This window comes from Panicum hallii, chromosome 8 (assembly GCF_002211085.1).
Source record: "Panicum hallii strain FIL2 chromosome 8, PHallii_v3.1, whole genome shotgun sequence".
Classification (NCBI taxonomy): Eukaryota; Viridiplantae; Streptophyta; class Magnoliopsida; order Poales; family Poaceae; genus Panicum; species Panicum hallii.
This window is the reverse complement of record NC_038049.1, coordinates 42,002,786-42,139,921: the sequence shown is the minus strand read 5'-3', so window position 1 is coordinate 42,139,921 and position 137,136 is coordinate 42,002,786. Positions and strand designations below refer to the sequence as shown.

The window sequence follows — 137,136 nt, the reverse complement described above, 5'->3', positions numbered from 1 at the left end:
TATGTGATATTACTTGTGTGATGACGAGACTTTGTTAAATTTGGTTGTGACGATAAGACTTGCGTGAATTTGGTTGTGTCTGTGAAATTTCAAATAATATGCCTGTGTGAATATATAATATGCCTGTGTGAATATGTGCCTGTGAAAAATGGTGGGGAAAAACAAATTAAAATCTTAAAAAAAAAACTCTTTGCCGAGTGTATAAACGAAGCACTCGGCAAAGTGACCTGAACTTTGCCGAGTGCCACGTGGCAGGCACTCGGCAAAGTGACCTAAACTTTGCCGAGCGCCCTCCATTTGGCGCTCGGCAAAGACTGGGCCTTTGCCGAGTGCCACGTCATAGGCACTCGGCAAAGACTGGGCCTTTGCCGAGCGCCAAACTGAGGGCGCTCGGCAAAGGCTAGGCCCTTTGCCGAGTGCCTGCCACGTGGCACTCGGCAAAGGCCCAGTCTTTGCCGAGCGCCAAGTGGAGGGCGCTCGGCAAAGAGCCGTCATGGCCCCAAACGCCGTCACGGCTACTTTTCTTTGCCGAGTGCCTTCCGTGACACTCGGCAAAGCCTTTGCCGAGTGCCCGACAAAAGGCACTCGGCAAAGACATCTTTGCCGGAATATTCGCTGCCGAGTGCGCTTTGCCGAGTGTTACGCTCGGCAAAGCCTTTGCCGAGTGTTTTCTTGGCTTTGCCGAGTGTCCAGACACTCGGCAAAGGTCCTGAATCCGGTAGTGAGAACAACAATGTAGTCATGGCATCTTGACGATGTAATCTAAATGGTCAATTCAAAATCAATGTTTGGCATTCATGTCCATCCATAGCAAGATGCATGTCGTGTTCGACAAGAGGGATGCAAATTCTTAATGATAGTCCAGCCACCGCCAGCACCCAATTATGTCCAGCCACCGACACCACGAAGAGGTTTGTGGAGCATAATTACAGGTAGCGCCATCGCTGCATTTGTCAGCGAGATCGTAAAGGATTTCATGCATGGTGACGACCACTAGTCCTGGGGATCATTTTGTTGCATGTCTTCTTCTCGATCGATTGCATGTCTCTTGGACGGCCTGCTAGTAGTAGGGATGGCAACGGGTACGAAATATCCACGTACCCGCGCATACCAAATCCGATGGGCGCGGATACGGGTCTGAGTCTGTGCCCGTGGGTACGGGCGCGGGTACAACTCTAAACCCAACGGATATTTTCTAACGGGTTTGAAAAATTGATACCCGAATCCGTGAACCCGCCAGACCTGCTGAAATTTGGGCCCGAATAACCCCTGTATATACGATTTTTAGGATTTTCTGGTTCCCCGTTGCTCCTACTCCCAGACCCAGCCCCTGCCGCCGCACCCTCCCGCTCCGCGCCCCCCCCCCACCCCCACGGGATCCGGCCAGAGCCGTCCCCGTCCCCTCCGCCCCCCGCTCCGTCCGTCCCCCGCCGGCCACCGGAGGCCCCCGCTCCGTCCCCCGCTCCGTCACCACGAACAGGTTTGTGGAGCATAATTGCAGGTAGCGCCATCGCTGCATTTGTCAGCGAGATCGTAAAGGATTTCATGCATGGCGACGACCACTAGTCCTGGGGATCATTTTGTTGCATGTCTTCTTCTCGATCGATTGCATGTGTGTCTATTGTCGTTTTGTTTTGTGAGCGATCGAGAAGGCTAGCTAGCTTGTCGTTCTCTCGGACGGCCTGCTAGTAGTAGTAGCTAGGCTGTAGCTTCAGCGGGGTGACACAGATGGCTGCTTCATCTATCATATACACCATCTGTATGCTTCGATCTTTCAATTATTATTTGTAACTTGCTGCTTCGCCCTGTTCGTGACAATATTGTAATAAGAAAAAAACATGTTTATGTTGTAGCATGATGTATTTCCTCCATCTGTCAAAGCAACCACATTAGCATAAAACTCCATTTAGAGGCCGATCGACCAGCTCGTTTGCATTTCTTGAGTGAGTTTCAGTTGTTTTATGCAATAACTCTCTTGTAAGACTTTTCTTGCTTCCTTGCAGCGCTCCTGCCTACTTTTCAAAAATGAAAAAAAAGGCCGACTAAGGCCAGTTTCGGTTTCGCCACATCAAGTCAACTTGCTCATGGAAATTAACTAACAACTGAACTGATCATTCCATCATCTGCATATATTGGTCTCTGAAAGATGTTGGTTTGAATTTGCAGCGAAAAATGCCAGCGTCGTCCTCACTAGTGGAGTAATTTGCTGCAAAGGTGAAGTAATTTTTTTCGAAACACAGTACAAACAAACGCAGACGCTTACAGATACGCACGTATGCTCATTCCTATGAATACAAGCATGCAATCCTATCCTTATAAGCACATCCGAGAAGCTCAGTCATCTGATTCTCGAAATTGATGAAGTACCTTGCTTCTTCCAAGAAGCTATGGAAACGTATAAACCATTGGCTTGATGATGGAGGATAGATTGTTTCTCCTGAAAGCCATACATGAATAACCCATACTTGGGTTGTGCAGAAACCACTCATATGAAATTCTTTTTAAAATTTGAATCAAAAGTGGTTGAGGGCTTTTCCTTATAGCAACGCTAGCCAATGGCCCCCCCTGCAAATTTAGGAATTAGGAAAGAAAATGCTCCATCCCCGATATTGGTGGCGCTCCCTCGCCCCTGCCCTTGCCCCTGCCCCACTCCTCTCCGTTGCAAGCAAGGATGCGATATCTCTACGGATGAATATTTGAAAATTAAAAAAGAATATTACTGTTGCCACCAAAATTTGATAATTTTATGGCCAATGGAGTATAGGGAAAGAAGCAAATAAGAAAGCTTTATAAGCAAGCACTAAAAAAAGAAATTGGAGTCCGTGTACTTTAATATTTTCTTTTACTTTAGATTTTAGATTTTCTTTTATTTTAGATTTCTTGTTAGGTAAATTTAGTCCAGGTTATAAATATGTACCCCGGCCATTGCAAAAGATATCTCTCGATCAATACAATTTTCAGCGCATCGCCACCCTCTTTTCTACGATTTCATCACCGGTAGAATTTGGCACCTGACGCGGAGCTGCATTGTTTTCGATCTCTGATGAAGGGGTAAGCCCTAATTTCTGCCGGCCCTGACAATTATATCGTTCGATCTCTTGCTGGATCTGATAGAATTACACTTATCTTAGTCTTGCTTAGATCTATTAGCTTATATCTATTGAATCTGTTGCTTAGCTGCTCGCAAAAGATTTATTTTATTAACAAAGCATCAGATTAGTTTTCATTAGCCGATAGTTTTTTATTCTTGGCCTTTGATGAGCTTCTACCGAACTTTTGTCCCATCACATTTAGATTCATCGGCCAGTGACTTTTAAGTCTACCGTCCGGCTGCCAGCACTGTCTCGGTTAGGTCCGATCCTATTTGTGGTGACGCTAGATTAATTGTCATCAGCTTGCTAGTTTTGGCAATAGTTCAGTTTGTTAATTCTATTTGCCGGCCGATGGTCGCTAAATATTTAATTATTGCATCAGCCATTGATCATCAGCTCTGTGTACTTTAATTCTATCATATAGTCGATAGATCTTCATATATTTTATTTATCCAAGTGTTGTATCGGCTCGGGATTGTGATTCTATTAAATGGCCGATACGATGTCTTGGCAGTTGAATGGTCAAACTGACTGGCACGCCTCGAACCTCAAGAAGCTATGGACCTACACTCGAGTTAAGCATATCTCTCGGGCTGGTGTGTTGCATGCGGGGGTCATCTTCCGGTCGATTTTTTTGCCGCAACAGTAGCCACTGCCAAAAGCTCCTAAACAAGGTGGTGTTTAGGGAAGGGAATTCATATACAGTCTTATCCTTGCAAAAAAAATTCCTTTAAAACTATACAAAGAGGCTGGTTCAAAGTTTCAAACCCAGAACCTACAGGCCACAAGTAGAATATCTGAACATAACATCAATTTTTTTTAAAAAAAGATAGAAATGTGCTCCCCGTAAAAGCCTTCATGTCTCTCGTTACCAAATTTTTTTCTACCCAGATTCACGAAAGGTTTCATTGAGTTGCTTAACATGTGCTGTAACAGTCACTGACTTTTTGTATGCTTATTTCATGAGGGATAGAATAAGAGAGGGATAGTTCTTGTTCAGTGCGACGGAGTTCTTGCAAATTGGGTTGTGCAGGATAAAATGCTTCATTTGATCTATGGAGCAGGGGTAACATGCATGGCGCAGGCCCACCGCCCACATTCTTCTTCGCTTCATAAACTGCAGGCCCACATTTCGCTGGGATACGAATTTGCTGAAAGGGCTACTCTTACAGGCCCATGAGTAAAGGAAACAAAATAAGAAGAACAGAAAACCAAACAACCGAACCCATGTATGTGGTGTGATGTAGGAGAGGACATTGCAGGATGGATGGATTTGCTCCAAGGGGTTGAAAGAGACCGCTTTTATGATTTTGTAGGTCTTTAAGACTTCAGCCATTTTTAATGGTTGTAGTTTGACCTAATATTTTAATTTGTTTTTTGAATTAAACGAATGTATTAACTTGTAGCATAAGGATGCATGAGCACAAGACGTTTTTTTCTTCAGTACTGAAGGTTTGATTTGTTGACTAACTTTTGCTAAAATGAATACTGATATCTTTATGCTTATTACACGAGTGGAAAAGGATCAGTCGAGTCTCTCTCTGTATTCTACTATGAATAAAAAGGAAAACATTGCGACGCCTGAGAGATTCGAACTCTCGCGGGGAAACCCCATGTACTTAGCAGGCACATGTTTGAGCGCGCGCACTCCACTCTTCGCTGCCGACCCCTGCTCGTCGCACTGTAGCAGGACCTCTGCTTCTGCAAGACCATGTCCCAGCTGCAGGAGGCCATTCTCCCCGCCGGCTGCCGGAGCCGCACGACGGCGAGGTTCATCTGTGTTCATTGATTCCACACGTCGAGGTACGGGTACCCAAACCTGACGACGACGCCATGGAGACCCAGGTCAGCGGCTCGCTGAGGACGCCATCAAGTGGTTCTGTCTTCTGTTCCTTGTCTGCCTTTTGAATGTGGTAATGTTGTACATGGTAAGAAACGGCCGGCCTTCAGGCCTTCAGGCAGTGCCAGCAGGAAACGCACTGAAGTGCTTGACTTTGCAAGCAAAATGTTCATTCCATCTCTCTTCTATTATTGCCGTTCATTCCACTGGCATAGCGTTGTATTATATGGCAGCTGCGAGCACCTGAGTTGGTTGGTGGCAGCAAGTTCGAGTCAAGGCGGCCGTGGAAGTTGTCCTATATCTTGTACCCTCTCATCCTTTATTATTCAGACGCGCCTTGTGTGTGTGTGTCTGTCTCTGTCTCTGTCTCTGTCTCTCTCTGGGGACAAGCAGATGAGGCAGAATTCAATGCCCACGTTAGGTTATGTGTAACGTGCCATCGCGTTACAGTCGCCGTGGACCACGAACACGACGGGGTTCTAGTGTTCCACAGTCCACTGCTGCAGTGCCAGCGAGCAGTGATAAGAGCAAGCAATCCAAAGAATAATTAGACGGGAAAGGTTTGAAGCAAGCCGTATCCCACACACCTTGATCCTGACCTCCTAGTCCTGGACAAGCAGCGGGGCTCTTCCTCCTCTTCCAAGTGAGTCGCCGATCTGCAGGCAGCCTGATCCGGCGAGGAGGCTCCATTGCCGACCAGCATCGACCGGTGAGTCAATTTCAGCTCGCTAGCTCTTGCTCTTTACAGCTCTGCATGGCACTGCTTATTGCTACCGGCGAGGCTGTGGGCACATGAACACCCAAAAATCTCAATCCTTGCACTCGCTTATTTAGGGACAAAAAAACCCATGGAAGTCGTGACGGGGGCACTGCCAAGCGTCATCGAGAAGCTCGCTGGTCTGGCCGCCGGCGAGTACAATCTGCAGAAGGGGCTGAAGGGGGAGATCAGGTTTCTCCAATCGGAGCTCGAGAGTATGAAGGGTGCCCTTGAGAAGGTCTCTAGCACACCGGGCGACCGGCTTGACATTCAAGACAAGATCTGGACTAGGGATTTGAGGGAGCTGTCCTACGATATAGAGGACAGTATTGACACATTCATGGTCCGTGGGCAGGGTAAAGAGCAGGGCAATCTGCATGGCATCAAGAAGTTCATTGATAGAAGTGTTGGTTTGTTTAGAAAGGCCAAGATTCGCCATGGGATGGCCACTGAGATCCGAGACATCAAGACCCGTGTTGAAGAGATAGCCAAGCGGCACGGACGGTACAAGATCAATAGTGATGTTGCTATGCCTGTCATGATCGACCCTCGTTTGTTCACTCAGTACACGGAGGCGAAAGAGCTTGTTGGAGTTGATGAGGCAAGAGATGAGCTAATCAAGGCTCTAGAAGAAGAGAATGAAGTGTCCATGCAGCAGCATGGAAAGATAGTTTCCATTGTTGGATTTGGAGGACTGGGAAAGACAACTCTTGCAAATGCAGTTTATGAAAAGATTAGAGCACAATTCGACTGTTGTGCTTTTGTTTCAGTGTCTCAAACTCCTAACTTGAACAAATTATTCAAGGGCTTGCTCTATGATTTTGGCAAGAACATCAATGAAGAAACATTAGAGGAGAGTCGGCTCATCAAAGTACTCAGAGAATTCCTTCAAGAGAAAAGGTATGAGATCATTATTCTTTCTGTCAATTTGAACATATGAGATTTTTTGGCCAATGATTATTTATGTTGTTCATAATACTATGGCCATGTCTGGATATCCTACAAATTATAAGAATTTGGATAGTGCCCATATATAGATTAAAAGAATCTGGATTATACATTATAATAGCAGGGCTGTTTGGATCTCTAGATTATAAAATGCATGGTTGGAGGGTTAGTTGTGTTTATATCCTCAAAACCTAGGATGGAGGGAGATAGTGGGATTACAGTAATCTGGGTGCTAATGTTTTTATAATCTATCTAATTACCTGGGGTATTTAGCTCTCATAAAGACTTGTTAGCTGATTTGTATAATCACAACTAGATCTAGACATGAGATAAGTGTACATATGATCAACTAAATGTTCATGCATGTGGCCTTTATTAAATAATAAAATACAATCACTTTGTGTCTTTTTCACATAATTATGGAGTGCACTAAATAATGTAGCAAAATCTATGATCTTTGTTTCCGATTGGACTCCTTTTATGTCTTGGCAAAGATTCTGACCGGACTTATTTTGTCTACGTACATGACTACATGCTAATTCTAGCTGCTCCCTAGCTATTTTAGCTTAATCACTAAAACATTAGCAGTGGTCAAGTGAGCTTAATTTTCATATCGTGGTATATGGACATTATTAGAACATTCTATCAATTTGCACATATATGTGATGTTTTTGCCACCGATAATTTACGCCTTCCATTCATGATACTAAGGTCATGGTTCGATCTCGTACAAATTAGTAGTTGGGCTGTTTGGATCTATAGATCATAAGATAGTTGGAGAGTTAGCTGTGTCTATAACCTCAAAAGTAGGATGGAGAGATATAGTGTGATTACGATACTAAGGGTGTTTGGAATTTCTTATCTGTCCAATTACCTAGGTGTTTAGATTATACAGTATGAATAGTAGTTTTTGGATCTATAACCTCAACAGTAGGATGGAGAGATATAGTGTGATTACGATACGAAGGGTGTTTGGAATTTCTTATCTGTCCAATTACCTAGGTGTTTAGATCTCATTGTGATTTTTGTCTGATTTCTAAATTCACAATTAGATCTATACATGGCCTAAATCGACATACTGTCAGCTAAATATGTACATGCCCGGCCCTTGTTAAATGACAAAATACAATGACTTTGTCTTTTTCACATCATTGTTAAGTGAAAATGATATGGCAAATATCTACAATCTTTGTTTTTGACTGGACTTATTTTGTCTATATACATGCTAATCTCGCTGCTCCCTAGCTATTTTAGTTTAATCACAAAAATATTTAATGGCCCAGTTAGCTTAATTTGCATATTGTGGTATATGAATATTATTAAAAGTTCTTCCAACCTAAAACCATTGCTAATAACTTGCCATATGTATAGGTATTTTGTTGTTATCGATGACATTTGGGATATCTCAGTATGGAAAATGATCAGATGTGCTTTGCCTGATAATGATGTTGGATACACTATTATTACAACTACCCGTAATTATGATGTTGCTGAACAAGCTGGTGGTGCTTACAAGCTGAAACCCCTTTCTTTGAATAACTCCCGAAAGTTACTGTATAGAAGAATATTTGGTACTGAAAACAAATACGATAATGAAGGCAGAGAAAAATATCCTGATGAGGAGCTGGCCGAAGTATCTGACAAAATACTAAAAAAATGTGCTGGTGTACCCTTAGCGGTTATTACGATGGCAAGTCTGCTAGCTTGTAAAGCAAGAAATAAAATGGATTGGTACGAGGTATACAATTCCATTGGTACTGGTCTAGAAAACAATCTAAATGTGAAGAATATGAGAAAGATTTTGTCACTTAGCTATTATGAGCTGCCATGCCATCTAAGGACTTGCTTATTATATTTAAGCATATTTCCAGAAGATTTTGGAATTGACAAGGATCGTTTGATAAGAATGTGGATCGCTGAAGGTTTTATCCAAAGTGAAAAACAGGGGAAGAGTGTATTTGAACTCGGAGAGAGTTATTTCAACGTGCTCATAAATAGAAGTATGATCCAACCGATACATAACTCATCAACTGGCATGCCACATAGTTGTCGCGTACATGATATGGTGCTGGATCTTATCCGTTCCTTGTCAAGTGAAGAAAACTTTGTTGCTGTACTAAGTGATATGGATAGCACATCTCCAACAAGTACGATTCGGAGGTTGTCCCTTCAAAATGGCAAGAACAGTCATGTAGTGGCTCATGCTACTACTAGGAGCTTGTTGCAACATGCAAGGTCAGTTGTTATCTTCCCATCTGCTGCTGCTCAAGCGCCGGCTCTTGGGAGCTGCCGAGTTCTACGTGTACTGGATTTATGTGAATGTGATCTTTCACAAGCTAATAGCCTCAAGTACCTTGGGAATTTATATCAGTTGAGGTACTTGGGACTATATTGTACGCGTATTTCTCAGCTCCCGGAAGAAATAGGAAACCTGCAATTTCTACAAACGTTGGATGTTAGGTTCAATACTATTTCATGGTTGCCTTCAGGTGTTGTTCAGCTAACTAATTTGATGTTCCTATACATCGACCGGTGGACAAGAGTGCCGAATGGAATTGGAAACCTAACATGCCTTGAAAAGCTGTCGGTGTTACGCATTGATGGCTCCACCATAAATATTGTACAAGAGTTGGGCCAGCTAGCTGCACTAAGGCGGCTGCAGATTGAATTGGAGGAGTGGAATGACAAGCTGTTGGAGGGCCTACGCATGCTACAAAAGATCCAGGAACTATATATCTCAGTCCGCCTTGAACGTAGCATCGGTGTATTGGACACTTGGATCGCCCCTCGACATATTCGTGATTTGGATACAGCAAGCAGCTGTTGGTTTTCTACACTGCCGGCTTGGGTGAATCCATCACTTGTTCGGGATCTCACCTGCCTAGGTATCGCTGTGAGGGAGCTGCATCAAGTCGATCTCGAAATCCTCGGGAGGTTGCCAGCTCTCCGCGCTCTGTGGCTGGAGGTGGACAACAAGAACCTGGGAATCGTTCAAGGATTCGTTGTTGGTGCTGGTTCGTTCCCGTGCCTTGTATTCTGTTCCTTCTTGCAATTTGTATGGCCAGTGGTGTTTCAACAAGGAGCTATGCCAAGGCTCAGAGCGCTTCACCTCTGGTCGTTGTTTTACGTGCGGGAGGGAGGAGGAATTGCCAGCGAGTTGGCCCTGGGGAACCTGCCATCACTGCAGGAGTTCTTTGCTTCCGTCGAATGTGAAGGCGCTAGCAAGGAGGAGGCGGAGCAAGCCAAGGCTGCACTGACGCATGCAGCTGAAATGCATCCCAATCATCCCAGGCATGAGATAGTATTTGAGTTGAGTGCAAATTAAAAGCACGATCATTTGCATAGGTTTTACGTTGTGGGTAGCCTGCTGTTTGTTAGTCTAGCAAGGAACAAGAAGTATTTTGTGTAATTTGCAGCTTGTGACCTTGATCGTCATGTGCTGGTGAGACGTCAGAGCAAAGATGCCAGTGTGCATGGTCGCCGTTCTCTTTCCTTGTAATAAATATAGGCCAACTGATGTAGCATTTCATGGCAACTCCGATGCATGCTCTGTTTCGGTGTGCAACGAGAGTATGAGACCACTAGATAGTACTGATCCCCCATCCTCTGTTTCAGCGTGCTCTGTTCTGTGCGTAACTCTGCTCCGCGAACATGAGTAGCTTCATCAGACCATCGCGTTACAGTCGCCGTGGACCACGAACACGATGGGGACAAGCAGAAGAAGGATTGATACGTAATCTATCGGTTTACTTTTCAACAGTTTGGCACTTAGCTATGTTTTGACTGCCTGCGTGCTGTGCTCTTGCTTGTGAGATTCGCCCGCGAATGGTCAAGGCCGGAACTTTTCACTATTCTTAAATAAATCTGAATGTGCCTGCAATTTTCCGGGCACACACTCCGGCGTGAGTATGCAGCTCCCAGCCTTCATGCACCCCGCGTACAGAGTACCTTCCGGATGCTGCTCGACGGCGGCGCGGCTATAGGCTGCCGATACGACAACGAGGCATCAGCAGTGGCGCAGCGACGGCGAGGACGACAACGATGGCTGGAGCCTTGTTCGAGCGCTCTGAAACATGCAGCGCCATCATCGTCCAGACTCCAGAGTCAAATGAATCAATGGATTTATTTTTATAGATAAACTGATATAGATATAGATATGATAATAAGATATTAATAGACATAAAAATATATAAAAACCCTGAAAAATCAGTATAATTAACCTCCACCACAATCCACATTCACCTCGTTCCTAGCCTATGCTGGAAAGAACAAAACCAGATAACTTGACCTCTTTAAAAAAAATCTATAGTATAATTATCATTTTTTAAAATGTTTTTACGAGACAAATTAGTATATCAGAATCCAGGTTTATCGAATCCATTGGTGTTCCCACATGTTGAGACGTCCGCTCAGATAGGTAATAAATTAATAATAGTCTCGGCGAAAATTCAGATGTGGGGAAGAGAATTTTCGTCCAAGTGCCGTGTAGCAAAAGGCATCCTCCTACACTATTTATTATGTAAAAAGGCACTCTTACTCCCGTTCCAAGTGTTATAACTTTTTATGAAGAACTTTTATCTATCTATTATTTTAATACAATAGTGTTAAAATAAGCCACCACGTTTGCCAAGAGAATCTAAAAATTACCACATTTATTGGAAAAAAGAGAAGAATATATACTGTCCAATTTTGTAAAGATCTAACGGTCTAAACTACCACAAAGAGTCCATATCAAATACAACAGTAAATATATAAATTTGATTTGGTGAATGGAAGATATGAGTCCGTGTCACATACAAATTCATGCTTTTACACGTATCTAACACACGTTGTAATTCCATATTCATTCACATATGTTTGGCAAGTTAACAAAGGCATCACTAAGGTTGAAAATATACCATCCCGCCGGCGCTAGAGCATCACCGTAACATAAAAAGTTCAGGCAAAATATGATTAATAAATATACTTCAATATAAAAATTCAAAATTCAAAAAGAATCAGTCCATATCCAATACAACAACCGGCAAGAGACTAGCAATTATAAAAATATTATTTCCTAATCTTATTGTTTTATGCATTGATGAGGAGATAAGAGGCCTGCAATTATGTAAATATTATTTTCTAATTAGATAACTTTGGATGTTGAGGAGAGATAGGCCTAGATATGACTGGCTCTTAAATCTTTTATCCTTCTCACCCGCTATTACCTTAGTAGGCTTCAATAATACCACCCGAATTGCAAGCAAAGATACAGAAAACAATTAAAAATGGAGGATCGAAGCAACTAGCAAACCCCAAAGCAATGGTGTATCAGTACAAAGCCAAGATCAATAGTTGTGGACAAGGTAGTGGCAGGCTCCTCCGTAGCATCGAAATCTAGCCATGGCTGATGTGATTCATATACAGCATGAATTGTTTGCGCAATAGAGCAAGTCAATGATCTACCAAGCGAGCTTGCCACGTACATAATTAGGGTAGAAACAATTGATTGATGATTGGTATAAGAGAGCAAGCTTCAAGTTAAGGTGGAGCACAAATTTGAGAGTGACCAAGAAAAAGAATATTACAACTACCATGTAGACAACTTAGCAACAACGTATGGGCTGAACAACAACTACGATGAAAAGAAAAGAGAGAAAACCGACAGCAATAGTGTTGGCTATGGTAGAGTCATTTTGAAGCCAAGACGTGATCCTAACGGTATCAGGTGGCCAAGTATCATCCTGACACATTCTAGCACCATTATTGTAGCCGAGGCATGGCAATCACCACTAACGATGACAAGAAGCAGCAAGATGGTGATGTCTTGCTGTTAATAAGCATTGTAATCAGTGGACGCCTGACAGGCCGAGGGTTGAAAAAAATTAAGGAGAGAAGAACAACAATGTAGTCATGGCATCTTGACGATGTAATCTAAATGGTCAATTCAAAATCAATGTTTGGCATTCATGTCCATCCATAGCAAGATGCATGTCGTGTTCGACAAGAGGGGAGGACGACAAGAGGGGAGGACGCAAATTCTTAATGATAGTCCAGCCACCGCCAGCACCCAATTATGTCCAGCCACCGACACCACGAAGAGGTTTGTGGAGCATAATTACAGGTAGCGCCATCGCTGCATTTGTCAGCGAGATCCTAAAGGATTTCATGCATGGTGACGACCACTAGTCCTGGGGATCATTTTGTTGCATGTCTTCTTCTCGATCGATTGCATGTCTCTTGGACGGTCTGCTAGTAGTAGGGATGGCAACGGGTACGAAATATCCGTGTACCCGCGCATACCAAACCCGATGGGCACAGATACGGGTCTGAGTCTGTGCCCGTGGGTACGGGCGCGGGTACAACTCTAAATCCAACGGATATTTTCTAACGGGTTTGAAAAATTGATACCCGAATCCGCGAACCCGCCAGACCTGCTGACATGTGGGCCCGAATAACCCCTGTATATACGATTTTTAGAGTTTTCTGGTTCCCCGTTGCTCCCACTCCCAGACCCAGCCCCAGCCGCCGCCCCCTCCCGCTCCGCGCCCCGCCACCCCCACGGGATCCGCCCCGAGCCGTCCCCGTCCCCTCCCCCCCCCCCCCCGCTCCGTCCGTCCCCCGCCGCCCACCAGAGGCCCCCGCTCCGTCCCCCGCCGCCGGAGCCCCCTTCCCCTCCGCCCCGCGGGATCCGGCCCCGCGCTCCCTCCCCCCCCCCCCGCCCCACCCCGGCCCCCGGCTCCGTCCCCCGCCGCCGGAGCCCCCCTCCCCCCCCCACGCCGCGCCGGCCCCCAGCGGAGGCCCCCGCCGCCGCCGCCCGCGCAAGCTCCGCCCCTCCGGCGGCGGATCCGGCCCCACCCCAGCTCCGCCCCCCGCGCGGGAACCCCCGCTGCCCCCCCCCCCCCCCCCGCCGCCGTGCCAGCCCCCAGTGGAGCCCCCCCCCCCCTTGCCAGCGTCTTCCTCACTAGTGGAGTAATTTGCTGCAAAGGTGAAGTAATTTTTTTCAAAACACAGTACAAACAAACGCAGACGCTTACAGATACGCACGTATGCTCATTCCTATGAATACAAGCATACAATCCTATCCTTATAAGCACATCCAAGAAGCTTAGTCGTCTGATTTTCGAAATTGACGAAGTACCTTGCTTCTTCCAAGAAGCTATGGAAACGTATAAACCATTGGCTTGATGATGGAGGATAGATTGTTTCTCCTGAAAGCCATACATGAATAACCCATGCTTGGGCTGTGCAGAAACCACTCATATGAAATTCTTTTTAAAATTTGAATCAAAAGTGGTTGAGGGCTTTTCCTTATAGCAACGCTAGCCAATGGGCCCCCTGCAAATTTAGGAATCAGGAAAGAAAATGCTCCATCCCCGATATTGCAAGCAAGGATGCGATATCTCTATGGATGAATATTTGAACATTAAAAAAGAATATTGCTGTTGCCACCAAAATTTGATAATTTTATTGCCAACGGAGTATATGGAAAGAAGCCAATAAGAACACTTTATAAGCAAGGACTAAAAAAAGAAATTGGAGTCCGTGTATCTTAACATTTTCTTTTAGTTTAGATTTTCTTTTAGTTTAGATTTTCTTGTTAGGTAAGTTTAGTTCAGTTTATAAATATGTACCCCGGCCATTGCAAAAGATATCTCTCGATCAATACAACTTTCGGCGTATCGCCACCCTCTTTTTTGAGATCTCATCACCGGTGGAACTTGGCACCTGACGCGGGGCTGCATTGTTTTCGATCTCCGGTGAAGGGGTAAGCCCTAATTTCTGCCGCCCTGGCAATTATATCATTCGATCTCTTTCTGGATCTGATAGAATCACAGTTATCTTAATCTTGCTTAGATCTATCAGCTTATATCTATTGAATTTGTTGCTTAGATGCTAGCAAAAGATTTATTTTATTAACAAAAGCATCAGATTAGTTTTAATTAGCCGATAGTTTTTTATTCTTAGCCTTTGATGAGTTTCTATCGAACTTTTATCTCGTCACATTTAGATTCATCGGCTAGTAACTTTTAAGTCTACCATCCGGCTGCCAGCGTTGTCTCAGTTAAGTCCGATCCTATTGGTGGTGACGCTAGATTAATTGTCATCAGCTTGCTAGTTTCGGCGATAGTTCAATTTGTTAATTCTATTTGCCGGCTGATGGTCGCTAAATGTTTAATTATTGCATCAGCCATTGATCATCGGCTCTGTGTACTTTAATTCTATCATATAGTCCATAGATCTTCGTATATTTTATTCGTCCAAGTGTTGTATCGGCTCCGGATTGTGATTATATTAAATGGCCGATACGATGTGTTGAATGGTCAAACTGACCGACACGCCTCGAACCTCAAGAAGCTATGGACATGCACTGGAGTTAAGCAGATCTCTCAGTCTGGTGTGTTGCATGCGGGGGGTCATCTTCCGGTCGATTTTTTTCCGGCAACAGTGGCCATTGCCTAAAGCTCCTAAACAAGGTGGTGTTTAGGGAAGGGGATTCATATACAGTCTTACCCTTGCAAAAAAAAATTCCTTTAAAACTATACAAAGAGGCTGGTTCAAAGTTTCAAACCCAGAACCTACAGGCCACAAGTAGAATATCTGAACATAACATCGAAAAAGGGATGCCGATTTGGAAATTTTTTCAAAAATGGGTACCTCCCGCCCGATCAATGGATGGATTTGCTCCAAGGGGTTAAAAGAGACCGCCTTTATGATTTTGTAGGTCTTTAAGACTTCAGCCATTTTTAATGGTTGTAGTTTGACCTAATATTTTAATTTGTTTTTTGAATTAAACGAATATATTAATTTGTAGCATAAGGATGCATGAGCACAAGACGTTTTTTTCCAGTACTGAAGGTTTGATTTGTTGACTAACTTTTGCTAAAATGAATACTGATATCTTTATGCTTATTACACGAGTGGAAAAGGATCAGTCGAGTCTCTCTCTGTATTCTACTATGAATAAAAAGGAAAACATTGCGACGCCTGAGAGACTCGAACTCTCGCGGGGAAACCCCATGTACTTTAGCAGGCACATGTTTGAGCGCGCGCACTCCACTCTTCGCTGCCGACCCCTGCTCGTCGCACTGTAGCAGGACCTCTGCTTCTGCAAGACCATGTCCGAGCTGCAGGAGGCCACTCTCCCCGCCGGCTGCCGGAGCCGCACGACGGCGAGGTTCATCTGTGTTCATTGATTCCACACGTCGAGGTACGGGCACCCAAACGTGACGACGACGCCATGGAGACCCAGGTCAGCGGCTCGCTGAGGACGCCATCAAGTGGTTCTGTCTTCTGTTCCTTGTGTGCCTTTTGAATGTGGTAATGTTGTACATGGTAAGAAACGGCCGGCCTTCAGGTTTCAGAACAGAGCTCGGCACAATACTAAGGGGTGTACATTGGAAGGCAGAGACAGATTGGTGCAGTACAATCGCTGATTCCGTTGCATATGGAAGAACTAGTGAGGTTTTTCCTGCCATTGCCACCCGGCCGGATTCAGACTTCAGACTTCAGTGCATGCATACCACTACCTCCTAGAATGCCCACACTTGCATGCTCCGCTGGTCTATGTCCTATAGTGTACTGCACCCCACTAAAATGATAAGTGAGGATATTTGTAAAGGGAAAGGTTGATCATAAGGGCAAGAAGATGCCATCTTCCACCATGGCCTGTCTACTTCACTTTGGTCTAAGGAAAAGGAAGAAGATTCGTCTTGTTAATTTCTTTTATCCCTGCAGCGACGTCATGTTTTGCTACAGTGGCAAGACGGAAAGCACAGATGACCCATGCGTTGCGTGCTTGATCAAATTCTTCTTAGCAGGTCCCACTCTTGTAGTTAAACAAGCAGCCACCTGTATTGCTTTGAGAACTAGTGAGGTTTTTCCTTTAGTTGGTGCAAGGACGAAAGCAAAAGGCATTATGCGTAATTAAAACAACAAAGGAAAAGGCAGTGCCAACAAAGGAAAAGGCAGCGCCAGCAGAAAACGCACAAGGTTTATTTTATCCTTTTATATCCCTGAAGTGCTTGACTTTGCAAGCAAAATTCCAACCCACCGGGCTAAAGTTAATTTTGATTTGAGCCCCAATATTTATTGGTTCTTTTACACACTTCCCTCCTATCCAGTTTCCCTTTATTTGATCCGATCTCATTCCATCTCTCATCTGTTATTGCCGTTCATTCCACTGGCATAGCGTTGTATTATATGGCAGCTGCGAGCACCTGAGTTGGTTGGCGGCAGCAAGTTCGAGTCAAGGCGGCCGTGGAAGTTGCATAGCGTCGCACAAGCACGATCTGGGGACGACCAGCAGCGACTCCATCCAAGTTCCTGCCTAGCTGTGGCAGCTCTTGATTCCCATCAAGAAGAACCTAGTGAGTCCTATATCTTGTACCCTCTCATCCTTTATTATTCAGACGCGCCTTGTGCAAGTGCAACACCAGGGAAAACAGAAACAATAACCTACTAGCTCCTTGTATTCGCCCAGGGACAAATCCTTGCATGGAGGTGGTGACAGGTGCACTGCCAAGCGTTATCACCAAGCTGGGTGAACTTCTCATTGGCGAGTACAATCTGCAGAAGGGGCTGAAGGGGGAGATCAGGTTTCTCCAATCGGAGCTCGAGAGTATGAAGGGTGCCCTTGAGAAGGTCTCTAGCACACCGGCCGACCGGCTTGACATTCAAGACAAGATCTGGGCTAGGGATTTGAGGGAGCTGTCCTATGATATAGAGGACGGTATTGACACATTCATGGTCCGTGGGCAGGGTAAAGAGCAGGGCAATCTGCATGGCATCAAGAAGTTCATTGATAGAAGTGTTGGTTTGTTTAGAAAGGCCAAGATTCGCCATGGGATGGCCACTGAGATCAGAGACATCAAGACCCGTGTCGAAGAGGTAGCCAAGCGGCATGGAAGGTACAAGATCAACATTGATGTTGCTATGCCTGTCATGATCGATCCACGTTTATTCAGTCAGTACACGGAGGCGAAAGAGCTTGTTGGAATTGATGAGGCAAGAGATGAGCTAATTAAGACTCTAGAAGAAGAGAATGAAGTGTCCATGCAGCAGCATGGAAAGATAGTTTCCATTGTTGGATTTGGGGGACTGGGAAAGACAACTCTTGCAAAAGCAGTTTATGAAAAGATTAGAGCACGATTCGATTGTTGTGCTTTTGTTTCAGTGTCTCAAACTCCTAACTTGAAGAAATTATTCAAGGGCTTGCTTTGTGATCTTGGCAAAACAAATAATGAAGAAACATTGGATGAGAGTCGGCTTATAAAAGTACTCAGAGAATTCCTTCAAGAGAAAAGGTATGAGATCATTCCTCATGTAAACTTGTACATTTGGGATTTTTTTTTTGCCAATGATAATTTATGCCTTGCATTCATAATACTAAAGGCCATGTTTGGATCTTGTCAGATTGTAAGAAAGAATCTAGATTATACATTATAACTGGGTTGTCTGGGTTCCTAGATTTTAAGATGGTTGGAGGGTTGGTTGTGTCTATTACCTCAAAATTAGGGTGAAGGTAGATGTGGGATTACAATAATCTGGGTGTTTATTTCTCATAATGATTTTTATCTGATTTCTTTTATCAAAATTAGATCCAGACATGGCCTAAGTCTACATAAGGTTAACTAGATGCTCATGCATGGCCCTAGTTAAATAGCAAAATAGAAACCACTTAATATTTTTCGCATATTTTCAAGTGTAAATAAGCAAAATCTACAATCATTGTTTCTGATTCGAGTTCCTTTTTGTTTTGTCAATGATCCTGGGTGGACTTATTTTGTCTACATACATGCTAATCTAGCTGCTCCCTAGCTATTTTACTCTAGTCACTAAAACTTTAGTTGTTGTCCAGTTAGCTCAATTTGCATACCGCCGTGGTATATGTACATTATGATAACCTTTTCCATCTTAAAACCATTTGTTCTTGCTACTAACCTGTCATATGTATAGGTATTTCATTGTTATTGACGACATATGGGATATCTCAGTCTGGAAAATGATCAAATGTGCTTTGCCTGATAATGATGTTGGATACGCTATCATCACAACTACCCGTATTTTTGATGTTGCTGAACAAGCCGGTGGTGCTTACAAGCTGAAACCCCTTTCATTAAATAACTCTCGCAAGTTGCTGTATAGAAGAATATTTGGTACTGAAAACAAATACGATAATAAAGGCATAGAAAAATGTCCAAATGAGGAGCTGGCCGAAGTATCTGACAGAATACTAAAGAAATGTTCTGGAGTACCCTTAGCAATCACTACGATGGCAAGTCTGCTAGCTTGTAAAGCAAGAAATAAAATAGATTGGTATGAGGTGTACAATTCCATTGGTACTGGTCTGGAAAACAATCTAGATGTGAAGAATATGAGAAAGATTTTATCATTTAGCTATTATGAGCTGCCATGCCATCTAAGGACTTGCTTATTATATTTAAGCATGTTTCCAGAAGATTTTGAAATTGACAAGGGTCGTTTGATAAGGATGTGGATAGCTGAAGGTTTTATCCAATGTGAAAAACATGGGAAGAGTTTATTTGAACTCGGAGAGAGTTACCTCAATGAGCTCATAAATAGAAGTATGGTCCAAGCAATATATGACAGACACACTGGCATGCCACCTAGTTGTCGCGTACATGATATGGTGCTCGATCTTATCCGTTCCTTGTCAACTGAAGAAAACTTTATTGCTGTACTAAGTGATATGGATAGCACATCTCCATCAGATACGATTCGGAGGTTGTCCCTTCAAAATGTCAAGAACAGTCACATAATGGCTCATGCTACTAGGAGCTCGCTGCAACATGCAAGGTCAGTTGTTATCTTCCCATCTGAATTTGCTCAAGCGCCGGCTCTTGGGAGTTTTCAGGTTTTACGTGTACTGGATTTATGTGAATGTGATCTTTCACAAGCTAATAGTCTTAAGTACCTTGAAAATTTATATCAGTTGAGGTACTTGGGACTATGTGAGACAAGTATTTCTCAGCTCCCGGGAGAAATAGGGAACCTGCAGTTTCTGCAAACATTGGACGTAAGGGGCAATACTATTTCATGGTTGCCTTCGGGTGTTGTTCAGCTAACTAATTTGATGTTCCTATACATCGACGGGTCTACAAAAGTGCCGAATGGAATTGGAAACCTAACATGCCTTGAACAGCTGTCGTCGTTATACATTGATGGCTCCACCATAAATATTGTAGAAGAGTTGGGCCAGCTAGCTGCACTAAGGCGGCTGGAGATTGAATTGGACGAGTGGAACAACAAGGTGTTGGAGTGCCTACGCATGCTACAAAAGATCCAGGAACTAGATATCTCAGTCTGTTCTGGTGAACGTAGCATCAGTGGATTGGATGCCTGGACCGCCCCTCGACATATTCGTGATTTGCGTATAGTACACAGCTGTTGGTTTTCTACACTGCCGGCTTGGGTGAATCCATCACTTGTTCCGGATCTCACCCGCCTATATATCGATGTGAGGGAGCTGCATCAAGTCGATCTTGAAATCCTCGGGAGGTTGCCAGCTCTCCGCTCTCTGTGGCTGGAGGTGGACAACAAGAACCTCGGAATCCTTCAGGGATTCGTTGTTGGTGCTGGTTCCTTCCCGTGCCTTGTAAGTTGTTGCTTCTCGCAATTTGTATGGCCAGTGGTATTTCAACAAGGAGCTATGCCAAGGCTTAGAGAGCTTTACCTCTTGGCATTGTTTTATGTGCGGGAGGCAAGAGGAATTGCCTGCAGCGATGGTGGCCTCGACTTGGGCCTGGGGAACCTGCCATCGCTGCAATGGGTCGCAGCTGACCTCCAGTGTGCGGGCGCTAACAAGGAGAAGGCGGAGCAAGCCAAGGCTGCACTGACGCTGGCAGCTAGAATGCATCCCAATCATCCCAACCATGATATACATATTCAAATATGAAGGTGCGTAGATCCTCTAGGTGGTGCTGCTCCATGATGGAGACAGTAGAGCGGAGTTGAATTTCGTGGAGTGGAGCACTCCTAAATGGACCCTTATTCCTTCTAAATAGGCCCTTGCTTCTGTCCTTTCCCATTTCTTCTAAACTTAATTGCGTTGGTTTTTTCCCACCCTATGCCACCTTAGCTCCAGATGTTCTTTCTCCGTTATTCTAACACATCCTCCCCACTTTATTTCCTTCTAATCATCTTTTTTTTAGTTGTGTTTATATCCTCAAAAGTAGGATGGAGAGAGAAAGTGGGATTACAATAATCTGGGTGCTAAGGTTTTTATAATCTATCCAATTACCTGGTGTGTTTAGCTCTCATAAAGACTTTTTAGCCAATAATAAAATACAATAGCTTTGTTTTCTTTTACATCATTATGGAGTGCAAAAATAATATAGCAAAATATATGGTCTTTGTTTCTGATTGGACTTCTATTATGTTTTGGCAAAGATTCTGATTGGACTTCTATTATATTTTGCCTATTTGAACTCGGAGAGTTTTACTTCAACGAGCTCATAATCAAAAGTATGATCCAACCGATACATAGCTCATGAACTGGCATGGTAAATGGTTGTCGCATACATGATATGGTGCTGGATCTTATCCGTTCCTTGTCAAGTGAAGAAAACTTAACATGCCTTGAGCTGCTGTCACAGTTATACATTGATGACTCTGCCATAAACATTATAGAAGAGTTGGGCGAGCTAACTGAACTGAGGCGGCTGTGGATTAAATTGGAGGAGTGGAATGACAAGCTGTTAGAGTGCCTGCACAAGCTACAAAAGATTCAGGAACTGTGTATCGATCATGCTCCATCATCCTCACCGCAGCATAGGTGGATTGGATACCTGGGTTGCCCCTCGACGTCTCCGTGACTTGGTTACACAATACAGTTGTTGGTTTTCAACACTGCCAGCTTGGGTGAATCCATCGCTTGTTCCGGATCTCACCTGTCTAACCATCGCCGTGAGGGAGCTGCATCAGGGCGACCTCAAAATCCTCGGGAGGTTGCCAGCTCTCCGCTATGTCTAACCTGGGAATCCTTCAGGGATTCGTTGTTGGTGCTGGTTCCTTCCCGTGCCTCGTAAGCTGTTGGTTCTCGCGATCTGTATGGCCAGTGGTGTTTCAACAAGAAGCTATGCCGAGGCTCAGAGAGCTTCGGATCTGGCCGTTGTTTTATGTGCGGGAGGCAAGAGGAATGGCCAGCAGCGATGGTGGTCTCGATTTTGGCCTAGGGAACCTGCTATCACTGCAGGAAGTCAAGATTGAAATCCTAGGTGCAGGCGCTACCAAGGAGGCGGCGGAGCAAGCCATGGTCCCGCTGACGCATGTAGCTTCTGTAGTTGATCCTTGCTTCTCTCCTTTCCCATTTCTTCTAAACTTCATTGGCGTTGTTTTTTCCGGCCCAGTATTTTCTTCTAATCTTAATTTTGTTTCGATTTCTGTCTCAGATTCAGATGAAGAATAGCAAACCGGAGAAAAGATCTGCTTCGCCACATCTGCAGAGATTAAATTGGTCAACCATGGACGGTACCAAACAACTCGAACCTGTAAGCAGTGATGTTAGCTACTCGGTTTCCCATGGAAATGTCGCATGTTTGGGGTTAGCTTTGGTTGGTTAAAGCACTACATATTACGATGTGTGCCTTGTGCACGCTTGGAACCTAGAGGTCTTCCTGGCTGGCTAAATTTTACTCCATTTTCTGCAGTACCGTAATGCCGCTCCCTGTCGCTGACATCAATAATGCCGCACGTCCTCAGGAGCCTGCAATGCCACGGGAGGCCTTGGACAGAACAAAACGCAAGGGCATTGCGGCGACAGAGTCGGGCCTAGATGTCACGCATGGGTATCCATCCTATTGTAGGGTGTGTTGCTGTTGAGTGCAGTGGTCTGCTTTCATGAGGCTCTCAAAAGCGCAATCATTTGCATAGCTTTTATGTTGTGTTTAGCCTGCCATTTGTTCGTACGAATCTTCAGGAGTCTAGCTATGTTTGACAAAGAGGGGCAAGAAGTATTTTGGGTTATTTGCAGCTTGTGGCCTTGATCGTCATGCGTGCCGGTGAGAAGTCAGAGTATAGATGCCAGTGTGCATGCTCTGTTTTTCCGTGTGCTCTGTTCTGCGCATAACTCTGTTCTGCAGAGCATGGTGCCCACGAGTAGCTTCACCAACCGAACTTGCATTAAAAAAGCTTTGGTCTGTTGCTTAACACACATGGAAAGCTTTGGTCTAGACATGAGATAAGTGTACATATGATCAACTAAATGTTCATGCATGTGGCCTTTATTAAATAATAAAATACAATCACTTTGTGTCTTTTTCACATAATTATGGAGTGCACTAAATAATGTAGCAAAATCTATGATCTTTGTTTCCGATTGGACTCCTTTTATGTCTTGGCAAAGATTCTGACCGGACTTATTTTGTCTACGTACATGACTACATGCTAATTCTAGCTGCTCCCTAGCTATTTTAGCTTAATCACTAAAACATTAGCAGTGGTCAAGTGAGCTTAATTTTCATATCGTGGTATATGGACATTATTAGAACATTCTATCAATTTGCACATATATGTGATATTTTTGCCACCGATAATTTACGCCTTCCATTCATGATACTAAGGTCATGGTTCGATCTCGTACAAATTAGTAGTTGGGCTGTTTGGATCTATAGATCATAAGATAGTTGGAGAGTTAGCTGTGTCTATAACCTCAAAAGTAGGATGGAGAGATATAGTGTGATTACGATACTAAGGGTGTTTGGAATTTCTTATCTGTCCAATTACCTAGGTGTTTAGATTATACAGTATGAATAGTAGTTTTTGGATCTATAACCTCAACAGTAGGATGGAGAGATATAGTGTGATTACGATACGAAGGGTGTTTGGAATTTCTTATCTGTCCAATTACCTAGGTGTTTAGATCTCATTGTGATTTTTGTCTGATTTCTAAATTCACAATTAGATCTATACATGGCCTAAATCGACATACTGTCAGCTAAATATGTACATGCCCGGCCCTTGTTAAATGACAAAATACAATGACTTTGTCTTTTTCACATCATTGTTAAGTGAAAATGATATGGCAAATATCTACAATCTTTGTTTTTGACTGGACTTATTTTGTCTATATACATGCTAATCTCGCTGCTCCCTAGCTATTTTAGTTTAATCACAAAAATATTTAATGGCCCAGTTAGCTTAATTTGCATATTGTGGTATATGAATATTATTAAAAGTTCTTCCAACCTAAAACCATTGCTAATAACTTGCCATATGTATAGGTATTTTGTTGTTATCGATGACATTTGGGATATCTCAGTATGGAAAATGATCAGATGTGCTTTGCCTGATAATGATGTTGGATACACTATTATTACAACTACCCGTAATTATGATGTTGCTGAACAAGCTGGTGGTGCTTACAAGCTGAAACCCCTTTCTTTGAATAACTCCCGAAAGTTACTGTATAGAAGAATATTTGGTACTGAAAACAAATACGATAATGAAGGCAGAGAAAAATATCCTGATGAGGAGCTGGCCGAAGTATCTGACAAAATACTAAAAAAATGTGCTGGTGTACCCTTAGCGGTTATTACGATGGCAAGTCTGCTAGCTTGTAAAGCAAGAAATAAAATGGATTGGTACGAGGTATACAATTCCATTGGTACTGGTCTAGAAAACAATCTAAATGTGAAGAATATGAGAAAGATTTTGTCACTTAGCTATTATGAGCTGCCATGCCATCTAAGGACTTGCTTATTATATTTAAGCATATTTCCAGAAGATTTTGGAATTGACAAGGATCGTTTGATAAGAATGTGGATCGCTGAAGGTTTTATCCAAAGTGAAAAACAGGGGAAGAGTGTATTTGAACTCGGAGAGAGTTATTTCAACGTGCTCATAAATAGAAGTATGATCCAACCGATACATAACTCATCAACTGGCATGCCACATAGTTGTCGCGTACATGATATGGTGCTGGATCTTATCCGTTCCTTGTCAAGTGAAGAAAACTTTGTTGCTGTACTAAGTGATATGGATAGCACATCTCCAACAAGTACGATTCGGAGGTTGTCCCTTCAAAATGGCAAGAACAGTCATGTAGTGGCTCATGCTACTACTAGGAGCTTGTTGCAACATGCAAGGTCAGTTGTTATCTTCCCATCTGCTGCTGCTCAAGCGCCGGCTCTTGGGAGCTGCCGAGTTCTACGTGTACTGGATTTATGTGAATGTGATCTTTCACAAGCTAATAGCCTCAAGTACCTTGGGAATTTATATCAGTTGAGGTACTTGGGACTATATTGTACGCGTATTTCTCAGCTCCCGGAAGAAATAGGAAACCTGCAATTTCTACAAACGTTGGATGTTAGGTTCAATACTATTTCATGGTTGCCTTCAGGTGTTGTTCAGCTAACTAATTTGATGTTCCTATACATCGACCGGTGGACAAGAGTGCCGAATGGAATTGGAAACCTAACATGCCTTGAAAAGCTGTCGGTGTTACGCATTGATGGCTCCACCATAAATATTGTACAAGAGTTGGGCCAGCTAGCTGCACTAAGGCGGCTGCAGATTGAATTGGAGGAGTGGAATGACAAGCTGTTGGAGGGCCTACGCATGCTACAAAAGATCCAGGAACTATATATCTCAGTCCGCCTTGAACGTAGCATCGGTGTATTGGACACTTGGATCGCCCCTCGACATATTCGTGATTTGGATACAGCAAGCAGCTGTTGGTTTTCTACACTGCCGGCTTGGGTGAATCCATCACTTGTTCGGGATCTCACCTGCCTAGGTATCGCTGTGAGGGAGCTGCATCAAGTCGATCTCGAAATCCTCGGGAGGTTGCCAGCTCTCCGCGCTCTGTGGCTGGAGGTGGACAACAAGAACCTGGGAATCGTTCAAGGATTCGTTGTTGGTGCTGGTTCGTTCCCGTGCCTTGTATTCTGTTCCTTCTTGCAATTTGTATGGCCAGTGGTGTTTCAACAAGGAGCTATGCCAAGGCTCAGAGCGCTTCACCTCTGGTCGTTGTTTTACGTGCGGGAGGGAGGAGGAATTGCCAGCGAGTTGGCCCTGGGGAACCTGCCATCACTGCAGGAGTTCTTTGCTTCCGTCGAATGTGAAGGCGCTAGCAAGGAGGAGGCGGAGCAAGCCAAGGCTGCACTGACGCATGCAGCTGAAATGCATCCCAATCATCCCAGGCATGAGATAGTATTTGAGTTGAGTGCAAATTAAAAGCACGATCATTTGCATAGGTTTTACGTTGTGGGTAGCCTGCTGTTTGTTAGTCTAGCAAGGAACAAGAAGTATTTTGTGTAATTTGCAGCTTGTGACCTTGATCGTCATGTGCTGGTGAGACGTCAGAGCAAAGATGCCAGTGTGCATGGTCGCCGTTCTCTTTCCTTGTAATAAATATAGGCCAACTGATGTAGCATTTCATGGCAACTCCGATGCATGCTCTGTTTCGGTGTGCAACGAGAGTATGAGACCACTAGATAGTACTGATCCCCCATCCTCTGTTTCAGCGTGCTCTGTTCTGTGCGTAACTCTGCTCCGCGAACATGAGTAGCTTCATCAGACCATCGCGTTACAGTCGCCGTGGACCACGAACACGATGGGGACAAGCAGAAGAAGGATTGATACGTAATCTATCGGTTTACTTTTCAACAGTTTGGCACTTAGCTATGTTTTGACTGCCTGCGTGCTGTGCTCTTGCTTGTGAGATTCGCCCGCGAATGGTCAAGGCCGGAACTTTTCACTATTCTTAAATAAATCTGAATGTGCCTGCAATTTTCCGGGCACACACTCCGGCGTGAGTATGCAGCTCCCAGCCTTCATGCACCCCGCGTACAGAGTACCTTCCGGATGCTGCTCGACGGCGGCGCGGCTATAGGCTGCCGATACGACAACGAGGCATCAGCAGTGGCGCAGCGACGGCGAGGACGACAACGATGGCTGGAGCCTTGTTCGAGCGCTCTGAAACATGCAGCGCCATCATCGTCCAGACTCCAGAGTCAAATGAATCAATGGATTTATTTTTATAGATAAACTGATATAGATATAGATATGATAATAAGATATTAATAGACATAAAAATATATAAAAACCCTGAAAAATCAGTATAATTAACCTCCACCACAATCCACATTCACCTCGTTCCTAGCCTATGCTGGAAAGAACAAAACCAGATAACTTGACCTCTTTAAAAAAAATCTATAGTATAATTATCATTTTTTAAAATGTTTTTACGAGACAAATTAGTATATCAGAATCCAGGTTTATCGAATCCATTGGTGTTCCCACATGTTGAGACGTCCGCTCAGATAGGTAATAAATTAATAATAGTCTCGGCGAAAATTCAGATGTGGGGAAGAGAATTTTCGTCCAAGTGCCGTGTAGCAAAAGGCATCTGTCGGTACATACAGACAGGGGTACCTCCTGCTAGGGTGTCCAAGCACTGGGACTTCTCATAATCCACTCTCCCCCTCGGCTCTGGGACACGTGGTATACGGCCTCCGGGCCTGACTGCTGGGACCACGGTCTCCGGACCCTCCCCGAGCTCCGTGAGGTCCGGGGCCTCTGCACACCCACGTGGGCAGGAGAGCCCTCGGATAACTCCTGCGGACCCGGCCTCCCCTGGGAGGTCCGGGGACGCCATGTGTGATGGCCGGGCCATCACAGGCCGGCCCGCTCCGACCAGCCACGGGGGCCCCGGACCCCCCTTCCCCGGGAAGGGGTCCGGTGCCGCCACGTGCTGCCCTGCGGGAGGAGCGGGGCTGGCCCCGCCGCGTGCCTGCGGCCGGAGGCCCCTTACGGGTCTCCTCCTCACCTACCCGCATTCAATGCGGTAGCTGGGCCAGGCGCGCCAAAGTCAAAAGGTGCGGCCTGCCACTGACACACGGGGCAGGTAAGCTGACACCGCGGTAAGCCCGCCCGTTCTGAAGGCGGCGCGTCGTATCACCGCGCACAGTACGCGGACTGTGTGCAGTCCCGTCACGGCGCTGCGCGCGTGATGATGGCCTGTATTAGGCGAGCCAAGGCGTGCGCTGTAACAGAGCGCGCGCCGCAGGACGGCCCCGTGTCGCCCACTGACCGAAGGTCCCATCCCAACAGTGACAGCACGGCTTCACTGTTGGGTAACGCTGACGCCGGTCACTGTACAAGACAAGGCTGTACACGGCCATATCCTGGCTGTAGATACGCACATCAACTTCTCGATTGAGAGGACTACGGAGAGGAGCTGGAGATGGAGGACTCTATATCTCTCGAAGAACAGCTCCTGCAGGCCGGACCCACATGTCGGGGTCCCTCGCAGTGTAAGCGCTCCCCTTGAACTATAAAAGGGAGAGGGCACTCGTTAGAACGGAGGTTCTGGACACACACACGAACACAAACTAAGGAGCATCCGTGCTCACACAATCAATACAACACCAAAGTGGACGTAGGGTATTACGCTCTGGCGGCCCGAACCACTCTAAAATCCTCGCGTCCTTCCTGTGTTCATCCGCACATCGACCCAGCGCTCCTAAGTCTCCTCCAAACCCATCCTTGACTAGGATTAGGCGGGTGCTTTCCGCCACCCGGCTGGAGAATTCCTCCGACATTTGGCGCGCCAGGTAGGGGAGCTAGGTTTGGTTTTGCGCTCGGTCGATTTCCACGACTTCAATGGCGCAGGAAAATGGTCACCATGACCTCCTGATCGGTGAAGAAGTGGCGTCGACAGCGCCACACGCCTCGCGCCGTCACGCCTCCAGGGTGGCTCCGCGTGCTGCTCCGCCATGCGCAGCGGAGCGGGACTCCGTGGCCCAATCGGTGCTCCCACCGAGCGGGCCCCTCATGGCAGCCAGGGAGTTGCTCCGCAACCCCCCTGGCGAGGCGGCGTCGCCAGACGCGCACAGACAGTGGCGTGACGACGTCGACCGACTCCTCAACCTGGCACAGGCTTCCCCAGGCTCAGCGGGGGGCTCTGTATCCAGGCAGCGCCGTCGCCAGGGCGGCGCATCCGGTTCTGTGCACTCACCATCAGTGAGGAGTGCACGGACCGAAGACCTCCGCGCAGAGCTCAACCGCAGGCATGCGGGAGAGGATGCCAGGATCTCCATCGAGCGAGCACGTAACCGACGGCTCAACATTGAGGGTCGGAACCTAGCCCCTGAGCTCGATGCGGCTACGGCCAGGCCGCAAGGACTCACCCAGGCGCCGGTGTCGGGCGTGGGCTGCGCAGCGCTCGCAGACCACCTTCGCGCGGTCGCCTGGCCGTCCAAGTTTCGGCCTCACCTGCCGGAAAAATATGACGGGTCCTCCAACCCGTCAGAGTTCCTGCAGGTCTACATCACCGCCATCACGGCGGCTGGAGGTAACGAAGCCGTCATGGCAAGTTACTTTCATGTAGCCTTGACCGGGCCAGCCCGGACCTGGCTCATGAACCTTACCCCGGGATCCATCCAGTCCTGGGGCGAACTCTGCGCACAGTTCACGGCGAACTTCGCCAGCGCGTACCAGCAGCATGGCGTGGAGGCCCACCTCCACGCCGTGAGGCAACAACCCGGGGAAACCCTCCGGGCCTTCATCTCCCGCTTCACTAAGGTACGTGGAACCATCCCACGTATCTCCGATGCATCTATTATCACGGCTTTCCGACAGGGGGTCCGAGACGAGAAGATGCTAGAGAAGCTGGCGACCCACCAGGTGGAAGCCGTTACCACCCTGTTCGCTCTGGCGGACAAATGCGCCCGAGCTGCAGAAGGCCGTGCTTGGCACTCTGCAACTCAGGCAGGACCTGCTCAAACGAGCGGGCCCAGTGTCGCTGCCCCTGGTAGCGGCAAGAAGAAGAACAAGAAGAGCCGTGGCTTCGATAAGTCACGGATCGGGGGTCCGGCCGTTGCGGCTGCAACGACCGGAGGCCAAAACTCCCGTGGCAAGCGCCCGCGACAGCAGCGCACCGACCCCGGGTCGTGCCCTGTTCATCCTGGGGCTCGCCACAGCGCCGCTGAGTGCCGCGAGATCCAGAAGCTCGCGGAACGCCTCAGCAAGAGGCGTGACCAAGCCGCTAAGGAGGGTTCCTCCCCTCCGCGCCGGTCCGGTAAGGAGAAAGCCTCCGATGTCGACGCAGCCGCGACGGAGAGAGAGTTGGGGTATCAAGCCCCCAACAAAGACCTCAAGGGACTTTTCCAGCAGTCCGATTCCGAGTCCGGTGGGGACGAGCGCCGCAAGAAGCTGTACGTTATGTACGGCGGCAGCTCGGAGCTCGTCTCCCGGCGGGACGTCAAGGCCCTTCGCCGGGAGGTCCTCTCGGTGAAGCCAGGGGTGCCGAAGGCGGCGCCCCATCAGCGGTGGAAGGGCACTACCATCTCCTTTGGGCCATCTGATTGCCCAGAAAACATGGCGGGCGCTGGAGTGCTCCCGCTCATTACAGCACCCACCATTGCCAATGTTCGCCTTCACCATGTGCTGATCGACGGAGGCGCCGGCCTAAGCGTCATCAGCTATGCAGCGTTCAAGCACCTGCAAATCCCGGAGTCCAAGCTGGCTCCATCGCGCCCATTCTCGGGAGTGGGCCCGGATCCCGTATACCCGGTGGGGACCATCACCCTGCCGGTTACATTCGGGACGGAGGACAATTTCCGTACCGAGAACGTCCAGTTCGAGGTTGCGGAAGTTAACCTCCCCTTCAACGCCATCATCGGCAGGCCGGCCCTGTACCGGTTCATGGCCGTCGCCCACTACGGCTACCTGGTCCTGAAGATGCCTTCTCCGGTAGGTGTCCTCACTGTCCAGAGCGACCGTGCCGCGGCCGTGGTGGCGGTCGAAAAGCTCCATGCGCTGGCCACGGACCTTTCCCCTGCAGCTGGCGCCCAGGGGTCCGACCCCTCGACCTCCCGTGCCAAGGCTCTGGCCAAGGCACCGAAGGTCCGCCCGTCCGACACGGACGATGTTCCTGTGAAGACCGTCCAGGTCGGAGCGGAGACCTCCCAGACCACCCGCATCGGTGGCAACCTGGGAGAGAAATAGGAAAGCGCGCTCATCGCCTTCCTCCGGGCAAATGTTGATGTGTTCGCCTGGGAACCGTCACAGATGCCCGGGATCCCTAGGGAGGTGATTGAGCATCATCTGAAGATCCGCCCCGACGCCAGGCCGGTTCGGCAGAAGCCACGCAAGCAGTCCATTGAGCGGCAAAACTTCATCCGTGAAGAGGTCCGCAAGCTGCTGAAGGCTGGCTTCATCGAGGAGGTCTACCATCCTGTATGGTTGGCCAACCCGGTCGTGGTCCCAAAGGCTAACGGGAAGCTTCGGATGTGCATCGACTACACCAATCTTAACAAGGCATGTCCAAAAGACCCTTATCCACTCCCGCGAATAGATCAGATTGTAGACTCCACCTCCGGGTGTGATTTGCTGTCCTTCATAGATGCTTATTCTGGTTTCCACCAAATCAAAATGGCTAGTGATGATAGGAAGCACACAGCTTTTGTAACAGTGGATGGTCTCTATTGTTATATAGTCATGCCTTATGGATTGCTTAATGCACTACCCACCTTTGCTCGAGCAATGAACATCACTCTGGGTGATTTGGTTAGAGATATAGTCGAAGTGTATGTTGATGACATTGTTGTCAAGACTAGAGAGTCAAATTCCCTCTTAGAAAATCTAGCTCAAGTCTTCGACAAGTTACGAGCGACCTCCACTAAGCTTAACCCCGAGAAATGCGTCTTCGGCGTGTCGGCGGGAAGGCTCCTTGGTTTCCTGGTCTCTCACCGGGGGATCGAGGCCAACCCGGATAAGGTCCGGGCGATTGAAGCAATGAGACCCCCGGCGCGCCTCAAGGATGTACAGAGGCTGACGGGGTCCCTTGCCGCCCTCAGCCGCTTCATTTCGAAGCTGGCGGAGAGGGCGCTTCCCTTCTTCAAGTTGATGAGGGGGTCCGGCCCATTTGCATGGACCGAAGAGGCAGAACGCGCCTTCCAAGAGATGAAGCAGTACCTTACCTCCTTGCCGGTCCTAGTTGCACCGGACCCAGGAGAGACACTGTTTCTTTATCTTGCAGCAACGACCGAAGTGATCAGCATGGTGCTGGTCACCGAGAGGTCCGAGTTTCTCTCGCAGGGGGCCCCTGTGACCCCCCCTGTAAGAGAAGGAGGTCCGGCCTCCCCCACTCCAGCAACCGGCCCTACTTCGGAGGGTCCGGCCGGGTTCCGACCCGGAGAAGGGCTAGGCAGCTTGGGGGCCGACGCGTCCCCAGCACAAATTGAAGGACCCAGCCCACTTGGCAGAGCCAGGACCGTCCAGAGGCCGGTCTACTACGTCAGTGAGGTCCTTCATGAGGCAAAGGCCAGGTATCCTGAGACGCATAAACTCCTTTATGCTATACTTGTCGCGTCCAGGAAGCTCCGCCATTACTTTCAGGCCCACAAGATCGTGGTGGTGACCTCCTATCCATTGAGGGGCATCCTTCAGAACTCCAACGCCACAGGCAACATCGCCAAGTGGGCAGCAGAGCTCGCTGGCTTCCAACTCGACTTCCAGCCGCGTCATGCCATCAAGAGCCAGATTCTTGCTGACTTCATCGCGGAATGGACGCCTGCACCAGGTGCCCCCGGGGGGCCGGACCAAGGGACGGACCCCCCATATCCGGAGGTCAGGGCTCCGGTCTTCACCGGACCTCACTGGACCCTTTTCTTTGACGGGTCCGCCCGCAGCAAGGGGGCCGGCGCAGGCGTGGTCCTCATCGACCCACGTGGCGAGCAGTTAAAGTACATGGTGCGCCTCGAATTTGAGGCCACCAATAACATGGCGGAGTATGAGGCCTTAATCTTTGGGCTCACGGCGGCTCTGTCCCTAGGGGTCCGGGAGCTCCTGGTCAAAGGGGACTCCCAACTCATCATCAAGCAAGTCCGGGGGGAGTGTTGCTGCAACAACCCCCAGCTCGCAGCCTACCTCATTCATGTGAAGAGGCTGGAGAAGGACTTTGATGTGCTGGAACTGCAACACGTTCCACGCGAAGGCAACACAGCAGCTGATGCGCTCTCCGCGAGCGCATCGACTCAGGCACCCGTGCCTGAGGGCGTCTTCCTGAGACGTCTGCTGAAGCCTTCCGCCCAGTCTGCCGACCTGGGCGAAGGGGGTCGGACTAGCACCTCGACGCTAGCGGTCCCGGCGACAATCCATCTGTGGTGCCCGCCAAGGGCTGTGTGCTCCCTTGAGGGTCCCGGAGATCTCAGGGGGCCACACCCAGTTTCTCAGGAAGGTCCCGATGCATGGATCTCTAAGGTCCGGGACTACCTGAAAGATAATTACCTTCCTGAAGATCAAGCATCTGCTGAGCGCATTGTCCGGATGGCTAAGCGATACACAGTGGTAGAAGGGGATCTCTACCGCCGTGGCGCCAACGGTGTCCTCATGCGGTGCATCACCCAGGAAGAGGGCCGTGACTTGCTTGCGGAGATCCATGGAGGCGAGTGCGGAAGTCATTCTTCATCCCGCACGCTGGTTGGTAAAGCTTTTCGGCATGGCTTTTACTGGCCAACAGCGCTCCAGGATGCAGCCGAGTTGGTAAGGTCCTGCAAAGCGTGTCAGTTCCACGCAAAGCAAATACACACTCCAGCTCAGGCTCTGCAGATGATTCCCCCCTCTTGGCCCTTTGCGGTATGGGGGTTGGATATCTTGGGACCTTTCCCTAGGGCCGTTGGCGGGTACCGGTACCTCTATGTTGCCATTGATAAATTCACTAAGTGGCCGGAAGCAACCCCAGTGGTCAACATCACCAAGGCGTCAGCAACTGCTTTTCTCAGGTCAATTGTGTGCCGGTTCGGGGTCCCGAACCGCGTCATCACAGACAATGGGACCCAGTTCACGAGCCAGTATTTCCAGGAGTACTGTGAGGATATGGGCATCCAGCTCTGTTTCGCCTCAGTGGCGCACCCCAGGAGCAATGGCCAAGCTGAGCGGGCCAATGCCGAAATCCTCAGGGGACTCAAGATCCGGACCTACTGTGACCTTGAGAAGTATGGCGCAAGGTGGATTGAAGAACTCCCAAGTGTGTTATGGGGAAACCGGACCACGCCCAGCCGGGCAACAGGGGAAACCCCTTTCTTCTTGGTTTACGGGGCCGAAGCGTGCCTTCCCCCAGAAATCACCATGGGTTCTCTGCGAGTCCGATCTTTTGATGAGGAAATGCAGGAACAGGAGCGTCGCCAGGATGTGGACCTCGTCGACGAACGCAGATGGCGAGCAGCAGTCCGAAACGCACGGTACAACCAAGCGCTCCGGCGCTACCACCAACGGTTTGTGCGTTACAGGGAGCTCCGGGTCGGGGACCTAGTCTTAAGGCGGATCCTGAACCGAGAAGGTATGCACAAGCTCTCCCCCAGCTGGGAGGGGCCCTTCAAGGTAACTAAGGTGTGCCGACCCGGATCTGTTCGTTTGGCTGCGGAGGATGGAATGCAACTACCCAATCCATGGAACATTGAGCACCTCCGTAAGTTCTATCCCTAGGACCCGGTTGAGAGGAAATTTTTCCTTTGTAATTGGTAGCATTCCCGTGCGGATCAGGGCGGTAGAGGTCCGCCCTCATAAACCCGGCCCCTGGTGTACATCGCACAACTCTTCTGTACCAATTCGTTAAGGAAAAATTTGTTCTCAAATGCGTCCTTGAAGTCTATGTGACCCTGTGTTTTTTCGCTTCTTATTACGCTAACCCCCACGTGTTCTTCACGTCTGTGCTGTGCCTAAGGCCTCCTCTAAGTTGCTACGCAACGTCTCTGCCCGGGACCTCTGTTTCACAGGAGAAAAGGAACCGGACCCCTGTGAACTGGCTTCAGGGAAACGCGCTCGCCCTATGCTGGGGTCCAGGGTTGTGTAGCCGCTTAGCCTGGTTCCGTACCCTAAGCCTACACGCCCTGCCCCCCTAGGGTGAGCGCCGTTGTACCTCAAACCATGCTCCAAGGGACCGGGACCCCTTTTGATCCTCGAATGTAGGTCCTAGTGCTCTGGCTTGCTACGCAACTTAGGCGGACTCCGCTGGCCAGACCGGGAACCTGTGGGGACGTCTACTAAGCGTCGATCCTAAGTCATGTGCAGGACCTCGGTTTTATGGCAGCTAGTCCCATCCTATCGCGACTACCTCCCAGGGGGCCACGGGACCTCGGTGTGCCCAAAAGTACTTTGGCACTTTGCAGATTGACAACCAGGAAAACAGTTAAGTTTTTCGCAAAAAAGTAGACATATGGAATACTTAAATGCATCACTGATAATGTACACAACATTACATAAGTTATATTACAAAAGAAATAACAAAAAGATGCTAGTACTACTGCTCTGGTGGTCCGGAGGCACTTCCACTTCCTGTAGGTTCGGGGCGTCGCCGGAGGCGGGCCGCAACCATGTCCACCGCCTCCTGGACCCCTTCCCGCGCGGCGGCCGCTGTCGCCCGGAGGGGTCCGACCAGGACGGGAGTCAGTTGGACGGCGGGGTCATGGCTCCGGAAGCTGGTGAGGATGTACTCCGCCATTCCCCGAGCAACCGCTCGTCCCTCTGTCTCCAGGAGGTCCTGTATGCCGCCCTCCACGTCCTGTAGCCGCCTGGCGGTGGAGTCCAGCAACAGGAGTGCGGCGCCGAACGGTGAAGGCGCCTCCGGTACCCAGATGGGGTTGGCTCCGAGTGCCTCTAGCAGAGGATTCACTGCACCAACCCATCTTGTTAACCGGTCGATGCCGGCGCGCTGCTCCGCCAGGAGCCCCTCCACCTTGGCATCCCTCTCCCGTAGGGCCGCCTCACGCTCCTGGAGCCTTCGGGTCCCGGCGGCCAGCTCCTCCTCCACGGCTTCTTCTCGCCTTTGGAGCTCTTGGAGCCGGGCCGCCACCCCTGCTTCTCGGGCGGCCAGCCCCTCTTCTCTCCTTGCTACCGCCGCCGCCAGATCCGCAAGGGTGGCTTTCTCCGCCTCGACCGCCGCAGACGCTTTCCTGGCCTGCGCCACCAGCTCCCGGGCAGTCCGTTCTCTGTCTGCCACCGCCTGCTTCATCTCCTCCACAGCAATCAGCCCCTCCAAGGCTTCCGCTTCCCGCCGCGTGGCTGCCTTCTCCCGCTGGAGCGCTGCTGCCTCTCGGACGCGCGCCTCCTCCTGCCTCTCCTGAAGGATTTCGCGCTCCAACTCGAGTTGGGCGCGCTCCTTGGCGTGCCAGGCGGAGGCGGTGTTGATGCGGTCCCCCAGGCGGACCTCCCAGTCGGAGAGCCGCTGGCGCTCCGCCTCCAGCTTCTCCCACTCCCGGCGTATGCCAGTCTCTAGCTCCAGTTGAGCTTGATGGCATTTGGCTATAAGCCGGGGGAGTGGGACCTCCGCTGTGCTCGGGAGGAGATACCTTCCCAATACCACCTCCGGTTCCTCCTCCTCCGCTGGTGGTCCGGCGCTACTGGCGACTTCGGGGGCCTCCGGAGCCGCAGCCTCTGCAACCTCCGGAGCCGCAGCCTCTGCAACCTCCGGAGCCGCCACCTCTGCTGCCTCCGGAGTCGCCACCTCCGCTGCCTCCGGCGCCGCCGCCGCCGCTGCCTCTGGCCTAGCAGCCTCCGCTGTGGCAGCGACCCCCTCAGCTGCCGGTTCGGCTGGGGAAGGCCCGACCTCGGCGGCCGGCGCTGTTGCCGGGGCCTCTGCCACCGCAGTGGGCCTGATCGCCTCCTCTTGGGGGGCGGCTTCTGGACGTGGCGGCATGGTAGCCTCCAGCTCCGGACCACTGGGTCCGGAGGCTTCTGGGGCTGCTTCTGGCGGAGGCCCTGCTGGAGCCGATGCTGAGGACTCCGGCGTTGGTTGGGGGCCGGGTCCCCCAGTTGGAGCATTTGAAGGTTGCGCCCTGCCATACCACCTGTTTGATTAAGCACCTGAAGCCGAGAAATGGAATGGAAAACCCTGACAAAGCCACTTACGGGAAGTCGTACCACTCCCAACTGCCCCGGGCTGCGGGGGGGATTTTCCTCCCGGCCGAGGACCCCCCGGACCTTTGGTGGGTGTCCCTGGCCGCCGGAGTTTCTGGTGGCGGTGAGCGGGGTCCTGGATAGGCCTCGGGCGGTGGAGGCGGTGTCGCCGGGCGTCGCCCTGGAGGCGGTGGTGGAGGAGACTGTCGTGTCCCCTCTCGCCCCCTCTCCGGTTGTCGGTATTGTGGCGCAGGAGGTGGAGTTCCTCTCTGCTCCTCCGCCGCTGCCGTCTTCTGGCGCTTCGGCGCTGGTTCCCCGACATAGGAACCGTCGCCGCGCTGGAGCCTCCGGGACTTGCTCCCTTCGGCTTGGCTGCGCCGCTCAGGTGCCGCCCCCTGAGCCTTATCGCTCCCCTGGGCCGGGGCAGCACCTGCACTTTCTTCTTGCCGGCGCTCTAGCGCCGGCGTTTTCTCCTTTCCCTTTCCGCCGGGGGCCGGACCTCGGGGTCCCGGCTCCCCGGCACCTTCGCTGGAGCGTTGCTGGCGACCCGGAGAGGCACCTGGGATCTGGAGCCCACGGTTAGGGTCTCCTCCCAACTGCCGGACCGCCAGGCCGCCCTCGTCCAGGGTCGGCATCGACGCCAGGACTGATGACCGCAGTGCCTGGTCCTCGCACAGGGCCTTCACCCCGCTCGGGAGGACCAGGGACTCTGGAACGAACACCTCGCCGGTCATCGCCCGGACCGCTGCCTCCAGCTCCGCCCTAGTGAAGTCGCCGCCGGGCCCGCGCGCGATCCTGCAGCAGTCGTTTAGCCCCGTGTACACATAGGCCATCCGGGACCGCTGCTGCAGGGGGGCGATTCGCCGCTTCAAGAAGTCGCCCAGCACCATCATGGAGGTCAGGCCGCTCCTCGCCAGCTTCTTAATCCGGTTCAGTACTGGGTCGAGTCCCGCTGGTATTGTTGGCCTGGCCTTCCAGGTGCTCCGGTCGCTTTGGGGGCCCCCCGATGGCAGCTCCAGGCGGTCGTGGGGCTCGTCAGCCACGATGACCCAGCCTTCACGCCAGTCCTCCCACTTGGAACTGGAGAAGGCGGCGATGTAGGCACCAGCCATCCCGTGCCGGAGCTGGAAGTAGTAGGCGCCGATCTCGCCGCGCTTCTTCCCGGTCCCGACCAGGGAGTAGAAATGTTTGAAGATGGTGGTGCAGGGGCGCACCCCCACGAACATCTCCATGAAGTGGGCGAAGACCGCCGCAAGGAGGACGGAGTGGGGGGTGAGATGATGAAGTTGGAGGCCAAACTCCTCCAGGAGCAGGAGGAAGAAGGAGGAGATTGGAGGAACCAACCCGCACATAATGTACGAATTGAAAAGGACGAACTCCCCCGCGGCAAGGTCGCGGAGGGGAACCTCGCCGGCCCTGACCTTCCCAGCATTCGCCGGCGCGGTCCACCCCAGAAGGCGCCGCACCGCGTCCAGCTGATCCCGGGTCTTGAAGCGGCGCGGGCTAGGAAGTGAAGCCATGGAGATTGTTGGGGACGGATCGCAAGGGAGCAGGAAGGAGAAAGGATGCCGAGCGCAAGGAAGCTGGATGCAAATGTGCGTGCGGAGATGATGGGGCGCTACGGCGTTTGTTGTTGGCAAGGGCGAAAAGGTAGCCGATCCCTTCGGTGCATACCTTTTATGCAAAAGCTGTTGCCCTCTCGAGCTCCAGCGGCGACCGAGGAGAAGTCGAACGGTTGCCTACACCGGGCCCCTCCTCTCACACCCAATGACTGGTGGGCCCGGGCCCGCCAGTCAATGGCGTGGCTGCTGGAGGAGGGGGAGAAAGGTGGAATCCGAACCGCCCGAGCCGCACGGCGGGCTCGAATAAGACAAGAATCTGAACCGTCTGACGCGTACGGTGCGTGCGGAGGACGGGCCCTTCGGGAATCCCGCGATGGGCAAAAGGACATCCATGCCCTCACCTGGCGGGAACGAGCTGTCCACCCGGCGCGGTGCTGGGATTTGGCCCCACCTGCGGGTTCATTCCTCTCCCGAGGTGGGCCCGGGGGCCACTGTCGGTACATACAGACAGGGGTACCTCCTGCTAGGGTGTCCAAGCACTGGGACTTCTCATAATCCACTCTCCCCCTCGGCTCTGGGACACGTGGTATACGGCCTCCGGGCCTGACTGCTGGGACCACGGTCTCCGGACCCTCCCCGAGCTCCGTGAGGTCCGGGGCCTCTGCACACCCACGTGGGCAGGAGAGCCCTCGGATAACTCCTGCGGACCCGGCCTCCCCTGGGAGGTCCGGGGACGCCATGTGTGATGGCCGGGCCATCACAGGCCGGCCCGCTCCGACCAGCCACGGGGGCCCCGGACCCCCCTTCCCCCGGGAAGGGGTCCGGTGCCGCCACGTGCTGCCCTGCGGGAGGAGCGGGGCTGGCCCCGCCGCGTGCCTGCGGCCGGAGGCCCCTTACGGGTCTCCTCCTCACCTACCCGCATTCAATGCGGTAGCTGGGCCAGGCGCGCCAAAGTCAAAAGGTGCGGCCTGCCACTTACACACGGGGCAGGTAAGCTGACACCGCGGTAAGCCCGCCCGTTCTGAAGGCGGCGCGTCGTATCACCGCGCACAGTACGCGGACTGTGTGCAGTCCCGTCACGGCGCTGCGCGCGTGATGATGGCCTGTATTAGGCGAGCCAAGGCGTGCGCTGTAACAGAGCGCGCGCCGCAGGACGGCCCCGTGTCGCCCACTGACCGAAGGTCCCATCCCAACAGTGACAGCACGGCTTCACTGTTGGGTAACGCTGACGCCGGTCACTGTACAAGACAAGGCTGTACACGGCCATATCCTGGCTGTAGATACGCACATCAACTTCTCGATTGAGAGGACTACGGAGAGGAGCTGGAGATGGAGGACTCTATATCTCTCGAAGAACAGCTCCTGCAGGCCGGACCCACATGTCGGGGTCCCTCGCAGTGTAAGCGCTCCCCTTGAACTATAAAAGGGAGAGGGCACTCGTTAGAACGGAGGTTCTGGACACACACACGAACACAAACTAAGGAGCATCCGTGCTCACACAATCAATACAACACCAAAGTGGACGTAGGGTATTACGCTCTGGCGGCCCGAACCACTCTAAAATCCTCGCGTCCTTCCTGTGTTCATCCGCACATCGACCCAGCGCTCCTAAGTCTCCTCCAAACCCATCCTTGACTAGGATTAGGCGGGTGCTTTCCGCCACCCGGCTGGAGAATTCCTCCGACAGCATCCTCCTACACTATTTATTATGTAAAAAGGCACTCTTACTCCCGTTCCAAGTGTTATAACTTTTTATGAAGAACTTTTATCTATCTATTATCTTAATACAATAGTGTTAAAATAAGCCACCACGTTTGCCAAGAGAATCTAAAAATTACCACATTTATTGGAAAAAAGAGAAGAATATATACTGTCCAATTTTGTAAAGATCTAACGGTCTAAACTACCACAAAGAGTCCATATCAAATACAACAGTAAATATATAAATTTGATTTGGTGAATGGAAGATATGAGTCCGTGTCACATACAAATTCATGCTTTTACACGTATCTAACACACGTTGTAATTCCATATTCATTCACATATGTTTGGCAAGTTAACAAAGGCATCACTAAGGTTGAAAATATACCATCCCGCCGGCGCTAGAGCATCACCGTAACATAAAAAGTTCAGGCAAAATATGATTAATAAATATACTTCAATATAAAAATTCAAAATTCAAAAAGAATCAGTCCATATCCAATACAACAACCGGCAAGAGACTAGCAATTATAAAAATATTATTTCCTAATCTTATTGTTTTATGCATTGATGAGGAGATAAGAGGCCTGCAATTATGTAAATATTATTTTCTAATTAGATAACTTTGGATGTTGAGGAGAGATAGGCCTAGATATGACTGGCTCTTAAATCTTTTATCCTTCTCACCCGCTATTACCTTAGTAGGCTTCAATAATACCACCCGAATTGCAAGCAAAGATACAGAAAACAATTAAAAATGGAGGATCGAAGCAACTAGCAAACCCCAAAGCAATGGTGTATCAGTACAAAGCCAAGATCAATAGTTGTGGACAAGGTAGTGGCAGGCTCCTCCGTAGCATCGAAATCTAGCCATGGCTGATGTGATTCATATACAGCATGAATTGTTTGCGCAATAGAGCAAGTCAATGATCTACCAAGCGAGCTTGCCACGTACATAATTAGGGTAGAAACAATTGATTGATGATTGGTATAAGAGAGCAAGCTTCAAGTTAAGGTGGAGCACAAATTTGAGAGTGACCAAGAAAAAGAATATTACAACTACCATGTAGACAACTTAGCAACAACGTATGGGCTGAACAACAACTACGATGAAAAGAAAAGAGAGAAAACCGACAGCAATAGTGTTGGCTATGGTAGAGTCATTTTGAAGCCAAGACGTGATCCTAACGGTATCAGGTGGCCAAGTATCATCCTGACACATTCTAGCACCATTATTGTAGCCGAGGCATGGCAATCACCACTAACGATGACAAGAAGCAGCGAGATGGTGATGTCTTGCTGTTAATAATCATTGTAATCAGTGGACGCCTGACAGGCCGAGGGTTGAAAAAAAATTAGGAGAGAAGAACGACAATGTAGTCATGGCATGTTGACGATGTAATCTAAATGGTCAATTCAAAATCAATGTTTGGCATTCATGTCTATCCATAGCAAGATGCATGTCGTGTTCGACAAGAGGGGAGGACGCAAATTCTTAATGATTGTAGCACGGCATGGCGGGCAAAATTCCTAGGAGCAGCAGAGCTAGAAGAGAGGGGACATGAGCACATGGCGTGTTTGGGACTGCTTCACACCATACTTTAAACTCCGCTAAAAAGCCTCTATGGCGGAGTAACTGCACTAAAGCACTACTCTACTAAAGCCAATAAAATATACTAGGGGAAGTCTTCATCTTCATAATGTTTGTTACTCCAAAGTTTGGTAGAGTCGGAGGTACTTGGGAGGGAGTCCACAACATGGACTTTAAGAACGTGAAGTGGCTACAAAAGAGGGTTTTTTTTCGAGCACAACAATGAATTTCTTAATACTGGCCCATGATTCTTAGTTTTTTTGAACTTAAGCCCATGATTCTTAGTGCAAACTTTAAAGTTGCTTTAGCTGTTAGATAAAAGGGAACGGCATGGAGATGTAGCAAATGGAGATTGTAGAACAAAGAAAAGAAAATAAGATATTCGAATATGACCAGCACTAAAGAGGATGCATCCAATTCTCATAATTATTTCAAGTCAAATTCAAAATTAAATTTTTATTATTATCTATGATAGGCACTCGCCCAAATCTTCTTTTAAGTCCAATGATAATTTATCACCATAATAAAAGAATCAAAAATATACATTGTCGGGCAACAATTTAAAAATTATAATAAAAATGTATGTTAAAATGTAAAAAATTATTGTGAAGTAAAAGAACTCAAAATATTGTTAGAGTAAAAGTTGTTACCCGCGCTATTTGCGCACGTCACCTTGTTAGTTTCTTAACATTTGGACTCTCATTTCTTAAAATAACTACTGCTTCAAAGTTAAATGTAGCTGAATCATGGATCTTGCCTATCACACAGCCAAGATACAGATTTGGAAATTTAGCTGATAGATGATTCTTTTAGAATATATTACAATATTTGTTACATGGTTTACAAATTCAAAAAAAATCCACGATGAGCTCCCTTCGAATATGTTTTGGCCGCACTTTGTTGTTGTTAGAGATAATGTTTATGTAAATCAAACTCTTGTATATGCAATCACGTCTAGGATTGGATAACTGTTGTATAGAATCAGGAGTCTGTTGTAATATCTCTAAGTTAGTTAGCCTACCAATCTAAGATGTGATCACATAATCTGTAAACCACGCAGGAGGTTGTTTCCTGCCTATATAAACAAAGATGCGGCCCCTAACCAGGGTTCAACGCTTCCTAATCGATTGCTTCATATGGTAATCAGAGCCTAAACCTCTACATAGCATATCCATGTCGACCTCTTCGGCGTTCATCCCGGCACCGCCAGCTTCCTTTGCTCAACCCATCGCCGAGAAGCTCAACAAAGCCAACTATATCCTATGGCAAATTCAGATTCTCCCAGCCGTGCGAGAAGCACAGCTAGAGGGGTTTCTTGATGGATCTGAAGAGCAGACGCCCAAGCAAATCACGGAGAAAGACGTTGCACGCAAGGACGTCAAGAGACCAAACCCTGATTATGCAAGGTGGCTTGCCCTTGATCAACAGGTTCTCAGCTACCTGTTGTCATCCCTCTCACGGGATGTGCTGAGCCAAGTGGCGATGTTCAAGATGGCGTCGCAGGTCTAGAAGGCTCTGGAGGAGATGTACTCCTCCTAAACGCATGCACGAGCAGTGAACACACGCATAGCACTCGCCACAACACACAAAGTTAATCAATCTATTACCGAATATGGTGGAAAGATGAAGACTCTAGCAGATGAGATGGCCTATGCGGGAAAACCCATTGAAGATGAGGAGCTGAACCAGTACATCATGCAAGGATTGGACGTGGAGTTGAATCGCCGATCGTGTCGGCCATCCTCGCGCGTATCGAAGGAACATCCTTCTCCGAGCTCTTCTCCCAGCTTCTCAGCTTCGAACAGAGGCTGAATCTCTTCAACGGAGGATCTTAGTCCTCTGTGAACGTCGCTAGTCGCGATGGTCGCGGTGGTGGTCGCGGGAACTCCCGTGGCAGATCACAGGGGCGTGTTCGTGATGGCGACGACGGCAGGAATCGAGGGGGCTACACCAACAATAACCCTCAGTCCAACTACAACAACAACTCTGGCTACTCCGGCTCATCCACCTCTTCACGCTCACACCCGCGCTGTCAGGTGTGCCTCAAACCGGGGCACACTGCTGACCAGTGTTGGCATCGCTTCGACGAGAACTACGTGCCAAAAGTGAAGCATGTCAACGCAGCCTACGCTAGCTACAACATCGACAACACGTGGTACACTGACATGGGATCTACCGACCACATCACCAGCGAGCTGAACAAGCTCTCCATGAGAGAGAAGTACAATGGCACATATCAAATCCACACAGCTAGTGGATCAGGTATGAGCATTAGTCATGTTGGCCATAGTGTTTTGCACACCCCTGATCGAGAGCTATTTCTAAATAATGTCTTGCATGTTCCTAAAGCCAAGAAAAATCTAGTTTTTGTCCATCACTTCACCACTGACAATAATGCTTACCTTGAATTCCATCCTCATGTTTTCTTTGTTAAGGATCAGGCAACGAAGAAAACAATCCTTAAAGGGGCATGTAAGGGCGTCCTTTACCCTCTCCCATCATCCTCAACCATTCATCCCGAGAGACAGGCCTGGAGCACCACAAAACCTTCGGTTGAGACATGGCACAATCGTCTTGGTCACCCTTCGAGTCCTATTGTTTGTCAAGTCTTGAGCAAAAATAATTTGCCATGTTCTCCTAGTGAGTCTAGTATGAGTCAGTGTGTGATGCTTGCCAACAAGCTAAGAGTCATCAATTACCTTATTCAAGGTCCTTTAGTAAATCTAATGCTCCCCTAGAACTTGTGTACTCTGATGTATGGGGACCAGCGCCTGATTCTGTAGGTCGGAAGAACTATTATGTTAGTTTTATCGATGATTTCTCCAAATTCACTTGGATTTACATGCTGAAATACAAGTCTGAAGTCTTTCAAAAATTTCAGGACTTCCAACATCTTGTTGAAAGAGCTTTTAATCGCAAAATTATAGCCATGCAAACTGATTGGGGAGGAGAGTATGAAAACCTGAATCAACTCTTCACCAAGATGGGTATCTCACATCACGTGTCATGCCCTCACGCACACCAACAAAGCGGATCTGCAGAACACGCAAGCATTGCCATATCGTTGAAGTAGGCCTCTCCATCCTTGCCCATGCATCTATGCCACTGAATTTTTGGGATGAAGCCTTCCTTGCTGCTGTATATCTCATTAATCGCACCCCTAGCAAGCTTCTAGACTTTGCTAATCCTTTAGAACAACTTTATAATCAAGCTCCAGATTATTCCTCTCTTCGCGTGTTTGGGTGTGCGCGCTGGCCAAATCTCCTACCATACAACAATAGAAAGCTTCAGTTTAGATCCAAGCAATGTGCTTTCCTTGGATATAGCAATCTCCATAAAGGATTCAAATGCCTTGACATCAGCACGGGACGTGTATATATCTTGCATGATGTTATTTTTGATGAGCAACTTTTTCCATTTGCCAACTTCATCCAAATGTCGGAGCCCTACTACGTTCTCAAGTTGTTCTCCTTCTTGATCATCTCCAAAATTTATCGAGTTTAGATCATGGGGGGCAAACAGCTAGTGGACCAGTGACTAATACTCATGATTTGGAAACTAACGGTGAAACTTCCGAGCAAAACAACTGTTATTTCGTGCAGGAACAGCAAAATCCTGAAGCTAGGGAACACGGCGCGGAGCACGGAGCTGATCCGGGTCCGGCACCTGCAGGCGAATCGCCCTCGGATCATGCACCTCTGGAGTTCGTGCCGGATCTGCCTGGGAGCAGCTGCCCCCCAACACCGCCAACAGCGCGCCAGTCCCCGGGCGACACGCAGGAACCGGCGATGCATGCGGGACAGCAGCCGCGCTCCCCTCCATGGTCGCGCCAGTCCGACATCGGCACATGTCCGCCTATCGCCGAATCTCCACCAGCACCGGCAACGATCTCTGTTGTCCCAACGGGCTCAGGATCTTCTGCAGCATCGGCAGATCGGCCTGCGCCAACAGCTCCTGCACCTGCACGACAGCCTACAACTCGGCTTCAACACGGGATTCATAAGCCCAGAACCTATACTGACGGCACAGTAAAATATGGATGCCTTGCAGAGATAGGTGAACCGAGTAATCTAGATGAAGCTTTCTCTAATAAAAATTGGAAGAAGGCTATGGATGGAGAATATGATGCGTTGATGAGGAACAAAACTTGGCACCTTGTACCAGTTGAGAAAGGCAAAAATATCATTGACAGTAAATGGGTGTACAAGATAAAAAGGAAGGCTAATGGCGAGATAGACAAATACAAGGCTCGCTTAGTTGCAAAAAGTTTCAAGCAAAGGTATGGCATAGATTATGAGGACACATTCAGTCCCATGGTCAAGGCAGCTACCATCAAAACAGTGTTGTCAGTAGCTGTATCTAGAGGTTGGAGCCTTCGACAACTGAACGTGCAGAAGCGTTTCTTCATGGCGTTCTGGAGGAAGATGTATACATGAAGCAACCATCTGGGTATGAAAAACACTCTTCACAATATGTTTGCAAATTGGATAAAGCTTTATATGGGTTGAAGCAAGCCCCTAGAGCCTGGTATTCTAGACTCAGCACCAAGTTACAACAGCTAGGATTCATCCCTTCAAAGGCAGATACCTCTCTTTTCATTATAAAAGGAATGATGTTACTCTGTTCATGCTTGTGTATGTCGATGACATTTTTGTGGCCAGTTCATCTCCAAAGGCAGTTGAAGCTTTGCTCACAGACCTACGAACAGATTTTGCTCTAAAGATTTTGGTGAGCTAAGCTACTTTCTCGGGATAGAGGTACAGAAAGCTAAAGATGGCATTCTCATGACACAGCAGAAGTATGCTTCGGATATTGTTAAGAGAGTAGTCATGGAGCACTGTAAATCTCTTAATACTCCAGTGTCAGTATCGGAGAAACTGTCCATTGAGACAGGAACAAAACTGGGAGCAGAAGACTAGGAAATTCAGGAGCATAGTAGGAGCACTCCAATACTTAACATTGATACGTCCTGATTTATCCTTTCCAGTAAATAAGGTGTGTCAATTTCTTCATGCACCGACTATTGAACATTGGACAGCAGTTAAGAGAATAATCAGATATGTCAAGGGAACTCTGAACTATGGCTTAAAAGTGCACAGATCCTCTTCTATGTTGGTCAATGCTTTCACGGACGCAGATTGGGCTGGTTCAGTTGATGATCGACGGTCTACGAGTGGGTTCTGTGTGTTCTTAGGATCAAATCTAGTTTCCTGGAGTGCAAGTAAACAAGCCATTGTCTCAAGGTCAAATACAGAGGCGGAGTATAAAGCCATGGCCAATGTTACAGCTGAAATTATTTGGATACAAACGTTACTCAAGGAACTGGGCTTCGGCTTGTACAGTCCTCTAGCAGCAAAATTGTGGTGTGATAATTTGGGTGCTACATATCTATCAGCTAATCTGGTGCTCCACGCAAGAACAAAGCATATATAGAGGTGGACTATCATTTTGTTCGAGAGAGTAGCATAGAAGCTTTTGGAGATTTCACGATCAAATAGCAGATGGTCTGACTAAGGCACTTTCAGTATCCAAGCTCAAGGAATTCTGTCGCAATCTTAACTTAGATAAGTTATAATTGAGGAGGAATGTTGAGATAATGTTTATGTAAATCAAACTCTTGTATATGCGATCACGTCTAGAATTGGATAGCTGTTGCATAGACTCAGGAGTCTCTTATAATATCTCTAAGTTAGTTAGCCTACCCATCTAAGATGTGATCGCATAATCTGTAAATCACGCATGAGGTTGTTTCCTGCCTATATAAACAAAGATGCAGCCTCTAACTGGGTTCAACACTTCCTAATCGAATTCGGAAGCACTTTTTCCTATATTTTAACTCGAATACCGATATGAATTCGGATATTCTCGAATACGAATGCAAAACGGATGTCTTGGATTCGAATTTGAATTCGAATATTTACTCGATATATAGGATAACATTTAGCTATTTTCTTTATTGGTAATTTTAGGCTATAAAATTATTATACATCAATATAACAAAGATAGCTAGTCAAAAATAGCTTATTTATCAACAAATATTTTAATAAATAAATATATAAAAACAAAACTAGAAATAAAAATATATTTTTAATAAATATATAAATAATTTTTATTAATATATAATAAAAGTATAAAATTAATTTCACCCATAAATAGATAAAACAAGAATATTCTTATATCTTTATTATAAAAATTAATAATATTGGTTATAGGAAATAAATATAACTTTTAAAATAATTTTATTGAAAACGGATATGAATAGTGGCGGATATTGTCGAATATGAATGTGGAACCGGATAGAGAAAAATAATAAAAATTGGATTTGGATATATCCACTTTGCTAGCATATTAAATTCGAATAAAAATACGGATATCCATATTAATATTTAAACGTATATAAATATCTGATATTTCGTATATCCGCGTTTAGTTTCCATCCCTATTCACAGTTGTCAGTTCCAGCCACACGGTTCAGTTCAGGGATCCAGACTTGGTCCTGTTCCAAGTCAACGGCGTCGGCCAGCGAGCACCATTCACGCCATTGCTCGCACCCTCGCAGGGACGGATTCATGGAGGTCGCGATGGGGTTGCTGTCGAGGCTCATCCTCAAGGTTGGGGATCTGCTCGTCGGCGAGTACAAGCTGCAGAATGGGGTGAAGGGGGAGATCATGTTCCTCCACCCTGAGCTCGAGAGCATGCAGGGGGCCCTGGAGGAGATAGCCACCGCTCCGCCGGACCAGCTCGACAAGCAGGACAGGATCTGGGCCAGCGAGGTGCGGGAGCTCTGCTACGACATCGAGGACAGCATCGACACCTTCGTGGTGCGCTGCGCGGGCGGCGCGCCGGCAGGGACGCCGGATGGCATGAGGGGGTTCATCCATAGGAGCCTGGATCTGCTGACGAGGCTCCGGATCCGCCGTCAGGTCGCTGCCGACATCAGAGACATCAAGAGGCGCGTGGTGGAGGCCGGCGAGCGGCGCGAGAGGTACAGGATCGATGTGGCTAGGCCTGCTGCTGCTGTTGATCCTCGTCTGTTGGCTCATTACAGGAAGGCAACAGAGCTTGTTGGGATTGATGAGGCAAGGGATGAGGTGATCAGCATTCTGATGGAAGGGGATGATCAGGTGTCCAACCAGCATGGCAAGGTAGTTTCCATAGTTGGATTTGGGGGGCTGGGAAAGACGACTCTTGCTAATGCAGTGTATGAAAAGCTCAAGGAAAATTTTGATTGCTGGGCTTTTGTTTCGGTATCTCAAACTCCTGACATGAGGAAAATTTTCAAGGGATTGCTCTATGAACTTGGAAAGAACGTGAATGATGAAACATTGGATGAGAGGCAGCTCATCGATCAAGTTAGAAAATTCCTTCAGACAAAAAGGTATTAAATAATCACACAACACTTACAGTCCATTTACTTCGCAATGTTATACCATAATGGTCATGCACAAAGGTCACATTGGCACTAACTCAATAAGTGATTAGTTTGCTTATTATGATATGGTTTCTGTATTATGCGTGCAGGTACTGCATTGTTATTGATGACATATGGAGTGTCTCAATTTGGGATATGATTAGATGCGCTTTGCCTGATGGTACTGGTGGATACATAATTATCACAACTACCCGTATTTTCAAGGTAGCCGAACAAGTTGGTGGTGCATACAAGATGAAACCCCTCTGCCTTGACAGTTCCAGAAAATTACTGTATGGAAGAATATTCAGCAATGATGAAAAATACAAATGTCATGATGAGTTCCTAGCAGAAGTATCTGATAGGATTTTAAAGAAATGTGCTGGTGTACCATTAGCTATAGTTACGATAGCTAGTTTGTTGGCTAATAGAGGAAGAAATAAAATGGAGTGGTATGAGGTGTGCAACTCTATTGGTACTGGACTGGAGTATGGTCTAGATGTAGAGAATATGAGAAAGATTTTAGCGTACAGCTATTATGACCTGCCATCCCATCTACGGACTTGCTTACTATATTTAAGTGTGTTTCCAGAAGATTATGCAATTGAAAAATTTCGACTGATATGGATGTGGATAGCTGAAGGTTTTGTACAACATGAAGTACAAGGGAAAGGCCTGTATGAACTTGGAGAGTGTTATTTCAATGAGCTCATAAACAAAAGTTTGATCCAACCCGTGTATGACAGGTATGATGCCGTAATAGAGGCGTGCCGTGTACATGATATGGTTCTTGATCTTGTCCGTTCCATTTCAAGCGAAGAAAATTTTGTTACCATGTTAAACAATGAGCACAGCACATCTCAGGCGAAAAAGGTACGTAGGTTATTGCTTCAGAGCAACATGGTAGATCATGATACTCCTTGTGCTAGTATGAGCATGCAGCAAGTGAGGTCAGTTGTTGCCTTTTCACTAGCTTCCAATCTAATGCTCGCCCTTGGGAGCTTCAGAGTTTTGCGTGTACTGGATTTGGGCAATTGTTATCTTCCACAAGATTGTGATCTTAAGCATCTTGGAAATTTATTTCACTTGAGGTACTTGGGAGTAGGAAAGACATCTTGTGCTCAGCTTCCTGATGATGTTGGAAACCTGCGATATCTACAAACATTGGATTTAGTGGGAACTCGTTTTGGTTGTTTGCCATCAACTGTTGTTCAGCTAAGACATTTGATGTGCCTACGTATCGACCAGCATACAATAGTGCCAAATGGGATTGGAAGACTAACATCCCTTGAAGACCTCTCAACCTTGTACATCTGTGACTCCACGAATATCACAGAAGAGCTATGCCATCTAACAGAACTCAGGGTGCTAGAAATTTTCTTGGTCGCTGCAAACGACACCTTGGGGAGATCTCTGGTGATGTCCTTATGCAAGTTGCAAAAAATGCAGAGTCTAACTGTCTGGGTCTCTGGTGGTGAATGCAACTTCGATGCATGGGTTGCCCCTCGACATCTCCGTAGCCTACAACTACAATGCTGCTGGTTCTCAAGGCTGCCAGATTGGATGGCTCCATCACTTCTGGACCTCACCATCATACAGATCTCTGTGAGGGAGCTGCATCAGGATGATCTCAAAATTCTCGGGAGGTTGCCAGCTCTCCGTCATCTGTATCTGATGTTGGACCATGAGAATCTCAAAATCCCTCGGAGATTTGTCATTGGTACTTCTTCATTTCCATGCCTTGTAGGATGCAGATTGTTGGGATTTTTAGGAGCCGTGATGTTCCAGCAAGGTGCTATGATGATGCTTACAAGCCTTGCCTTCACGTTCCATGCACGGGAAGTGAGAGAGATTACGAGCAGTGATGGTAGACTCAACTTGGGCTTGGAGAACCTGGTGTCACTCCAGGATGTCCTCGTTTACTTCCGAACAAGAGGAGCCAGCGAGATGGAAGTGGAGGAGGCAAAGGCTGCACTAAGCCATGCGTTTGAGATTCATCCCAATCAACCCAACTATGACATATGGTGTTGAAGGTTAGCTAGACCCGGTTGTTATCTTTTCTTCTTTCTTCTTTTTTGTCGGTTGATTAGCATTAATTTTACTCTGTTTCTTTCTCACATTCAGATTGATGTTGGTTTTGGACAACAGATTTTTATCCTATAGATAGACGAAACCTGCACTTACATACTTAACACATGTAATTTGCCAAAAAAAACTACCTGATTACATTTTCTTGGTAGTAGGTGTTCTTGTTTTATTTACTCATTTGACCAAGTACATGTTCATCTTTTGCTTTTCCAAGCCCATACCACAGTACCACACCATCAACTCAAGGTAGGCAAATGTGTTTTATAGTCATATCTCCATTTTTAAAACGGGAAGATTCTTGGGTGAACCTATTGCATCTTCAGCCAAAAGCTGACTTGATACCTGCTGTCGTGGATGAAACTACATCATGCTAGCACACTGATGTTTATTTGTTTCGCCCTTCAACATCTTTGTATGCTGAAACAGAAACTACATGCTAATAGTTCTCTACACGGCCTTATTGAACCAAATCCCAGGCTTCTGGACCTATCTTTTATGCTGACCTCCATGAGGGAGCTCCAGCAGGATGATCTGGATACCTTTGGGAGGTTGCTTGCTCCCTGCAACCTGTATTTGAAGGTAGCCATAGAAATCTCAAGATCCCTAGGGGCTCGTTTGGATAAAACTAAATCATTCCAATACATATGGATTGTAGTGAAAAATGAACCAACTTCCCGCAAATGCCTCCCAATAGACCTAGGAGATTCATCGTAGGATGCAAGTTGTCGGGATTTATTTTTGGAAAAGGAATAAAGTTCTGACCTTTTGCATCGTCCAATACATATACCCATAGTTATCGGGATTTATAGGAGTTGTGAAGTTCCAAAGCGAAAGAAGCTACTGTCGTGGGTTCCAGCTTGACCTTGATCATCTTGTGAATCAGTCAGTGAAGAGATAGTCAGTGATGCTTGTCATTACAAATTACTACCATTTTACTTGTGATTCTGTGACAAGAACCATCAATAGCTACCATCGCAGCGGCGGTTCAATCCGGTGACAAAAACAGCATGGTTCTGCAACCAGCAGCAGCTCGATTTGCTATCAACACCTATTGATGGTTCCATTCCAGGTTGTGCTCCTGTTGAGTACAGTGGTTCCATTGTCAGATTTTTTCAGCTGCCAAGCGATTATGTTGTTTGTTTTCTTGATGGTCCAAGGAAACAAAATCACTTGCTCAGCTTCTGCATGTTGCTCTTGTTGTAACGTTTGTTCGTATGAAGCTTCAGAAGTTCAGAGAGTACTGCCGCTTCAACTGCAGAGATGGGCAAAAAAGTTACTTGGAGTGGTTTGCAGTTGCGATGAGTCGGCGAGAGATCAGACCATACACAGTGCCGGAGAGTTGTGACGTGATTTCGTTGCTTTTAGAAATAGGATTAACGGAGAAGCAGATGTATTAGGAGAGGATTACAGGAAAGGCCACTAAAATAAGTTTATTGGTAAAAAAAATGATTTTGCAAAAAAAAAGGAGAAATGGGAAAAAATTGCGACGCCTGAGAGATTCGAACTCTCGCGGGGAAACCCCATGTACTTAGCAGGCACACGCCTTAACCACTCGGCCAAAGCGTCGCTGGATGCACTGTTCCATCTCCTACTTAACTTTGTAAGATATTGGAAAATTGCACCAAATAAAGAGGCCAAAGGAAAAGGCTAGAATTTTAGATTTCACCATATTATTCAAACTATGCCCGTACATTCATAAAAATTTCACTTTAAACAACCTGTAATGTTTACACATGCTCTAAACCACAATTCTATTTATGTATAAGATACATAAAATGACCATCTCACCTTCGTGTCATTCTCCTGAAATATGAATGGTTCAATTTGTATTTTCTAAATCATTAGGTAAGGTCTACTAGTTCACTGAAAACTAGTTACCACGTTACATATTACGGCTTTATTACATAGTAAGCACCTATGGCATGGTAAAGGAATGGTGTCCCATTCTACTTATAATGTAAATTAGATGTGTGCATCTCTAAATGATGTAGAGGAGGGAGATTTACATTCTCTATAAAATTATAGTTTTTTATGAAATATAAAATTATAGTTGTACCTGAAGATAGCATCCCCTCATGAAATTTACTAAAATAAGACATAGATTCAAAGCTACAATACATCCTTAATTACAAAAAAATTTACATACATAGGATCCTAAGACGAAGAATTGCTTTTTACATGCACACAAATAGGGACAGATGATCTTTGTTCCTCATCATAAATTCATCCCCCTCCGTTAGAAGGAATATTTGCTCAAAAGGCCCCTAGACTCTTCTTCCTTTCTCTCTGCTCCCCTTTTTACAAATTCAGACCTCCAATGTACACCCAGCGCAACCATACCCTCCTCCCACTCCCATTCTTGCCATCCTCTGTGGTCAACGGCCAGGATTTGACGATCGAGCTCCCCATGAAAGCATCCACGCGCAATCAACCGTGCATGACGTGCCACTCCTCCCGCTCCCGGTGCCGCGATCACGACGCGCCGGCGGCGGCGATGTCCTCCATCATCCGGGCGGCCTCCGCCACGCTCGGCCGGCACTCCGGCTCGGGCTTGGCGCAGTGGACGCCGACCCGGAGCAGCCTGACGGCGGCGTCCCCGCCGCCCGCGGCGATGGCGGGGTCGACGAGGTCCCGCTCGCCGCCCTCCGCCACGGCGCCCGCCGCCCAGTGCACGACGTCGGTGCCGCCGCGCGCGGTGAGGAGGTACTGCGACGGGAACCGCCCCGTGACGAGCTCGAGGAGCACGACGCCGAGGCAGTACACGTCGGAGCGCGCCGACACGACCGCCCGCGTGGTGCCCTCCGGCGACCGGAACGCGAACATGGCCTGCGGCGCCTGCGCCGAGTTCACCAGAGGGAAGAAGCCGTAGTCCACCAGCCGGGGCTCCAGGTCCGCGTCCAGGAGGATGTTGCCGGACTTGAGGTTCCCGTGCGGCGGCGGCGGCGGCGGCGCGTCGAAGTCCGCGCCGTCCATGCTCACCAGCCGCCCCGTCGGGATCCCCAGCTTCTCGTGGAGGAACGCCAGGCCGCGCGCCACCCCGACGGCGATCCTCACCCGCGCCGGCCAGTCCAGGACCACTCGGTTCGGGCTCTGGTCGCCTAATCAATTGAATTGATCGATTAGCCACGTGATTAGTAGCCGCTAATTAATCGCAGCTGCCTGATTCATTAGTTGGTTAATTACCGTGCAGCATGTAGAGGAGGCTGCCGCGGGCCATGTACTCGGAGACGATGAGCTTCTCCTCCTTGCGGTAATGGTAGCCGACGGGAGGGAGGACGTTGGGGTGGCGGAGCTCGCCGAGCATGTGCACGTGCTGCTCGAACTCGTCGCGGCCGACGCGGTTCATGTCGCGCATGCGCTTCACGGCGACGGTGACGCCGTTGCGCATGGCGGCCTTGTACGCCGACCCGAGGGTGCCGTTGCCGAGCACCTCGGCGGACGCCTTCATCAGGTCCGGCAGGCCGAAGGCGGGGATGTCCTCGGTCAGGAGGACGAACTCGCCCATCCGCCGGCTGCCGGCGCCGCTGCCGCCGTGGCTGGACGACCCGCCGCCGGCCACGTCCACGGACACCATCTCCCCGGACCGCGACCCCGCCGCGGGCTTGCTCGAGCCGGCGGCGGCGCCTGCTGCGCTGGCGCCCGTGGCGCCGGCGGCGTAGTAGTCGTACGCGGGCGCGGCGCTGTTCCGCTCGTCCTGCCGCAGCATCAGCACCATGGCGCCGCTGACCAGCAGGATGACGAGCAGGATGATGCCGATGACCACGAACACGCTGGTCTCCTCCTGGACGGCCATGAAATCCGCCGCCGTGGGCGGCGGCATCTTCGGCGGGGGCGCGGGCCCGGCCGCCACGCACACCGCGCTGTCGCTCCCGGGCGAGCCGCACAGGCCGGCGTTCCCGGCGAAGGCGGACTTGTCGTAGCGCTTGGCGATGTCCGGCGGGATCGAGCCGGTAAGGCGGTTGTGGGAGACGTTGAAGAGCTTCAGCGACGCGGGCAGCTTGAACGGGACGGGCCCGTCGATCTCGTTGCGATCGAGGTGGAGCTCGATGAGGCGCGGCGCGGCGGCGATCGCGTCGGCCGGCAGGGGGCCCGTGATGTTGTTGCCGTCGAGGTAGAGCTTCTTGAGCCACCGCATGTTGACGAACACGTCGGCGGGGAGCGGCCCGGAGAAGGCGTTGAAGGACAGGTACAGCGCACGGAGGCTGCGCACGGTGCCGAGGCTCGCCGGCAGCGGGCCGGAGAAGTTGTTGTGCTTGAGGTTGATGGAGTGGAGCCCCGGGAGCTTCGCCACCGCGCCGAAGTCGAACGAGCCGGACAGGTTCATGTGCGTCAGCCGGAGGCCGGCGAGGTTGCCCTTGTAGCACTGGACCCCGGGCCAGGGGCTCTTGGCGTCGCACGGCGTCGACGGCGAGGACGCCGACCACGCCTCCAGCCTGCCGGTCGGGTCCGAGAACGACTGCTTGAGCCGGAGGAGCGCCGCCGCGTCGGCGCCATCCTCGGCGGCGAGGGCGCTGGGTCGGAGGAGGGGGAGGAGGGCGAGGAGAGGGAGGAGCCGGAAGGCGAGGAGGGCGACCATGACCGGGTGTGGTGGTGGTCAGAGCCCGTCCTCCGCCTTTCTTCCAGCTCTCTTCTCGGATGGATGATCCCTGCCTTTCGTGGCGATGCTTCGCCCTGGCTTTTGTCAACGCCTCTTCTGCGGCTCCAGTGGTTGCGCAGGCGGTTTCCAGAACCAAAAATAGGCCGGGTGCCACGGCGAGTGACCAACGGAGAAGAAGATGGTGGTGGTGGTGATGATCCAATGCCACAATCAGCAAGGTGTTCCAGCTTCTTGGAATCAGGTGTGCAATGGAATGAAAATGAAGGCTGGATGACACCAGAGGATGGCCTAAACGGCTAAACCTCTGTCCCTCCCTGGCAGGTAAAATGGTTCCTGGTTCTGTAGATAGGACTAAATATAGTCTGGATGTAAAATAAGCAGGGATTAAATTAGTAAAACTGAAAACAGATCCCTGATCATTGCTGCATTGCATGTGTACAGCATGCTATAAATCAAATGCAGATTTACCATTTCGCCTAGGAAAATGAGGCAGAGGTAACGTCTGAAAAATGTTTAGCTTCGTTTAGAAATTCTTAGGCACATGCTTTTTGTTCCGGTAAACAGCGACAAATGGGCTTTTACGGCAAACAAAATCGTTCTTGGAAGAATGACAGGTAATTTAATCTGTATAACCCCAGCAATATTATTTCGATCTCAGAAAGGATACATGCAGTGAATAATTTCTTTCTGTAAACACTACAAACATTGCTACCATTCTGAAACGAAAAAAGAATTAACTGCTAGACACACTATCACCAATCCTCCTAAAACTAGCACAAAAGTTTGACATTCCAAGCTACACATGTTATATGTACACACATCATCGATCAGCACCCAGCCTGAGCTACATACTTTCTGTCCCGAGCAACCTAAGCTACATACCTCGACTGCCTTGAAAATTTGAAGAGCTCGGCGATGAGCTCCAAGTTAAGCGTACTCGTCTCTGGTATTCTATAGTAGACGAGACAAAGAACAATGCAGCACACAAGTGCATAGATCCCACATGCTCCGCTGAGGCTGATGGTACTCAGCATCACAGGGAAGCAGTATGCTGAAAGCAGCCCTCCGAACCAGAAGGAAAGAGAACAAAAGCTCATGCAGGTTGCCCGGGCCTTGGTTGGGAACATCTCGGAGCAGAGAACATTAGGTATCGGCCCCAAACCGATGACGTAGGAGCAGAAGCAAATGGTTAATGCAAGGTGAAAGAGGATGGCACGCTCCAATGATCCCATATCCACCAGGGTGGACAAAGACATTACGCTCAATGATAATATCAGGATCGGAGTGGTCGCCAGTATAAGAGCCCTGCACAAATGTAGATACATATTAATATGTGCATTCCTTAGGGATGTGCTATTGTAAATAATGTTTTCTTGACTAAAAACTGAATGTTTTCCTCAAAATTCACAATCACTACATGATAAACTTGCTGCTCAAAACGTTGGCAAATCGAAATACCGGTAGAAAATGTCAACAACAATTTTATAGGGTTCTCAATGCAAATTAATCTCAGAAGTAAATGATGAAATCACAACTATGCAAATGTCAGAGAAGTATTGGAGTTCAAAAATCATACAACATATAACGGTGAGATCCGTTAAGGCAGCCAAAATTTATATTGACTCCATGTGATGTATGCATAGACGTTTTCTTGTGGATGCATTTCTACTAATCGTAAACTAACATTATTTTGTTGTCCCAGACTTTACCTTCTCCCGCAGACATCCATCAGCAGCATTGCAGCAGTTATACAAGGGAGCATCAGCAAAGCATTAAGGGCACTTATGAGAATTGATGTTGAATGAGGAGAAAGTCCAATGTCTGAAAACAAACTAACCACTCCAACCTGTCTAAGTATTTCAGGAGTGTAGCGGAGAAGGACATTGATTCCTGTTGACTGTATTTTTTTTAGAGAGAAAACAGGAAACAAGCAAATAGAACCTGTCAGCAGACCAACTAGCATTATATTGGTTGCCATTACAAAAGGATTGTGAACTGAACTCCGTGCAGAATTTTGGACAAAAGCTACAAGTGACATAGAAACATACCTGCTGAAGAGCTTGAATTAACATGCCATAACACAAGGCATGCCTGATTCCTGGCTGAAGAAGCACCCGCCATTTAGACTTCATATCAGCTGTTTCAGATAGCCGGAGGATTCGATATCTGTATGGATGTCTCCTTGAGCTTTCCATATACTGATATGCAGGCTGGTGAGGCAATGCCATCCCACTGGTTTCTTCATCTTCTTCTTCAATGTCATGATCATGTAAAGATGCCATAAACTCTTGCGTAAATGCTGAAGTACCATGCCTTCTTAAATATGAAGAGCTCCCTTCAGAAGTAAAAGATGTATTTGTATCGTTAACTTCAACACTTGCTGTCTGAGAAAGCAGAGAAGTCCGCAAACCATCTCCATTATTAGCTTCTCCAACAGAATAAACCTCCCTAGTCTGTTGATCATTGCTATCATCCCTGTGCTCATTCATATGTTCATGTTCCAGAAAAGAAAAACTGTTGAAGACTGGGAAGAAACTATTCCTTCTGCTTCCTGTTGCTTCCGACATAGTCTCATGAATGCTTCCAAGAAGATCAACTAGTGGGTCTGAAAGGTTCCAATAAAAGGTATTCTGGGGCCAAATCTGGCTAGAAATGGGTCCAGCAAAACTTTGACCCTGATCAGTCCCAATGGCTGTGTCCGAGATAAAGTCCACACTTTCCACAATTGTTTCTATTTCTCCTGCAGGTCTATGTGATGTCATGGCGCATTTATGCTTCTTTAGACAAAATTATAAATGAACAAATAATCATCGGTTGGCTAGATTTACAAAAACAAGACACCACGGTTAATGCAACATGCGTAATTAAAGCACCCTTAACACTTTATCAATATCGCCTCACAGCCTATAATCGCTATACAGATCCCCATACTAACTTGTTCTATCTCTTATGTTAAAGTGCATAGCTGTCAAATGCTCCTTATGTGTAATTTTACAGCAGATATGAAAAAAAGGACTGGATTGGCTTCCATTCAGATACTTGGATCTGAAATCATGTAATAGACTACTAGTTACTTGCATAGTTATAATTTTTAATACTTTCTATATTAGGAGGTTATACAGTAACGTGTGGTTCAATTAGCATTTCCAAAGGCAAGTTAAAAATCAGAAGATTATGCCTATTCATTTCTCATAGCCCTGGCACATGAACACCAAGCAAGGAAACAGGTGATGGTTAAATCTTGGTTCATTATCCCACAGTTTGACTCATAACAGTACTATTTCCAAAACTGCAAATGTTGTGTATGATCATGCCATCAGACATCAATTGCAACTCTACATTTATCTAGTCCACATGACTGCATCTGTTTAGTCTGCTCCCTATCAGTTCTGAAATCTGAATTAATCACCTTTGGATGAAAAACATGTGAATAAATCAGGAAGCAGTTGGCAACTGGCAACACTCTCACCTGAAATATCATGCTTCTTCCCTCTAAGCCACTGCAGAGAAACTCTCGCCTCACTAATCTTTCCATCATTTACAAGCCACCTAGGTGACTCTGGCAAGTAGTACACTAACAAAGCCAAGTAGATGATGGAAGGAGCAAAGATCGCACCAATCATAATTCTCCACTTAGGTGAAGACATTAGTGTTAACCAGAATATCAGGCAATAGGAAAAGATAGTTCCTATGATGAACATAAACTGTGGCATAGTTACTAGTAATCCCCTCATATTTGGAGGAGATGTTTCGGATATATAAATAGGGACACAGGTGAAAACCAAACCACTTCCTGATCCAACAAATAACCTAGCTAGAAGTAGAATATAGATGTTAGGAGACCACAGCATCAGGAGACCACCCAACAATAATAGCAGAGATGAATGGACCAGTATGGCACGTCTTCCAAGCCAATCTAATAGTGATCCAGAGAATATTGTTATCACAATAGCCCCAAATGCTGAGACTGATATGGTTATACCCTCAATAGAATGTCCATTCTCCAATTCAAATTCCTTTTCCATATGACGATTAGCCTCTGTCAGATGATAAAATCAAGGTTATAAGATAGTTGAGTGTTCTATTGAAGGTAATTAATCTATAATGACAAAAAATAGCAGCAAAGGAAAAACATTACCTAACAACGCTGCAAAATCCCATCCAAGTAATGTATAACCAATTGAAACAACAACTGCAGAAAACACTGTTGACTTCATTGCATCAAGTACTATGGCCCTTCTTCAAATATTTTGTATACCTGAAAATATGAACACTTATGAGAAACACTTGATTAAAAATATAATCCTATCAAATTGCTCTTTTGAGGGCAACAAATCAAACTTTTGCTCCTAGAGTTAGACAAACAGCTACATGGTTGCAACTGAATGCCAGTCCTCTATACATGGGTCTATACATACGTAAGTACATTTGAATTGCAATATATGAAACTCTTATTCGTCGTTAAATTATTGGGTCAATCCATTAGTTATGTCATTAACTCCACTGGATTTTTTATAGGAAACCACTTAGATACTTCTCCAGCAGTCCATCCTCATAGTCCAAAGATGCTGCACATATCATGCATAGCCAGATGGCGGGGTTATTGAAAGAAAAAAGTTACCAAACATTGGTTTGCTGGCAACACCTGCTACAATAATGAACATATAATAAATGTTTATGATTTATAAATGATAATGTGGTCTGGTCTATTTTCATGTCGATTGAATAAGAAATGATGGTGATCATAATTACATTGTAAGGTTTAGAGCACCAGAAAACTTTAAATCAGAAAATTTACATAGCCATTTTGAAAGTGATGTTTAGTTTACATTTAGTGAATAGTATAAACATGTGCTCTCATCTATAGTGAAAGCATATTTGGTTGGTACTGGGAAAAGTATACTGCTTAGGAGACAATAGGTGGACAAAAAAAACTTGCATGTGAACTTTTTATTTATGGTAATTTACTATCCCTCTTCTTTACAACGAATAGACCGTTGAATCAAGAATGCTAATGTAAACATGGAAGATTTGCAGTTGATACTAGCTGGTAAAAAGCTGTTGAACTGACGGACCCTGCAGAGCATGCCATGCAAAATGTGGGTAAAAGGATATTTGTGGAGGTATGCCTAAGAAAAGGCAAGCAAAATGTGCAAACTCTGGTACAAACATTTTTGGAATGAGGTAAATTTTGTCTATTTATGGAAGTGCAGAACACCTCCTTTCCTGTCAGAAGTCAAAAGATGAAAATAACCCCCAGAGGAGAGGATTAGTGCAAAGGCGTGGCCTTCCAATAATAGGGGTTCGGTGAAAATCACTCCGTAATCAAGTAGCATTTCTAATTATAATGCTGTCAGTTGTACTGCAAATAGCAGCCATCAGTATTGTCCACAAAAAATGATCTGAACCAGCTCCCATCTCTCTATGTTTATAAGTGTAAGGTCTCTACTCCAATCAAGCCAATAACACCAGAGCGCATTAAGACAAAACATGCCGACAAAATAAAATCGAATATCCCGCCGAAAAAGATGGGGAAATTTAAAGTAGTAACCGACGGTCTGGAAACGCCCGGGGAACCCAGTCCAAGCCATACAGCTAATATTAGCCGTTCGGCTCATCTTGCACACATGCGGTTTTCTGTTCTTAACCTAAATCACATGACCAGGCAAACCATGCCTCTTAGAGAGATTATGTGGCCCCACCATCTCCGCATCTCGTACCATCAAAGTCGGCGGAAACGCATGGCGGTGCGACATACACGAATTGGCAGACATAGCAGACATGGTGGGTACTGATACACATGAAACATGTTAGGTTTCCCGATTCAAAGCAACCTCCCGCCCCTTACACCTCGTATAAGTTTTCCTAAAAGCAAGAGAGGCCAGCTAGTTTTGCCTATATGGGCAGGCAGCCCCCAAAAGCCAACCCATACATACCTGCAATCCGCACCACGATACCTGGACCTTCCTCCATTTCAATCATCTACAGCACCAACCCAGTCTCGTACCAATTTCACGAATCATCTACAATCACATCCAACAACAGAAAAAGGAAAGGTCGGAATTTTAGGCACACATTAACGCTACCAGGCACGGACTGGCCAGCCGTCACCCCCCTCGACCACGCACTGGCCCGCGAGACACAGCAGGCAATTCCACTCCCACGCTCCCCTATCCGTCCCCTCCCCGCCGCACCAGCCGCGGGAGATCACCCCGCGATCCTCCGACCCTATCCCCCCACCCCGAAACGACGCGAGAGGCGGGAGAAGAAATCCTCACCTGCGAGCGCGCGGACTGACGGGGCGGAGGGCAGGAGATACGCGGGGGGCGGCAGCGGCGGGGCCTGGTCGCCGCCGCGCGCCGGGCCGGTTGGAGAGGCGGGGACCGGGCAAGGAGGAGGCGCGACGGCGGGGAGACTGGCGGTGATGATGATGATTAGATTAGCTAAGGAAGTTGGGGGAGAGCGAAGGAATGGGGTAGCATTAGTGAGGTGAGGCCAGCCTAACCGCACGGCTCGGTCAGTCGGATCCGCTGGGCTGCGCCCCCCGCCGTCCGATGGCGGATCAACGGCCCGCGTGGTGGCCCTGCCGGTGGAGGGCCTGGTTCCTGCCCGTCCCCCCAGTCCGAATCCCCGCGTGTTGACGCAGAAATCCGAATCCCCGTGTGCTTATGCTACTACAATTAACGGGAGGCCATGCAGACAGAGACAAATTAGACAATCAAGGAGAAAGTGCTGGATGGCGCACGCGCTGCCTCGTTGAAACCAACTAGTACTATGTTACTAAAAATTGCGAGATAAATTTTGAGACCGTAGAACCGCTCCATTTTAGGGAGAGAGGGAGTAATTAAATCTATTTACGGTGGGTAGGTTGATTAGTGGATTGTTTCTTTTACTGTCCAGCCGACGTGTCCATCGACAACGAAACGTTTACCAGTGCTTTATCAACCCTACCATGATCCATTGTAGGTGTTTATAGAAATAAGTTATACGCGCGTGCTTTTGACGTATTTGTAGTTAGCTCTCTGCATACTATACTATTATTGTTAATTTATGACGATAGTATCCTTGAATCGCATGAGTGAAGATAACCAGTTGCACGAGGACCTCTCTTTTATGAACACCAGCTAATTAATCGCAATGCAACAGCCGGGTACCGTTCGGTACCCACGAAAAGTACAATAGCAATGCTGCTAGAATCAAGCGCAGCCCATCACTCTCGTTGTCCTAGTCAGGTCACCGTCATCGAACGACAGCATGGCTCACCTCGCACGTGGACATAGCTCTTGGTAAAAAGCAAGGAAAGGATAGGAACACATGTATGGAGGCTGCGGGGATGGATCGGTTTTGTTGATGGCGACTCGTACGAAGAAGAACGGAACGGATCAGTCAAGGCCGGCAGATGTACACCTCCTCGCCGTCGCAGCTGCGATCCAGCAGCAGGAGGAAGAGGGCCGCGGCGCACGCTGGCAGCTCCGGAGATGCGCGCGGCGGCGGTGCCCGGTGGCCCGTGCTCGTGCCGGAGGGGCGGTGCTATTTGGTGGCCGCTTGCCTCGAGATAAGCAGTTGAGGAAACAAGTGAACGATGGACTTGGTCCTGTGTGTTTGCCTGATGGAAAACTGAAAACTGCAGGTGGATCCTCGTGCGGCAGCCCTTGTGCTCCTCCCGTGGGGGCCGAACGAGGACGCCGGCGCCCGTGAAGTCGTCGTGCCTTTTGATTACCGAACAATCTATCTATCTATCCGATCCCTTGTGTGCTCGTCTCGTGGAGTAGTAGGCTGCTAGCCCCGTCGCAGACTCGGACGTATTTTGATCCAGGGATTAAACTTTACTCGGATCATATCGAATATTTGATACTCGATGTGATATTTGAATACTAGTTAGAAGGGTTCTATTTCTAACGCGCGCTACTGCGTGTCGTCGTGTCAAAAAAAAATACTGTCCATCAGCTGCGCTTCCATTTATTTAGCCCAGATATGGCGCACGATTCCTCACAGCAGCTGGACGATTTTCTGGCGCAGGCACCACATCATCGATAGGGAGAAGCTGAATGTTGACACCAAGGTAGACGTGCGCACACAAAACAGAAACTAAATAATACACAGTTTCCAAATGAAAAATTAAAATTATGTTTCAATCATAGCGTTGTGTTTTCCATAATAACGTTTTCAAAATAACATCATATATGAGTAAGTTTTTTGATACTTTTAAAATATTATTTTATAAAGTAAGAACAATTTAATCACAAAGCTGGAACAATTATATTTTTGAAACAATTATAATTGCTTGGGAACATTTATAATTATTTTGTCCAGATATTTTAGAGATATTTGTTAGTAGTCAAAAGGAGAAATTGTTCTGAATCAAATAAAAAGATTCCAAGAAAAAGATTGTTCCAAATAAGCAATAAGAATATGCGATAAAAAGAAAAATGTTTCGAGAACAAAACAAAATGTTTTAGCTAATATAAAATATTCCAATGCTCTATTTCAGACTAAAAACGATGAATGGAAAAGAATCAAAATGTATTTATGTATGATCTTGTTTTGTTGTATTAATTGTGTATAACAATATGGTGTAAACGGTTTTCCAAAATAGAGAAACGGTCTAGAAGAAAATGTGTATTGAAGACTTGGGGCCTGTTCGTTTCCCACCCTCTAAACTTTAGACCCATCACATCAAAGAGAATCTTACTATTTAGAAGTATTAAATAAAATCTGTTTATAAAATTTTTTGCACAGCTGTGTGCTAATTCGCGAGACAAATTTAATGAGCCTAATTAATTCATAATTTGCTACAGTGATGCTACAGTAATTATTCGCTAATCATGGACTAATATACCTCATTAGATTCGTCTCGCGAATTAGCACTAGGGTTCTGCAATTAGTTTTGTAATTAGACTTTATTTAATACTTCTAAATGACAAGATTCTCTTTAATATGACCCCTCTAAACTTTAGATACCCGGAAACGAACATACCCTTGGATCCCAAACCGTTTCCTAAGCAGTAATAGATGTCACCTTGCATGTATCCTCGTGCCCATGCTTACACTGGAGTTAACTTGCCCACTCAGCCGTCGCCCATTGCCCTCATGCGCCAGCGATAAATAGTATTTGCGTTAAATATAAACTAAGTATAAAATCAATTGCATAAATGAAGAGTAATTAATAAGATGAATCTATTAAATCTGATTAATTTATCATTAGAATATATTTACAGTAGCATAATATTATTAAATTATGGACTAGTTATGTTTGATAAATATATCTCACGAATTAGTCTATATTTATATAATAATTTTATAATTAATATATATATAATATTTGTAATCGGTGTTCAAGCATTTAGCGTGACGGAACTATAACCGAGGAAGCCCATACGCGCCGCGCAGATGCCGAACTGGTCAGCTACCCTTCTCCTAACTCGCGGGTGAACTCAGCTGACAGATCGTCTGCGCGCAAAGGTATCCATCCATGTGGCCATGGAAAAGAAAACTACCGCGGGCAATGCACCGAGCACCGTTACGGACTTGCGAGCTAAAAATGTCTTGCTGTATGCATATTTCTTCTATACAATTTGAAAGTATATGGTTGTGAAAATGGGCATTCCATATTTCCGAAACATGTCATGACGATAAAGATATTTATAGCTTCTTACCACTCTAAACTTTTGAGGTTATATACTTTTACTAGTATAAATATTTGAACTAAAGAGTATGAGAGATGCATTTAAGGGTTGACTAGAAGGCAGTGTTGCAGACCGACCGACTTGCCGATAAAAAATATTTAAATATTATAATAGAATTTTTAAAGTTCTATTTGGATCGCCTGTCCCGATAATTTATACTAAGCAGCTTCTTGCAAATCGGCCAGCAAGTCACCAAGGTAGCCGTGGGAAAATATAAATAAAAAAGGGAAAATACATGCGAAACGGAAGCCGCACCAACGGCCAAGGACCCAAGGTGGATCCCGGAACTTTAACCAGAGTCAGATACGAGATATCAATGCACATTTAAAAGTCACTAAAACAAATAAAAATTGCTAAGAACACATGCAGTAGCAAAAACCAGCGCACGAGTTCTTTCTGCCACGTGCTCGGCGCACCGTCGCACGGCGACACACATCCTGGCCGCAGCAGCACGACAGGCCACACCGAGCCCGACGCGCACCGGATCCCCTCGCCTGTCTCACTGTCCCGCACCCCTATCCGCTCCCCGCCGCCCCGCTCCGTGCACCCCGCCCACGTACACCCTCCACAATCTCTCTCACTGCTCGGTCGGCTCCACACCCTCACCCCCGGCGCAGCAAACACCGCGCCCACCCCCAGCACCAGCAGCTCGCACTTTGCACCCCGCCCCTCCCTCTTCTCCGCAACCGCACCCCGCCCCCGTTCTAGAAGCCACCCGCCTACTGACACCGCGGGCTCATTTCAGAATCCGCTCAAACTAGGGGGGCTGAGTCGAAAACGCCGCGCGCCGCGCCCGTGGAAATATCCTCCCGTCCCCCTCCGACCCGGCGCGCCTCCTCCCTTCCCGTCTTCTTCTTCTCTTCCCCCCTCGGCTTCGAGGGGTTTTTTTCTTTCCTTTTTTCTTTTATTTTTCTTTTTTTATTTTCGTTTTTTCCTTCCGCGATCCTCCCGTTGGGGTTTTCCGCCCCGACGAAACCCTAATAACCGGCGGGGGGCGAGCGCCGGCGGCATGCACCAGCAGCGGATGAAGCAGGCGGCGGCGGCGGCGCAGCAGCAGCAGCAGCTGATGCAGCAGGCGCTGCTCCTGCAGCAGCAGCAGCAGGCGCAGCCGCCCTTGTTCCCCGGGCACCACCCGCACCCCGGCCTCCTCGCCGCGCCGCAGGTGAGGAGGACTCTCTCCTCCTCGGTTTCTCATCTGTGCTAACTTTTTTTCTTCTTCTGTTTCTCCGGCTCGATCGATGCGGTGGGCGTGGGCTAGTGGTTTTGGGGGCGCGTGTGCGGGGGATCGATTGGGGGGTTTCGGTTCTCGGCGGAGAGGTGGGCGGGAGGCGGCCGGTAGGGGTTTTCGGGGTTGGGGTTTTCCGGTGGAATTGTGGGGATTCGGGGGTTTTTCAGGTGGAATTGCGGGGATTCGGTCCGGAGGTTTTAAGGTGGAATTGTGGGGATTCGGGGTGTTTCCGCGGTCGGGGTTTCTCAATTTCCTCTCCATTTCTCACGATTCTTGGATCCTCGATGTCGGTGTGAGCCCCTTCGGGGAAGAAGAATATAGATTTCTGGTAGGGTCTGTGGGGTCAAGGGTTTTCGTCGGATTGAATCTGTCTGTGGTGATTTCGATATCATGTTATAGCATCGTTGTAGATGGAGTGGCATCAGTGTGTGTTTTTCCGCCTTTTATTAGTTTATTAACCTCCCCTCCTAATTAAGAAAGGCCTGCACAGACATTCACTCCCTTCATGAGGTCCTGCGATAGCGTAATATGTGCAAATTAGTTCCTACTTGTGCTAAGCATGGTTGATATTTACTTCTTGGATTAGTAACGTTTGATGAGCGAAAGTCCTTTTTGTAGTAAAGGAGACTTTGAAGCTTCCCAAACTGCAACATTATGGTTACAAAATGAACGGTGTTTTTTGTGGAGCTGTATCTGATACGGAAAGGGATTTCTAATGCAAAATACAATTACTGTTTTAATTTGATTATTGCAGATTGTTATAGTGTGAGGTCTACATGAGTTCCTGTTGGGTCACCTGAATTTTGAATGCTAATGCCACCAGTTAAAGATATATTTTGTACTCTTGCTCTATTTGATCATAAAGAAGTTTACTTGCACTGTGATGATTACCTGTGCAATAATCAAGTCGAAGTACATCTTTTTCCCTGGCATACTTTTGTTCTTAGATAGAGTTAGAACTTCCGTCTTGAATCTTAATGCACTGTTTTCATTCACCACTCACACTAAAATCTTGAAATGGTACATAATAGTTTTGTATGAGCATTATATATGGGAAATCTACATGAAACCGTGAATCTGTGTTCCCTGTATGTTTTTCATGTTCTGTTCTTGCATACAGCTTTACTTATCTGTTTGACTCCAGTGTTCTTCATTTTTTAAGACGAATGTCAACTGTGTTCTGAAATCATATATGTACGTGTGTTTTTCATGGAAATCTTTTGCTTACACTTGTATTTTTTTTTTTGCAGATTGAGCCCATAGTTAGCGGAAACCTTCCTCCTGGGTTTGATTCAAGTACATGCCGCAGCGTGTAAGTGCTGGTAGCATTTCTTTGCCTTAGGGACTGCTGTACTGCTAAAAGTTGATTTCAAAAAATATCTCCATAAAAATGTTGCCTTGCTTCCTTGCTTTCAAGCGTTCCAAAAAAATATATGTCCTTTGTGCAGAATGTTTTGTCAGGGACAATCAAATTGTTCACCTCTTGCTGCAAACCTGCAAATTAATGTCGACTAGCTGTTCTACATTATTTATTTATACTGTGCTCATTGATCATATTCTGGACAGGTATGTTGGCAATATCCATCTTCAAGTGACGGACACGTTACTGCAGGAAGTCTTCCGAAGTATTGGTCCAGTAGAAGGTTGCAAGCTCATCAGAAAAGAAAAGGTGGATCTTTATTTCTTTAAAAAATAACTGAATGTAGCACCCCGAAAAAACCCGGCTTGCCTTCTGCATCTCATTTTTTGTTTGCTTTCCTCCATAAGTCCAGCTGCCATGGAAATACACACACAGTAACATGTTCTTAAGCTATTTGTCATATTTTTCATTGTATTTGGCACTTGTTTCGATGAATTAAATACCCGCTTTAATGATTTCAATACTTATTTAAATTGTTTCAATTACTTTGGTACTTAATAATGTATTATAAGTATTATAATCACTGAAATACTTATTAGGTATATAATCACTTTAAAATAGTATGAGAAGTAGTGCTAAAATGTGTCATTATTGTGCATTTGTTGGTAGTTCAACTTATGGGGCAAAGTAAATGAAAATGTGCTATAGAGCTCAGTATGGAAATTCACTTACCAGGGAGAAGGGTGAGTCGCCCCCTTTTTTCAGTTGTAGATATTGAATACTAGGGTTTTAGCTGTCTAATTTCAGCTAGTTCGCTACAATACAGTGCAGCTGTGTGCCAACATTCTTTTACTGGAAAGCACTTATGCACTTTGCGCCCTAGCTTATTTAGCTAGGTATGTGACATGTCCATTAGCTTTTGAAAACTTGATGAGCGCAATATTGTAAATTGAAATGATATCAAGACTTGAGCGTTGTATGTTACTATGGTTTGACTTGTGGGATCACATGGTGCTTCTGTACCAATATCTAAATTAATTATGCTGTAATATCTGTTCAAAACATACTAGTTTACTGATTGTGGTTAGAACTGATCCAGACCTATATTTTTTTGGCACCTTTGGGATTGGCATATTGTTTCAGTGAGATGCAAGAGTGCCAAAGTGAAAAGCTAGTAGATGTAACATTTTATTTTGAATGTTGGACATATGTTTTTTGGTGAATCAATTTTGAATGGATCAAAATAGAAATGACTTGATTACGATATTTCTAGCGCTGTCAATAGACACTCTTTCTGATCACCATTTTTAACATAAAATTACAATTTGAGATGCTACATTTCCTATGTTTAATCTGTTAATTATTAATGATTTACAGGTTTGCTTATCATATATTTGCTAGATAGGTTGCTTGTGACAATGTGATCTTTACACTTTCCCTTCTGATGTTGTAGTCATCTTTTGGTTTCATCGACTACTATGACCGCCGATCTGCTGCACTAGCAATTTTATCTCTCAACGGCAAACAACTGTAAGTATTTTGGGTTGGTTGCATGCTAATTTCTGTGAACACTCTCCTGCTTTTGGCTCAAATTGCTAAGGAGTCCCCCAAAAATCAGGTGTGGTCAGCCAATTAAAGTCAATTGGGCATATACAAGTACTCAGAGGGAGGATACATCAGGTTTGGAACTGAAAGATGTTTATATTATATTCCATATTTGTATTTTACTTGTTCTTTCAAGTGCCATGCAGGTACATAGATATGAATATATGGTTTCTGAATTCTAATGAAAAGCTGTGGTGTTGAAAATCTTCATCTCTGCAGGCCATTTTAATATTTTTGTTGGGGATCTTTGCCCAGAAATCACTGATGCTGCTCTATTTGCCTTTTTCTCTGGATACTCTACCTGCTCGTAAGCATCGCCTAACTCTTATCTCCCCTCCATCATTTTGCTTGTCCACCGTGACATTGTTAGCAGAATAGTTTGCTAGTGTTGAGTACACAAAATATCTGCTTACCGTTTTAGCTTGGTAAATTTTGCAGAGATGCTAGGGTTATGTGGGACCAAAAAACAGGACGATCCAGAGGGTTCGGTTTTGTTTCTTTCAGGAATCAGCAGGTAGTTTCACCATGATATTTAAACCCGTTGTGCATTTGTTTAAAACTTTTGGGCCTACCTTTTCATTTTGCTGTGTCCACAGGATGCTCAAAATGCGATAAATGACTTGAATGGTGAGTTCCCTATTTCCATGTTTCTAGTCTATGTTCCATTTTGGAGTCGTTAGCTTTCCCAAAGTGATTACACCTGTTTTTTTTCCTACTGGCAGGGAAGTGGCTTGGCAACCGTCAAATTCGTTGCAATTGGGCGACGAAAGGTGCTAATGCTGGTGAAGAGAAACAAAGTGTGGACACCAAGGTGGACCATACAAATGGTTCATCAGGTGAATACATGTGCTTTGACTTCAGTCTCTTTTTCCTTAGTCTGTATGTTATGATATAATGTGTGATAACCGAGTAAAGCTCTCATGTTCAACTTTCACTAATAAGTTTAAATAATTATAATTTAATTATTCCCTTCAAAAAAATTAAATTAGAAGGATTCTGGAGATTTTAGTTGTCTACTGCATTCTGACCTTAGTTTTTGCAATTTTCAATTTGTATGTAAGATGGGAACTTTTATAATGCTGTACTTGTCCCAGTTACGGGTTGAAACTACTAACAGTATCATTTCAATCTTGTCATGTTACGCAGAAGCTGGAAAGGAGAATTCAAATGAAGATGGTCCTGAAAATAACCCACTGTTTACCACTGTTTATGTTGGTGGTCTTCCTCATGAGGTAATACTCTTCCAATGGAATGATTGCTGTTTATCTTGATTATACATAGCTTTTCTATTTGCTCTTATAATGCCCTCCTATTTCTTGATTACACCATCAGGCCACCAACAATGATGTGCACCTGTTTTTTCATTCACTTGGGGTTGGCTCAATCGAGGAGGTCCGTGTAACACGTGACAAGTGCTTTGGCTTTGTGAGGTACAGCACCCATGAGGAAGCTGCACTGGCAATTCAGATGGGCAATGGCCAACTGATTGGCGGGAGGCCGATAAGGGTATATCTCGTTCGGGCTTTTCAGGCTTCCTTTCTATTCAAAATTCAGTAGACAGTTGGTATTTAGTGAGATCTTAAAAGTACCTAGAGCACCATCAAGTAAACAACCCCTTAATTTTTTTTCAAGAGACTAATGGTATTGGTCATACATGGTATTACACCAGTAAGTTGAACAAGATTAAATTTGTTTATCCACTAGCAATCTACAAATACATTGATTTCTGTCTTTTGCTGAATTGCCATCTTTGCCTGGAATTTCTGCAGTGCTCCTGGGGAAACAAGCCAACTCCACCGGGGACAGCATCTTCGCCGCTCCCCCCTCCGGCACCGTCTCCATTCCCCACCGGCATGTCCGCAGCTGACTTCCTGGCTTACCAGCGTCTGGCCCTGAGCAAGATTGCCACGAACCCAGGCCTAGTGGGCCAGCACGCCCTGAAGCAGGCCACGCTGGGGATGGAAGCCGGGACCAGCCAGGCTATCTATGACGGTGGCTACCCTGGCATCAACGCTGCTGCCGCTGCCCAGCAGCAGCAGCAGCAGCTCATGTACTTCTAGAGTGACAACTACCGCATGAGGCGCCAGCTACCTGTCTCTGCAAGAGGAAGGACGCCCCCAATTACACCCCCCATATACATATACTAGCAGTATCATAGTAGATGAAGCCTTACCAGGACCTTTTTTTTTATTTCCCGTTAATCTTTCGTTACACCATCTAAGTAACTTGTCCTGTATGCCGGCTATATATACACACACACACATATTCACCACTGTAGAACATATCTACTTCTAGAGACATGGAAACCAAGTCCGGATGGGTGTCACGCTGGCTTTCTAGTATAATTTTCTGTGTTTGGATCGTCTTTTATATCTGTGCTCTGGATGACAATTGATAAGCCCATGGGTTCAAGCCCAGCAATGTTGTTTCTGGGCCCAAGAAACGCAGAGGCCCACGAAAGATAAGCGTAGGGACGTTCGAATCTGGCCACATCTGGGTGCTCTCCCTGAACACGACTAGATTCTTCCGGTTGTCCTCCCTCGCCGCCGCCGCCGCGGCGATGTCGGGCTTCTTCCGGCGCCTCGGGGCCATCCCGTGGCGGAGCATCGCGGGCGAGGCCTTCCACCGCACGTTCCTGGTGGCGCAGGCCTTCTGCGCCATCCACGTCGTGGACCACCACCTCTGCTCGCTCGCCATCGTGCGGGGCCCCAGCATGCTGCCGGCGATGAACCTGGCGGGGGACGTGGTGGCGGTGGACAGGGTGAGCGTGAGGCTCGGGCGCGTCGAGCCCGGGGACGTCGTGCTGATGATCTCCCCCGAGGACCCGCGCAAGGCGGTGGCCAAGCGCGTCGTCGGGATGGGGGGCGACTCCGTCACCTACCTCGTCGATCCCGGGAACAGCGACGCCACCAAGACCGTCGTGGTGAGTGGTGACTGGGTTGGGGGGTGCTCTGTGCTCGTGCTACTAGCTATGCTGCCTCCGTGATGGGATTTTGTGTGTGTGGGTGTGGTGGTGGGGGCGGGGGGGGGGGGGGGGGGGTGGTGTGGTGTGGGGGCGGGCTCTCCATTGAATCGACTCTCTTGGTACTGTAAACATTGCAATTTGGTTCTGGGGTGTGCTGCACTGACGCTAGAATAATAATCACTAATTATTACTGACAGCAGCTTCTGATTAGTGATTATTTATTATTTTCTGTTATGCTTCCTGAGGTTTCTTTTCATACTTGCTAGTACATGTAATTGGTACTCAGGTATCAGGGACTCTAGGCACCAAAGTTAGGGAGACATTTTCTATGAGCTCCGCTTCAAAATTGTGCATGGTCTTCGGATTATATAATGTCTGAACTACTGGTATTGGTTCAGTATGAGATATGGTGTTATCAACCCTGAAACAATCGCTACTGCATTCATACTTGCATTAGGATTAAGTGTTGGTAAAAACATGTGTATCTGTGAAGTTTATTATACCATCACAAAAAAATCAAATGACTGCGATCAATAACAGAAAATTTGACTTATTGAGGTCTTGGTCTTCAAATAGCTACCTGAATAGTGTCCGTGTTTTCAAATTCTGACATCTTTTTATGTTCATATTTATTGCTGCTTTAGTGTGTTCCAGGTGTAATGTTGGGACATGATTAGTTCCATGGTTGTTTAGCTTTCAATTCTTTCCTTTATCAGTTATGATCATTTTCTTGAACAAATTTATAATAACCTCACGTTCTGACCCTGGATGATCCATAATTCTAGGTACCACAAGATCATGTTTGGGTGCAGGGCGATAATATTTATGCTTCTAGAGATTCAAGGCAATTTGGAGCGGTGCCTTATGGTCTCATTAGAGGGAAGATCTTTTGCCGGGTAAAGTTATTTCTTTTCATCCTCATTAATTTTGTTTACAGAATTATGGTTCCATGAGTTAGGACACAAGCAACTAGTAATTGCCTTAATTTTTCAGAAAAGGACAAATTTGCACCATTACTCTATTCTGCGACTGCTTGGTTACTAATATTAAGTTTTTGTAAAGCATTGAGTTCAATTGCCTCTGTATCTTATGAAGTTATGAACCCATGTTTTAATCTCAGAATTATGTATAACTCCTCAAATTTTTCTCAAATGATAATAATCTGGAGCAATACATTTTGCTGGCGTATATTAGGCGATAAATGTAACTGCTCCAGGTTCCAGCAGGGTCACTAAATGCACTGAGTGTTGAGGTTCCTAATTTGACAGGGCATCATGTGTCCCCAGTGCCAGGATAAAAAATAGGACAAAACAGGTTATTGGTTTGAACTGGAAGAAATATTCATTTGGCTGATATTGATAGGCCTAGCTTTCTTCGTTTGAAGCTTATATAAATCCAAAAATTGATTTTCTTGACATAGAATTTGGAGCCTATGTTGTCCTTCCCTATGGGTTCTGAAAATTTACCTGCTTGAACTTTGCTATTTCTTGATGTTCCTGGAGTAAAAATCTAAGGTTTAATAACATGTATTCATAGTACTTAATGCATCGGCTAACTGCTACACTGCTACCAAATCAATCATATGATCCATCATCCCAGAACATTAGCACTGCAAGTTTGCCGTCTATGTGAAAACAAGGAGCATTGACAGTGATTTTCCAATCATAGGTATGGCCACTGGAGGGTTTTGGTTCGATTGATTCAAATCAGTCTCAATAAAGGTAGGTTTTGTTTTTTTTTAAAAAAAATACCTAGCTCTCTCTAATATTCATTTGTGCTAACTTTCCTATTGTTTTCTCTAGAGAAGATGTATCCCTACTATTGCACATGTCAAGAGACTTGTATGCAACTGCTTGGCCCTTGACTTCTGGAAGCTTTAATCTATCATGGCACAGTTTTATAGTGAAGCAGAGTGTATCTTGATATCCCATGTTTTGGTGTTTAATGTGTAACAGTTTAAGTTCCCATACAGAAACCCAATCAGCACATGTTCTGATACAAATTTTTGTGCAACTGTTTGGGTTGTAACTTTACCGTCAGTGATTTTGGTGAGAACAGAACCTGAATACCTGATGGATTCATGTAAGTTGAGGTGTATGAATTTTGAGCATAGCTGAGCTTAACATGTCATTGAACAGAATTGTGAACTTGTCTTGGAGGAGACTATTGATTTGCGCATTGAAATCTTGCTTATTCAAGCTATGTTGCTCCGGAGGAGTTTGACATGTCTTCATGAAAACTTTAGTGCCTTGTCAGCTTATACGCAACTGCTGGGCCCTTGAATTTGGAAGCTTTTTATCTGTCGTGGCACATTTTTATAGTGAAGCAGAGACTGGAGTGTATCTAGATATCCCATCTTCTGATTTTTAATGTGCAACAATAATAGTTCTCACACACATGTATCCCAATCAGCGCATGTTTTGATACTAAGTCTTGTTCAACTGCCTGGGTTCTAATTCGATTTATTGTGGTTTTGGTAGAGAAGGGAACCTGAATACCTGATTGATTCATGTAAGTTGAGGTGTATGAATTCTGAGCATGGATGAGCATAACATGTCATTAACAGAATTGTGAACTTCTCTGGAAGGAGAATATATTGATTTGTGCATTGGAATCTTGCTTATTCAAGCCATGTTACTCTGGAGGAGTTTGGCGTGTCTTCAGGAAAACTTTAGCAAATGCAACTCTAACTTAGATCATTGAGTACTGGTACTACTACGCTTGTATCAATCAGTCTAATCTGCAAGATCGTCAAGCAAAACACTGATCCAGTACATAAAATGCAGCACATTACAGAATATCCCAAACTTGAGTTGATTTGCATTTGGATTTGATCGCCAAATTTAGCATCAATAATAACCTTAGGCAGCTGTAATGCTGAGACTAAACATGAATAGCAGCAGCACATGGAATAGCAATAAACTTAGCCAACTGTAATGCAATGCAAGACTAAACATAGGATAGAAATAATAACATCTTTGTTTTGCCCCTTCCTGATTGGAGGCAATCATGGCGCAACCTTGGCGAGCAGATCCTTGATGACCTTGATGCACGCCGCCTTGAGCCTGGGGCAGCCATGGCTGTCAGCCAGCTCCAGCAAGTCCATGGCTGTGCGCGCGTCGATGTGGTTGCACAGCACATCGCCGCAGATGTCACACCCGGTTTTGAAAAACGAACTGAATGCATTTCATATGTAGGATAGGATCAAATTCCACACATATGATAGACAATACAAGTATATATTCGAAACAATGTCATAACGAAAGAGAGTATCATAGTACTTTATTACATAACCGAAAGTCTTAATCTTAAGCGAGCATTAGCTAAATGTAAGTATATACCATCACTTAAATAAATCAAAGAGATAAGATAACAACAATAAATAAAGAACATCAATTTAGATTATCTTTAAGTTTAATTATCATGTGAGGGTCCAAGCCGCTTTTAACCGTGGCACGGCTGATATATCTGTTTTCACTCTGCAGAGATTGCTCACAACTCGTATTTCCCTTAATGCCCGGGTTTGCAAGGTGCTTAAACACTTCCAAGGTGAGTGACAGGGATTCATTACAAGACCTTTACAAAGATTCTCTAACTTGCAACGGTCCGCTAAGATTTCAGGGTCATAACCCTCCCTAATGAGACGGTACCTCAGCCAAGGACCATAAACAAAACCTCCAAGAGGACCGAGCTATACCCCCCAACGCACTCCCCTCTTACCATTTCGGTAAGACCATTACAAGCTAAAGTTTCTAATTAATTAGCCAAGACCAGAGCCATGTAGTATTGTGCTTGCACTGTTTTCCTAGATGGTTCTCCATGTTCCAATTAATGTAATGATCTTAATTATCACCATAAAGTATTACCGAACATGAAGTTAAACAAGTGTAGCGTAATTTTCAGATTATTCAGCCAAAGTCTAACTAAAAGCAACTAGCGTAGCTACAACATAATTATAACAATCCAGGTTTAATCAAGGAAGTTCAAAAGAACGAGGCACATTCTTAGTTTGGGATCCATCATATTCTAGACACATGCATGCTTATAAAGTAAATATGTGTATTTAGAAAGTTATTAGGACCGGAATATGATCAAGAACCACTTGCCTTCAAAGATTTGCTGCTGCTCGGAAACATCTTCAAAGCCTTGCTCTTATGGACCCTCGAACTGCGCACCGTCTATCGTAACACACAAGTACATACAAACAAACAAATATAATAAATAAGAAACAGTATACCAAACAATAGAAATAGAGTAAAACAATATTATAAATCTAATGTATATGTCGCAAGGGTCGCGTGGACGTGAGAATCGATGAAAACGGAGCTAAAACGGAGAAGTTATGGCTAAAACATGATTCTAGGGCTTATTTGTGGAAGATTTGAAACTAGAAGGGCTGTGGACAAAGAAACCGAGGGTTAGAACATAATTAAACCTTACATCTAGGGATGGCGGGTTCTATTTTGGTAAAGAACAGGGGCTTAAACAGAAAAAAAGAATCTATTTGTGAATACTTTTGAACTGCCGTGGACTGCGGATTGATTTCCATAGAACTTAGAGGCTAAAGCGCAAAATACCCTAGGGTTGACCGGTATCAGGTTGTTTGACCCCGGTCTAGATCTAATCTAGACAGTCGGATCTGGATCGGGTAGCTGAGAAGCGGCTGGCGGCTGCGGGGCGGTGGCGCGGGCGCCAGCGACGAGATCTTGCGCGGCGGGCGATTGCGGCTCGTCGGAGAATCGCGTAAACGCGACTCCGGTCATGGTTTCGACTTGGGTCTGCACGGGAAGGACGCGGGTGCTACGGGGAACACGTCTAGGGGGTCGGGTTGGCGAGACGGAGCCGGGGAAAGGTGGACGGCGGCGGCGCGCGGTCGCGGAGCTCTGCGAGACATTGCGCGCGCGAGAAGGTGGGGAAACAGAGGGAAAAAGGACCGACGATGATGTCCACCTCCACGCGGAGCTTCTGCGCCGAGCGGGGGCAACGAAGCGGCGGCGAAGCGGCGCGACGGCGGCGTGCCCGAGCTTGGCGGCGAAGGGCGGCAGCACAGCTAGGGTTGCGAGGGCGAGGAGACGGCAGCTGCGAGATATGCGGAGTCTAGGGCACGGGGCGGCACTTTAAATAGGGGCCGAGGGGGAGCCTCGACGTGCGGGCCCAGGACATCGCGCGGCGGAGGAGGCCGTGTTGCAACCGGACTCGGGCGTGAGTCCGAGTCGAGCTGGAAGACGAGCTCGACAGGCGGGCCCCACCTGTCAGCGAGCGAGTGAAGGGAAGAGAAAGGGCGCGTGGACGGGCGGACTGGGCCAGGAGGAGAAAAGCAGGCCGCTGGGCTGGGCCGCGCGGCGGAGGGAGAAGAAAAGAATGAAGGCTAGCTAGGCTGGGCCATGTGGGAAGAAGAAGAAAGAGAGGAAAAGGAGAAAGAGAGAGTGGGCCGGGCCTAAAGAGAAAAAAGGGAGAAAAAGAATTATATTCAAATATATTTGAATTTGAATTTAAAATTTAAATTCAAATGGAAGGCAGACAATAAAACAATGCAATGCAACATGAAATGCACAAAATCTATATTTTCTTATATATCTTTTTATGATTAAGTAAATTACTATTAATTCACAATAAATACTCTAAAATTAAATATTGGAATAAAAGCTCTATGGATCCTAAAAGAAATCTAGCAAAAAATTTATTTAGATTACAGCGTATCAGCTTGAGCCTCTCCACGCCGAACCTATCCGCCGCCGCGAGCAGACCCCGAGCCATGGCGACCTTGTCGGCGCCGGCCTCGTCCACCTCAGGAAGGGAGTCGGTGTAGACGAAGTGCAGCAAGGCCCGGAACACCCTCGGCTCCACGCCGTCGACCCGCATGGGGGCTGCCGCGGCGGCGCTCTCCCCCTTCCCCGGGCCGAAGACCTCGGCCATGAAGACCGCGGACCGGGCGGCGAGCACGCGCCGGTGCGCGGCGAAGAGCTCTCCGCCGACCTGGAACGTCGCGTAGGCCCCGACCTAGCTCGCCAGGAGGCCGCCGAGGTGCCGGGGCAGGTCCGGCGACCGCGCCGCGGTGATCTCCTTGACGACGGTGACTTCGCACCTGATCTGGAAGCTGTCCTCGAGGAGATGCGGGGTGCTGGGCTCCTTCACCTCCGTGTAGTCTTCTGTGCCTGAGAAGGTATAGAAACTTTGGCCGAGAAGATTATCTCTCCAACACGGTTGAGCAGGGTCAACTTGTACTGCGCATTCACTTCGTCCTCGTCGTTAGCATCAGGGCTATCGAGATTAAGGTGGACAGTCACCCACTCGGTGTCCTCGTCGACTTCTACGCCGAATGGGAAGTACTCGATGCACCAGCTGGGGCCTCCGGCGCGGAACCTGCCGGAACTGATGCACCCGTCGACCTCCATGACCATGAGTTTGGAGCACCCGTCGACCGTCATCAGCGCGTGCCACCCGGCCACGGTCTAGGTGACGACGGTGGTCACGCTGTGGCTCCATCTAAATATACTCCGCTCTTGTTCCTCCATCCCTAAATATACAAATCGTAGAATTTTATTTTAAATTTCTACTATTTCTAAATCAAGCAATGATTCCTTGATCCGAAAATATAAATTATATAGATGTATATATTTCTCAAGGAGGAATAATAGTCATCTAGATCTATCTAAATGGACGGTCTACGATCAATCGTCGATCCGCATCCAACACATGTTCTTATACAAAATTCTTGCGTTAGTGCTTGGTGGGTTGTAACTTCATTGTCAGTGCTTTTTTAGGAAACAGAACCTGGATACCCGATTTATTCATGTAAGTTCTGAGCAAGGTTGAACATAAGCAATTTATCATCAAACTGAATTACAACTGGTTGCAAGGGAATAACTTGATGAAACACTGGAACCTTGCTTATTCCAACAATTTAACATGTCCCCATGATTTCGCAAGTGTTTTGAGTCTCATAAAATGAAACCATCTAAATTGCTTAGAAAAATTAGATTTATTTTTGTATCTGCTTGCACTTCCGTCCACACTCTCCACTGTATAACATTGACACCAACTCCTAGCTTTAGTAAGCTTTACATCGAAATAAATCGCTTGACCGTGTCAAGCTAGGAGGAGCTAGCACACTTTACAGTGAAGCAAAATGTATCTTGATGCTCATTTTTTTTATCTTTACTCTGTAACAATTTCGGCTTTCACCCACCTGAAATCCGTATCAGCACATGTTCTGATACAAAACTCGTGCTACTCTGCATGGGTTGCACCTTTATTGTCAGTGATTTTTATAGAGAACCTAACCTGAATATATACCTGACTGATCAGTGTAAGTTGAGGTGTACTATGATTTTTGAGCATGGTTGAACACATAGTTAGTCATTGGACAGGGTTAGGATCTGCTGCTTGCAGGGGAATAGCTTCTTGATTTGTGCAATGGAACAGAGTTACGATGGTCGCCGGATTTTGCTTCTGTGTCCTTTTTGTACAATCTCTTTCTAAACTCTGATTATCTGTTGCCATATAGGAGTAATATAGTAGCTCAGTAGGAAATAAATTGCATTCTTAAAATATGATGCTAAACATAGCATCCATAATTATATTTATATAACGGTAATAGTATTGGGCTAGGTAATAGCTGCATTATTTTGCCTCTTTCAGATTCCCTTTGAACACAAAAAAAGAAATGTTCACACACATGCACACATACCACTATGAACACATATTGATGGCTAGACTGATAGATATGTCGCCTACTACCACTGAATAAATGGCCGCAACAACGAAATAAAGATGCATGACCTAAAAGCCTCCTGTGCAGGTCTCTTGTCACCTTCAGGTTGAAGACATTAGACTTGACCAACTTTTCCCAGCACATCCTTGAGAAACTTGACGCATGCCTCCTTCAGGTTGTGGTACCCATGCTTGTGAGCCAGCTGCAGTGTAGTCACCACCGTGGTTGCGTTGATGTAGCCGCCCAGCACGTCGCCGCAGACCGACTTGAGCCCCTCCAACTTGTACCGATCCGCCGCCGCGAGCAGGCCCTGAGCCATGGCGACCCTATCGCCGTCGTCGTCCACCTTTGGAAAAGAGTCGGTGTAGACGAAGTGAAGCAACGCCTCGAACACCCTCGCCCCCATGCCGTCGATCCGTACGCGAGAGGCGGCGTCGGCAGCGTCGTTCTGGTGCTGCTTCCCCCCGGGGCCAAAGAGATCCGCGAGGAAGACCGTGGACCGGGCGGCGAGCACGCACCTGTGCGCCGTGAACACCTCGCGGCCGACCTCGAACGTCACGTCCCGGCCCACCGGCTGGCCGGCGAGGAGGTAGCCGAGGCCGAGACGCGGTTGCTCTTGAGGAGCCTCCCTGATGATGGCGACGTCACACCTGATCCGGAAGTAGTCGTCGTCGCGCTTGAGAAGCAACGATTCCAACTCCGTGATCCTGATGAACTTGCAGGCGCCCCATGAGGCTGTGAGGTCCTTACGCCGCTCGCTCGAGCGGATAGAAACGCCTCTCCTGCACGATCCAGCAGAACGAACTTGTTACTCGCGTTCACCTCCTCGTCCTCGGCGCCATGGTGGTCGAGGCAGTGGCCGACGGACACCCAGCCGGCGTCCTCCTCGTTCACGCCGCACGGGTAGAATGCGGTGGCTTTTATAGCACGCGCGAGGTCGATCGTGTCACACGAGGCGTCGCGGCGCGCCGAGGAGACGCCGAGACGCGCGTTTGGCCGGCGTGCGGGTCGTCGGCGGCGCCGTGTTTAATCGAGCTGCACTGCACGCGGAACCGAGTAGTTTGGGAAGATGAGGAGCTAAACCACCAGACGCTTGGGGAGAGTAGTAATTGGATCTGGAATCAATGTAGCTTCATTCATTAATGCTCAAGGAAAAAAAGTTGTTGAGTATTCCTGATATTTTACTCCATGGTCACTCATTTCTTTTACCAGTTTCCAAGTTTATTATTTTGGGAAAAAATTAGTTCCATTCCGAAATTCCTCCTACCTTTCTTCTAGTGTGGTTGTGTCTTCTAATTATCGTGTCATAAAACCATTCTATTTTATCTGAACACCTCAAAGAGAACCATGCCTTCATTTGAAAAGAGCATATATCTAATTATCTTTTCAAAAGTACCCTCATTCTTAAAAGAAAATCATCCTCTACTAACCATCCAGAGAAATCCTTTACTCCACTGGCATCCTCTCCCCCACCCAGCACCGTCCATCCACCATCTTCTGTAGCCCGCAGCCGGCGCCACCGCCCGGCCCCGCCCATATTCCACTTTCTCTGCCCTAGCCTCCCTTCGTCTTTAGGATCTATGGTCGGCAGCCAGGGGCGGCGCCATGTTAGTTTTGCATGGTGCCCATGCATCACTGTAAAAGATGAAAATACTTTTAAGCAGACTAATTTCCACCATATATATATATATATATATATTTCTTTCTATAACAATTTGTAAGCTACTTGAGCTCTGCCCTAGGGCTAATTTTTATCTAGCTTCGCCTTTGCTTGCAGCCATGGCTGTAATGTGAAGAACCCTCCTCCCCTGAAGGTTCGGTGTGTTGCTTGAAATGTTGGACGGGTGGCTTGAAATCGGAGCAAAATTGAGAAATCTGTAACATATAGGTGATAAAAATAAAGTTCTACATTCTGTTACTTTTTACTATTTGAATTTCTCAAAATATTGGTGCTGAAAAATAATTGAAAAATATAGAGGAGTAGATCGAGGAGAGTGGTGGAGCTATATGTGGTAATAGATCAATGACCTTAATATCCCTTTCACTATCAAACACAAATCTTAATTATTCTTAACTCAAAATTCTATAAAATATGATTCTAACTCTTTTTGATCCCGGCTCTTAAATTTTCTAGACTAAACTTTTAGATCCTTCACTGTCTCCTAGGTGGAGCACATCCGATGGATATATTGGACCTCGTCGCCTACACCATATCCCTCAGCCTAGTGCTGCTTCCTGCTCCACCCCTTTCTCCCAAGGACTCTCATGCCGCCTTGGAGCCGAGCCCCCTCCAACTCCAGCATCATGGAGAGCCCATCTAGAATTCAAACTAATTTAACTGTACCCATTAATACTTTAATTTTATATAGATTGTTGGTATTCGACCAGTACTTGCATGGCATATATAACTTCCATTTTGAAAACAAAATACCATGAAAGTAAAAGAAAATTGTTGATCATAAAGAACCCTCTTACAAGTTGATCACCTTCAAATTCAACTATTGAAGAGGTCAGGAAGCAAGCTTAGCAAGCATCTCTTCAATAAGGAAGGGGCAACTGGTCCTCAGATGTTGAAACCCCTCGCTCGCCATGACCGCCTTCGTGTTGCCAGGAGTTCTCATGAACCAGAAGCATCCCTCCTTGAGCCCATGGCAACCATGCTGCTCAGCCAACGTCAGCGTAGTCGCCACGACGCTTGTGTCGATGTGCTCGAGCAGCGTGGCCTCACACATCACCATCAGCCTTGGCAAGCCGTATCTGTCCGCCACCACCAGCAGGTGCTGCGCCATCCCCACCTTGCTGTCCTCGTCGTCTACCTCCGGGAGCGAGTCGGTGTAGACGAAGCGGAGCATGGCCTTGAACACCCTCGGCTCCACATCACTGATCCGTATGCTGCCCGTGGTGTTCTCCTTCATCGGGCCGAAGAGCTCCGCCATGAGCACCGGCGACCGCGCGGCGAGCACGTACCTGTGCGCCGTGAGGTGCTCGCCGCCGACATCGAACGTCAGGTCCCCTCCTACCTCGCTGTCCAGGAGCGCGCCGAGATGCCGGTGCAGCTCCGGCGGCGGCACGGCGAGAGACCCGGCGACGACGGTGGTATCCACGCAGGTCTCCTTCATGACGGTGACGTCGCATCGGATCCGAAAGCCGTGGCCTTTCAGAGAGGACTCCATGTCCGTCCCCTTGATGAACTGATGGTAGCCGCGCGGTTTGCCAGGGCCCCAGAAGGAGTAACCGGCGCTGGTCCTGGTGTAGGACGAGAGGTCCTCGCCGGCATCGTCGTCGTCGATCAGGCTAAGCTTGTACCGCGCCTTGACGTCGCCGTCGCCGCCGGCGGCAGGCAGGTCGAGGTAGAGGTAGACGGATACCCAGCCGGCGCTTTTCTCGTTGTTGCCGTCGGGGTAGTACCTGATGTACCAGCTGTGCCCGCCGACGACGAAGGTGGCGGAGTTGATGAACTTGCCGACGCCTCCTTTGGTCGTGGCGTAGCCCGGGACCCTGAGCTCGTGCCACCCGGAAGTTGTCTCGGCGGCGATGGTCGACGTGCTGCCGCCGCCGCCGTCGCCGGTGGTGGCAGAAGAGGCGGAGATCGGCATCTCGGACCCTATCATTGCGTTGGCGTGGCGGCGGCTGGAGCAATGCGGAGGGACCGGGTCTCACGGGCGATCGTGCGTAGGGCAGCTATAGATCGATTGATTGGCATGTGCCGTGGATGCGGTAGGACACTTGGATCCATGAGATGGGATTAGAGTTGTACATCTGTCATCTGATCAAGTCTCCGGGCATATGCATGCGTAGCAAGGTGAGTCCAGAAAACGCGGAGGCCACTACCTACGTTTTTAGGGAATATATATTTTTTCTTTCCAATATTCTATAATCTAGTATAATAATAATCTTAAATACAATAGTGCTAAAAGAAGGCATCGCGTTCATCAAGAGGGTCTATAAATCTATTACTTTAATCTAATACCTTGAAAAAGTTCAATTTACACCATAAAACTATCGTAAAAGTTCGATTTTCAACTTTTAACTATAAAATCGGATAACGGAGGCCAACTGTTGAAACCGAACAAATTTAGCTCTTTGGGTGGTTTCAAAGACGATTTTTCATTTTATGAAAATTAAAAATATTCAAGTTCAAACTAAGAAATTCATAATTAATCTATTTTAAATAATGTTCACCTAAATGGTAAACGCTAAACGGTTAGTATAGGTCCATCTAGCGTGTAGACTGTGTACACAACGTGTGCATGGGATTACACGTTTTTGTACTATATTGACAAACATAGGTATATTTACATGTAGATATGCCCAAAAATAAATATAATAATGAAAAGTTAAAATATTATTTTAAGTGAGAATGACTATTGGAGAGTTTTGCATAATTTAGCGTGAATTAAAATTGAATCATTAGACAAGATGTTTGAGAAATGTGTTCTTTCTCCTAAACAGTACGCTACTCACCCTAAACGGTATGCTACTCGCCTGTTCAGAATGTTTTTTTTCATGTTGTGGAGCCCGTGTACACCGTGTAACCCGTGTAATACCGTGTAATGTGTAATATACCGTTTATGGCCTAAATTGCATGCCTACCCATTGAGTAAAGTTTACACGCTGTGTACACGGCCGTGTAGCCCGTGATATAAAAAATACGAAATGAGTGCCAACATTTCTCTAAAAATGTAATATATCTACTGGTACTCTACTTGTAAGTTATTCGGATCCAATTTTTTCATGTTCCTGGTATTTGCTTACTTGTTGTTATGCCTATTAGTTTTTATAAATAAGGTTCAGATAGAGCAACGAGAGATAGATTATATTTTTGGAAAAAGTTTGGTACTAGTTTCATATTTTTATGGTTTAAAATGAATTAATTTTGATTTTTAGATCTAACTAGATTTTTTTTATTTTTTAGGGAAATACAAAACCACCTTTGAAACCACACAAGGGTCAAATTTGCCCAGTTTTAGAAGTTGGATGGTCCTCGTTATCCGGTTTTATAGTTGAATGATGAAAATTAGACTTTTATAACAGTTCGAGGGTACAAACTAGACTTTTTCATAAAATAAAACACCATAAGCAGGACCATCGAAAGGGCCTAGAAATCTACCACGTTAACGGAATTTCATAAAGATCCAATAGTCTAGACTAAATAAAGAGTTCATATTAAATATGAGTAATAAATATAAATAATTTTATTTTTTGAAAATAAAGAAATCAGCGTATAATTTTTATATGAGTTGAGAAGAAAAATAGTTAAATAAAGAGTATATGTCAAATACAATTCAAAATAAAAAGGATGGAAAAATAACCATTTGATTTCCATTCATATTAGGGAAATTCCTTAAATAGAGAAACCCCTTTTGGACTATGTTTAGTGTTAAATAAACACCTAAGTGTTAAAAAAAATAACATTTTGATTTCCATGACACCTAAGTATTAAATAAAGACACTATATTTACTTATAGGATATGTAAATTACCACATTAATCAGTGAAAGAAATAGAAATATCTCCACAATTGATCTTAGCATAAGTGTAAAGAAATAGAAATATTTCCATGTCATGATGGCATCATTATTCTGATACAGGAGTAAAGTATAAGTGTACACTTCTAATTTAAGATAAAGCTTAGCATCTATGAACTTTTTTTTGAAAAGTGCATCTATGAACTACAATGCATAGAAGAAACGCGATCTAACGGGAGCAACCCGAGGCTGATGCACCACATATACCCCCTCCTATGTTGAACGGTGCCGACTTGATGCACGTGCCTAATAGACAACTCAACAAAACAAGATTGGCTACGTTTAGCTGTGCATAATTACAGATATATTTTATCGTTACTTGGGCATGAATATTTTGATTCTAACTTATTCAGTATCTAGCCCAATCTCATGATGGATTCTAAAATCACAAGAGCAAAATCTTGTGCTTTCTTCAGTTGCTAACTTTTTAGTCCCAACTGTAACTAACTACATGGAGCAGTTGCATATAAAGAGGAACAAACATATCCGATTTTTCATGCTTACAAATCGAGGAATATCTATGCAGCAATGTTGGCAGCAAGCTCCTTGAGAAGGGAGGGGCAGCTTCTCATCAGATGCTCAAAACCATCACCTGCCATGACCACCTTCAGGTTGCAAGGAGAAGCGATGAACTTGAGGCAAACCTCCTGGAGCCAACGATGGTCATGCTGCTCAGCCAGCGTTAGTGTAGTAGCAGCAGTGCTCGCTTCGATGTGGATGCATAGTATGCGCTCGCAGATTGTCTTGAGCCTCTCCTTGCCGTATCTGTCCACTGCTACAAGCAAATGTTGGGCCATCGCTACCGCCTCACCCTCGTCTACCTCAGGCAACAAGTTGGTGTAGATGAAGTGGAGGAACGCTTGAAACCCCCCGGTTCCATGTCATTGATCCGCACACAGTCCGATACCCTCTCCCTCATCGGTCTGTAGAGCGCCGCCATGAACACCTGCGATCGAGTGGCGAGCATATTCCTGTGCGCTGTGAATGTTTCCCCACCGACCTCGAACATCACATCCGCTCTGACCTGGCTGGCTAGGAGGTCGCCGAGGTGCTAATGCAGATCGGATGGCGGCAGTGGCGGTAACGGAACGGTGGTGGTCCTTATGCTTTCCTGAAGGACAGTGACCTCGCACCTGATCTTGATGCTGTCGTCCTTGAGATACGGCGACATCTCCAGCTCCTTTATGTTGATGAATAAAAAAAACTCGACCGGGTGGGTTATGATGGCCCTAATCGTTTTTTATTAAGAGGAAGCAACCGGCTTCCCGGTCAAGAAAACCCCGAACCCTGACCAGCCAGCGAGGGAGATTTTTTTAACCTCGGCCTAAAATTCGCTCCCACAGGTCGCTGAATCTATCATAGCCTGTTTCAGGAGATGTGCTCGAGAAAGAATCTATCTCGCCTGCGCGCGTGTAGGGTAACACTGTAACAGCGGCTCTCCGGCCTGGTCGAGTAAGCTGAACTTGACCCGTGCCTTTACCTGGCCCTTGACGGCAGGATCAACGTGCAGGAAGACAGAGATGCAGTCGCTGCTGTCCTGGTCGCGACCATCAGGGTAGTACGACACGCACCAGTTGTGCCCGGCGACGGTGAAGATGCCGGTGTAGTAGCACCTGCCGACGCCGAGCAAGCCCTTGGTCTTAATTGGAGTAACCCTCTGCGACGAGCAGGTGCGATCCGGTCACCGTCTCGGTGGCGATGGTCGTCGTGGCGCCGCCGTCGTCGCCGGGGCACCGCCGGCGCAGCGGCTCCCACGGTGTTACCGCCTGGATTTCCCCGACCACCGTGACATCGCACCTGATCCTGAAACTGTCGTCCTGGAGATACGGCGACGCCTCCAGCTCCTCCCCTGATGAACTCGGATCCCCAGCCTTGGTATTGGTTCGAGAATGTGCGCGCCCATCGTTCGCTGCACGCCGGCACCTGCTCCCCGTCCCTGTCGAGCAGGCTGATCTCGCACCGCGCCTGGACGTGGCCCTCGACGGCGGGGTCGACGGCCAGGAACACGGCCACGTACTCGGCGTACTCCTCGCGCGCGCCGTCGGGGAAGCACGCGATGAACCAGCGGTGCCCCCCGACGGCGAACGCGCCGGAGTACATGGCCCCGCCGACGCCGAGCGCCCCCTTGGATTTGGAGTAGCCGCGGACGACGAGCTCGTGCGACCCGGTCGCCGTCTCGGCGGCGACGGTCGTCGTCGTCGCGCCCCTGCGGTCGCCGTCGGCGGGGCACGAGGGAGCTCAACATCACATCGCCGCGTGGCGGTCGCCGGCGGCGGCAGGTGTGGCGGCGAGCGCGCTCGCGCAAGCAACAAGCATTCTAGTAGTAGATTGAAGCGGACGGTGGATGCATCGTGCTAGTTCGGAGGAGGTGCGGAGGATTCCTCTGACCTCTGCTAGTTCGGACGTGACTAGCTAGCTAGAATTGCGTATCGACTTGATTTAGGAATTAGGATTGGGAAAGCATGTCGTGCTTGGACTCAGGGAAAGATCTCGTTGTATTTCAGTAATTGATTGAATAAAAGATAATTACTGACTTTTTTTCCTATGAGATCATGTTTTTTGATTACTGAGTTTTTTTTGACAACCACATCTATACTAGTAGAACAAGGTTGAGACTTGAAAATATATATAGATCCCTCTTAAGTCATAGTATTTGTACCTCTTAAGTCATAAGAACTAATATAGATCCCTCTCGGTCCAGTAGATGTTGCCACCAGAGTAGTACAAAAGGTCTTCAACCATTGTGCTGTAGATTGCTTCAATGAGATGCCAAGATGGTGCCGTTTCATCTGTACTGACCCCGGCTTAAATTGTGATGCCTTGAGTTTTGCAAGTTCAGGTTGTACAGGACTGTTGCTCTGTACAAGCATCTGTTTCAGATCAAAGAAAATATCAGTATCCTCCAGAGTTAAAAATGAAGTGGCTACCCCCTTCCTTCCTGCACGTCCTGTTCTTCCAATGCGATGCGTGTACGAGTCGATAGAACATGGCATGCCATAGTTAACTACATGCGCAACATCAGCAACATCAATACCGCGCGCCGCAACTTCGGTAGCCACAAGAATCCTTCGAGGCTGATACTTCTGTCGTTCCTTGACATGTCTCCATGTAAGGCTGCGACATGGAAGCCTGCGTTTTCCAGACCCCTAGCACAACTATCCGCTTTGTTCTTAGTGTTGCAGAACACAATGGCTGCCTTGTCCCTGAGGTCCCTGAGTATCCTCTTTAGCCGTGTCATCTTCTCCGATTCCTTCAGCATGACCACGTTCTGGGTGATCAGATCAGTCGCCATGCCGGGCGTGCCAATTGTCACGACAACTGGGTTCCGGAGGTACTTCCTCACAAGCTGCTCCACCGCAGGTGCCATGGTGGCACTGAACATGTAGGTCGTCCTGTAAACCCTCTCCTCCTCAAGCTCCTCATCATCCTCATTCCTGGGTTTCAAGTCGCTCCATGGCATCGCGCCAAGGATACCAGCAACCTGCGGCTCAAAGCCCATGTCGATCATCCGATCGGCCTCGTCAAGCACGACATAATTGCACTGGCTGAGCACGAGATACCTCCTCTGCAGGAGATCGAGAAGCCGGCCGGGTGTCGCAATCATGATCTCACAACCATCCTGATACCTCAATCTCTGATACTCAATGTCCTCACCACCAACAATGGAAACAACCTTGTTAATGCATAGATAAGCTGCAATTTTCAGTCTCTCCCTCAATCTGCTTAGCGAGCTCATGAGTCGGCACCAGGACAACCGCATAGGGACCCTCATCCTTGTTTGCCGTGGTCATGGGCGGCAAGCGGCCAGTGTAGGCGAGCATGGGCAGCACGAAGGCCGCCGTCTTGCCGGAACCAGTCCCGGCGACGCCGATGGCATCACGCTGCTGCAGACCAAGTGGAATGGCAGCCATCTGGATCGGCGACGGTTTCCTGTACCCGGCGTCCTTGACGGCACGAAGCAGCTCAGCCCCAAGCCCGCTCTCGCTCCAGCTGCGCATCGGCCGGGGTACGCTAGAGCCCTTGCAGGAGATGCTGAAGTCCTCAAAGAAGATGCGCCAGTTCCGGTCGGTCATCTCCTCCGGCGCCTTCTCCGACCAGTGCCTGCCGACGAGCATGTCGAAGGCGGCGGCGTACAAGGCATCACCGGCTGCAGCCTTGTTGTTGTTACCCGCTGCGTGGTCGTTCTGCTCCACACCCGTCTTGCACCGCCGCTCGTGCGCCGTGGCGGCGGTGGCGGCTTTCTTCTGCTCGCGCCGGTCGATGCCGACGAGGAAGCCCTGGCCGAAGAGGAGCTGTGCCCCTGCCTCATGCGCAATGTTTCAAATAGCCGGCTAAGGCTTTAGCTATCTACGTTAAAAACAGATTATAGCCGGCTATAGCGGCAGCTAAGAGCTAAGTTGTAAAAAAAACTCAGCTAAATCTCTCTCAAACAGCTATAGCCGGAGATAGCGGAAGCTATAGCCGGAGATTTAAAATCTTGTCGTGCAGCGACTGGTCGATGATGCCGCCGCCGCCGCTGGTGTCCTCGGTGCTCTCCCAGTCGAACGAGAATCGGAACCTCTCCGACGGCTTGGCGATGACCCGCTTCTTGGGCTTGCTCGACCCTAGGTAGTGCTCCTTGATCGCGTCGAGCTGCTTCTCCCGCTACCTCGCCGCCGTCTTCTCCAGCCGGTCCTGCTCCCGCCGCCGATCCCAGTCGCGGTAGCTGCGGCCTCGCTTCCGGCGGCCCCGGTCTCTGTCCGGGCGGGAGGAGTCATCGTGTTCCTCCTGGTTACGGTCGCGGTCTCTGCCCTGATTGGAGGTTCCGCGAAAAGGGGGCTCGGAGCCAGACTCGGGAGGCGCCGCCAGGGGCAGCGGTGGTTGGCCGGAGACGGCGGCCTGGCGGCGCTCGAGGGCGAGGTGCTCCCGCTCGGCCTTGGTGAGGAACGCGCACTACCGGAAACGCGGTCTTTGCCGAGTGTCTGTGGCTTTGCCGAGTGCTAAACATCGGGCACTCGGCAAAGAGACTCTTTGCCGAGTGTAGCACTCGGCAAAGAAAAACACACGGTGAAAACACCCTTTGCCGAGTGCCACACACTCGGCAAAGAAAAACACTCGGCAAAAAATACTTTGCCGAGTGTCGGGCGCTCGGCAAAGGAGGACACTCGGCAAACGAGCACCACGCAATTAACGGCGTCATTCTTTGCCGAGTGCCTAGCCGAAGACACTCGGCAAAGAGACGTTTTGCCGAGTGCCTGTCTAAGACACTCGGCAAAATGTATATCTTTTTATCTCTCCTTTGCCTAAATTTTTTTCTATTGTCATCCTACATTCTCCTCAACAACATATGTAATTTAGGTTCATTTCTCAAAGTGTCTGCTATATTTCGTCAATTTATTTTATTTTATTGAATTTCTTGAATAATTCAAATTTGAACTGCGTGGTCATTCGAATAGTGGAAAAAATGAATGAAAAATTGTTATTTATATTAATAAGCATGCTTTGATGTCTTATCGAAAAAAGGACCAGAAATTTTTGAACTACTATTCATGAAATATGGCGATTAAATTATGTTCGAGTCGTATTTAAATTGTATAAAAGGCAAATTTGGTCGGAAAATTATGAAACTTGTCGAGATGTCATGTTATCATGTGAGGATATTGTGATAAAATTTTTATAAGATTTCATGAAAGTTTGCAATCTACAATGCTTAACACCTAATCGGTCTATATATAAAATCATACACCTCTTTGGAAAACTTTTAATTTGTAAGCATCGTATGTTTTTACTTTAACGAAACCTCGTCAGATTTTTATCATAGGTTCCCCATGCGATATCATTACATCTCGACAAGTTTCATAATTTTCGGACCATATTTGCATTTTATACATTTTAAAAACAACTGAACAATAAGTTCGTCGTCATGTTTCGTGGACAACAAATTTGAAATTTCTGATTTTTTTCTCGATAATGCCTCAACGCATGCTTCAATAATGTGAATATTATTTTTTGATTCATTATTTTCCATTATTCGTGTGACTTGTAGTTCAAATTTTAATAATCACAAGAAATTCAATAACATGAAATAAATTGATGAAATATAGCAAACACTTCGATTAATGGGCACAAATTGCACATACTGTTGCATGTAATGTAAGTATCACAGCAAAAAAGTTTGGTGGCAAGTAGGTGTAAAAAATTAAAATCATTTGCCGAGTGTCTGTTTCGGGCGCTCGGCAAAGCGGCCTCTTTGCCGAGTGCCTGCTCGGGGCGCTCGGCAAAGCCGCCTATTTGCCGAGTGCCTCCGATCTGTGGCACTCGGCAAATCCCCAAGGCTTTGCCGAGTGCCGCAGATCGGAGGCACTCGGCAAAGAGGGAATATATCCCAGCCGCCCCCCCGCGCGCCCGTTACCCACACGCGCGCGCTATCTTCAATTTCGCCCCGGCCGCGCCCCCGCCCCCGCCCCCGGCCCCACCGCGCCGCCGCCGCTCCCCCGCCCCACAGCCCCGGCCGCGTCCCCGGCCTGCGCCCACCGCGCCGCCGCCGCTCCCCCGCCCCACAGCCCCGGCCGCGTCCCCGGCCTGCGTCCCCCGGCTGCGCCCCCGGCCGCGGCCCCGCCGCTCCCCCGGCCAAGCCCCCGCCGCGCCCGTGCCGCCGCAGGTCAAATCCTGAATCTCCAACTTGAGTTTGTGTTTTTGGTTTCTTGGTTGGATTGCAGCGTGCTGATAGAGCTGCTCTGGGTTCTATTTGACAATTTCTGCAGTACGATGGAGACGACAGGAGGGATGGCAGCAGCTGGCGGCCGCAGCAACAGCAGCAGTCACAAGGATACGGGAGGCAGCAGCAGGTTTGATTTTTCTTTTTGCCTCATTTTACTTTCCTAACAAGGATTGGGCAATTCACCTGCTCGTCTTTCATTATAACTTGTTAATCGTACTTACAACCGATGTCCACATATTGTAAATTTTGGGTTTGTGTTTTAGTCACAGGAACAGTGTGGTATGTTTATGTTCTGTTGAATGAATGGTTCTCCGATGCACTATTGAGCTGATAGGGTGGAGAATGCACTAACATAAGATGCAAGGTTTTTATTTGCTTTTGGAAATCTTCCATAGAACAAAATTGCAATAGCACAACAGCTTTCTTGGTTATCTTTTAGAGCTTTGCCCATGCATAGCTTGTTCTACCCGTTTTGGTTAAAGATACCATCAGAACTGGCAATTCATAAGAATTAGAATCCCAAACGATGGTTGCTTCTTAGAGTGTTTTGTTGAGCTTACGATTTGGAATATTTTAGGAAGGAGAGAGGATAAATGATGGAGGTTGGTAGACCGTCGGTGAGAAAAAGAACCATGGAAGACCACAGCAGGTCTGATTTCTATTTCTTTATTTTGCTTCTTCATCATAAATAGCTGTGAAATGCCTCAACCTGTAGCACACCATTTTGAGCTTTCTTGTTGGTGAAAGATCTGAGCAAACCATGGTGTTGTTACACAGCTACGCCCCATTTAATTCTTGTAAGACTGTCATTTTTATGCCCACATAAACAATTGAAATTCTAGTTGCATTAGAAACATCTGATGGTGATAATAGCATGTTCTGTCTTCCTTGTTCTATCTGAACTCTGAATTCCCATCATTGCATAATGCAGTCTGAAGCATGGAATGGATACAGAAAGCCACTGTCAGAACAACAATACTCTGAGGATGTCGATCACCAAGGAGTCAATGTGGAGCCTACCAGGGAGGAGCTGTATAGCTTATCGAAAGCATGCAGCAGACTATGGGAGCTCGATATGAACCGCTTAGTTCCTGGTAAGGACTACAGAATCGACTGTGGTGAGGGAAAGAAAGTTTATCAGAAGGGTGATATGGCATCCGAAAGCTTGTTCAGCTGGCTAGGTGACAAGGAAGTTGTTACCCAGCAGGATAAGCACGAAGAAGTAGCATTCATTGAAGAGAACTTGTGTATATGATTTTACTTGTGTGATGACGAGATTTTGTTAAATTTGGTTGTGACGATAAGACTTGCGTGAATTTGGTTGTGTATGCGAAATTTCAAATAATATGCCTGTGTGAATATATAATATGCCTGTGTGAATACGTGCCTGTGTAAAATGGTGGGAAAAAACAAAATAAAATCTTTAAAAAACTCTTTGCCGAGTGTATAAAAAACACTCGGCAAAGTGACCTAAACTTTGCCGAGTGCCACGTCACAGGCACTCGGCAAAGACCAGGCTCTTTGCCGAGCGCCCTCTGGTTGGCACTCGGCAAAGAGCCAGTCTTTGCCGAGTGCCTGCCCTGACACTCGGCAAATCCTTTGCCGAGTGCCCGACAAAAGGCACTCGGCAAAGACGTCTTTGCCGGAATATTCTCTACCGAGTGCCCTCTGCCGAGTGTTACGCTCGGCAAAGTCTTTGCCGAGTGTATTCGGAGCTTTGCCGAGTGTCCCGGACACTCGGCAAAGATCCTGAATCCGGTAGTGGCGGGCGGCTTCAACGGATCCGGAACATCCGCGGAGTGCTACACGGCGGCGCCGTTGCGCCTCATCGACGACGAGGGTGGGGAGATGTTCATGTAAAAAACAGGCCGCGCACGTTGCATACCAGGGTAGGAGTTTACCACCGACCTGAATACGGACACCAACTTGAACACGGCAGCAAGAGAGATTAGAGCTGTACGAATTCTATCATAGTCGTATGGCATATCTTTTAAATCATTTTTGAAACATTGATCAGAACTTCATAGAATTTGTTTGTGAAACAATTAGAAAGTCGTGGTATTTTTTGGACTGAAATTTTACGGGATCAAATTTTGGTATGTAACTACTCCGTTCGCTTCATATCAGTTATTGTGCTGTGTTATAGATTTACCACGGGAAATACATGCATGATATACATAATTCACATGTTGCTAAACTATATGAATATTTAGGAATCGATGGTCAAAGATAGAAATTTTTTGACTTGGGACAAAGATATAATATGACAAGTATTTTGAAACAATGTGAAAAGATGGAAGTTTAAAGTGAACAGAAGTTACATGTGAAAAAGAATGAGAACCTATGGCGCTCATTCAAGTAAAAAAAAATCAAGGAGAAACCTTGGCCAGAAGGTCCTTGATAAGAGAGGGACAACTACTCATTAAATGGTCAAAGCCATCTGTCGCCATGACCGCCATTGCATTGCCAGGATACTTAAGGAAGTTGATGCATCGTTCCTTGAGACGATGGCAACCGTGCTGCTCAGCCAGTGCCAAAGTAGTCGCCGCAGTGCCGGTGTCGATTAAGTTGTGCAGCATGTCCTCGCAGATCATCTTCAGCCTCTCCATGCGGTACCGGTCCGCCGCAACGAGAAGATGCTGGGCCATCACCCTTCTGTCACCTTCATCTATCTCGGGCAAAGAGTCGGTGTACATGAAGCGGAGCATGGCCGCAAACACCCTTGGCTCCATGTCGTCGATCCGGACCTGTGCGGCCCTCTGCTCCTTCATCCAGCCGAAGAGCTCCGCCCTGAACACCGGCGACCGGGCGGCAAGGATGCTCCGGTGCGCTGTGAAGGTCTCCCTCCCGACCCTGAGCTTCACGTCCGCTCCCACCTTGCTGTCGAGGAGGTCGCCAAGGTGCCGGTGCAGGTCCGTCGGAGGCGCTGGAAGGAAGTGCGCAGGTGATTCCTCCGTGCGGATCTTGTGGAAGGTGACGTGGCAGCTGACACGGAAGGTGTCGTCTTCGAAGTGAGGTGACTCCTCCAATTTCTTGCGTTTGATGAACTTGGGCCAACCCCACGAGTGCGATTTGGGGGTGGAGAAGTCTTGCTTCTTGCTAGTCAGGGTGTACGATGGTACGGCTTGTCCCGTCCGGTCCAGCAAACTGAACCTGAATACTGCCTCGACGTTGCCGTTGCTGCCATTGCTCCTGGCTCCATGATCGACGACGAGCAGGAGAAACAGGGATACCCAATCGGCGCTCTCCTCGTCGTAGCCGTCGGGGTAGTACTGGATGCGCCACCGGTGTCCTCCGGCCTGGAACGGTGGTGCGGACGTGATGCACTTGCCGACGCCGCGCCCCTTGGTGCCGGAGTACCCTCTGACGGTGAGCTCGTGCGAGCCGGTCTCCATGTCGGCGGCGATGGTCGACGCGCTGCTGCGGCCGGCGGCGGCGTCGAGGACAGCAGAGCTGGGCATCTGTATTCTCTCCGCTTCGTTGGAGAAAAAAGAAGCTGAGCACGGACAGGCTTACTACTTGTGCCGAGAGCCCGAGACACGGCGTGGTCGATCAATTATTAGGTAGGTTGTCAGCAGGATCTCTCGGATTAGATATATATTTGTGACTACACATGTCTCCTAATCTGTCCGAGTTCACAATCCGTTCCGGAGTGTGGTTTGAGTCGCTACGAAGTACCAACTCCTCGATGAGTCCTAATCCGAGGAGCCACCGCGTGCCATGTGGCTGATTTCCTGTTCTCAGAGCCTGTTTGGAGGAGCTAAAGTTGGATGCTAAAATTTAGCACCTATTAGTATGTATATTTTTGCTAAAATTTTAAAATCTTGACTAAAGTTTAGCCCACTCCGTTAGCACTCCCGTTTAGATATGACAGTGCTAAACTTAGCATTTTGGGGCATTAGCACATGGATCGAAACAGATGAACAAGTTTAGCCACACAGGACCTGCATACGAGACTCTGGCCCTCTCTTCCACCTCTAGACGGTGCCCACGTTGCAATTGTTTCTGGTGCCATGCTAGCCTGACAAGTCTCCATCCAGGCAACCTAAGCACCGCCCATGGCACGCAAGCCTATGATCAAGCCCTAATCAAACATCACTTTATAATTCACATGAACCATGCTATATTTTGATAAGAACATATTCAATGAGATCTTATTCCGAAATTCTTGCTAATATAGTCTTACTTTATTTTGGATGTCCGTTTGTAAACTACAATTTTTCAGATTTAAAATTGATCATCAGTCTTATCTTTTTTTCCTTTCATGTGCATAACTCTTGCACCAGCGTTGCTGATTTATCTCACATGCACGAAGAATCTAGATAGGCTCTTCCATTAGCTTAAACAGAGAGCCCTCACTGCTTAGCTGCATTCTTCTAGTATTATATTGTCTTTTCTAATTACAAGGATGATCCCACAGATTTATGCCCTTCTTTTTCTTAAGAATGTTAGGTTCGTGGATCGACTACCGCGTGACTAGGTTGAAAGAAATCGGGTAGATCTAACACAAGCGAGCGACAGAGAGGGAGAGGAGAAAGGACACGGGGTCTATACCTTCGTGATCTTGCGTAGTGCCCATCATGATCGGGTGGCGGTGAGGCTCGCAGTGGTCGAGCCTCGGGTTGCGACCGAGGGCACGGGGACGAGGTCGTGGTGTTGACGGCGGCCGCAGGTGAGGCTTCCCGCTGCTGCTGCGCTTCCTTTGGATCGGCTAGAGCTTGTAGTGTATGTGGGGTGGCGGCGGCGGCGAACCTCGTGTGTTGTACCGCTGGCCCCCACCTTCTTTTTTATAGCGCAGCGCAACGGGGGCCCACCAGCTAAGAACGAGCTGGAGTGCCCCCGATCAGGGCGCGGGTGAGCGGAGGCCCATCGGACCCGTTGGGGTCCAAGGGTCTTGGGAGATCAAACTAACAAAGAATAGTCGGCTTATGTTTTACCACTGCCCCTGCCTATTCATAATAATCTGACTCCACCCTTGGAAGCAACCAAACAAATTACACTAAACTTTAGGGATCGAACTCAGGACAGGTCCAGGAGATCAAAGCCAGTGATCCTCTCACAAAGCTAATGCTCTGTTTCTATCCACAGTGTACCTCATATATATATTACATATATATTACAAATGTACAAAAATATTTATTCTAAAAAAAATGTTAATCCATCTTGTCAAATATTTATATTCAACAAAATGTTATTACGGTAAGAAGAATTTTGCATGTGACAGAAACAAATACAGATAACAAAAAGGAACAATAAGGAAGAATCCAGCATACAGTTTAGATCCGCGAACAAGGAAAGCAAAGCATTAGGGAAAACTCCCCTAATCTGACCGTCTTATTACAAATAATAATAAATAAAATTACCTCTTCCAAGCTGAAGAGGTTAGGCATCGAGATTGGCGAGTAGCAGTTCCTTAAGAACAGAAGGGCAGCTCGTCGCCAAACGATCAAAGCCGTCACTTTCTACGAGCAACCTCAGATTGCCAGGAACCTCGAGGAACTTGAAGCATGCTTCCTTGAGCCCCTGGCAGCCATGCTGCTCAGCCAACGCCAGGAAAGCCGCAACCGTGCCGGAGTCGACGTAGCCGAGCAGCGTGTCGGCACAGATACGCTTCAGCTTCTGCATCCGGTACCTGTCCGCCGCCGCCAGCAGCTTCTTGGTCATCTCCGCTCTGTCGCCCTCGTCGATCTTGTTATCAGGAAGCGAGTCGGTGTAGATGAAGCGCAGCAGTGCCAGGAACACTCTCGCCTCCATGTCGTATTGTCGTCGACTCGTACGCGAGCCGTCGCCGTCCCCTGCGTCATCGGGCCGGCGAGCTGGTCCCTGAAGACCGGCGACCGAGAGGCGAGAACGATCCTGTGTGCGTCGAACAGCTCGCTGGCGACCTCGAACGTCACGTCGCATCGCATGTCAAGGGCACCTAGTAAATCGGTTGTTGTCACGGTGGAGCTGGTCGACGAGCCGCCGCCGGCAGTGCGCTCAGAAGAGGTAGACATATGGACGCAGGGGCTTCTTTTGCTAACCTAGAGTAATTGAACAAAAGGCCGTGTCTTTGTTAAATCTTAGAGCATTATCTATCGTTAACCGTCCATGTTTCACTAGTATCTTGGAAACCTAGTTCTATCCGAATTGCGTTATCGATCGCTTAGCCTTCCTTTTGCTCTTGACAATCTCACAATCTGATTACATGAACGAGCAAACACTATTGCATCCACTTGCAAGCACCCCAGGACACGATCGAGACCGATTATTATAGTGGAAACAAAACTAACTTGGAGTACTCCTGAATCCTGATGATGACTACTCGATCCGTGCCACACTTAACACAGGAGCACGGCCAAACGATACGCAACCAACAATGCAGTAAAGAACAAGATGAGTCCAACACGCAGCCTGCTAGCTCTTCCCGACGACGGCGCGGCGGTGATCATCTCGGCAGGGCTCTCCTTGTACACGGTGACGTCGCACCTGACGCTGAAGCTGTCGTCGTCGTCGAGGTACGGCGACGCCTCCAGCTCCGCCCTCTTGACGAATCGCTCGAAGCCCCAGGCCGGCACGGCTGCCGAGAACGCGCACACGCCGTAGGTCTTGGTGTACTCCGGCACTGGCGCTCCGGCCCGGTCGAGCAGGCTGAACACGTACTCCGCCCTGACGACGCTGGCCGCGGCGTCGGGGTGGTCGAGGGCGAGGTCGAAGGAGATTCAGTCGTCTACGGTCTAGGTGTAGCCGTCCGGGTAGTACTCAACGCGCCAGCGGTGGCTGCCGACGGCGAACGCGGCGGAGCTGCTGAAGGCGTTGCCGACGCCGACCACGCCCTTGGTCTGGGAGTACCTCCTGACCTTGAGGACGTGCCATCCGGTCGCCGTGTTGGCGGAGATCGTCAACGCCGTTCCGCTGGCGGCGGCGTTGGAGTATGAAGCCATGTGTGGACTTGGTGCTCTCTACTCTTCTCCCTAAGTAGAGAAGGCAAAGGCAATGAAAGGCAAACGTGAGACGAGATTGGCGTTCAGGGAGAGGAGATGGTGGTCGTGTATTTGTAGCAGACGTCGATGCATCGTACTAGCCATGGACGGCAAGGATTCTTCTATGTTCACCTTTACCAAATCCATGCACAAGTTTCCAATGACCTTTACGGTAAGCTGCCGTCCCAGACGTGTACTACAAAAATTTGGACGGGTTCACTTCATTCACGGAAAGACGCCAAACTGAAAGTGTCCAGAAGTGCAAATGTATACTCGAACCTATTCCTTATCAGACGAATAGCGACATCTGCTGTCTTTTCAGTAACCAATTGTTTTTTTCTGAAAGATTTCAGTAACCATGCCAATTCAACAACCTTCGGAAGAATCTTGTTTCGTTCTCTGTCGTGGTGGATACGAACTTTGTGGCAGGTTCTATCAAGTTTCTCCGATGATTCATAGTCCAATGTCATCGTGGCATAAGTGTTCTCTTTTGTGGGGGCAAAAAAAGCTATCCGTACACATGCCTCGGACGGTTTGGTTTGCAACGTTGTGGACAGGAACCCAGCTCTATGCCCTACGGCTGCAGAGTACTAGTACGACTGCCAATTCAGTCGTGCCCTACTATGTTACTTGTTGTGATGGATCCACATTATGTTTCTTACTAGCTAGCCCCTCTCATTTTTGTAAGACGTACACGCAACACGGCCCAAGATTTAAACTTTTCAATTTTATTTCAATATATTCCATCCATTCTCCAACAGATGTCGGATCATATCAAGATACGTTGAGACAAAATCATGCGTAGAGGCGTGGCTTTAATTTGGTGTTAGTATGATACCATCACCTTGATGTAATCGGCTACGATCAATAAAGCCTCCTTTATTGAAAAACCTACAGCACACATGTTGTTAAATTCTGATAGTATTCCCAGGATGTATGAAATGTCTGATGTCGTATTTCTTTGTTTTTTTAAATTAAGCTACATGCTTTCCACCTTTTTGTTGAATACTTTTAACCATATTGAAAACTTTTTTGTGACATCGCGAGGATATGTGACCGACGGCAACACCAGGTCAAGATGATGCTCAGTGTCTACTACGGACATAAACCATAACTTCATCAATAGCAACATTGGTCTCGGCACACTGAACTAACTATTCGCACTTGTGTTCGCAAATCAAGCAGCCCTAAAAGGGACACAAATATTTATAACAATGATCAATTAAATTTAACAACTCATTACTAGAACACAAATAGCGAGCAATTTGCTATGTAAAAAGAAAGAAAAAGGATAGGCCTTTAGCTATTCTGCTGCTCCATTCCACGTTTTCGACGAAGAGGTCAGAGCTCATCCAGACCAAGCCTTGCACAGAGCTCGACGAGAAGGGAGGGGCTACTGCTCGCCAGATGTTCCAAGTCATCCCCTACCAGCAGCTCCTTGTATTTGCCAGAGGACCCGAGGATCTTGAAGCACGCCTCCTTGAGCTGATGGCACCCATGCTGCTCGGCGAGCACGAGTGTGCTCACCGCCACATCCTCGCTAACATGCATGCATAGGACAAACTCGCACATCGACTTGAGCCTCTCCATGTCGTACCTGTCCGCGGCCACCAGCAGGTGCTGCGCCATCGCCATCCTCTCGTCAGGGCCGATCTCGGGCAGCGAGTCGGTGTAGATGAAGTGGAGCATGGCCCTGAACACCCTTGGTTCCATGCCATGGATCCTCACATGAGTCGCGGTCGCGGCGTTCTCCTTCAATAGAGAGCCGAAGAACTCCGCCTTGAAGACCGGCGACCGCGCGGCGAGCACGGCCTTGTGGGCGGCGAGCGTCTCGCCGGCGACCTCGAACGCGACGTCCGCTCCGGCACCGGCAGCCAGGAGGTCCCCGAGGTGCCGGCGCAGGTCCGACGGCGGCACCGTCGCAGGCACCTGGCAGCAGTTCCTCTCGATGACCGTGACGTCGCACCTGATGCAGAACTTGTCGTCCCTGACGTGGGACGACTCCATGTCCTCCCTCCTGATGAACTCCGGGTGGACCCATGACTGGCCTGGTCTCGAGAAGACGCGGACGCTGGTGCCTCCCACCGTGGACGACGGCACCGGCTCGCCGACCTGGTCGAGGAAACTGTACTTGGCTCGTGCCACAGCGATGCCGTCGTCGTCGTCGTGGTGCCGCCGCCGGCGCTCAAGACGGAGCCCGATGCACACCCAATCGACGGTCTCCTCGCTGGAACCGTCGGGGAAGAAGGTGACGCACCAGCTGCGGCCTCCGACGACGAACGGGTTTGACTTGATCCGCCTGGCGACGCCGATCCCCTTCAGTTGGGAGTAGTCCTCGACCTTGAGCACGTGCCACCCGGTCGCCGTCACGGTCGTCGACGCGCTGCCGCCGCCGCCGCCATCGCCGCCGCCGGCACACGCTAGAGAGCTCGACATCGGGTACGATGGCGTTGGCCGGCGGTCGTGTAATGCGAGATGCGATGCAGAGGAGGAGATCGAGCGTCCGGCAACTTTTATATTCGGATTCCTCTGCGGGTTCGCATAGGCTTCTTGTGCATGGCGGCCTCTACTTGAGATCATGAAGTGAACCTTTTTGCAACAAGGACGTAAACTTTGATAGGAAAGATTTGCTCCTAGTTTAGTTACATATATAGGCTGCATTGGTTTCCAACTTTTGTTGGGTACTTTCTTTTTCCAGTTTCTGTGATATCTCTTTGCTACAATCTTGAGGACAAACGAAGCCCCAGGGGCTGTATATAATTATGTGACATCACAGAAATTTTTTTAGTGGCCTTTTGACAGAGATGTCTTGGCGACTTTTTTGGTATATTGTTTCCACTTTTCCAAATAAAATGTTGAGTTAGGTTTCGCAAATCGTCAATGAAATTTAAAAGAATGTTGAAGCATATAAAAATTTCGAAACAAAACATGATATTAGAATAAAGGAACACATAAAAATGGTCTATCGTTGGTGGACTGAAAAATAGTCGAAATGTGCCTATTGCGCTAGAAGAGAAGTAGCTTAACAACTTCCAAAAGATGGTGGGGGTATAAACTCCCATTGATATCGCATCAGACCGATCTAGGGCCGCAAATTTAGGTCTGGACTGAGCTAGAAACATTCAGATAAAATTGTATACAGGACCTAAATTATTTGATTTATGTGTCTTGTTTTTATCACTAATAATGTATCAACTTCAAATGTACGGGTAGATTCTAAATAATAGGTAATTTTACGTTGACAAAATTATTTTTACCCAACTGATCAGATTAATATATTAGTTTAGTCCATTGCAAAAAAGAGGCATAATCTTTAGGTTTTCTTGCTCTGAAATGCAATAGATCACAAAAAGAATAAAATTTGGCATGCAACCTAACATAACACTATACTAATTAGTTTGGATAGGTGCATACCACATGGAGAGAAATAGTTATCTTCAATATTATTTGCTTAATTGTTGAATACTACGCAGCAAGATTGGCAGCTAGATCCCTGAAGAGATATGGGCAACTTCTCGCCAAATGTTCAAAACCATCACTTGCCATGACCACCTTCAGATTGCATGGAGAAGCAATAAACTTGAGGCATGCCTCCTTAAGTCCCTTGCAACCAGGCTGCTCGGCCAGTACCAGTGTAGTCGCCGCCATGCTCGTGTTCATGTGGTTATGCAGCATAACCTCACATAGAAGCTTCATCCTCTCCAAGTTGTACCTGTCCGCAGCCACGAGCAAATGCTGGGCCATTGGTATGATCTCATCGCCCTCCTCAATCTCCAGCAGTGAGTCGGTGTAGACAAAGTGAAGCAAAGCCTTGAACACCCTCGGTTCAATACCATCAACCTGTATCACTACAAGAAATCCGTTAATCTATGACGAATTTTCGGTGACATTTACAAAAACCGTCATAAACAGACAGGATTTATGATGATTTATGAATTTTTAACCGTCATAAACAGATAGGATCTATGATGATTTATGAATTTTCGTAACAGATTTGCAAATAGCCTATACGGCTCTAATTTAGACCCAGTTTCTGTGAAAAACCTTTGAAAACGCCATAGAATGAAAATAGAAATTGTCATAGATTTGATATCATGCTTAAACCATAATGGTTAGAAAAATATGTTATAGTTAACATGAGCCTACACATCAGCGTAAGATGCTACATAATGTTTTGTTTGCATGAGAATATTCTTCTTGTCATTTTATTCATATTTAAATTCAACTTATTATTATCTTTTGAATTTTTATTGTACGGGAAGGGGAAGGTCATCATGGATCAGCATGAGGGGAAGGGTTTTAAAATATGAAAAATAAGCCAAAAAATAGTGCACGTGATGGTCGGAGATGTTTAGCTGAAAAAATAAGCAAAAAAGTGCGCAATATAATGTTTGAACCCGAGTCTCTAGGACCTAACTTGTATTTACAAATATTTTCTGGTGCCTACAATTTTATAGCCCACTCCAACATTTTCGCGGGCTGAGCCCGATTTCTCCCGCGGCATACAATAGTTGATCAAAAAATGAGAGAAAAAATTGGTGCCAGGGGGTGGGTGGATGACTCAAACTGGCAACCTGCCTCTACAATTGCAAGGAACTTACTTTTCCACCACTGCCGTTCATGTGATAGCTCACTGCGTTTAATAATCTTATGCGATATCCCAATTTTAGATGCATTTTCTTAATATTACGAATTTAAAAATCATACTCCACCACAGTTGTGATAGAAAGTTACTTCATATCATATATACTATTGGTAGGTTACTTTCTCTCAAGTACCAGAAAGTTAATTTTTTCTAAAATTCATATACTACAATGTTACTTTTTCTTTAACTTTCACGAAGTATAAAAGTTACTTTTCTTAATAAAGGTACGGAACAGAAAAGTTACTTTTTCTAACGTTAATGTACTACTAAGTTACTTTTGCAATCTTTTTTTAAATAAGACAAATATCTTCTTTTTTAGTTTAGCCATGGCAGACGTGCTGCTACCGCCGGTGGCAGCAGACGAGGACGCCGTGGAGGCCATTGTCGAGCAGAGCTCTATGCAATAGGGCGTGATCGCAACCGTTGGAAGCAACCGCTGGTCCGATGGTGAGTAGGGTACGGAATCACGGCTGCTGTATGCTGTGTTTGCATTTTGCAACCACCAGGAGTCTGATTACGAGAAATCTAGCTTATGTAAAAAAACTAGCTAGGTGTTCCACGCAAATAGCACAGGTAGCTATTTTTTTTTCCAATCTTTATATTTTTCTATAATGTGTCATTATAATTTCTTTTTTGGATGTTCCAAACTAAGAGGTCATCTATATTTTGTTACATCAGTCATATCCTGTGAAATATTTTTTTAAAACATGCATTTAGAAGAAAATGGAATATCTTATATATATTTATATTTATATTTTCAGAACACTCATGCTTATATTATATTTAAATACTTTTACCATGAATATTATTTTAGTTTTTGACTTGCCATGCACTATTTTAGAAGGTGGCAATAGCCATGACATAGTTGTTGTACTCTGCAGTATAGGCCGTAGCTCAAACAAGCTTTACATATATGCAATTAAGATAATGGTTAATTGGTTATAAAAGCAACATAGATGCCGTACTGGTAGTGGCAATAGAATGAAAAATTTAGATACCTCTATTCTTTATTTAAGTAATTTTCTTCCAAATACAAATGGAAACTTAAATACCATTTTCATATTATAATTTAGTTATTTATTTATTCTATATTCATAAGTTTTATTTTTTATTTCATTCCAAATCCATGTAGAATAATGCATTTTTCATTTTAGTTTAGAGTTAAAGTATATATTGATTGTATTTATCATTCTCTTCGAATTAAACTAAATTATTAGGTTATTGTAAAAATTAATGTTATATATTTTTTAATTAGCATGGCTTTTGTAGCTTAAATAAATTTATTCTACATGCGCTATTTGCATATGTAATTTGTTTGCCAGCTGAATAAAAATCAAAATATCTATTTTTATATTTTATTTTCAAATTTAGTTATTTCTTAATTATATTTGACACATACTTTTATTTAGCTATTTTTATTTAAAATTCATATACAATTTAACTACTGATTTTTTTTATTTTTAATTTTACTAATTATTAATTATATTTGACATGAAATATTTGGTAACTTATAATTTTTATTTCAACTTCAAATTTAGTTTTTTATTAGTGCCATGTCGTCGGCTTGTCACTGCTGGAGGCGCACACAAAAAGGGGACACAGGATGCAACATAAAACAGTTTGCATGAACACAAGCATATAGGTATATTGAGTTCTCATAACTGATAGCCTGATACATATAACATATAGCTAGCAAGATCAAGTGACTTTAACCAACAGTCAAACCATAACAGTAGACTAGAAATAGTAGTAGTACTAGTAGCATCCATCATGCTGGCATCCATAGACAACAAGGATAGGCTAGAAATTCCGCCTGTTCGAAGTGCAGAGCTCAGGGAGCAACGTTGGCGAGCAGCTCGCTGAGAAGAGAGGGGCAGCTGCTTGTCAGATGCTGAAACCCATCGCTACCCATGATCGTCTTCAGATTGCCCGGCGACCTGAGAAACCTGAAGCACGCCTCCTTGAGCCCTCTACACCCATGCTGCTCCGCGAGCGCCAGCGTGGTCGCCGCCGTGCCAGTGCTGATGTAGCCGCAGAGCTTGTCCTCGCAGATGAGCTTCAGCCTCTCCAGGCCGTACCTGTCCGCCGCGACGAGCACGTGCTGCGCCATGACCGAGACCGACGCGTCGCCCGTGTCCACCGCCGCCTCCGGCAGCGAGTCGGTGTAGATGAAGTGGAGCATCGCCCCGAACACCCCTGGCTCCATGTCGGAGATCTGGATGGGGCGGCTCGTCTTGTGCTTCTCCTTCATCGGGCCGAAGAGCTCCGCCATGAAGACCGGGGACCGGGCGGCGAGCACGACCCGGTGCGCGGCGAAGGTCTCCTCCCCGACCCGGAACGTGACGTCTGATTCCGCTCCGGACGAGAGGAGACGGGCGAGGTGCTGGTGCATGTCTGACGGCGGCACGGTGACGAACCGCGCGGTGTCCTCCGCTCGGAACTCCTTGGAGATGGTGACATCGCACCGGACTCTGAAACAATCATCTTTCAGATAGGTTGATTCCTCCAGAGCCTTCTTCTCGATGAATCTTTCATATCCCCAAGAGGGTACTGAAGCCTTGAACGTGCGTATGACGCTCGAATGCCTGCTATGCGATGGGGCTGGTTCTCCCATCTCGTCGAGTAGACAGAATTTCGAGCTTGCCTTCACACTCGTAGCATCTGAATGTTCGAGTTCCAGAAAGAACGATATCCAACCAGCGTTATCCGAACCACAACCATGCGGGTAGTATCTGATCAACCAGAGATGGCCTCCCAAAGCAAATGTGCTGGATTCGATGAACTCTCCATTGCCGATTCCCTTGGTCCGGGAGTACCCCTCGATCTTGAGCACGTGGGACCCGGTCACGGCCTCCGCCACAATGGCCGACGAGCTTGACATGTTGTGGAAGGAGAGTTGGAGACTGGATCGAATAGTGGGAGTAGAATGTGGATGTGGACGACGCGGCCAACCAGGGGAAGAAGGAGGATTTTCGAGCGTGGGTCATGCGCGCGCTCATCAAAGGAGGCGGCGGGGAGGGATCGAGGCGCTCGAGCGTGGATGACGAGAAGTTCCGAGGAGACGATGGGAGAACGAGGCGCCACCATGAGCATGGGGGTCGGTCAAGATGGGGACACCGTACTAATTGTCTCTTGTTGAGTCAATTTTATGTACCTAGTATATGATGGCTATATATACCTCACTAGAAATAAAAATAAATTTCAAAATACATAAAAATAGAAACATCTAGCTAGTCATCTAATTATCATTAATAAAAAACGTCTGAATCTAAAAACTTCTCTGATTTTCTATTCTGATCACATTGTGTTTAAGTAACCATCAATAATTCTTATAAATTACATACTTCTGCTATTGAAATATTAATAAACTAACCACCTCTGGTGTAAATTAGCCTAAATTGCTTACGATCTACATTACAAAAATATTATGTAGATTTCTATTTAAATTATCTAACTTATCTGCATTCGCCATTATGGACAAAAACCAACCAAAGTACTCCACTCCTAAATTAACCAAAGCAGGCCGCACCCACGCTAGGTGTGTTTGGTTCAGCTTTCTGAACCTGTTTCTGCTTTCAGCGTGCTTCTGCTTTCAGAAAGCAGAAGCTGAACCAAAGAGATTCAGCTTTTCTGCAGCTGCTTTCAAAAAGCTCTTTCCTATAGTACAAATTTGAAAGCAGGTTGTACCCTACTTTTGCAGCTTTTCTGAATTTGTGAAAACTACACACCTAATATTGGTCATATATATACCCTTTCAATTCATTTTTATATATAAGAAAATAAAGATTTTCATATATAGGAAAATAAAAATAAAAAAGAATAAAAAAGTTAACTCCAAATATTTTCATATATATATATAAATAAAGATTTAAACGAAAAAGAATTTGATCATTATAAAAAAATATTGTATAGCCACTCACCTGCTGTTTTCACTCTGGCCTCTCCGCTCCACTCCAATCGCGCCCCTCCACTTTGTTCCTGTCGAGACGCTCCCCCGCCACCGCCACATCTTCACCGCTCCGTCCCAACATGCTGCTCTGCTCCGCTCCATCCGGACGCAACCACTCCGCGCACCTAGGCCAACCGCGCACGGGGACCTGAGGCCACGCAGCCATGTCAAAAGCGAGCGCGCCTCCGGGACTCCCCCTACACCACCGCCATGCCAGCGAGCTCCTAGCTGGTGGCTTAAGCCACCAGATCTTTGGGCTTGCAGCGCGTAGATGTTGTACTTCCACCCACCTGCCACTGACCGCCGCCTGTTCACGATGGGCGAAGGGGAATGGAAATTTTCATGAAGTTCAGGGGTAGGGGGAGAGCCTATGCGAGCTCCTTGGATGCATTAAAAAAAGTCTCAGCACCCTAGTGCTTATAGGTTGGTTGAAGTCCTATTTCAATAGACCGTTTGGCAGGGCTTTAGCTAAAGTCGCTCAAGAAGTCCAGACGAGGAGACTGCTGGAAGGAATAGAGGAGGGGTGCAAAGATGGCGGCGGTTCTGTAGTAGTTGTTCAGTTTCTAACTTGATAATACTAACAACTGGATCGATGGCTTGTCGTCAAAACACGTCAGACTGCTGCCGAAAAACACGCTAGATACAAAATGAGTTGTGGTTCTAAATCCTGGTTCTCTCAGTGAATTGAACGTCAGGCTCCATGTCGTCGACGCGTACGTAGCTCATGGCCTTCTCCCTCATGGGGCCGAAGAGCTCAGCCATGAAAACTGGTGACCTTGCGGCCAGCACGCACCTGTGCGCGGCGAACATCTCCCCGGCGACCTCGAAGGTGACATCCGCTCCTTCTCCGGCCTGGAGGAGACGCCCGAATTGCCGGTGCATGTTGGATGGCGGCACGACGACGAACTGCTCGGTGGCCTCTGTGCAGCGGATGTCCTTCGCGACGGTGACATTGCACCTGACTCGAAGGGCATCATCTTTCAAACAGGCCGATTCCTCCAGGGCCTTCCTTTCGACGAATTTGTTGGAACCCCAGCACCGATTCTTGGCGGAGAAGGTGTTCAGCTGGCCGTTTTGGATGAACGGTAATGGCCCTGGTTCTCCGATCTCGTTGAGGACGCTGAACCTGAATCGTGCCTTGGCGTCCACAGCATCAGTATCATCGTGCTGCAGAAAGATAGATATCCTATCGGCACTGTCTAAGCCATCGCCATCAGGGTAGTACCTGATGCACCAGCGATGGCCGCCCACGCTGAATGTGCTGGAGCTGATGAACTTGCCTCGATCTTGAGCGAGTGAGACCCGGTCACGGCCTCCGCAACGATCGCCGACGTGCTCAGCGCGTCGCCGCCGCCGCTGTTGATGACAGACGCTGCAGTGCTCGACATATCTTTCGAGAAGTAGAGAACAAGCCTACTCAACCTGCTAATGGATCTGATATATGGATGGATAGGATTAAAATAGGTTACCTATTATCTGTGTCTAGGAAAATAGGACTGATAGGGGGGAAAAATCAACCTATAGGACGTGATCTATTTTGGTTCTGCAACCTGACATGGAAAGTCATCTAACGTGGCAACATGCCAAAAAAATGTAACGTGATCTAATTTCCCTAGTATGTATATGGAAGAAATTCAACCTATTAGATCTAACTGATAGTATGTCATCTTACATGATACTTTCCACGACATAGAAATTCAACTTACTAGATCTATTTTTTATTTTTTGATTGAGATGCCAACCTATTAGGTCTGACAGTACTTGACCAAGCGACAAGTATGGATCCACTCCCTCCGTCCCAAATTACAATTCGTTTTAGCTTTTTTAGATACATAATTTTTCTATGTATCTAGATATAGTGTACATCTAGATGCATAGCAAAATATATGTGTCTAGAAAAATCAAAACAAATTGTAATTTGGAACGGAGGCAGTATCATCTGCTATGTGCACGCTACATCTCCCGGCTACTCCAAGTGCTTTTGAATGCAGTCTTATTATTTGACGGTGTCGAAATATGGTTGCTTGGCTAGTGATTGCAATATATAATTAACGACGATCAAGATGGAAAATATCTTGATTCATTTTTATCAATACAATTGCCACACAAAACCACCAGCACCTTTTATTCAGATATACAAAGCCCTGCAGTAAATCTTTTCAGGTTGGTCCATATGCATCTAGCGCTGGCCGCAGGGACCGGCTCGGGCCATTACCATGTTTCGAGCAGTCTACGCAGATGCAGTTCTTCCTGGCGTCGCAGAACCCGCTGTCGTTGCCCTCGTCTTGGCACCGAGGTTTGCACAAGTCGCAGATGGAGAGTCTGCTGGGGTAGAACTTGCAGCCGCCTGTTTGCAAACCAGCCTCTACGCCTGCATGCTTAACCGGTAAGAGAGGTATTCTTACGGGGCGTCGATCCCGAGCAGGAGAGTGAAAGATGATGAGGAGCAAGTTGTTGTTACCTGACGGCAGAAGGAACGACAGTATTAGGACGGCAAATGCAGCCGCAGCGACGATCACCTTGCGAGCCATGGTCGGGAAATTACCCTGTATGTAGCTCTGGGTCAATGGATCTGGCTGATGAACAAACCTAGGATGGATGGCATTGATGGGCCAGGTATGGATGTTTGTGTACATTTCTTGGATCATAGTTTGGCTTTGTGTTGTTGATGAAGTTACGTTTCTTTGGCAGTCATTGAATTAGCGGTGTAACCGTACTACTATGATTTAAGAGAATACGTATTAGTGGTGGTTAGATTAGAACCAAACTAAGAGCAACTGAAACCAGCAGCTTTTTACTACTTTGACGAGTCCTGCTATATAACTTGTCACACCAGTGGAGATGGTATTTATGTGAGCGTTACCTGCTTAATTAAATTCAAGCCAGAAATTGTTGGCATGAATCCGAGCAAAAAATCACTCCCAGATTCCACCAGTATGCTACCCTTTAGTATTTGTGCACCAAAGCTTATACAACCTATATATAATCATGTACAGTCAAATTTGAATATTTTTGTAATTGTGAACCGAAATTTATTTATTTTTTTCATTCCCCAGCAATAGATTTGCATGCTAGGCCAACCATAAAGAGAACGACAATGCCACGTGTCTCTTCTTACGGTTACTATAGTTAGAGGTTCTTTTATCGCTTCCAAGGTACTTTCTCTATTTTTATTTATATATCGTATTAGGTTTGTTCTATGTCAAGCTTTAGCTAAATTTATAGAAAAGAATAATAACATTTACAATACCAAATTTATTTCATTGAATCCACCATGAAATATATATTGATAGTGTATAGGTTGGGTAGTATAGTTGTTGCTATATTTTTCTATAGACTTGGTCAAAGTTAATCAAGTTTGACTTAGGACAAACCTAGTACAACATGTAAATAAAAACAGAGGGAGGTAATGCTCACAATGCAAGTGGCTTGATAGGAAAATAAAGAAATTCTGTAAATCATCTATCTATTACACATAGGACTCCTTTTTTGGTGGTGTGGTACAAACTAAATAAAAAATAACACTTTCCTGGAGATATTGCCCGAGCTCGATATTAGGTTCCAACAGTGCTTGTGTCAGTGTAGTTACAAAGCTTGTCCCGGACATTTTCCTGGCGACCATCTCCGGCCCGCCGGTGCCGCCGGAAACCCTAGTGCAGCCAACATGTTTCACACACCTCGCCGCTCGACGACGACGACCTCCTCCGCGAGGTCCTACTCCGCGTGCCGCCGAACCCCTCCTCGCTCCCCCGCGCGATTCCTCCGCCGCTTCCGCGACCACCACCGGCGGGCGCCCCTCCTCGGCTTCTTCGAGCAGTGCCTCATCCCCTTCGGCTCCGAGCAGGGCCCCAGCGGGAACGACGATCTCGTGTTCCACCCCATCCTGGAACCCCCGGACCGCGTCCCTCCCCGGTGCTTCTCCCTGGGACGCGCCCTCGCCGGCGCAGGCCGGGCGATCGAACTGCTCGCCTGCCGCCACGGCCGTGTCGCCTTCCTCGACACGTCGCGCATGAGCGGCTTCGCCGTCTTGGTCTGCGATCCTGTCACCGGAGGCCATGTCCGGCTGCCGCCCGTCCAGCCGGAGTTCGCCAACGTGTTCGTCTTCAACGGGACGGTGCTCTGCGCTGACGGCGGCGAGCAGGGCCACGGGCACGGCGCCTGCCACTCGAGCCCCTTCAAGGTGGTCGCGGTGTCCAGATCCACAAACGATTGCTGCCCCATGGCCTGCGTCTACTCATCGGAGACTGGCATGTGGGGAGATATAATTTGTCATGATCGTCCATGTAGAAGTGTTGACTTCATTGAGCCCGGCACCCTCATCGCCCATGCCCTTTACTGCAAAATTTCTACTGGGAGCCAAGAGGAGGAGGATGTCATGGCTGAGCCAGATGGCCTACTCGAGTTTGATTTGGATAGGCACAGCTCAACTGTTATCAAGAGGCCTCCAATAAACCACACCGACTACCGCCGAATCATCAAGACAGTCCATGGCGGTGTCGGCCTCGCGGCATTGTCTTGCCGAACCTCGCAGTTGCAGGTGTGGCATAGGAATGCCAACTGTCACAATGTCGCGACATGGGTGCTTTTTAAGACAGTTGACCTGCACGATATCTTCGGCCTTCAGGAGCATGAGAGATGGCCAAGGGAAAGGAGACATGATGTGATGGGATATGATGAGGATGATGGTGTAATCTTCATATGCGTAGACTCCAGTTTGTTCATGCTTCAACTTGATTCGATGCAATTCACGAGGCATTACGAAAGGATGGAAACAAGGTATCTTAATACCTATCATCCTTTCAGGAGTTTTTATTTTTATTAGACTGCAGGTCATCCCTCGCATCCTTGGTCTTATATATACTCCTATTGTAGAAAGAAGAAACTCAGTATCATTATTTTTTTCATACATGGTTGCTGGAATAGCTTTATTTTCCTTCGACACCCGCGAGGCAGGGGCGCTTGCTGCAGGAGTCCATGGAGGGCGGGATGGGGCGGAGCGAGGTGAGGAAGATGAACGGCTCGGTTTTTTTTCCGATAGAAGGGATAGGCTCGGGGCGGAGGGCTCTCAACTGATTCTTATCGGGAGATCCCTATGCCCGTAGAAGACTCTAAAATTAATAGGTGAGATTTTAAGATCACTTGTTTGTTACCAAGAGAAGAAATCTCATCGGAACGAAGAAGAAAGCAAGCTCCGAGAGAAAAGATGACATTGAGTTTGGACACCAGTAGTATTCAAAAATTTTCTAAAGCAAAATTAAATCGCCTTGAGTTCTGAACTTTGATTTACAGGTTCATACTTTATTAAGTCAAAAAAAATGCAAGTCCTATTTTATCGCTGACTACACAATTTAGATCATACACAGATTAATATAAAATAATGCCCTTGATATACATTGTGACAATCGAATATAGTTACCCGACCTTTAAACTAGATTAAATAATGCAGTTACATTTGACAATCCAAATGCAAATGATGATTAAGTCCTAAATGCTGGTCTTTTCAAGATGAAGATTTCACAATGAGTTTGACGAGCAACTCTTGTAGAACGGAGGACCAGCTGATCTTCAAATGCTCAAAGCCACCGGTCGCTATGGCGGCTGTCAGATTGTTGCCGGACATGAGGAAATCTGAGCATGCCTTCTTAAGCCCATGACAACCATGCTGTTCGGCCAATGCGAATATCGTACCAGCAGTGCTCGTGTCAATGTAGCCGCAGAGCTTCTCTTCGCAGATCAGCTTTAGCCTCTCCAACCCATACCGGTCCGCCGCGACGAGCAAATGCGACGCCATGGCCGCCATGGTTTCACCCTCGTCTATGTCAGGGAACACGTCGGTGTAGATGAAGTCGAGCAGGGCCTTGAACACTCTCGCTTCCATGTCATGGATCCCCACGGAAGCTGCGGCGCCCTCCTTCATGGGGCCGAACAGCTCCGCCCTGAAGACCGGCGACCGGGCGGCGAGGATGCACCGATGCGCGCTGAACGTCTCCCCGCCAACCTCGAACACGACGTCCGCCCCGTCCCCGGTCGAGAGGAGATAGCCAAGACTCCGAAACAAGTCGGGCGGCGGCACGTCGACGTACTTCGCCATGGTGGTGGCATGCTCGTTCTGTTGGATCACCTTGAGGACGGTGATGTCGCACCTGATCCTTAGACGGTCGTCCCTAACATTGCGCCAACGCTCCAAGGCAACCCTCGTGATGAACATTTGGAAACCGTCGCCCCTTTGCTCCGACATGCGTCTGAACTCGCCTGTGGACATGCTGCATATCGGTCGTTCCTCGGCCTCGTCGAGGAAGCAGATCGTGAACCGTGCCACGACGTCGTCAGCGCAGGCTAGGTAGACGGAGGCGCTGGCAGCGGCGGCGGCGGCGGCGGCGGCGGCGGTGCCTCCGGAGCTGCTAGAGCCGTTGGGGAAGTACCTGATGGACCAGCTGTGGCCCGCGAAGGTAAAGGAGGAGCTGATGAACTCGTTCGTGGGGATCCCCTTGGCCCGGGAGTACCCGTTGATGGTGAGAACGTGCGACCCGGACACTTCCGTGGCGACGAACTCCGACGTCGTGGTAGTCTCCCGTGCGCCGTCGCCGGATCCGGCGGCAGAAGTGGAAGAGGACGACGCCATGTGCGTGGTTGGAGGACGAAAGGGGCTAGGGCTGAAGCCAACAGGCGAGCAAGGCGCGATCTGCCTGCGCACGGTTTCAGCGAGGCTGGGGCGAATCGATCAGGGATCGAGAGAGACTTATGCACGGTCACAGATTAGGAGATCGAACCCGACACGATCGACAAGCTTATCTACCGTCCGATGTGCTTACGGCGCCGACGCCGACACGATCAGGACTCAGGAGTTCGTGGCATGCTTTCTACCTGATGATGGCCGGGCCTCTCGGGCGTGGCTATACGTCACCGCAAGCGACAAATCCCTCCGATCATTGAATGCAAGTCCAAAATTAAAAAAACTATATCTATTAAACCAAGCATCCAGATTAAATTTGGGTTGCACCATTATTTTTCTTACGACAAGATCGTCAAAACAAGACTACACATGCCTATGTTTGCACGATATTTTTAAAAAATATTTTTTAATACTAAATAATTAATTTTAGATACTGAAAATAAATATTTTAACAACATGAATAAATAATTATTTTTACGAACAAAAATATTAAACATAACGAACAAGATATTATGATTGTACGTGATAAATAATAAAAAATGAATATCACGAATAAATAAGTCAACATTATCGAATAATTTAATCTACAAAGCGAACAAATAAATTATACACCTGGAACAATTATATTATAAATACATAACAAAATATTACTATCTATAAAAAATTAATGGATAGATTGAACAACAAGGAGTAAGAGGAGAATATAAAAAATATAAAAAAGAGAATAGGTACAGATAGAATAGATAAAAAGTGGAATAAAAAATTAAAGAATAAAAGGAAACACATTAGATAAGGAATAAGGGAAAAATCATATTAGAAAAATAAAATCAAATATTAGTATCTTTAAAACAAACACACTTAGTCTATAGAAGAAATAAATAGAGAATAAAATAAGAATAAAAAGAAAGAAAGATTATATACTAGTGAACAAATATTTACTGGAGCATTAGAAATAAAAAATAGAAAAAATAAACAATAAAATAAAGAGAAGATAGGTAAAGCTCCTTGCATACATGTGGCTATTGCATGCGGGACGTACATTCACATAAGAATAATTAAAAATAATAATTATTTATAGAAAAATATTCTAAATAGAAAAATATCCTTAGATCATGTGTAGGAACATTAAAAGCAAAAAATATAGCCGCGATAGGGCGTCTCCCCTTCAGCATCAGACGGTCAATCTGATACAGACAATGTGAAGTACAAGTCATGTTGATGCAGCGCAGAGTCCACTCTTTGTGCAAAAACGTTGAAAAAAAAGTACTCTAGAAATTTTAGGCACTTTAGTAGGTGAAAAATTATCCTACAACCCCTATTTGTTGAAGAATAGTTGCCGTAAAAAGGTATGTTGTCACTCTTGGTCAATCGCCAGATAACTACCCATCTACTTATCTAATTAGGATGGACTAGCAAATATGCCGTGCGTTATAACGGGATCTAGCTAGAAAAATTATAAAAATATCATATTTGTGTCAATCTCTACCTATTTCTAAAGTAAGTATTGATTTTTTGGTCTGTTTTGGTCTAAAAGTCATGATGTAGTATCTGTTCCTTGGTCTGTTTTGGTCTAAAACTCATAATTCATCATGTTCTCATAGGCATGATGATTTATTTATAGGTTTCAGGTTCATTGCAAAGCATCATCTATTTCCTGTGCTGGGTAAGTGGGGAGGGCCAACTCTGCAAGACCGGCGCGAGCGGCTCACGTCCTCTATTTTCTGTGTGCATCGTCCGCCAGCTTCCTTATCCTCACTGAATCGTGAATCTCAGACGATCATGGCTCCACAGGCAGCGACAAAGGTAATGCTCGACCATGTGCTTGATGAAAAAAAAGAGCGGTGAGGCTAGGGCGAGCGCCACGCGACCACTATTTCCTGTGCGTGCCATCCCTCTACTTCCTCATCCTCGCTGAACGGTAGGCCTTGGACAATCATGGCCCGATGTGTAGCGACAAAGATGCTGCTGCACCATATGCCTGAGCGAAAGAAGGGATGGAGAGGGCGGTGGATAGGGTCATGGAGCCCTCGATAGGCAATCAATCGTCATCCTCAGATTACCCTGCAGCGTCTCACCGGAGGTAGAGCTCTTGACTGAAGACGGCGCCACCGGTCGCGGCAGGAGCAATCCGTCTCCATAGCGTAGTCCAAGAGCGGCTGCCTCAAGGTCCTCGTCTGCGCTAGCTCCGGATCCGATCCCTCTGCTAGCTCCGATGGCGACAACGTGAGAAACTACATCTGATGACTTGCTATTTCGTGCTATCTATTCAGCTGTTCGGACATCGTGTTTCTAAAAAAATGAGAGATGTGATGGTTTGGTGCTGCGTAGAGGTTTTGCAAGGATGAAAAATGGACGAAGAGAAGGATTGAAGCTTAGTCTTTGTGATTTCTTTATTTGTTTTAGAGTTTTTCTTCTTGTATTTTTAAATCCTCGTTTGATGTTTAGAGGCTAAGAACTCCTGTAACTATTAGTTGTAGACATTCACCTGTGAATGTTTAAGGCCGGAATTTTCCTTCATCTAAAAAAATCTAGTTAGCTGTTTTATAACCTACTTTCGTTTAGATACTTGATAGATGCGGACTATGTTATCTCACATATCCTCTTTAATATCTTAGTACTCTATTCTTATTTGGATCAATAATCCAAGCTACCTTCATGCTGATGACATGTGCGTGTGCCTATTTTTTATAGCGTGTGTGCTTGTGCCTCGTCTTTGTTGCCACAGCTGGGTTCTTTCATGTCCTGACTCGCTTCAGGGGTACATTTGTAATACTACCATCTTCTGAGGACTTCTTTGGAACTTGCCTGATGTCTTAATATAATTATATGAATCTCTATAAAAAAACTATTTCAAGCTATCTACTAAAATGGTAGCTACTAATGCTGATCATTAAAAAAAGCTCAAAATAGCATAACCAAATGCTTGTTTAGCCAATGTAGGATTTTGTGGCTTGTCAGAACCTACATGCTACAGATGACATTTGAGCAGAAGTTTTCTGTTGTTAAAATATTTGAATGAGATATTATCAGGGATTTACTTGTCGTTCACAATATTGCTGGATTCCTACATTTTCTGCCTGGTGCTGATGAGCTCCTTTCCAATTTGTGGACCGTTGGGTCCTATATTTACTTGGAACATGTATTCAATCTGTGTTGTTGCCATGTTGGGTTCCTACATTTGTTTCCATTTCCTATCTCATGCTTTGTTATGTTCTAGTGTACATAAAGAGAGAACATGAGAAACCTCATAATGTTTTTTCAGACACTAATCTCACGTTGCATCCATCAGAACACCTTGTTGCAAAAAATCCCCTATAGATAATGTTTCACAAATAAAACACCATTAGCTAATCCTGCTTCGATGTCCTGGAGTAATTGGAGTCATACAGGAAGAACAAATGACTCATGTACATGTACTTGCTTGTATCTCATGGTAGTCCTAGCTAGAAGTGTCTTGGACTTTTAAGAATCGACTTGGTCGTCACTTGAGCTCCCTCGAGAGAGCCACGTGGACTAACAGGCACCTTTTTTCTGTGGTAGTAATGCCGCCACCCTGTACCAGATGTATTATGTGCCTCTGCATTTCATCAAATACACGACAGTAGATTGATGGATAGGACTGACCTTGCATTCGTGACCATCGACAGTAGGATGTGCCCAGGCATTGTGGCCATAATTTTGTCAAGCCCAAATGCCCACCGTTAAAGAAATCCCCGGACCCCAAGAAGTGCACGTACTGAATGCTGATGTACACCTACTTTCTGCTCGACTCTGACTCTGATGATTCTTGTGCTCGAGATCGATGGAATGTTTTTCGTGGATGTTGCTGTTTGCACTGTTCTGCACGGGGAGGCCACGGTCAGGTCGTATACGGACCGCAGGGCCGTCCCTGGAGGGGGGCAGGGTGGGCGACCGCCCTGGGCCCCCAAATGCATGGGGCCCCCACATATATATGCAAAAAAATATAGCAACAGCCCACGTCCATGTATTAAGGCCCAGCAGGTTTGTTTGAGGTCCAGGTGGCTAGGTGTATTAGAGTTCTGAAGTAGGAGATTAGAAGTTCAGAAGACGTCTCACGCCGCGGCCATCGTTTCGTCTTCTTGTTTGCTTCTCGGCGACGCGGACGGCGGATCTCACTGATCGCTCTTGCCTCCGATAGTCCGATCCCAAAACTCCCCGCAACACACTCCACTAATCTCATCGCTGATCGCTGGTCATTCAATTGATCGTGCGGGCGTGCGGCGGCCTTCTGTAGTCCAGCTCCGGCACGGTGCAGAGACCAGGACAGGAAGCCAATCAGGTCTGAAGCCGATTCAGATTGGTACGTGCTGCGTACAAGTTCTTCACTGCCTTGCTAACTAATTTATCACATGTTCATCTTTTCTAATTAGTGCCTTGCTAACTGATTTGGCTACAATTGCTCTTTTCTAATTATCACATGTGTTTGTTTTTATTTTCAGCTCTTTGTGATATACTGATATCATGTCATCAAGAAAGTATCCATCTGGTAGCGAAAAGAGGAAAAGAAAAAAACATGCAGATGACTTTATAGAAACACAAAGAGGAGCTATGGATAAATTTTTGAAGATTAATCCTAATGTTTCGACGATGAATTGGCGATCGTTGCTGTGGAGGAAGAGGAACCGGCTGTTAGAATTTCTGAAGAAGAGGAAAATATCGACATCAACGTCGATGATAACAATGTAAGTGGCCCTGATAATCCATCTAATTCATCACCTGCACAAGCACAGTCTGCTAGTCTTGATGAGGAGCCGGTTTATACTCCTGAAATTTATGATCCGAGAAATTGGGATAATCTTGATAATAAAGCAAGAGATATATTAGTTGAGAAAGGGCCTGTAAGAGAACAAGGTATTGAATTCCCTCTAGATAATGCATCAAGACATTTTTCATATGCTCATTACTACAGAAAATTAAGCAATGGAGAGGTACATGATAGAAAATGGCTAGTTTATTCAAAGCATGTTGACAAAGTTTTTTGCTTCTGTTGTAAGATCTTTAAGTATCTCGGTAACAAGAGTCCAAGTTTTTTAGCACAAGATGGATATAGAAATTGGAGGCATATCAGTGAGAAGCTTAGAGAACATGAAAATAGTGTTGAGCATATTAGCAATATGAACAAGTGGAATGAACTACGGACTAGATTGCAGAAAGAGGAAACTATTGATAAAGACTTGCAGAAGCAAATTAATAAGGAGAAAGAACGTTTGAGGCAAGTTTTGCTAAGAATAATAGCAATTGTAAAATTTCTTGATAAACGCAACTTGGCTTTTAGAGGAAGCATTGAGCAACTTTACAGTGGTAGTAATGGCAATTTTTTAGCCTCTGTTGAGATGATTGCTGAATTTGATTTGGTAATGCAAGACCATCTTAGACGTATTCAGAACAAAGAAATGCATTACCATTATCTCAGTCCTAAGATTCAGAATGAGTTGATAGTTCTTTTGTCTTCTAATATTACAAGGTCTATCATAAAGGTTGTTAAAGAGGCCAAGTATTGGCAACTTTGAGTTTCTGCTTGGTATGGTTATCTGGCATGATATTTTATATTCTGTAAACAAAGTGAGTAAGAAATTGCAATCACCAGACATGTGCATTGACTCTGCTTTGAATCAAATACAAGGTATGGTGCAGTACTTTGAGGCATACAGAAATGAGGGGTTTTCTTCTAGTCTGATCATTGCAAAAGGCATTGCAACTGAAATGGGTGTAGAGGCATTGTTTCCTATAAAACGCCGTGCCTTAAGAAAGAAACAGTTTGATGAAAATAATTGTGAAGAAGAAATTCTAGAGGGTGAAAGGGCTTTTGAAGTGAAATATTTTTTGTTTGTAGTTGATATGGCAATCACTTTATTGAAAACCAGATTTGAAGAACTCATGGTGTTCAAAGATATATTTGATTTTTTATTAAGCTCAACTATCCTGAAGTCATTGAATGATACTGAACTAGAAGAGTCTTGCACCAAATTTGCAAACACTTTCTCTCATGATGGTTCATCTGATGTTGAGGTACATGATCTTATTTCTGAGTTGAAGATTTTAAAATTTACTCTACCAGATGGCATATTGTTTGCTATGCAGATATTTGAGCATGTCAGAGATTTAGATTGTTATCCTAATATCTCAATTGCTTATCGGATATTATTTACTATTCCTGTGACCGTTGCATCAGCTGAGAGAAGCTTTTCAAAATTGAAATTATTGAGGAATTATTTGAGATCAACAATGACTCAAGAGAGATTAAATGGTTTGGCAATTCTATGCATCGAAAAGAATTTGTTGGATGAGATTGATCTCAATGGTATAATCGATGACTTTGTATCACAAAATGTTAGAAGAAATTTTTAGCATGCTATCATGTAACAAGTAAGTGTTTATGACTATACTTTATATTTGTTATCTTATAAACTTTAAAGCATTATAAAAAAATTATTGAATGTTCAATAATATGTGTTTATTATTATATATATATAAATACATAATATATATACACATATTGATAGATGGGGCCTCCATATTGGATTTCGCCCTGGGCCCCCGAAAAGTCAGGAACGGCCCTGTACGGACGATTGCCGAGTCATAATGGAAGCCGAATCCACGTAGTAGGGGACAGCGGGACGGGGCGTGGCCGTGCGCCCGTGCCCGATGCAATCACGGAACTCTCGGTAACCAGACGGACGAAAATGGATGGACCAAGGCAGAACACATGAAGGATTTGTTCCTTGCTTTGTAATTAAAAAAAGGAAGGATATGAGGATTGTAGAAAATTGAAAAGGAAAATAATAATAATAATAATAAAAGAATATGAGGATTGTAGAAAATTGAAAAAGAAAATTCACCAAGATATATTCCCTCCTACCCCCTCACAGAGGACTCGCTGCGCAGGCCAAAGAGGGTGGGAAAGTGTTGGAAAGGGGTGAAAAACACCACAGGAAAAAGGGAAAATTCCCTGGAAGGCCCTCAAGAAAATGACGCTTACTTCTATGGTCCTGGAAAACTGAGACGCTCTTCTGTGGCCTTCTTTTTATTTTCGTTCCCTTCCATGGCCCTCCCGTTACATCTGCAGTTAAGTCCCAGTTAAGTGACTATGAAAAGACCATAGTACCCCCGGGGGAAATCCCCTGCAAGGCCCTCAAACAAATCACGCTTCGTTCTATAGCCCTGCAGCCCTCTGGCCGCCGCACGCCCGCCGCCCGGCGCCTGCAGCCCTCCGCCCGCCGCCCGGCGCCCGCAGCCCGCCGCCCGCCGCGCGCAGCCCTCCGCCCGGCGCCCGCAGCCCGCTGCCCGCCGCGCGCCGCTCGCCGCTCGGCGCCCGCAGCCCGCCGCTCGCCGCCCGGTGCCCGCAGCCCTCCGCCCGGCGCCCGACGCTCGCCGCGCACCGCGCGCCCGCCACCCGCCGCCCGCCGCGCGCCCGCCGCGCGCCGCTCACGGGATGGATGGGGGAGATGGGGTCGGGGGTGTGTGTGGGAGTGGCAAGGGCAGTTCAGACCAAGATAGTTTTCTTCTTACCTCAAACCTTAAACCCTAACAGAATGGGCTAACGGATCTAACGGGAGGGCCATGGAAGGGAACGAAAATAAAAAGAAGGCCACAGAAGGGCGTCTCAGTTTTCCAGGACCATAAAAGGAAGCGTCATTTCTTGAGGGCCTTCTAGGAAATTTTCCCCAGGAAAAAATTGAATCCGCTCCATGCAAAGAACTTTTTTCACCATGCCCGCCTGCGTGTACCCAACTGGCCATGCATGGCAATTAGCGTTTATTTCCTAGCATACATAGCTTCTTTCATGCACGGCAAATACTAGCATTAGCAGCTGGCCTAGCGTGATTGGTTCTAGCGTTTCATTCCTAATATTGCTTCTTTCATTCCGGGCAATTAGCATAGCACCTTCTCTTTCCATTTTCTTCCAACCTTTTTCTTTCCTAGCGTGAATTAATTGTTCCTTCCTATTTCCAACCTTTTCTTTCCTAGCTTGATTGCCTACGCCAATTATTAGCACCTTGAGATGCATGATTTCTTAGCTTTTCTTTCCTACTACTACTATTACTTCTTTCGATCACTCACGGCAATTAGCATATATAGCACATGGCCTAGCGTGATTGTTCCTTTTAATTTCCAACCTTTGCCTGGCGTTCGTCGCCACACCGCTCGAGGCCCGGGGATCTTCGCCATCGAGGAGCCGCAGGCTGTCCTCGCCACGCCGCTTGAGGAGGTCGTCCGCTTCAAGGAGGAGTCGTCGTCGTCGTCATGTACCCACAAGCTATGGTCATCGTGGTGCTACGGGAGATCATGCATCCTTGTCGATCCCATCTTCCCGAAGCGAAGGGGAGGACCACGACGGCCGCGAGCTGGAGCGCATCCACGGTCAGACACACAAACTGCTGTGCATCCACGCCTCCACGGTAAAGCCGAGCACGTAATCTCCGTGTCCATGTCCCTTGATGTCACCAGGCAAGTTTTTGGTTTCATGACAATTCACAATTTCGCGTCAATGCTGTTTTCTGATCTGGATATGGTTAACTGGTCGATTTTGCATCTTACTCCCTCCGTTTCAAAATGTAGGTTGTTTTGACATTTTTAGATTCATAGTATTTGCTATGTACCTAGATATATTGTATGTCTAGGTGCATAACAAAATTTATAAATCTAGAAAAGTCAAAATGACTTACATTTTGGAACGGATGGAGTAGTTCTGAACCTCACGCACTATTGTTTGAGGATATTAGCACCAGATATGGATCCCAAGTCTTTTCCCACATCACATTAATGAGATTCTTTTCCCAACAATAGCGCAGTTCAATGGATTTCTAGACCTAAAAGTTTTGATATGTGTCTATGCATATGAACACACATTTATCACCATGCTTGTGAAAGATAAATAAAAAGACGATGAATCAAGTAGCTTTACCATCGAGGAAATGGGCCAATCAATCACCTACAATCTCTCATCCAATTAGGAAATATATTGGCTGATCATTGCAAAAGGAAGTATATAATGTGTTACGATTTTTGAAAGGAAATATATTGGCCGGTCATTGGCAGATCAACACTCCATTCAACTTGATTAGGAAAGGTATTGACCGGCCAATCAATCTTGATAATAATTCAACTAGATTAGGAAAGATATTGGTCGGCCATGTTGGGAGGTTAATAATTTCTATAATATTGATCCAATCCAATTAGGAAATATTTTAGCCGGCCAATCAACTATCCATATAAGGGCTATTGGTGTACGCGGCTCCCTGTGTATATATACCTGTGAGGCTGCGAGATTAGTTACGGGTCACACGTAGAGCAACCATATATATTCTTCCATATTGTTAGTAGTAGAAAAAATAGAATAAGATGGTTTCATCTATCTTTTTCATGATCATGGATGATACCCTTGTAATGCGCATGGATCCTAGGTGGACCTGATCGCGGTTATGACTTCTGTTGGCTCAGTGAACCCCATATGCTCATTTGATCCATATGCCACAAGGGTGATCAGACTTAAGTACTCGAGGTTGTTTTTTAACTATCAATATGATTGTGGATTTTTATAGATAGGAAAATAATGTATCTTTTTGTACTTATATTGGATTCTACATATTGTGATGGACTACGACTAGATGATAGGTGGAAAATTCCTTGAAGCCAAATTCCAAAACAGGTTTATGATGGTCACTGGAGCTCTTTCTTTCAAGAGCTCCAGTGACCATCATAAACCTGTTTTGGAGTTCAGCTTGAAGAAATTTTACATCAGGCCTTTGGTCATAGTCCGTCACAATATGTAGGAATCCAATCTGACTACAAAAAGATACATTATTTTCTATTTATAAAAATCCACAACCATATTGATTGTTAAAAAACAAACCTCGAGTCCTTAAGACAGATCTCCCTTGTGGCGTATGGATCAAACGAGCATCATGGTTCATTGAGCCAACAGAAGCCACAACCGTAATCAGGTCCACATGCATCATTTCAAAGGCATCATCCATGGTCATGAAAAAGGCAGATCAAACCATCATATTCTATTTTTTTCTACTAATAACAGTATGTAAGAATATATGGTTGCTCTATATATGTGACGCGTGACTAACCTTGCAAGTATATATACACATGGAACTGCATGCACCAATAGCCCACATATGCATAGCTGGCCAGCCGAAATATTTTTTACTCTTACAGGTAAATAGCAAAAATCTATGTATCTAGATTTATCAAAATGACCTACAATTTGGAATGGACAGAGAAATTGGATATGATCAATATTATAGAAATTAACCCCAATACCTTTTCTAATCTAGTTGAATCAATTAGCAAGATTGATTGGACGGCCAATACCTTTCCTAATTGAGTTGAATGGCCGGTCAATACCTTTCCTAATCTAGTTGCATCAATTAGTAAGATTGATCGGACAGCCAATACCTTTCCTAATCGAGTTGAATGGAAGGTCGATCTGATAATGACCGGCAAATATATTACCTTGCAAAAATCCGAACATATTATATATTTCCTTTCCTTTTGCAATGAACGGCCAATATATGTCCTAATTGGATGAGAGATTGAAGGTGATTGATTGGTCAGTCAATACATCTCCTAAGTTTATTGGAGTATTTATGGAAGGTTAACATCTACTAATATAATCTACTAAGAATTAAAAAAAAACTTTCCTTGAAGTGTGGATGTACTCCCTCTATCCTGAAATATAGAGCATCCTACCATTTTCATGATAAATTAAGAAGATGAGGAAATAACGTATGTACCCCTACTTAATATCTTGTTTGGTTGTCATTTTGCTGATTTCATAGCCGGTTGGGAATAATTACTTTCCAAATTTATATTTAGGTATAAATTTTGAATCCTTCAATACCTTATTTTAGGATGGAGGGAGTATAACATAGGCAATCAATTCACTCCTTTAATTTCTTTCATTGATGTGTGGATGCAAAACATAGGCGCAATCATTTCCGTCCTTTAATTTGTTTAAAAATGATAGGAAATTAGTGACAACTAGACCCAACTTAGTGGCAATTAGCAGCAAAATTAGAGGGGGCAGGGAGGGGGAGGCTTGTGATGCGCGTGGGGGGTAGGGGTGTGGTGGGCCCGGCTGGGTGAGTTTAGGTGACAAAAAGTTTTGCTATTTGGCAGATTCATTTTCTAAAGAACGTTGCGAGGTCTTCTTCACAATTTGGTACCCCTCAGCCCTGTCAAGTGGGTCCTCTGCAAGTAGAGAGGAGGGTCTAATCTTGATGAGAAAAGTTCTCGAATGTTTCATCCTTTATAGTATGGGAACATATAGATGAAATGCTTGGAAGAGAGATTAGTTGCATCACACCGTTTAGCAGAGGTATGATAATTTGAGAATAACTTTTCTTGAAATCAATACTTCCTTATGGGGAGCATGTACAAACATGAAACAGAGGGATATGAGCTTTATTTCAACGCTCAAAATCATTTGGACTTTATCACCAGCTACTATAAATCATACACGGATCGATAAAATTGAAGCCCTTGATATAATAGTGTGATAATCAAATAATAATGTCATCAAACTTTCAAACTAGATGAGATCGATCGATAGAAATTATTACAGTAGATTTAACAAATAAAAAGGAATATAAAGATCATTTACAAATGTTGCTGCCTTCAAGATATGAAGATGTCACAGAGCGACCTTGGCGAGCAACTCCTTTAAGATGGCCGGGCAGCTGTTCGTCAAGTGATCAAAGCCATCGGTCGCTATGGCTGCTTTGAGGTTGGTCCCGGACATGAGAAATTTGAGGCATGCCTTTTTAAGCCCTTCACAACCATGCTTCTCGGCCAACGCCAGTATCGTTCCAACGGAGCTTGTGCTGATGTAGTTGCAGAGCTTATCTTCGCACATCAACTTTAGCCCTCTCCAGGCTATATCTATCTGCTGCGACCAGCAAATGCTGCGCCACGACCATGGTTTCACCCTCGGCTATGTCCGGTAACGAGTCGGTGTAGATGAAGTGAAGCAGGACCTTGAACACTCTCTGTTCAATGTCCTTGACGCGCATGCAGGCTGAGGTCCCCTCCTCCATCGGGCCAAAGAGCTCCGCCTTGAAAACCGGCGACCGAGCGGCGAGTATGCTCCTATGAGCCCTGAACGTCCCTCCACCCACCTCTAGGGTGACATCTGCTCCCTCCCCGCTCAAGAGGAGATGCTCAAGTTGCCGGTGCATGTCGGACGGTGGCACGGCGACAAACATCGCTGGGGAAGCATCCTCTTCCTCTTTCTTGGTCTTCTTCAAGACCTGCTTGATCAAGGCGGTGATGTGCTCCTTGTTGTTCCCCTTCAAGACGGTGATGCCTCCCTGCTGGACGCCACCAAGACGGTGATGCTGCAGTGGACCCTGAAACAGTCTCCCCAGAGGCAGGCCGACTGCTCCAACGCCTTCCTCTTGATGAACTTTGGGAGCCCTTCGCAACCAGAGGAGTGAACTTGTAGCTGTCGAGCAGCATGTGCATTGAGATCCAGTCGAGCTCGGACGGGTCGCTGCTGTTAGGGTAGTACCTGAGGCACCAGCGGTGGCCGGCGGCCATGAAGGGGGCGGAGAAAAACTTGGCGGCCGGGAGGGCCTTGGTCCGGGAGTAGCCGTCGATGGTGAGCACGTGAGACCCGGGCACTTCCCTGACGACCAGGGTCGATGCCGGCGCGCCGACGGCAGGCGTGGAGGAAGGGATCGACGCCATCTGGCTGGAGGACGGCAAGCAAAGCCCTACTGCAACGACGACTAGCTGATCGAGCAAAGACGGAGGATGATCGGTGAACGGTTTTGGAAGGTGAATCCATGGAGGCAGGATCAAGAGGTTTTATTCATGGCGACGAGGAGGTCAGGAACGTGTCAGATCCGGACCGGATCTGAACTAGGATCAAATACGGCATGATTAGAGGTGTGATTTGGGCCGTGCTATTTTTGGGCAGGCTATGGCACCATCTTTTAGCACGACCCGAGCACGGCACAGCATAAAATTTTGGACCGTGCCGGCATGATACGAACATCAGGACCGTGCCGCGTCTAGGATCTTAGCACAATGGGCCGTATAGCATGGCCCGCATTTTGGGCTGTGCTTGGGCCACCACGACACAAAAATGGTCCATCGGCCTGTGTGTAGCTAGCTTTTAATATCAACAATTTATACTACTTTCTAATTAACAACAGTTACTCTTCAATAAAGTTATTAAAAAAGATGACTTTTCATTTTCTATGTATAGAAATCTCTTCATGTAGCAATGAGTATTGTAAATATACTGAGGGCCGTGCTTAAGCTAGCATGATACAAATATGTGCCGACGCGCCGTGGATTGTGCTAGGGTCTAGTAAAAAGATTGTCATGTTGTTGCGGCACGGCATGACATGCCTCGTGTGTCTAGAAGTCTAGATCCGACATGGTAAGAGCACGAGAGGACCGGGCTAGGCTGGCACGGCCTGGCCCAAGTCCCACCTCTAGGCATGATCAATCTCTGGCGCCGATCAACCTAGAAATCCGTTTCTCTAAGTGTGCTAAATTTTTTCCCTTCAAAAATAATAAAAAATTTCCCACATCTAAGTGCGTTAATTTTTCCTGAAATACATATATTCAGTATTTGATCAATTAGCATTCCGTTGGTGCTGCACAATCACTGGCTACAATGACTCGAATACAATCCGGGTGAGCGGTCATAATAGGATCCACCATCATATATATCGCGCACACATGCGGTACTCTGTGGGCTTAAAACAGATACAATGATACGTAGCTCTCCTGCATAATCCAGAAAAAATAGATACAAAATGAATCAAAACTATCAATCACTGATATTATTGAGATCGCAAAGACTGAACAAAGTTCGAATCAAAAGTATCATCGCGGACATAGTTTTATGAGTAAAATGCACCGCCATCCAAAATGCACATTCAAATCTTCAACTGGCTAACTGTATCACTTGAATTCCAAATCACCAATGTAGTCACATAAGCTTATATTAGTGTCCAGGATTTACATTTTCCTGAATATAAAGTCCAAATTGAAATACACTGGCAAGTACAATGACAATTCTTAAGTGTTGCGGCGGCCTTCAAGATTCACGAAGATGTCACAGAGCGACGACCTTGTCAAGTAGCTCCTTGAGAACGGACGGGCAGCTGTTGCTCAGGTGCTCAAAGCCCCTGGTCGCGATGGCCGCCTTCAGGTTGCTGCCGGCCATGAGGAAATCCAGGCACGCCCTCTTGAGCCCCTGGCAGCCATGCCGCTCGGCCAGCGCCAGCGCCGTCCCGACGGTGCTCGCGTCGATGTCGTCGCAGAGCTTGTCCTCGCAGATCAGCTTCAGCCTCTCCAGGCCGTACCTGTCCGCCGGGGCGAGCAGGCGCCGCGCCATGGCCGTCGCCTCGTGGACGTCATCCTCCAGCTCCGGGAGGGAGTCGGTGTACACGAAGTGGAGCAGGGCCCGGAACACCTCAGCGTCGACGCCTTCGATCCACACGCAGACCGCGGCGCTCGGCCCCGCCGGGGCCGGGGCGAAGAGCTCAGCCCGGAGGGCCGGCGATCGGGCGGCGAGGATGCTCCGGTGCGCCGCGACGGTCTCGCCGCCCACCTCTAACGACACGTCCGCCCCCTCCCCGCTCGAGAGGAGGCGCCCGAGGTCCCGGCCCATGTCGGACGGCGGCACCGCGACGTACCTCGCCGCGGCGGGGGCGGCGGGGGCGTCTTCCCTGGCGGTCTCCTTCAGGACGGTGACGTCGCACCTAACCCTGAAGGAGTCGTTGCAAAGGTAGGGCGATTGCTGCAACACCCTCCTCTTGATGAACTTGTGCCAGCCCTTTCCCGGCGATGAAGACGAAGCCTCGCATGTGAACGTGTCCGCCTTGTAGGTGAAGTAGGTGTAGGTCGGCACCGGCTCGCCGCTCGCGTCGAGGAGGCTGAACGAGAACCATGCCTTGACGGCGACCTCCCGAGCATCGGCCGGTTCGAGGTGCAGGAACAAGGAGATGTACTCGGAGTCGTCTGCGTTGGTCCCGACGGGGTAGTGCGAGATGCGCCAGCGATGGCCGGCGACGGCGAAGGTGGCAGAGCGTAAGAACTGGCCGGCGACGAGCCCCTTGGTGGTCCTGCTGTACTCGTCGACGGTGAGCACGTGCGAGCTTGTCACCTCCTCGGCGGCGATGGTCGACGCGCTGTGCGCAGGGGCGGCGCACGCGCTGCCGCCTCCCATGGCTAGCTGCCGGCCGGCCTGGAAGATGGTCAGATCGCCGTGTGGTTGGTGGGCTGTTGGAGGCCGCCGACGACGCGGCTGATGCAGCTAGCTAGCCAACTCAGAGAAGCCAAGCAATGGTGAATTTCGATCGAGGATTCGAGGGAGGGGTCGGGAGGGTTTTGTTGACGCGCTCCGATCCGGCGAGGAGGAACAGGGCGTACTCCTATACGGACACGGATATGGCCGGCGGACTCCGACTCGGATCGGACATCGATGCTGACACGACTGCCACTCTCTGTACTGCGTAGCGTATCTTTGTTTTTGTTTTGGTTGACCAGCGCATACCAGTTTTACATTTTACCCTTTACCAGCTAATAGCTAATAATATGCCTGTGCGTTAGTTACTACAGGAAGTTCTATAAATATATTGATTAGCATAGTATATGCAGAACTTGAGTTTTTTTAATTTTACCCGCCAAACACTACTTCTAAACGGTCTCGAACCCTTAGCTCAATAAACGGTTAGCCGGAATCCGATTAGAACTTTGATTGACACATAAATGAATCATTGCTTGTTTTAGTAACAGTAGAGTTTAGTAATAGTAGAGATGGAGACTAATGGAAAAAAAGACTCCCGGGTAAATTCTCACATGGAACATTAGGAAAAAAATCAAAAGCATTCTCAGAAAAATAAAAATTAACTACCATTGACAATAACATACGCTAAATTAATTAATTAATTAATATGATTTCCTTACAAAAGGTACCCACCTGTATAGCATTATAAAATAGTCTAATACAACCCATCTAAATTACATATCTATACTATCAATTTAATAGCCTATCACTATGAAAATATCGTAAGTATCCCTGTTGCTTGAAATCAAATGCGACCCTTATTGAAATTAACATAAAGTAAATCCTAACTCTGTATCTAAATTATATTTATCCATAGATGCCAAATAATTACTTTCTCCATTCTAGTTTGACAGACTTATTTCATCTTGACATAATGATGAAGGAGAAAAATCCTGCTTACCGTACAATTTTTCACGAGGACTTATTTTTGTTGTTAAAATCCAATCATACTTTTTTTTATGGGAAATCCAATCCTACTTCGTTTCACAACTTAATTTGCAAAAGCATGACATGTAAATCAAATAGAAAAAACCACGTCATGGATGTTGTCTCTCGGTCCCGTCTAAGTGTGAACAAATGGGCCGACACGAGCACGGACCGGCCCAACCAATAGCTGATCCCGGGCCACAACATAGGTTGCCCAGCCCAGGCACGGTACAAACAGGCGATGTGGAGGGAAAAAAATGACAAAAACGTAGAACACAATGGGGCATTCAGAGAATTAAACTCTGGACCTCTCGCACCCTAAGCGAGAATCATACCACTAGACCAAATGCCCTTTTCGTTTTACATGTTTCTTTTACCCTGTTTAACTGTACCCATATAGTATGTCGATACAATCCATACAAATACAAATACAGTGTACATTTGCACCCCGGTGCCAATCCTGGCATTTGCTCAAACTCACAGCAGAACAAAACAGCCTCGCATAGTCACATGCACACAACCTCTGGACCTCACCTCATGACTATGAGACAATGTGTGTGGTCCAGAACCAAAACCAAAACCTCATCTTCAGGCCACTCAGGACCATCCAGATCTCTTCTGAATTTGCATTTCCATGTACTGCAAAAAGGGTTTCAGATTGGGGATTCCGAGAATTGAACTCGGGACCTTACGCTCCCTAAGCGTACATCTTACCACTAGACTAAATCCCCAGCTGTGCTCTACGCATGTCTGCAGGTTTTCAGAAAGGAAAGACAGACAGAAAATTCAGACGATTTACTTTTACCTGTTCTAAGGGTTGGTTCTGCAGGAACAATATCCTTGTATTTGAAATCCTGGAAATTTCTCTTCTACTTGGATTTGGTCAGATGTAGTAGGGAAGATCAGGGCACTTGCTTAAGTTGACAAAATGAAACTGAAAGCAGGGGGAGCCAGTGCAAACAGAGACTGGAAAATGGAATGATAGTAAAGGCCTTATGCAGCTTCTGTTGGCAGGTTCATCACCAGCATAGCTGATGCATCATCACATATTATTGTGAACGGTACTTCACTAATCTAACAGCAAAACTCTGCTGCAATATCTTATTTCCATATAGTTACAGATCAGATATCAATTTTTTAATATAGAAAATGTTACTCCAGTCAAAACTGGTGGATATACTGCACTGAGTTGAGCCTTTGACCAAGCTAGCTGTATTGTAGTTACGCCGTTACAGGTAGAAGCCTAGCTAACACATTGTGACTTTGTCGCTTCCACCTTACTGCGATTACTTCATCAACCATTTCGTATTTTAGTACGATTGGCATTACAGGTATAGCTAAACCGCAATTAAGTGTTCACTGACCAACACTGAGTGCTACTGTGCAACTAGGAGAATTGCTACATCCAGCAGCACAATCAGAGTGCTGAACTTCACAAAAAACAAAGCTGCCTCACATGCACACACAACTTCTGAACCTCATTAGACATACATGTACGTGGTCCAAAACCAAAACATCATCTTCAGGCTACTCAGGGTCAGCCAGAGCTCTGAATTTTGCATTGCCAAGCACTGCAAAAAGGGTTTTAGGTTGGGGATTCCGAGAATTGAACTCGGGACCTTACACTCCCTAAGCGTACATCTTACCACTAGACTAAATCCCCTGATGTGCTCTACCCATGTCGGCAGGTTTTCAGAAATGAGGGACATAAAATTCAGATGATTTACTTCAATCTGTTGTGAGGGTCAGTTCTCCAAGAAGAACGAATGGACTTCAGACCCTTCATAAAAGTGCACAACGGCCATGTATTTGAAATCATGGAAAAGTTATTTTGCTACTTTGATTTGGTCAAATGTTGTAGCGAAGATCAATGCACTTTCTTATGTTGACAAAATGAAACTGAAAGAAAGGAGGCCTTCTGCAGCTTTTGGTGGCAGGTTCATCACCAGGATAACTGATGAGCCATCACATATAAATGCATACTTCAACTATTCGGGCACCAGGATAACCGACGCCTCAAATAATCTCTGCATTTTCACTATAACTTGGACATCTTGATAGTGATTTGGACACCTTGACTATGGATTGGACTTCATCCATGAGACCTAGAAATCTTATAAATCTTGAGCTCACAAACTTGTTAGTCCCATTGACTATGTTGTCACACAATCACCAAAATCATAATTATGGTCTAATGGGGCCATGTTTCTTACACCTGGCTAAAACCTTTGTCCCCTAAGCTTCAATGCACATTTAGTACAGCACTGATTTGAGCCATGGACCATGCTAGCTGCATTGTAGTTACACCCTTACAGGCATAAGCCTAGCCAACACCTTGTGACTTTGTGGCTTCCATCTTACTGCAATACTTCATCAGCCATTTAGTAGCACTGGCATTACAGGGCCTTGTGTGACATTGTGATCCACACATTAATCTGTCACTTTGTGAAGGTATTCCATACTACGCTCCGGAGTCCATATACTATAGTTAACTTCTAATTCTGTCAATTCAGTAGAATGTAAGATGGCAAAGTAAGGCATAGACAAAACTGCAACTAAGTGACCATTGACCAAATCGCACACTGAGTATTACTATGCAACTAGTAGTAATTGATACATTCAGCAGCACAATCGGAGTGCTCAACTTCACACAAAACAAAGCGGTCTCACATGCACACATAAGTTCTGATCCTCATTAGACATACATGTATGTGGACATGTGGTCCAAAACAAAAACATCATCTTCAGGCTACTCAGGGTCAGCCAGAACTCTGAATTTTCATTGGCAAGCACTGCAAAAAGGGTTTCAGGTTGGGGATTCCGAGAATTGAACTCGGGACCTTACACTCCCTAAGCGTACATCTTACCACTAGACTAAATCCCCTGCTGTGCTCTATGCCTGTCTGCAGGTTTTTCACAATAAGAGAGGCAGCGAATTCAGATGATTTACTTTTTATCTGTTACAATGGTCAGTTCTGCAGGATCAATGAATGGACTTCAGACCCTTCATAGAAGTGCACAACGGCCATGTATTTGAAATCATGGAAAAATTCTTTTGCTACTTTGATTTGGTCAAATGTAGTAGCGAAGATCAATGCACTTTCTTAATTTGACAAAACGAAACTGAAAGAAAGGAGGCCTTCTGCAGATTTGGTGGCAGGTTCATCACCAGGATAACTGACGAGCCATCACATATAAATGCATACTTCACTACTCTGGCAGTAGAGGGCAGTTCTTAATTGTGTTTAAGATCATAATTGTGTTAATATTGTGACAGGTTTAGTAGCAACAATGTTACTCCAGTCAAAATAGGTGGAGATACAGCATTATGTGGAGTTACAGGTATAAGCCTAGCTAAAACCTTTGTGGCCTATGCTTTAATGCAATTATCATTGACTATTTTAGGAGCATTCTGATTGCAGGTATAAGTACATGCCTTGTGAAATTGTGGTCACACAGTAATCTGTCACTATGTGAAGGTGGTCCATAGTCCAGAGTCCAGATGCTATACTCATGATCTGAAGATAATCTATAAATAACTTATAATCCTGTCAAATTCAGGAGGAAAATCCATATATGTAAGATGGCAAGGTAAAGCGTAAAAACAATGGCAGCTAAGTGATCCGTGATCAATTGCACTGTTGAGTGAATGCTATTGTGCAACTTAGTGCTACACTCAGCATCTTAGTCTGAACAATATTATTGTTGTATATTGATGTTATGGCAGTTCTATCTTATATAAATCACCTTCATGATCTGATATGTTATTACTTACTCTCTAGTAGCTTTTCAGATTGGGGATTCCAAGAATTGAACTCGGGACCTTACGCTCCCTAAGCGTACATCTTACCACTAGACTAAATCACCAAGTCTGTTCTATGCATCTATTTCCAGAATTTCAGCCAAAAAAAGCACATATCAAATTTACAAAGGTTTACATTTATCTTTTCTTTATTTGGAAAAAAAACATTTATCTGTTCTTGCTTCTGAGGGTTAGTCCAGTGGTAGACGTTCCATTTACTTATTTTGGATGACATTGCTGGTCTCCACTGTGGGAGCAATGCAGGCCTTGTTCAGAATGAAACAAGTGTATATTTAGGAAATAGAACTACATAATATACATATTTCTGTGCTAGTTTCTAACACCCATGCATCTGAAATAAGAAGGCTCTGGACTTATAATTGATCAATAACTAATGTTTCTGTGCAAAGTTTCTAAGCAAAACAAAGAGTTCAGGCACCTCTCAGCCAAGATGTGCTGAAAAATTTCAGCAATGCAAGTTAGCTCTGTTCCACAGCACCATTGCAATAAATTAGTTGTGTTAGAGTTCTATCTAATAAAATTTAAGTAAGTTCAGTGTTGATATGAAATATTCTTTACTTACATGACCTGTAGTTTGGACATAAAAAGCATGGGACTGACTACAACAGTTACCTTCATACGCAGGTATAGTCTGACGCTTTGTGAGGTTGTGTCCTATGCCTTATCTTTACATGCAGGATGTGGTTCAGATTTCATTGTCCGGACCTAATTCGCCTCATCTCAACATCATCCATGACCATCTGTCCCTTGGCATCAAAATTCAAAAAGCTTTTCAGGTTGGGGATTCCGAGAATTGAACTCGGGACCTTACGCTCCCTAAGCGTACATCTTACCACTAGACTAAATCCCCAGCAGTGTTTTATGTGTGTACTTCATAAATTGAGAATAAGATATGAAATTTACGTCTTACCATTTATCTGCTCTGTCTTCTGAGGTTGGTCCAGTGGTCAATGTTCTATGTTGTGTTTGGATGATATTGCAGGTTCAAATTGTGGAAGCAGTGCAGGCCTGATTCGGAGAAGAGCAAGTGTACATCTAGAAATAAGAACTACTTAATGTACATATCATCGTAGTAATTACTTCATAACACAAATGTATTAGAAATAAGATGGCTCGTGACTAAGAGATTATACATCTAAATTCAGTTAAATATGACACATCACACATAGATGTATGTCAAGAAAGTTTAACATAAATAAATTTGTAGACTTGTGATCATTATTTGCAGGACATGTACCATTTTTTATTCTGAATTCAGCAGCATATATGCAAAACAATGAGTTCAGTCAGCTGTCCATTATTGATATGTTCTAGAATACTTCATCAGTTACATATGTTACATAGATATGACAAAGTTGAATATAAATATGGTTCCTAGACAGCGAATTGAACTTAGGATCGCTCTTGTGCTCCGATCTGGCTCTGGCAGTTACTTTCCATGTTCAGGCATACGGTCTGACACCTTGTGAGGTTTGTTGGGGCATTGTGTATAGGCAGCATCTAGGAAGAAACAGACTAGCCGTAGATTGCGGCCACACTACAATTACGGCCTGCATGCAGCCCGTGGATTAAGGTCCTATCTCTTTGTAACTTACGTCCGGTCTTGTATCCGGCGCCAATTCACTGTACCTTATCCTCTTGGGACATCTACTTAAATCAAACCTCACAGCAGCAATCAGGATCCAGTCGGAGCCCTAGTGCAAACAATCTCAAAGGTATGCGTATGTTCATCCCCTCCTAGCTTAGGCAAACTACTCGGTTGCGCCTGAGAAACCACTCGGTGGGAGGTGGATTTCCAACAATTGGCATCAAAAGCCTAGGTTAAGTATCTTTTAGATCAAGGTCCCCATCCGGAAAGCTCGTTAGGTCTAGGCATGGCTCGAGGGAGAGCAAGAAGCCGGTCAAGGGCAAAGAAGGTCTCCTTGGGAAAAAGGACCTGACGCCCAAGGACCAGCGGCTAGAAAACCCAAAGCGGCAGGCGAAGAAGGAGAAGAAGCCAGTCGGTGTGGAAGATGTGTGTGTGGGGGGGGGGGATCATCGTTGAATGGATCTGTAACCTCGCATCACCACCGGAGGCATCCCTCCCCTTCCCCGCGCGGGCGGCGCTACCAGGATGGGGAGTGGCCGGCCGTTCAGAGGGTGGTGAAGGAGTCGAGTGGTGTGAAGTACCCGACGCTGACAAGATCCAACTACACCCACTGGAGCCTGGTCATGAAGGTGATGCTCCAATCCCGCAATCTCTAGGACGCCATCGAGTATGGCGACTGTGACTTTCAGGAAGATTGCATGGCCAAAGAGGTCCTTATCCTCTCAGTGCCGCCAGAGATGGTGCCGTGGTTGGCCATGAAGCAGTCGGCTGCAGAAGCATGGGATGCCATCAAGATGATGTGCGTCAGCAGCGACAAAGTCCAGAAGGGCAGGGCTCAGCAGCTAGGGAGGGAGTTCGAAGCCATGACGTGTCGCAATGGCGAGAAGGTGGACGACTTCGCTCTGCACCTGTCCAACCTCGTCATCAACCTGGAGGAGCTGGGTGAGGAGATAGAGGAGCAGCGAGTAGTGGAAAAGCTCCTACGATCGGTTCCACCTCGGTTTGACCATCTGGTG

The 137,136-nt window shown here is 46.7% G+C and overlaps 16 protein-coding genes, 8 non-coding genes and 5 pseudogenes across 45 annotated transcripts; 7 read left to right on the top strand and 22 right to left on the bottom strand.

Annotated features, from left to right (window-relative positions):
* The first annotated feature begins 5,364 nt into the window (after positions 1-5,364).
* Positions 5,365-10,218, top strand: LOC112902272 (disease resistance protein RPM1-like). Of its 2 annotated transcripts, none has more exons than XM_025971261.1 (3): positions 5,365-5,641; positions 5,763-6,589; positions 8,009-10,218. In XM_025971261.1, the coding sequence occupies exons 2-3, from the start codon at positions 5,781-5,783 to the stop codon at positions 9,960-9,962; spliced, it is 2,763 nt and encodes a 920-aa protein (XP_025827046.1). In that variant the 5' UTR covers positions 5,365-5,641; positions 5,763-5,780; the 3' UTR covers positions 9,963-10,218. The 2 variants fall into 2 exon arrangements, with proteins under 2 accessions (XP_025827046.1, XP_025827045.1); XM_025971260.1 differs by having other exon boundaries at positions 5,366-5,641; positions 5,767-6,589.
* A 6,379-nt stretch (positions 10,219-16,597) lies between these two features.
* On the top strand, positions 16,598-22,900 carry LOC112902271 (putative disease resistance RPP13-like protein 3). 14 transcript variants are annotated; one of them, XR_003230542.1, is made up of 6 exons: positions 16,599-16,986; positions 17,100-17,922; positions 18,575-20,234; positions 20,345-20,536; positions 21,074-22,128; positions 22,288-22,365. XR_003230542.1 is itself a non-coding variant. In XM_025971254.1 (5 exons), the coding sequence occupies exons 2-5, from the start codon at positions 17,114-17,116 to the stop codon at positions 22,457-22,459; spliced, it is 2,793 nt and encodes a 930-aa protein (XP_025827039.1). In that variant the 5' UTR covers positions 16,599-16,986; positions 17,100-17,113; the 3' UTR covers positions 22,460-22,900. The 14 variants fall into 14 exon arrangements, 5 of the variants coding, with proteins under 5 accessions (XP_025827044.1, XP_025827039.1, XP_025827042.1 ...); XR_003230541.1 differs by having other exon boundaries at positions 21,029-22,128; XR_003230546.1 differs by lacking the exon at positions 20,345-20,536 and having other exon boundaries at positions 16,598-16,986; positions 18,575-19,435; positions 22,030-22,128; positions 22,288-22,305.
* Positions 22,901-23,851: 951 nt separating this feature from the next.
* Positions 23,852-26,069, top strand: LOC112872356 (annotated as a pseudogene).
* Positions 26,070-42,994: 16,925 nt separating this feature from the next.
* On the top strand, positions 42,995-43,135 carry LOC112872491. The gene has a single exon (XR_003224685.1). It is a non-coding gene; the product is annotated as a small nucleolar RNA Z247 (small nucleolar RNA).
* A 4,645-nt stretch (positions 43,136-47,780) lies between these two features.
* On the top strand, positions 47,781-52,008 carry LOC112902880 (putative disease resistance RPP13-like protein 3). Of its 3 annotated transcripts, none has more exons than XM_025972071.1 (3): positions 47,781-48,477; positions 48,616-48,710; positions 48,854-52,008. In XM_025972071.1, the coding sequence occupies exons 1-3, from the start codon at positions 47,902-47,904 to the stop codon at positions 50,772-50,774; spliced, it is 2,592 nt and encodes an 863-aa protein (XP_025827856.1). In that variant the 5' UTR covers positions 47,781-47,901; the 3' UTR covers positions 50,775-52,008. The 3 variants fall into 3 exon arrangements, with proteins under 3 accessions (XP_025827856.1, XP_025827855.1, XP_025827857.1); XM_025972070.1 differs by having other exon boundaries at positions 47,781-48,710; positions 48,854-50,776; positions 50,868-52,008; XM_025972072.1 differs by having other exon boundaries at positions 47,781-48,710; positions 48,854-50,463; positions 50,583-50,745.
* Positions 52,009-52,315: 307 nt separating this feature from the next.
* On the bottom strand, positions 52,316-52,397 carry TRNAS-GCU. Its single transcript has one exon. It is a non-coding gene; the product is annotated as a tRNA-Ser (tRNA).
* A 497-nt stretch (positions 52,398-52,894) lies between these two features.
* LOC112902188 (pollen receptor-like kinase 3) lies at positions 52,895-55,802 on the bottom strand. The gene is made up of 2 exons (XM_025971122.1): positions 54,015-55,802; positions 52,895-53,929 (listed from the first exon to the last, which is right to left on the bottom strand). The coding sequence occupies exons 1-2, from the start codon at positions 55,405-55,407 to the stop codon at positions 53,304-53,306; spliced, it is 2,019 nt and encodes a 672-aa protein (XP_025826907.1). The 5' UTR covers positions 55,408-55,802; the 3' UTR covers positions 52,895-53,303.
* A 241-nt stretch (positions 55,803-56,043) lies between these two features.
* LOC112902448 (monosaccharide-sensing protein 2-like) lies at positions 56,044-61,884 on the bottom strand. 5 transcript variants are annotated; one of them, XM_025971531.1, is made up of 7 exons: positions 61,707-61,884; positions 61,365-61,451; positions 59,567-59,686; positions 58,898-59,467; positions 57,477-58,168; positions 57,138-57,325; positions 56,044-56,733 (listed from the first exon to the last, which is right to left on the bottom strand). In XM_025971531.1, exons 3-7 carry the CDS (start codon positions 59,643-59,645, stop codon positions 56,298-56,300), a joined length of 1,965 nt encoding a protein of 654 aa, XP_025827316.1. In that variant the 5' UTR covers positions 59,646-59,686; positions 61,365-61,451; positions 61,707-61,884; the 3' UTR covers positions 56,044-56,297. The 5 variants fall into 5 exon arrangements, with proteins under 5 accessions (XP_025827316.1, XP_025827313.1, XP_025827317.1 ...); XM_025971528.1 differs by having other exon boundaries at positions 61,365-61,884; XM_025971532.1 differs by lacking the exon at positions 61,365-61,451 and having other exon boundaries at positions 61,504-61,884.
* Positions 61,885-65,942: 4,058 nt separating this feature from the next.
* On the top strand, positions 65,943-71,669 carry LOC112902348 (oligouridylate-binding protein 1B-like). The gene is made up of 12 exons (XM_025971380.1): positions 65,943-66,276; positions 67,593-67,654; positions 67,909-68,011; positions 69,156-69,232; positions 69,321-69,382; positions 69,527-69,614; positions 69,746-69,821; positions 69,904-69,934; positions 70,030-70,143; positions 70,454-70,539; positions 70,640-70,813; positions 71,077-71,669. Exons 1-12 carry the CDS (start codon positions 66,124-66,126, stop codon positions 71,365-71,367), a joined length of 1,317 nt encoding a protein of 438 aa, XP_025827165.1. The 5' UTR covers positions 65,943-66,123; the 3' UTR covers positions 71,368-71,669.
* A 49-nt stretch (positions 71,670-71,718) lies between these two features.
* On the top strand, positions 71,719-74,465 carry LOC112902349 (mitochondrial inner membrane protease subunit 1-like). Of its 2 annotated transcripts, none has more exons than XM_025971383.1 (4): positions 71,719-72,230; positions 73,058-73,168; positions 73,941-73,993; positions 74,080-74,465. In XM_025971383.1, exons 1-3 carry the CDS (start codon positions 71,868-71,870, stop codon positions 73,989-73,991), a joined length of 525 nt encoding a protein of 174 aa, XP_025827168.1. In that variant the 5' UTR covers positions 71,719-71,867; the 3' UTR covers positions 73,992-73,993; positions 74,080-74,465. The 2 variants fall into 2 exon arrangements, with proteins under 2 accessions (XP_025827168.1, XP_025827166.1); XM_025971381.1 differs by having other exon boundaries at positions 74,075-74,465.
* Positions 74,466-75,155: 690 nt separating this feature from the next.
* LOC112872355 (BTB/POZ and MATH domain-containing protein 2-like) lies at positions 75,156-78,188 on the bottom strand. Its single transcript, XM_025935447.1, has 3 exons — positions 77,998-78,188; positions 75,292-75,448; positions 75,156-75,203 (listed from the first exon to the last, which is right to left on the bottom strand). Exons 1-3 carry the CDS (start codon positions 78,186-78,188, stop codon positions 75,156-75,158), a joined length of 396 nt encoding a protein of 131 aa, XP_025791232.1.
* Positions 78,189-78,272: 84 nt separating this feature from the next.
* Positions 78,273-78,700, bottom strand: LOC112872354. Its single transcript, XM_025935445.1, has 2 exons — positions 78,475-78,700; positions 78,273-78,427 (listed from the first exon to the last, which is right to left on the bottom strand). Exons 1-2 carry the CDS (start codon positions 78,698-78,700, stop codon positions 78,273-78,275), a joined length of 381 nt encoding a protein of 126 aa, XP_025791230.1.
* A 1,401-nt stretch (positions 78,701-80,101) lies between these two features.
* On the bottom strand, positions 80,102-81,523 carry LOC112872353 (BTB/POZ and MATH domain-containing protein 2-like). The gene is made up of 2 exons (XM_025935444.1): positions 81,417-81,523; positions 80,102-80,768 (listed from the first exon to the last, which is right to left on the bottom strand). Exons 1-2 carry the CDS (start codon positions 81,521-81,523, stop codon positions 80,102-80,104), a joined length of 774 nt encoding a protein of 257 aa, XP_025791229.1.
* A 973-nt stretch (positions 81,524-82,496) lies between these two features.
* Positions 82,497-83,582, bottom strand: LOC112872352 (BTB/POZ and MATH domain-containing protein 2-like). Its single transcript, XM_025935443.1, has one exon. The coding sequence runs from the start codon at positions 83,580-83,582 to the stop codon at positions 82,497-82,499; it is 1,086 nt and encodes a 361-aa protein (XP_025791228.1).
* A 2,449-nt stretch (positions 83,583-86,031) lies between these two features.
* Positions 86,032-87,613, bottom strand: LOC112872350 (annotated as a pseudogene).
* A 539-nt stretch (positions 87,614-88,152) lies between these two features.
* LOC112872349 lies at positions 88,153-91,701 on the bottom strand (annotated as a pseudogene).
* A 2,881-nt stretch (positions 91,702-94,582) lies between these two features.
* LOC112872348 (BTB/POZ and MATH domain-containing protein 2-like) lies at positions 94,583-95,674 on the bottom strand. Its single transcript, XM_025935442.1, has one exon. It carries the CDS (start codon positions 95,672-95,674, stop codon positions 94,583-94,585), a length of 1,092 nt encoding a protein of 363 aa, XP_025791227.1.
* A 1,921-nt stretch (positions 95,675-97,595) lies between these two features.
* On the bottom strand, positions 97,596-99,136 carry LOC112872347 (annotated as a pseudogene).
* Positions 99,137-100,516: 1,380 nt separating this feature from the next.
* LOC112872346 (BTB/POZ and MATH domain-containing protein 1-like) lies at positions 100,517-101,611 on the bottom strand. Its single transcript, XM_025935441.1, has one exon. It carries the CDS (start codon positions 101,609-101,611, stop codon positions 100,517-100,519), a length of 1,095 nt encoding a protein of 364 aa, XP_025791226.1.
* A 4,031-nt stretch (positions 101,612-105,642) lies between these two features.
* LOC112872345 (BTB/POZ and MATH domain-containing protein 2-like) lies at positions 105,643-110,300 on the bottom strand. Its single transcript, XM_025935440.1, has 5 exons — positions 110,231-110,300; positions 109,985-110,116; positions 108,487-109,055; positions 108,060-108,076; positions 105,643-106,693 (listed from the first exon to the last, which is right to left on the bottom strand). The coding sequence occupies exons 1-5, from the start codon at positions 110,298-110,300 to the stop codon at positions 105,652-105,654; spliced, it is 1,830 nt and encodes a 609-aa protein (XP_025791225.1). The 3' UTR covers positions 105,643-105,651.
* A 2,969-nt stretch (positions 110,301-113,269) lies between these two features.
* LOC112872344 (BTB/POZ and MATH domain-containing protein 1-like) lies at positions 113,270-114,391 on the bottom strand. The gene has a single exon (XM_025935439.1). It carries the CDS (start codon positions 114,389-114,391, stop codon positions 113,270-113,272), a length of 1,122 nt encoding a protein of 373 aa, XP_025791224.1.
* Positions 114,392-126,107: 11,716 nt separating this feature from the next.
* On the bottom strand, positions 126,108-127,162 carry LOC112872342 (annotated as a pseudogene).
* A 1,354-nt stretch (positions 127,163-128,516) lies between these two features.
* LOC112903280 (BTB/POZ and MATH domain-containing protein 2-like) lies at positions 128,517-129,150 on the bottom strand. The gene has a single exon (XM_025972517.1). It carries the CDS (start codon positions 129,102-129,104, stop codon positions 128,547-128,549), a length of 558 nt encoding a protein of 185 aa, XP_025828302.1. The 5' UTR covers positions 129,105-129,150; the 3' UTR covers positions 128,517-128,546.
* A 1,839-nt stretch (positions 129,151-130,989) lies between these two features.
* On the bottom strand, positions 130,990-131,061 carry TRNAP-AGG. Its single transcript has one exon. It is a non-coding gene; the product is annotated as a tRNA-Pro (tRNA).
* Positions 131,062-131,368: 307 nt separating this feature from the next.
* TRNAP-AGG lies at positions 131,369-131,440 on the bottom strand. Its single transcript has one exon. It is a non-coding gene; the product is annotated as a tRNA-Pro (tRNA).
* An 860-nt stretch (positions 131,441-132,300) lies between these two features.
* On the bottom strand, positions 132,301-132,372 carry TRNAP-AGG. The gene has a single exon. It is a non-coding gene; the product is annotated as a tRNA-Pro (tRNA).
* A 1,149-nt stretch (positions 132,373-133,521) lies between these two features.
* Positions 133,522-133,593, bottom strand: TRNAP-AGG. The gene has a single exon. It is a non-coding gene; the product is annotated as a tRNA-Pro (tRNA).
* Positions 133,594-134,504: 911 nt separating this feature from the next.
* On the bottom strand, positions 134,505-134,576 carry TRNAP-AGG. The gene has a single exon. It is a non-coding gene; the product is annotated as a tRNA-Pro (tRNA).
* A 734-nt stretch (positions 134,577-135,310) lies between these two features.
* TRNAP-AGG lies at positions 135,311-135,382 on the bottom strand. Its single transcript has one exon. It is a non-coding gene; the product is annotated as a tRNA-Pro (tRNA).
* Positions 135,383-137,136: the final 1,754 nt, after the last annotated feature.

Excerpts from the sequence above, each read along its gene's own strand:
- LOC112902272 (XM_025971261.1), top strand. The coding sequence starts at position 5,781 with ATGGAAGTCGTGACGGGGGCACTGCCAAGCGTCATCGAGAAGCTCGCT. Across the intron at positions 6,590-8,008 it reads GAATTCCTTCAAGAGAAAAG|GTATTTTGTTGTTATCGATG; the intron begins GTATGAGATCAT and ends CCATATGTATAG.
- LOC112902271 (XM_025971254.1), top strand. The coding sequence starts at position 17,114 with ATGGAGGTGGTGACAGGTGCACTGCCAAGCGTTATCACCAAGCTGGGT. Across the intron at positions 20,235-22,029 it reads CTGGTTCCTTCCCGTGCCTT|ATTCAGATGAAGAATAGCAA; the intron begins GTAAGTTGTTGC and ends TTTCTGTCTCAG. Across the intron at positions 22,182-22,287 it reads GGAAATGTCGCATGTTTGGG|TACCGTAATGCCGCTCCCTG; the intron begins GTTAGCTTTGGT and ends CATTTTCTGCAG.
- LOC112902880 (XM_025972070.1), top strand. The coding sequence starts at position 47,902 with ATGGAGGTCGCGATGGGGTTGCTGTCGAGGCTCATCCTCAAGGTTGGG. Across the intron at positions 48,711-48,853 it reads AAATTCCTTCAGACAAAAAG|GTACTGCATTGTTATTGATG; the intron begins GTATTAAATAAT and ends TTATGCGTGCAG.
- LOC112902188 (XM_025971122.1), bottom strand. The coding sequence starts at position 55,407 with ATGGTCGCCCTCCTCGCCTTCCGGCTCCTCCCTCTCCTCGCCCTCCTC. Across the intron at positions 53,930-54,014 it reads CCTCCTCTACATGCTGCACG|GCGACCAGAGCCCGAACCGA; the intron begins GTAATTAACCAA and ends TCAATTGATTAG.
- LOC112902448 (XM_025971528.1), bottom strand. The coding sequence starts at position 59,645 with ATGAAGTCAACAGTGTTTTCTGCAGTTGTTGTTTCAATTGGTTATACA. Across the intron at positions 58,169-58,897 it reads GAAGAAGCATGATATTTCAG|GAGAAATAGAAACAATTGTG; the intron begins GTGAGAGTGTTG and ends ATAGACCTGCAG. Across the intron at positions 56,734-57,137 it reads ATGGATGTCTGCGGGAGAAG|GGCTCTTATACTGGCGACCA; the intron begins GTAAAGTCTGGG and ends ACATTTGTGCAG.
- LOC112902348 (XM_025971380.1), top strand. The coding sequence starts at position 66,124 with ATGCACCAGCAGCGGATGAAGCAGGCGGCGGCGGCGGCGCAGCAGCAG. Across the intron at positions 67,655-67,908 it reads TCAAGTACATGCCGCAGCGT|GTATGTTGGCAATATCCATC; the intron begins GTAAGTGCTGGT and ends TATTCTGGACAG. Across the intron at positions 69,822-69,903 it reads TTTCTTTCAGGAATCAGCAG|GATGCTCAAAATGCGATAAA; the intron begins GTAGTTTCACCA and ends CTGTGTCCACAG.
- LOC112902349 (XM_025971383.1), top strand. The coding sequence starts at position 71,868 with ATGTCGGGCTTCTTCCGGCGCCTCGGGGCCATCCCGTGGCGGAGCATC. Across the intron at positions 72,231-73,057 it reads ACGCCACCAAGACCGTCGTG|GTACCACAAGATCATGTTTG; the intron begins GTGAGTGGTGAC and ends CCATAATTCTAG. Across the intron at positions 73,169-73,940 it reads GAGGGAAGATCTTTTGCCGG|GTATGGCCACTGGAGGGTTT; the intron begins GTAAAGTTATTT and ends TTCCAATCATAG.
- LOC112872355 (XM_025935447.1), bottom strand. The coding sequence starts at position 78,188 with ATGGCCGAGGTCTTCGGCCCGGGGAAGGGGGAGAGCGCCGCCGCGGCA. Across the intron at positions 75,449-77,997 it reads CTGCTCGCGGCGGCGGATAG|TTCGTTTTTCAAAACCGGGT; the intron begins GTTCGGCGTGGA and ends AAATGCATTCAG. Across the intron at positions 75,204-75,291 it reads TCAAGGATCTGCTCGCCAAG|TTGGCTAAGTTTATTGCTAT; the intron begins GTTGCGCCATGA and ends ATTGCATTACAG.
- LOC112872354 (XM_025935445.1), bottom strand. The coding sequence starts at position 78,700 with ATGACGGTCGACGGGTGCTCCAAACTCATGGTCATGGAGGTCGACGGG. Across the intron at positions 78,428-78,474 it reads CAAGTTGACCCTGCTCAACC|GCACAGAAGACTACACGGAG; the intron begins GTGTTGGAGAGA and ends ATACCTTCTCAG.
- LOC112872353 (XM_025935444.1), bottom strand. The coding sequence starts at position 81,523 with ATGGGCGGGGCCGGGCGGTGGCGCCGGCTGCGGGCTACAGAAGATGGT. Across the intron at positions 80,769-81,416 it reads GTAAAGGATTTCTCTGGATG|GAGAGGCGTTTCTATCCGCT; the intron begins GTTAGTAGAGGA and ends TGGATCGTGCAG.
- LOC112872352 (XM_025935443.1), bottom strand. The coding sequence starts at position 83,582 with ATGCCGATCTCCGCCTCTTCTGCCACCACCGGCGACGGCGGCGGCGGC.
- LOC112872348 (XM_025935442.1), bottom strand. The coding sequence starts at position 95,674 with ATGCCCAGCTCTGCTGTCCTCGACGCCGCCGCCGGCCGCAGCAGCGCG.
- LOC112872346 (XM_025935441.1), bottom strand. The coding sequence starts at position 101,611 with ATGTCGAGCTCTCTAGCGTGTGCCGGCGGCGGCGATGGCGGCGGCGGC.
- LOC112872345 (XM_025935440.1), bottom strand. The coding sequence starts at position 110,300 with ATGGCTCGCAAGGTGATCGTCGCTGCGGCTGCATTTGCCGTCCTAATA. Across the intron at positions 110,117-110,230 it reads GTCGTTCCTTCTGCCGTCAG|GCGGCTGCAAGTTCTACCCC; the intron begins GTAACAACAACT and ends GTTTGCAAACAG. Across the intron at positions 109,056-109,984 it reads CGTAGACTGCTCGAAACATG|ATCGAGGCAAGTTCATCAGC; the intron begins GTAATGGCCCGA and ends CACTCGCTCAAG.
- LOC112872344 (XM_025935439.1), bottom strand. The coding sequence starts at position 114,391 with ATGGCGTCGTCCTCTTCCACTTCTGCCGCCGGATCCGGCGACGGCGCA.
- LOC112903280 (XM_025972517.1), bottom strand. The coding sequence starts at position 129,104 with ATGGGCCGGGACCTCGGGCGCCTCCTCTCGAGCGGGGAGGGGGCGGAC.